At 37.8% G+C, this 144,179-nt stretch overlaps 4 protein-coding genes and 1 pseudogene across 5 annotated transcripts in view; 1 reads left to right on the top strand and 4 right to left on the bottom strand.

Annotated features, from left to right (window-relative positions):
- C1D (C1D nuclear receptor corepressor) overlaps positions 1–11,598 on the bottom strand; it is an 18,439-nt gene extending 6,841 nt beyond the window's left edge. The window contains exon 1 of the mRNA XM_033124292.1: positions 11,518–11,598. The gene's annotated coding sequence lies outside the window, so the exon portion shown is untranslated. The remainder of the gene's footprint in view (positions 1–11,517) is intronic.
- A 31,712-nt stretch (positions 11,599–43,310) lies between these two features.
- DNAAF10 (dynein axonemal assembly factor 10) lies at positions 43,311–65,290 on the bottom strand. The gene is made up of 8 exons (XM_033125081.1): positions 65,000–65,290; positions 57,500–57,600; positions 55,318–55,448; positions 53,151–53,252; positions 50,243–50,358; positions 49,410–49,544; positions 46,596–46,693; positions 43,311–43,887 (listed from the first exon to the last, which is right to left on the bottom strand). Exons 1-8 carry the CDS (start codon positions 65,180–65,182, stop codon positions 43,680–43,682), a joined length of 1,074 nt encoding a protein of 357 aa, XP_032980972.1. The 5' UTR covers positions 65,183–65,290; the 3' UTR covers positions 43,311–43,679.
- A 306-nt stretch (positions 65,291–65,596) lies between these two features.
- Positions 65,597–71,769, top strand: PNO1 (partner of NOB1 homolog). The gene is made up of 7 exons (XM_033125082.1): positions 65,597–65,891; positions 66,127–66,276; positions 68,343–68,426; positions 68,605–68,665; positions 68,899–69,016; positions 70,919–70,989; positions 71,699–71,769. The coding sequence occupies exons 1-7, from the start codon at positions 65,685–65,687 to the stop codon at positions 71,764–71,766; spliced, it is 759 nt and encodes a 252-aa protein (XP_032980973.1). The 5' UTR covers positions 65,597–65,684; the 3' UTR covers positions 71,767–71,769.
- Positions 71,770–76,033: 4,264 nt separating this feature from the next.
- On the bottom strand, positions 76,034–141,205 carry PPP3R1 (protein phosphatase 3 regulatory subunit B, alpha). 2 transcript variants are annotated; one of them, XM_033125240.1, is made up of 6 exons: positions 140,781–141,205; positions 105,706–105,745; positions 87,250–87,426; positions 86,117–86,176; positions 83,569–83,753; positions 76,034–78,191 (listed from the first exon to the last, which is right to left on the bottom strand). In XM_033125240.1, exons 1-6 carry the CDS (start codon positions 140,781–140,783, stop codon positions 78,144–78,146), a joined length of 513 nt encoding a protein of 170 aa, XP_032981131.1. In that variant the 5' UTR covers positions 140,784–141,205; the 3' UTR covers positions 76,034–78,143. The 2 variants fall into 2 exon arrangements, with proteins under 2 accessions (XP_032981131.1, XP_032981132.1); XM_033125241.1 differs by lacking the exons at positions 105,706–105,745; positions 140,781–141,205 and adding an exon at positions 103,446–103,468 and having other exon boundaries at positions 77,448–78,191.
- LOC117033212 (transmembrane protein 106C-like) lies at positions 84,601–85,621 on the bottom strand (annotated as a pseudogene).
- Positions 141,206–144,179: the final 2,974 nt, after the last annotated feature.

The raw sequence follows: 144,179 nt of genomic DNA, 5'->3' as shown, positions 1-144,179 counted from the left end.
GTATATGTATTCCACTGAGACATCTGGGTTCATTTAAAAAAAAAATAGTGAAGTCCACCTATCACTACTCGTGTTGCAAAGTTACTATCCAACTACTGTGCAACTAGCAATTAAACAAAGAACTGTAATAAAAGAAAACCACACAGGAAAGAATGGTGACTTCCTATTTCAAAACGCTGACCAAAAATCCGTATTTGCCTCCCATCCTTCCCAAAAGTCTCTCCAAAAATGACAGAAGAAATGTAAAAATAAGTCCATAGTAATGCTGGAAACCAAGAGGGGCACATATCCATCGGTAGACCTCAACAGTAGAAATTTTTGTAAGCTAAAGAGCAAACAGGATCAGACCAATAAGAAACACAGCCAAGGAGCCTGCAATCCCTTACAAACAAAAGAGGAGAATCTAGAAATAAATAACCCAAAAGTGAAGGACAGTAAGAGCTGGGCCATGCGGGCTGAAAACAGCTAACCCAATTTCTAGAGCTCTGAAAAAACTGCTCCAGCATCTGCTGCCCAGATAAAGGTGCAAGTACAAGGGACATAGTGCAAATATAGACTCATTTATTTCTTCTCTTTATGTAAAATTTTAAATCAATAAATTTGAAAATATGGATAAAAAGAATAAGGTACTGGGGGGAAAAAATCAGTTGTCAAAACTAACCTAAAAGAAGTACACAAACCAAATAAATACATTATTACCATAGGGGGAAAAAACTGAAAATAAGTCAAAACATCTATCCTCCAAAAATAGCCAAGCCTAGAAGATATTATAGGTCATTTCTTCCAAACCCAAGAAATAGTTAATTCCTATGGTATTTAACTGGTTAAGAACACAGAAAAAGATGGAAAACTTACGATACCTATTTCATAACATACACAAAAGCTCCAGATGAATTTAAAAGAATAAACATATTAAGAGATTATATAAAATATTTATATAACCCAAAATGAAACCCAAATGCTATAAAAGGAAATGGCTGACAGACTTTACATAAAAACTGGAAAAAATGCATCTATATAGTAAAAGTATAGCATAAGCAAAGTTAAAAGAAACAGCCTGGGAGAAAATATTTGCCAAAATATAACAAAGGCTTAGTTAGATTATACAGAGTTCCTACAAAGCATGAAACAAATTAAAATGATGAAGACATCACCCATCAGATTGGCAATAATTTTAAAGATTATCAAAGTTCAATGCTAGCAAGGGTATATACACTAAAGATAGAATATAAATTGGTACAGATTTTTTAAATGCACATGCCCCTTAACTCAGGAAATCCTCTTAAAATCTGGCCTAAAGAAATCGCACACACGCATAAAAATTTATCAAAATGAACTCCTCAAACTCTTTGCATTTCCTCCACTTTATCTTGCATCAATTTTTCCCTCTGCTGGATCATTATCCATAAAGCTCAAAATATTTCATTTTTCCATCTTAGACAAGAAACAAAAGAAACATCTTGACTTCATATCCCACTACAGCTAAAGCCCCATTTCAGGACAAACTCCTCAAAAGAGTTGCTTACACTAACAGTCCCAATTTCTCTCCATTCTTTCTTCAATCTACTACAAACAGGTCTCCTATTTCTCTCAGAGTGGCTCTTTTCAAGGTCACCCACAGCCACATTGTTAAATTCAACGGTCAAGTTTCAGTTCTCATCATTTAACATCCCTGACTCCCTTCATGTGGTTTCTAGGGCATCACATTTTCTTCGTTTCCCTCCCACCTCACCAGATGATTTCTTGGTCTCCTTCGCTGCATCCTTCTCACATCCTCAGCCTCTCACCCCTGAAATGCTCCAAGGGCTGTCTGTCCTTGATTCTCTTTTCTTCTAATTTACTCCCTAGGTGAGCTCAGTGCTTTAAATTACAATAAACTGAGTTTGTATCTCCAAGTTTGTATCCCAGCCCTGCCCACCCCACTGAACTCCAAATTTACGTTTCCAACCCCGTACTCAATACCTGTGATTGAACATTAACAGATTCTCTGGCAGAAAGTGCCCAAAGCGAAATTCCTAATCTTGCTGGCTGCAATCTTCCCCATCTCATTTCATGGTTAACTCCGCCTTTCCAGTTGTTCAGCCCTAAAATGTCAGAGTGGTCCTTGACTCCTCTCTCACCCTATCTTTACAACATATTCAGAATCGAACTTCATCCTGTCACCTCTACAGCTGCCACCCTGGTCCAAGCCAGTCCAAGCCATCTTTGTGCCTTGCCTCTATTGTTGCAATAGCCTCCTAAATGGCCTCCTTTGTTTCTGACTGGAGTTTATTAGAAAGAAAATGAGTGGTTATTCAAAATCTAAGTCAGATTATGTCCTACCTCCACTAGGAAACTTCCAAAGGCTTGCCCCCTCACACAGAGTAAAAGACAGTCTTTACAATGCCCTAGGAACCCACCACAACCTGCCCTCTTGGTTGCCTCCCACGCGTCCCCTCGCTCAGTCCCTACTGCCTCAAAGCCATCTGCTCCGCTCACATCAGATGAGGCTGCCCCTTCCTCAGGGCCTTTGTACTAACGTCCCCCCCGCACCCCAATAGCTTCAGAGCCTAGTACTTTACCTGCCAGATCTTTACTTGTCATCTACTGGTAAACCTTTCCTGACCACCCTATTTTAAAATGCCCTCCCTGCCCATCCCGCCCTGCACTCCCTGTCTCTTTCTCTACCTTACAACCCTCAATAGCATCTGACATATTTATTTCATTCGTTTATTGTTTGTCCACCTCCAAAGATAACTACCTGATGAGAGCAGGAATTTTTGCGTTTTGTTCACTAGCACTACCTGGCAGGCAATAAACATGGTGAAAAAATAAACTACGAGATAACAAAATACTAGAAATAATCTAAACATTCATCGGTTGGAAAACAGCTGAAAAAAGTCATAGAGTATTGTATATAACACAATGTGTGTAACATTTGCCATTTGTTTTTTTTTTAAACCTGTATCTGTAGATATGTAGAACAAGATCTGGAAAGAGCCATAAAAAATGGACATTCTCTCAGAGAAGGGGCAGGAATTAGGGAGTCGGACGAAAGCAGACTCATTTCTTAAACTCTTTATTCTTTATTAAGTTTTATTTCAAAAAGCATGTATTAAATTTGTAATAAAAATAATCATAAAATTTAAAAAGGCATATTTTAGTAAAGTACTTTGGCTTTTAACAAATACTGCAAGTATAAAAAACACAAAAAAGCCTTTATTTAAATGTAAATTTTTTCATCCAATTTTTCTATTAGAAAATATTTTCCCTCTCTAGAATCATAATAGGGATTTTTCCTGCAATTATTCCCTGTCCCTAAGCCCCAATAAACAAGTAGTTATTTATTGTTAAAATGGGTCAGGGTGAACACTGACAGTGAGGCAGTAAGTAAGAGTAATTACCCTCATTAACTCTGAACTGAACCGCTTGCCATTTACCTAACGAAAAAATACAGGCAAGGCAGACTAAAATGTACAGGTTCTTCCGTTATCAGAAATTCCCCCCTAATTCAAATGATTTCTTCTAACATTTTATATACACAGTTCCCGAATATTGGTTCCTTCTTCAGGAAAAGGTTTTGGAGGGAGCTGCAGAAACTTCCCTCAGTTCCCTTTGTTACTGGGACCCCAGGGTGAACCAGCGAATGTCTGGTATGAGCATGGGAACACCACCGCCTAGAGCCAGCCAGGTGCTATTTTAGCACACCAAACAAATTAACTCACTTATTCCTACAAACAAGAAACCGAGCTACAGTGAGTTCCAATAATGTGCCCAAGGTAGTACACAGTAAAATGTCGAAAGAGAAAATAGAAAAGAACTCACCCACCTTTGCTTCTCACTCCCCTCCGGGGTTCTATAGGAATCCCTCACCCCTCTACCTACTCCTCCTAAAGCTGCAGAGGGGGAAACATGGAAGAGGGCAGGAGAAAATGTGCTTCTCTTCATCCTTCAGGAAGATCTGACTGAAACTAAGGGGCAGAGGTGGGGAAACCCTGCCCAGTAATCCCTGCAGGGTGTTATTTCCGCTCCTCTCCTCTCACTGGTATGGAAGCCATAGTACCCACAGGAGAAAAAGAGGGGTGCATAGCATCACACACAGAACTGAAGTCATGCCCCTGCCTCCTCCCGTCAATTCTCTACTTCAGGGAGGTCAGTCCAGCCAAGATCCTGGGAGTAACCCCACTCCTTCCTCAGCCCCCAAATCCAATCATTCTTGTCAGTAAGGCTGCCGATCTCCTTACACCGCAAGCTTCCCCCCTTCTCACTGACTAGATTATTTTGAAAGCCTGAGTAGTCTTCCTACTGTCAATTTTTCTCCACTCTCAATTTTAGAAAGCTACAAATTATGATTTTTCTATAAAGATAGTCTGGCCATGGTACAGCCCTGCATAAAACGCTGCAATCGTTCCCCACCACTTTGAATCTGATTTCCAAACCCCTTGTAGGATGGGTGCCAAGGCCCTTATGATGTGGCCCTTGCTTTTCTGATGAACCTTAGCTTTCATGGCTCCCCGCTTCCAATCCTGAGGTTATAGTTGTGACGGCAGTTTTCCAAATGTGCCAATGCTCAGTCCCTCTAATCTTTCACCCTCTGAGTACCACCCTCCCAGCTGTCTGAATAAACACAACTACAAGCTGCCGTGTCACTTAAAACACTATCTGGTGCCATCTGTGGATCTACTTGACTTCCCTCTGAGTGTCCGCTCCTTGAGGGAGCTGCGTTATACTGGTGACACACCAGTGGCTGACACACAGAATGATTCTGTCTCAATTTGCCCAGGACAGCCCCAGTTTAAACCCGTTGTTTTAGCCTGCCCTCTGCTCAGCTCCCCGTTTCTCTCCCAGAATTCCCAGTCTGAGCAATCCATGATATGGTTACCCTAAACAAAGTAGGCCCCCTGACTCTCACAACCACTCCTCACCCCATTTTGTCAGAGAACAGGAGAGTCAGAGCAGTTGCTCTGGGTACCAGCCAGGTTCAACCAGAGCAGCAGAACCAGCAGGAGGTCTGTATGAAGAGATTACCAGAAACTGTTTGACACACTTGTGGGCTGGCAAAGTAATTCTGAAATCTGCAAGGCGGGCCTTGAAGGAAGGGCATGCTGGAAAACTCCTGGCTACCAGCTGAAGCTGCTTTTCAGAGCTGAAATTCCTCGTGTCAGGGAAGTCTCAGCTCAGCTTCTAAAGATTTTCAACTGATTGCGTCAGTCCCACCCACCCAGTTTATCTAGAATAATCTCCTTATTTAAAGTCAACTGATTGTGGATGTTAATCACATCTGCCTTTACAGCCAAAAGCTAGAATGGTTTTCACTGAATATCTGGGGGCTGTCGCCTAGCCAAGACGGCCCATCACGAAGACCATGACTCTCCTTTAAGCCACCAGTACTACAGCAAAGAAAGGTGCACTCCTGGGATCCCAAGATGACGTTCTGACAGCATTTTCCTACAACAGCTTTGTTATTCTTGATTATCAGGTTCCCAAGCAACAGAACTAGACTTCAAATTGCAGCTCACAGATGTGGAGGAAATGACATTTTTTTTCAAAATACCATTTTGCAGCCCCAGTGAAATTATAGATTTAGGCAAAGATCACAAACAGATAAAAGTATGATCGGGAAGTTTTAAGAGGGGTGAGACTGACAACACCTGAATACATGGTTCTACTCATATCTTCAATCACTACATGTTGGACAAACACATGTCATGAACCGCCTCGTGTGAAGCAATATGATGTACCCAGCACCATCTGTGTAGCATTTCCAACTCCCCCAAAAAGTTGAATCTGAATCTAATTGAGCTTTTAGAGCTAACTTCTATTTCACAGGAAATATGGAGGATAGTGAAACAAGTTAACACCGCCAGAAAGCAAACAGACAAATCTGGAATGAGAAATACTCTGTAGGACAATTGGCCTGGCTTCTGTAACAAGTAAATGGCATGAAGAAAAAAATTGTAAAAAGGGAGGAGAGGTAGATGAAGAAGAGATTAAGGAGACTTACAAGATATAACAACCAAATGTAATGTAGAGACCTTGGTCAGATACACAAGTGTAAAAAGATACTTTTGAGAGAAAAAAATTTGAATATGGATTGGGTATTAGATAACACCAAGAAATTACTGATAATTTTTGTCATCTACGAAAATAGCATTATAGTTATATCAGAAAATATGCCTATAAAGATGAATACTAAAATACATAGGGGTAAAATTATATAACATCTTGAATTTGCTTTTAAAAAGCAAAGTTAGTCTTCATGGATTAATTACACTTTAAGAGCAAAGATTTTTAAAAATCTATGTACATTGCTTCTATAGTGAAATTAGATAGCTAACTCACAAATTAACTTTTAGAAAATAACTCAGCTCATAAATTGGGGAACAACTCAATAAAAGTATAGTCTAGAATACTTAAGCAGTTCCATTATATCTTATCTCATTCCAAATATAATTGGGGGTGAGTGGGAAGATAGGTTACTTACTGGGTACAACCAATTTGGTGACAACTGCTAAACAAAATTCATGAAAACAAGACAGAGCCTATGACTTCAAATGAAGTTTGTGTTACTAACATTTCCAACAAAGTCTGACATTGGAGGGTGTCTAATTAAGAATGTAACAAATTTCCTTCTTAAAAAAGAAAAATGGTGATGTCTTGTATCTTTACCTGGCCCTTATAAAGATGTATGCATGAGAAAATTAACAAACTAAGTTTAAAGTCAAGAGAAAAACTAGGGAAAAATACATGCAACATAAAGACAGATAAAAGGAGCTTCTAAAATCAATTTAACAAAAAAACAAACAAATTAAAAAAACACCATACAACCCAAAAGAAAAATGAACAAAGAAAATCTGCAGTTCACAAATAAAGGAATCCAGATGTCCAATAAGCATAAAGTTACTCGATCTTATTCATAATTAAAGAAACATAAATCAATGAAACAAGATGCCATTTTTCATGTCAAACAAGCAAAAATTAAAAAGATTGATAGTACTTAGTATGGGCAAAGGTGAGGAGAAACAGCCTCTCATTCACTATTAACTAGGAGTAAAGTGAGCATTTTTGTGGGGCAATTTGACACTATGCTTCAAAATTATAAATGTACAAATTCTTTGACCCAGAAATTTTACTTCTCGAAATGTGTATTTTCACACAAGATAATGTTCAATGACATCCACTGCAACACTCTTTAAAACACTGAAACTGTAAAGCAGGAAACCTATGTGTCCATTAACAAGGACTAGTTAAATCAATTATGATATACTCATTCAATGAAAAACTCTGCAGCAGTGAACAAGTATGAAGTAGAGCTTAGACTCCTAAAATAGATTAAAGTGACCAAAAATTGAAGAACACCATACATAATACATCCCATTTGATTTGAAGAAAAAAGATACATGAGTGTGGAGGCACACTTGTATATGCGTGTTAAGTTTTCTTATGACCCTATGAATGAGTGATGCCCACACTGTCCTGTCCTCAAGTGCCAGGCTCAGCTCCCGTGGACTCATGCCTATGGCTTCTTTTATGGAGTCATTCCATCTCATATTTGGTCTTTTCCTGCTGCCTCCTGTTTTTCCCAAAATTACTGTCTCTTCCAAAGAACCCTGCATTCTCATGATGTGCCTGAAGTAGGACAGCTTCAGTTTTGTCATTTTTGCCTCCAAGGATGTTTCACACTTAATTTGCTCTAGGACCCACTTGTTTGTCTTCCTGGCGGTCCAAGGGATCCACAGAGCTCTCCTCCAACATCATATTTCAAATGAATCAATTTTTTTCTTATCAGCCTTTTCCACGGAAAAAGGAAGAGAGTAGGGATAAGTAAAAAAATTATCAGGCAACCAAGCGAGGACCCGATTAAGGTCAGGAAACTGAGAGATGACCCAACTGAGACTGGGTGGCAATAGTTTGTGTCTTCTGTGAATGTCTTCAGCAGTGTTCAATAGGCCTGGAACAAGAATGGTTACCCAGGAGGAACTGGATGTGGGCACAGAGGGAAGATAAGGACATGCAAAAGCATCTTTAAAACAACTGACTGAGAGAGAAGTGAGGCTTTTTCCTCTGATTGGAATACTCCTCCATACCCTTCTCCCCTGTATTGTGGTCCTAGTGAAACTTGTTAATCCTTTACGCCAACATCAAATGCCCCCTCCTCCATAAAAGCTCCCGTATCATCCAAACAAAAGTAGTCTCTTCTTCTTCTTTGCTCCCAAGGTTTTCCAGACACAGTTATCATACTCATGTATCCATCAACAATACTCCTTCTTGTGTATCTTGATAAATCCGAGGGTGTCGATCCTTATTTTACTTGATCCATCAACTGTATTTGACAAAATAGAACACACCACTTCACCCTGAATTCCACTTTAGACTCTCAACATTGTCCTTTTTCCTTACTAGCTGTTCCTTACGTCTTTTTTGCTGGTTCTTCATCTCCCCAAACCTATGATGGCTAAAATGCCTAAGGACTCAGGTCTCCTACTGCTTCTCTCTTCTGTTTACATTCCCTCTTTGGTGACTGCGTCCAGTTGAGATTTTAAATACCATCTTTGCACTGACAACTCCCAAATGTTCTTTCCCAGCAGTGACATCCCCACGGAATTCCAGACTTAACAGACTCAGCTGCCTACTCAACATCTCCACTTGGACGACTAACAAACATCTCAAACTTCACATGTCAGAACTGAACTCCTAATCTTCCCCCACAAATCTGTTCCTCCCATAGTTTTCCACTTCTCAGTTAATGACAATTTCACCCTTCTGGTTGCTCAGGCCCCAAACCTTGACAATCGTCTTAACTCTTACAACCCACATTCAATCCATAAGCAAATCTGTTAGCTTTACCTTCAAAATACATCCAAAATTGAACTGCTACTCACCACATTCACTTCTTTCCACCCGGTGAAGCCACTATCATCTCACCTGAATTATCACAACAACTTCCTAGTAAGTGTCCTGGCTTTCACAAAACTACCCTATCTCCAACAATCTGTTCTTCAGGCAGCCAGAACGACCTGTTAAAAATCTGAATCAGATCATATCATTCCTCTGTTCAGAACTTTCCACTGGCTATTTACCCACTAGGCTATTCCTTCAAGGCAAGATTAATGTTGCATGACATTTGTATCTTCACATGACTAACACAATATCTTACAACATATTAGTTACTTAGTTAACTATTTGTTAACTGACTAAAACCAATGAAAGTAAACTGGAACCAAATTTTGGAGAATATTAATATCGGATTAGTTTAGACATAAATATTAGAGTCACCACATGGATCAAATAGAAAAACATATGATAATGTACGTTCTGGGTCTGTTTCCATCCCTATGCCAAGTAGAGTTACACATAATTATGTACTAAGCTAGATAACAAATCCAACGTATAATTTTTTTGGAACTAGAGAGACATCTGCAGATGTTGCAACCAGAATTCTATTATTGTAATGCCTTTTTTTGCACTGCATTATCTGAGAATATAATACTGAAATGTACATACAACAATAACAATCTCTCAGTAAATACTGCTGTCTTTGGCAGACAGTCCATGTTAGGGTGACCTGTAATTCTCCTTCAGACTTATAGTAAAATCTCTAAGATAGATTTCCTCATTGTAAAGATGTTAACCTCTAAAAACAAATTTATCCCAAAGTCTGATGATAGAATAAAATATAACTTGTAAAGTTTGCTTAAGATTGAGATGAATAATTACATCAGATTATAATGAATTTACTTCTATAGTTTAATTCTAATGTTTAAATTTGAAGTGTTTTCCAAATTATAAATATAAAGCAGCAAAATTACTTTCCAAAAACCATGGGATTTATTATATTTTTCTCATCTCTAAAATAATTATAACAGTACCTAGGACTCTTTTGACATTAAATGAATAATACAGAGGCAGCCGGATGGTTCACTTGGTTAGAGCACAAGCTCTTAACAAAAAGGTTGCAAGTTCAATTCCCGCATGTGATGGTGCGCTGTGTCCTCCACAACTAGATTGAAGGACAACGACTTGGAGGTCCTGGGCCCTGGAGAAACACACTGTTCCGCAATATTCCCAATAAAAAAATTAAATTAAAAAAAAAGAATAATACAAGTAAAGCTATTGGAACAATGCCTGGCTCAATTAGCACTCAATACATTAATAATAAAATGATCAAATAACCTAATCCAATGTGAACTATTTAGAGCCATACTTGAAGGGTCAACTATTTGGAAAGAGTAGCTGAGTCATTTAAAAAGTTAACAGTAGTTGAGAAACTATCACTTCTGACGTATAATATATACAACACAGCTATTTGCAGAAAACTGTAACATCTTTTGACTGAAATTTTTTTGTGATTATTTTGAAAAACCATTGTCCAAATGTATAGATACCGAGAACATTTTGATGGTTGCCAGCTGGGAAGGGGGTTAGGAGTGAATGAAAAAGGAGAAGGGATTAAGAAATACAAATCGGTAGTTACAAAATAGTCATGGGGATGTAAAGAATAGCATAAGGAATACAGACAATAATATTTTAATAACTATGTATAGTGTCAGATGGGTAACAGATTTATCCGAGCGATCACTTCGTAAATTATACAAATGTCTAATCACTATGTTGTACAACTGAAACTAATATTGTAATTGAAAAAATTTTTTTAATTATTTAAGAAAATGGAAGAGAAAAAAACATTGTTCATGCTGTCATTATTTTATCTTTCAACAACGAGTACTATCATTTCAACCAATCACAAACAGTTCTATGAATTTCAATAGCGATTATCTGGTTATTTTCAGATCCAACGTCAACATACGGTTAAGTCTCAATTCTGACAGTCACATGGACCAAATGTTAACAAGTGGGGTAGCAAACATTCATTGGGGCAGATGCATCTTTATCAAGCCAAACTGAATTGCAGTCAACAAACAGGAAGACATTAAAGATCTTTTCAAACAGCGAACAAAAGTTTGAATAACGCGGGGCCATAAAGTAAACTTTCCTGGGCCATAAAGTAAAACTACTTTCTTTAGATTATCCACTACAGATTGCGACTGAGGGTCGAAATCAGCCCACCATCTCAGGTGGGCTAATACAGCAACTGCAGGAAGTTCGTGATCATGAATGTAATTGATAGAAGTGGATGACATAGGAAAGTCACCCTTCTACATCTTTCCCCTTGGCCTTCCGTTTTAAACATGGCTTGAAGGCAGCTGAAAATTATTGTAAAGACATGTGTTTTTAAATTCTCCGCCTTCCAGTATTTGAGAGGCGGAACTAAGGAGCGAAGAAAAAGGGCCAAGGTCAGACTAAGAGAGACGTGAGGTGCCCAGCCAGGTAAGCCAAAACCTGCAAGCAACCACAGGGCAAGTGAAGTGGGGGTCCTGCAACAAGGCTGGCCCCAGCGCTCAGGTGGGAAAGCGGAAGGCTAGGAGGCCCGACCTCGCTCCTCACAGCAGCCAGAGAATGACAGAGGGACCCCATCACAAGAAAAGCGGACTTCTGCAGAAGCATGAGAAAAAGTCAAACCCCAGCTTTGAAAAATACCTCACTGTCTTTCCACTCCTGTCTCCCGGAAAGCAGGCGGCCGGCGGTGACGTCAATGAGGCGCCGACTCTGCCTACGGCGTGAGCGGCGCTCTATGATGACCTCACGCTGCTGGGCCCGCCCCTCTTCTTTTCCTTCCGCTCTCAAAGGCAGTGATTGAAAGAGCTTGTGGACTACATTATGGAGGCGTTTGGAACGAGGCGTTGGGCTCCTTTTCCTAACTTGGTATTTGTTCAACATTCCAAATACAGGTTGAGCGAATTTAACTAGAAAAAAATGTTAGTTACTAAAGCTTTGTTCAGGTTTTACTTTCACAGAATCTCATTCCAGGGCCCTGGTTCCAACTACACTGCCATTGTACCCCTCAAAATGAGCCTCTTCCAAAAGAACAGCTTCCGTAGTGGAAATTATCCGTGTGAAAAATTATTTTTACAATTCGTCGCTAAGAGATACTTTTGTAAAATACAGTAAAAATGAGTTACTTCAAAAATGGGGGGAAAGATAGGCAAAATACAAGCCCAGGTTTTTAATTCTTAGTTTCAAAAACAAAATTACATTTCAGTAAACACAATCAGAACAAGCATACAAGGAAAAAAATAACAAAAGTTGTATATATTGTTCATTAAAAGCGTAGTATAAGCAATTAAGCATCATTTTTACATGCCTAACTATTATTCCACAGTCATAACTTAGCAAAAAACTTTGAACACCCTGTATGTCATTCCCTAAAGTTTTTAAAGTAGCAAATGAGCTTTCCTCTGGTTTGTTATTCTAATCTAGCCAAATTAAAGATAACTTTGTTTTTATACCCAGAGTAGAGAAACTAGTCTCACAGAGATAAATTGATGGCAATGGAAGAAGAGTTATTTGGATTTTTTATTCAATTACAGCTGCCATACAATATTTAGAAGAAGAGTTTTTTAAGTAATTTCAGCAAGGTAAGAATATTCGTTTTCAGCCTTTATCTAAAATGAAACAACTGATGAATTTTCAAAATTCATCTTCAGTCCTTCATCAGTTGCCAATTCCAACAATAAGCCTTTAAAGTTATCTTTAAAATTAAATTACTTTTGCTGAAAGCAATAAATTCCAGATTTTATACATTGTTAAGGTCACAATTACCAAACTAATTTTAAAATATCACAAGGTGCAATATTGGTCCTACTGCACAATTCACACAACGGGGACTCACCATGTGAGTTCAACAACAACCAAACTAATCCGTACCCTATTCAAAAAAATCAGTTCACTGATCATGACTGTTGCAGCAATGGTGAATTGCCATTATAGTTTCTAAATGATTATTCTCAATTTCTGCACTCATCTCGTGGTGGACAGGTAATAACAAATAGTTCATGGACTGACACAAGTCCACAGACTTTGAGGAGCACTGTCCTTGAAGAGTTAGATACATAACCTTGCCACGAAGACTGTTGAGGCCTAGGAAGATTGAAATATCACCCAGAGTAAATCAGACCCTGAGAGATAATCCTGCACCAAGTTGATAATGAGGCTTCAAGGCAATTGTCACAGCTTTTGTCATTTGGGTCCTTCAGGAAGCAAACATGGAAATGGAGTTAGGAATAAAAGAGGTTTATGGGGATGGTCTTTGAGGGATAAGTAGGGAAGAAGTAGGAAAGGGCAGAAAGCCTCAGACCATGATGGATATTTGACAGGGTCTTGTCCAACCCAATGGAGAGCTCTAGAGCAAAGAGTGCCTCTTAGACGAGACCATGTTGGGCAGAAAGGGCAGGCAATTGTACCCCACCTCCATGTTCAGCCATTGGCAACATCCTGGCTTCTGCTTAAGAGCTGAGGCAGAGCCTAAAGGCACTACCAGCTTAAGGCTGCCAGTCAACTGCACTTCTACAACTGAATGGTAAATTTTTTCATAAAGGAAATGTGATGGGCACACCTCCTCAGCTTCCATACACTGGACCATCCACACTACAGTAGCACCACAATCCCACAATTTGGTAAATATTTACAGAGTCCTCATTATGTGCCAGGTAAAAAGAAGTTATCCCAATCTTCTGCATGTTACAGGTAGAGCAATGACAAAAGTCCCTCCCCTCATGGAGCTCACATTCAAATGGACCACAAGGAATACCTCACCCTCTTCTTTTCCTCCCCTTACTCCACTTTACTCTCCATCTTTTCCTTCACCACACTTTCTTCTTCTATAATCCCTGATTTCAAGATTTAAACCTTAGAGTTTTATGCTTCAGTGTTGCTCAGCCCCCTAAGGAACAATGGAGAAAGAAAAGTCATCCAGTGGAATCTAAAAAAAAAACCAACTCATATATACAGAGAACAGATTGGTGGCTGCCAGAGGTGGGGGAACTAAGGGGGTTGTGACGTAGGTGAGAATGGTCAAAACTTTCCAGTTATAAAATAAATAAGTTCTGAGGATGTAATAATGTACAGCATGGTGACTATAGTTAACAATACTATATCATATATTTGAAAGCCACTAAGAGAGTAGATCTTAAAAGTTCTTATTACAAGAAAAAATTTGTAACTATGCTAGGTGATGGATGTTAACTAAATTTATTGTGGTAATCATTTGGAATATATAATATCAGATAATTATGTTGTATACCTTAAGCTAATACAATGTTATATGTCAATGCCATCTCAACAAAACTAGGTAAAAAAGAAGTTATCCCAAATCTCAAATCACGGGGGGTGGAAAATCAGACCCTAGGAAATTATTTAACCTCTCTGATCCTCAGATTTCTCACCTGGAAAATAGAGACAATAATAGTACCTATTTCTTAGGGATTATGAGGACCAAATGAGATACTGTAAGTACTTACCACAGTTACCTGGCACAGAGTAAGCATTTAATAAATATTATTAGTAACAATATCATCACTATCTACTATCACTAAAACAGGAGGAAATAAACAATTCTGATGTTAATGAAAACAAAGAAAAATGTTTGTGATTGAATTAAAGAAGTTTCTTAAATGTTAATGTTAAACTATGTATAACAAAATCAGCATCCCAATTAATACCAAAGCAAAAATATTAGATTTTTTTTCTATCTTCTAAATGACAGCATAAGAAAAATCACCATTTTACAGCCATTATACTAGTAATGGACTCAGGTAAGATTAATCAATAGATGCTAAATGGAAATAGAACATTTACACTTAAATCATCTCATCACCGATTCTTTTGAATTACAGAGCTGAAAACTGTAATTTTACAGTGATACCAGTATGGTCAGGTGAGGCCCCGCTTCCAGTTGCAGACTGCTGACTTCTTCATTCTCACTTGGGGAAAGCAGAGGGGAGTTCTCTCAGGCCTCTTTTATAAGGGCATTAGTCTCATCATGAGGGCTTACCCTCGTGACCTAGTCACCTCCCAAAGCCGCCAGCTCCTAATACCTTCACCTTGGATAGTCGGATTTCAACACATGGATTTGGGGGTGGGGGGTCACAAACATTCAGACCATAGCGTTCACCTTTGCTTCACTGTGTTTATTGCCCTAAATGATTTACATCAAAATGGAATAAAGACAGAATGTGAAAACCTTCCTAGAATAAGCCATTTGAAAACAAAATTGCGATAAGGCAATGCTTATTAAGAAATTGATTCCTGTCATACTCCTTTCAGATCCCCTGAAACTTTGCCACAAACATCCTTCCCCCCGCCAAAAAAAATCAATGTTTATAGCATAATGAAAATAACTGCATTTATTACTCAGAATGAATCCTTCCTATGAATTGCATGTAGCTCTTATGCTCTGATTTCAAAACTGCCTCCTGCCATTTCCACGGCAACCTACCTGTAAACTGAATTTTCTGGACTGATGCTCAAGGTGGAAAGGGAAGAGGCGTTGGACCGGGACTCAGAGATCAATCCTCATCAAGGTGTGGGCGTTTGTGTCAGTGAAGTGCTCTGATTGTGTCAGTGAAGTGCTCTGACCCTAATCTGTAGAATCTGTGAAATTATGATTCCCAACCTACTAATTATTTTTTCTAAATGTTATGACAGACATTATGTGCTATCGCTTGCAATTGAATGCTTTGAGAATATTCCCATATGTATTCCTGAAAAGGCGAGGCTCTACTGAATTGTCAGTATTGTAAGATAGGCAGGTGCCTGTTATGACGAGGCTCGATAGTGAAACAAAGGGACAGTGGCTGACTTTTCAGCCCTCTCTGTTCCTGTGCCTTTTGCCACGTGACATTGCGATTCCTTCTATCAGGAGGCAGAGTATATTTTTCCATCCTTCGAGTCTGAGTTTGGCCTTGTGATTTGTTTTGGCCAATGGGGTAACAATGGAGGTGATGAAAGAGGCGGCCTGAAAATCTGGGCTTGCTCTGTTGTGCTTGTGTCGTCACACTGAGGACGTCCCAGGAGGAGGATGAGCGTCACACTGCAGCAGAACCCAGTCACGCAGCCACGCCCAGCCTAGACCAGCTGACTCCAAGCCCACGCCCCAGAAACACGGGTGAGCCCAGTCAAAATCAGAGGTAGGCAGGCCAACTTAGTTGAAGCCTTCAGGCACCTGAGACATAAACGTGTAGTATCGTGTCACACAGTAATTCTGTGGCACTAGCCAACTGCCACAATTCAGTACAAATACATACTGGAGAAGAGGAGTGAGTTTAGTTTCTTGGAGAGTGTTAATTCTCCTAGATATTAAGAGAGTTATTTATTGAACCAAAAAAAATGTCAAGGTGCCTTACTCTTAATGTATAAGCTATATATCCACTGGGACTCATTTCATAACATTTTTAAAGGGATATTGGTGAAATATAATACTCCTGAAATTAATGGGGGAAAAAGTTTATTATAATGCTGCATATCTGTTCAAAGGTATATATATTTGTGCAACAAGCGGCAGAGTAATTACCATCTGACAATGCATCACTGTTAGGATATTCATCTGAGGGTTCTTCAGTGAATCAAAACTATTGGTTTGCAGGATGAAAATATTAAAGTTAAATTTCTACAAATGGGAAATAAATTTGATAATAAATTGTGTAAGAAAAGGTTTGGTTTCTTGTCCAATTTGAAAATTAAAAGAAAAAATATGATTAAAATTTGATTTTATCATACAGTAACAAAATTCTGGTTATAACTGCAACACTAATTCTTTCTTAGAATGAATCAGGACAGAATCAAATATTGATTGGGATTTTTGTTAAAATTTTTTCTGACAAAATTTTTAGATGCTAAATGCAGTAAGATACCCTAAATTGGATTCTAGAACATATAAAGTACTAAAAAAAAAACTGGTGAACCCTGAATAAAATTTGGAGTTTAGTTAATAGCAATGTACAAATGTCAATTTCTTAGTTTCAACACAATTGTACCAGGGTAACTTAAGATATTGACATTAGGGGAAACTGGTGAGGGATGGACAAGAATTCTGTGTATTATAGGGGCAACTTCTCCATAAATCTAACATTATTTCAGAGAAGGCAAGAATTCACTTAGGCAAATAGAAATTCAACACAGGCTTATACCCAGTTATAATGCAATCCCCCAAACATGCTTGTGTTAATTGTTTTCAGATTATCCCAAAACATAAAATCACAGAATTCCAGAGTCCCTGAAAGTTTGTCTTTGGACATCACATTGAGAAACATTGCTCTAAGAATGTAGCAGAGGAAAAGTCTGTGTAGTATGGTGGTACAAAGTACAGCTATAAAGTCAGAATTCCAGACTTGTAACCCCGATACAGACCTTAACGGCTGTGTGACCTTCTGCAAGTTACTTTCCCTCTCTGTGCTGCAGTTCTCTCTTCTGTAAAAGGAGATGGTAATAGCATCTTCCTCATAGGTTGTTGGTAGGATTAAATGAGGTAATAAAAAGAAGGTAAAATTGTGCCCGGCATTTGCTACTCCTTTGTGCTCCATGCTCAGCCACTCTTACATTAAGAAGGGGAAGCTGATGAAAGGATCACAGGGCTAAGATGCCTTCCATTTGACAGCAGTCATTTGCACTTACTTTGTTATTTTCTTCCTTAAAGGTTTAAAGGAGCTCCTGACAGCACTATTTTTGCTTTTTCCTTATGTAGTGGGCATCTTTCTTTCTATGCACACTATTTCTTAAGTTCCCATGAGGAAGCTATGGCGTTTACTGGTAAAAGTGCCAATTCATTTCTGGTTTGATTCCATTGTAATCAGACTGTCAACTTTACAAGATGTTAATTAAGGAATAGGAGACAATTGGGTGTGCTTTACGAGGCCGGTTATGACATGCCTGGTAGGCCCCGTGAGTGAGCATTGAAATGTGTTTCCTCTGCTCCTCACTATGTGTTAATGGCTCAATTAAACATTCCTTAAAGGAGAGTTTATTCTTGTTCCAGGAGTGGGCGTTTCGTAATTTGTTTTGTTTGGGGATTTTGCCCCGGAGTAGGTCCTCTGAGGCTGAAGGAATTCTACTGCTCTGTTTCCAAACATTTTCCATGGCTTCCTTCGCTCAGTCCTCAGGGAGGAGTATCTGGAAAAGCTCTCACTGCAGTGTATGGTCTTGATTCCAGGACCACCAAGAAGCATGGCTATTTTTAAAAAATTATTGGTAACAGTGGTTAATAACATTGTATACATTTCAGGTGTACAAATTTTTGTGTGTGGGTGTTCAAATTTATAACACAATAGCTGTATACTTAATTTTGTGCTCACCACCCGAAGTCCCCTTCTGTCACCATATAGTTAATCCCTTTTACCCTCTTCATCTTCCCCCTTCCTCTCTGATAACCACCAGTCTGTTGTCTGTATCTATGAGTTTGTTTTTTCTGTTTGTTTGTTGCTTTTTATTTTATATCCCACATATGAGTGAAATCATATGATTCTTGTCCTTTTCCATCTGACTTATTTCACTTAGCATGATACTCTGAAGATCCACCCATGTTGTTGCAAATGGCAACATTTCATCTTTTATGGCTGATTAGTATTTCATTGTATATATGCACCACATCTTTTTTATCCGATCATCTATCAAAGGACACTTAGATTGTTTTCGTCTCTTGCCTATTGTGAATAATGCCACAGTGAACATAGGGGTACATGTATCTTTATGAATAAGTGTTTGGTAGAAGATATTTGCAAATGATACCTCTGACAAAGGGCTAATATCCAAAATATATAAACAACTCATGCAACTGAACAATAACGACAACAAATCTGATTTAAAACTAGGCAGCGGAACTGAAGAGACACTTTTCCAAGAAAAACATACAGGTAGTCGATAGATATATTAAAAGATGCTCACCATCACTAGTTATAAGTGAAATGCAAATCAAAACCACAATGAGATACCACTCACACCTATTAGAATGGCTATTATCAATAAAACAAGAAATAACAAGTATTGGAAAGGATGTAGAGAAAAGGGAACCCTCGCACACGGCTGGTAGGAATATAGATTGGTGCAACTACTGTGGAAAACAGTATGGAGGCTCCTCAAAAAATTAAGAATAGATTTACCACATGACCCAGCAATCCTTCTGGGTATCTACCTGAAATGTTTGAAAACACTTATTCATAAAATAGGACCATTTGTAAAGGAGCTCCACAACTGCCCTCTGAAGGCTCAGCTGTAACTACATCTCTGATTTGGGCAGAAGAGACAAACTTGAAGAAATACCAGAGTGTCTTATTTCTTCATGAAGAATCCAATCTTTGCTATTTAAGTGAATATGTTCCCATTGGTCTTTGAATACAGTTCCAGGTTAATGTTTCCATATCAGCTCCTTTTTAAAATTAATAATTACATAATTTAATAGAAATTGTCATTTTTAAGGAGGAAAAAGATGAAGGAATGGTGTAAGTTCCCTGTGACCTTGAATGATTGTGTTCACCATTTAATAAGTGTTTGGATTTGCGCATGTTTTTTCATGTATCATATTTGATAGTTGCTTCATCTTGGCACCAGCATCACACTCTCTACTCAGGATCACTCACCATTCTTCAAGGGGCAGGAGGGGACATTCTCAGTAGAAAAGACTGCTTGACTTTGCCCTGTATCCTCCACCCCTCCAGACAGGGGCCACGCTGGAAGTGTCAGTACTTAAAGCACTAACTGAAACAGAAAGTATAAACAGAATTTTGAGAAGCATAAGTTAGAAGCCATGACTCCTCACACTACTTCTAGTTCCCTGTCTCCACGTTGTCAGTCCTTGAAGCTTAACAAACTACATAAAGAACCTGCTGGCTACAGCAAGAAGCCAGAATCAAACACATGGGCTCACATCAAAGCCCTCACATAACCTTTAAGGACCTTATTCATAGCATCTCATTTATCGAGCACCTACTATATGCAGAGTCTTCTGTTATAAGACTTTATGTGGTGAAAGACATGGAAATGCTTCGCAAAGCTCTTCTTGTCTCCTCTGAAGTTCCCCAAATAAGTTGATGTATCCACTTTGGTACCACCCTTGCATCTTTGTTTCCAAGGAAACTGCAGGAACATATCTTGTTTTCCTCTGTGCTTCTATGGAGTTCCTACCTTGTAGAGCTTTAGTGTCCCAGTCCTGCAAGTGGTTGTTTAAAAGATCTAGTCATTTCATTTCCACTTAACCAAAAATAAGCTAGCTAGTTATAAACCCAAACCTGTTGAAACAATGGCTGCATTAAATAATCCCATTAATAGAACATCATGCTACATTTCAATATACGAAAAACAAAACAAAATAAAAACCTGTGTTCTTTCATTTGGACTTGGAAGTCTGTAAAAAGAAAACCCTAGAGAAGAAAATTAATTGGACAACTGACCAGGCTATGTGTTATCATTTGTACATAAGAAATTCTTCCACTTCTGTTAAAAACTTAACAAGTAAGTTCCTTGTTGCAATGCAATTCTGACACTAACTACTCAGAGTTAGATCAGATTTAATAGGCTAAGGACACAGTCTTCCAGAAGACTCTCCTTATTTCAGACTCCAGCCCAAGCTCCAGGGTTCTCAGGCTACTACACTTCTGACCAACTGGTTACAAATTCAGAAGTTTCCACTAGCTCCTCAGGTTCAGTAATTCACTAGAATGACTGAAGAACTCAGGAAATTGGTATACTTATGATTACAGTTTTCTTATAAGGGATCCAAATCAGGACCAGCCAAATGAAGAGGCACATAGAGCAAGACCTGGGAGGGTCTCAAACACAAACCCTCCATGTCCTCAGGACAGGTCACCCTCCCAGCACATTGATGTGTATCACCAACAAGGAAGCTCACCCAAGCTCCAGGTGTCCAGAGTTTTTATTGATATCATGTTCATTACATAGACTTGTGTACTTGAATCATTGGCCACGGGATTGAAGTCAATCTCCAGTTCTCCTCCCCTCTCTGGAGGTTAGGCTGGTACCATCTGGCTCAAAGCCCCAACCTCTAATCACATGGTTGGTCATTCCAGCATGGCCAACCCCCATTCTGACACTATCTAGGGGCCCTCTAGGGTCACCTCATTAGCATAAACTCAAGTAGGACCTGAGGGGCCCACCGTGAATTACAAAGACACTCCTACCCCTCTGGAAAAGGCCATAATTTAGAGGCTCAGTCCCAGGAACCAGGGACAAAGACCAGGCAAATTCTTTGTTGTGTAACACTAATAACAACTAATGAATAGTTCCAAATAGCATTTGGAATCCCAGTTTCAAGCAAGGCTGGAATTCTGTACTGCAGCTCTTCTCAGTTGACTTGGTATGGCTACTTTTAGCAACAGTAATAGGATAACAATACCAGGACCTGGCTTGGTTAAGTAACTCAGGATTAGAAAGTACTTTTGGTTCCCAAAATAAATGGGAAAATGGGTATGCTGCTAATTGTGACTGTGGTTCAGTAACTGGGCTAATTTAGAAGCGAGGGTTGGTTTATCTGACAGTTTCCACAAAAAGGAAGAATTCAGCAGAAAGCCGCTAGAGAAGCAGATCTCACACACTCCATAACGTTGGGCTTGGGGAATACCGTGTGAAGACTGCAAGTCAACACAAGTGTTTTCAGTATAATGGGAACTTGGGAACTCAAGCCTCAATAGTCCTTATCAAGCAAATTAATTTATAGGACCATAAATCACAATGGATATTTGAAGAGGTCCTGAGTCCTGCCCTTTGCCAAAGAAAGACTGGGACCCTACAGGCAAAGGAGGGTTGAAGGTGAAAATATTATCCAGATAAACTTAAAAACTTGTTTATGCTACAAAGTAAACTAAAATGTGGAAGCGATTATCCTGATAACAAAACAAGACCGGAAATGTTTGGGTAGAGGCATTTATAGTAATCTGTACTATTTTGGACTTACTCTAAACTAAACTATGACTTTTACTAATTGGAAAACAAATAGCTATCCATGAAGAGGGCCTTATTCTTTGATAGATCTTTTGTAAAACCCTTGTCCCTAGAGTAAAATATTTGCATCTGGATACAAGAGATAATGGGTTTGAAAAATCTTAATTACCAAAATTGGCTTAATCTCATCTACAACATAATTAATTCTCCACATTCAGAAACAGTATATAATGTGAAAGAAGGGTAGAATGATGTGTGGTTTTATTTGCGTGTTTTGCTATGTTTTAGATGGTAGGGAGTAGAAACTTCTCATTTTCTTAAGCAACCATCCTTGACATGCGTTTAATTCCAAATGGGGGCAGAATCTGTTTTTATGTCTTATGTCAGTAGACGATTTGTTCTTTTCATATCAAGTAATAAACAGTATCTTATTACTGTATTAGTATTATTTTCACTACATTCCCCCAAGCGCCTGTTAGTCGCAGGAACAAAATTCTTGACAAGATCAAGTCACACTGACTCTCTCCTATGGCAGCCAACACACAACTGGTCCTGGGGGACCTTCCCCAGGCTGACTCTGCTGTTGCTTCCTTTTCACTCTCCCTTTCCTCAGTGTCTGTGACCACTGCAATCATCTAATAGAAATTTAGAGCAGGTGGCATAAAAGTATAATGTGCAGGTAAACACAGTAGGGAATTCGATCTGCATTCAGATCTGGCACTTCTTTTGTAAACTCCTCAACTAGATTTCAAGCTCTTAAGGACAGTGACCTCTTTCTACCTCTCTAATTTCTTTTTCTGTGCCTGGTACATTACTATAATCCCATCTTGCTGCTGATTGGTTAGTTGATAATTAGATTCACCCTTGTAGCTATTATACAAAGAAAAGGTTAAGAAATGTGTACACTGGTTAGTATATAAAAAGAAACCTGGCATCATTTCCCTGACCGTGAACAAAAATACAGTGGAAGTGTTCTACAACAACAAAATTGTCAGCAGAGAAGAAGTACATCTATATTATGCAGGAAAACACTATGTTGTGTTCAGTCAATACATCTAAATGTAACGTGTACAGAATTTCAGAGAAAAGTATATAGTTCTATAAGGTAATGACATTTGGGTGAATTTTTTATTCTATTTCCCAAAAATTCTGTGAAAGTTTTGTATTACCGTGTTTCCCCGAAAATAAGACGTAGCCGGACAATCAACTCTAATGAGTCTTTTGGAGCAAAAATTAATATAAGACCGGGTATTATATTATATTACATTATATTATATTATATAAGACTCGATCTTATATAAGACCCAGTATTATATTATATTATATCATATTATACTATATTATATTATATTATAGACCTTATATGTATTAATAGGTCTATATGTATTAATTTTTGCTCCAAAAAATGCATTAGAGCTGTTGTCTCACTAGGTCTTATTTTGGGGGAAACACGGTATTAAGAAATTAAGAAATACAAAGAAAAAAACAAGGCAGACATAGTTTTGTCCATTAAAAATATCTGGGCTCTTTCATTTAAAAAATTTAGAATAAATAAAATATTCCATTTAAAAATAAATAGATAGACAGAAAAAGTCAACCTTTAGGAATTTTTTTACACTGTAAAGGGAAGTAAAATTATATGGATAAAAATAATTTTTACCATTGGTTTACTGGTAATAGCTTATAGCTATTACAGCTTCCGAGGTCTTAAAAATAGACTTTGTAAAGGCAACTATAGCCATACTGTTTCAGATAAAGCGACCTTTCTGAAAAGGTGGTATTTACTTTAAGCCCTTAATGTAAATCAATCAACGAATGAACAGGATAGCTGAACACTGAGTACATATGTTTGTCTTTTCTCTGTCTAAATGTTTGCCTCAATCTGAATCAATTCGATTATGCTAACATTGTAGAACTTGGCCTACAATGGATCAAGGTAACGTAATAGGCGGAAAAGACAGGCAAAGATCCCCAAAACTGTGGCTTAAGGAAGAGTGGAACTTGTTGGGATGACCACATTCATAAGGCCAAATCCCATCCCTCTACATTAATTTGTACACAACTGTTCTATAGGTTGAATTGTGTTGAAGTCCTCACCCCCAGTACCTGTGAAGGTGACCTCATTTGAAAATAGGATCATTGCAGATGATCACACTAAAATGAGATCATTGGGGTGAGTTCTAGTCTAGTATGACAGGTGTCCTTATAAAATGGGGGAAATTGGAGACAGAAACGTACACAGGAGGAAGGCAGAAATCAGAGTGATACATCTAAAAGCCAAGAAACACCAAAGATTGCCAGCAAACCACCAAAGTATAGGAGAGAGGCCTGGAACAGATTCGTCCTCATAGTCCTCAGAAGGAACCAACCCCGCCAATACCTTGATCTTGGACTTCTGGCTTCCAGAAGTGTCAGAAAAATTTCTGTTGTTTAAGCCCCCTGGTTTGTGGTACTTTGTTAGGACAACCCTAGGAAACTAATACAATAACCATTAATCATTGCTTTGTAGGTTGTACAGATGGCCTAAACAGGAAGTTTAAGCTTAAAACCAATGTGTGCTTGCCCACACACAAAAATGGATCAAAAGCTGAGAACATATTGCAAAGTACTTAAGGTCACAGATTTCTTTTTTTAAAATCAACTTTATTGAGCTATAATTTAAATATAATAAAATGTATTCATTGTAACTATGCCATTCAATGAGTTTTGGCAAATGCGAGACCATTCCAATCAAGCTATAAAACATTTCTTGGAAAGTTTACTCATGCCCCTTTCCCCGTCAATCCCCCACTCATGTCCTCGGCAACCACTACTTGTCATCACTGTAGACAGATATTGGGAAGTCCAAAGTTATACACGGATTTTCGACTGTGCAGGGGGCAGCACCCGTCGCCACTGTATTGTTTAAGGGTCAACTGTAGTTGTAGGATTCTATTTGAAATGTTGTACAACACACTCTGTAGCAGTGATGAACACGAACCACAGTAAGACATATGTTTTCTTCATGACCTATACTTTTATGACCAAGACCAAAATTTCATAAAAGAATCCTTACTATTTTCAATGAACTCTGACTTATTCACTTCCTCCTTCATTTGTTCAGTCTATATACAATTATATAAAATGGTGGAGTAACCTCTGTTTAGAGGACAGGAATGTAGAAAAGAGAACAAACACCCCATTTGTCTCATTTGGTCTTCTTTCTGAAGATCCAACTAAAATTCTCCCGGGTCATAGTTTTCTTTTCTGCCACAAAATAAGAGGTAGCCCACAAACCTAATATTCACGTAGACAGTTTATTATAGAGAAACCTTTAAGCATTTTCATCACCATTTTGGGCATAGGAAATCTTAGGCACATGTAATTTAGATCCTATGACCTGTTGTTGGTCAAAATGCATAATCCTAAAGGGACTGCAGGACTTCTGCCCAAGGCAACGGGATTTCCACTCAGGCTCTACACTGCCCTCTCCTGGTGCAACAAAGTTCATATCCTGGCAGCTCAAGAGTCCCAAACCCTAGTCTAGACAACTAAATGCATCCTTTTCTTAAGCAGTGGGCAGATATACATAAACTTCCATTCACCTCTGGACCAAGAAGGAAAAAGAAAATAAAAGTAATAAGAAAGAAAGAGAAGAAGACATTTGGATATGTCTAGCTTTGGTAATTCAAATTAAATTAGAATGATTCTTCATCTACCCATCTACCATTTAGTTCCTTAGTTCTTTTTTTTTTACTTTTCTTTCTTTTTGTTCTTTCTTTCAAGAAATAAACACAAAATGGCTCATCAAAATAGCAATGACTAAGCGGTTGGGAAGAAGAAGCCTAAGTTTGATGTTGCCTTGTTTCTAACAGAATGAAAAAAAAAAATCCTAAACTCAAACCCTATAATTCAACCCAACTTGTCGCCACCCTCTGATTAAAGCATTTTTAAAAAATAACAGATAGAAAGTTGAGATCTGCACTGAGATAAAGATGTTTAGCATAGATCAAAAGGAATTGTACATATGTCAGTTAGATTAAGTGACAGGATGTGGGGAAGTGCTGAGTCCTATATCCAGTTACTTCATGCATGAGCACATTTGCTGAATGAGGAACTCTTAACAGGCTGGCCGTGCATAGATGGAAACCAGGGAAATTAATGGAAGGCAATCTACAATGGTTAGAGTGTTTGTTCTGATATACATCCAAGACCACATTTCTCCTAATTAGTAAGACTACTGTAATTTTTTATAACAGTCTATCTTGCCAAGCCCAGGATAGTAAATTATCTCTGAAACTTTCATCTGACATTCCTGAGGGGGTCAACATTATGCTGTAAGTACTTGATATCCCATATACATAAACTGAATTACATATAGATAGACTATTTCCCCAAACCTAGTAGAAAGAAAAATATTTAAAATCCACCCCTTCCCCAACACACCAAAAATTCCATTTATGGCATTTTGGGAAGCAAAAGGGACAAGTAGTGTAGAATAATGTCAATCTCAATGGAGCCCAGACAAGAATAGTAAGTTATTTTTGAGGTGAAGTGGGATTAGGGAAGGGAGAGAATGAGGAGGAATACTTTACTTGCTAAGAAAAATGGAAAAGTCAGACAGTGGTTATTTTTCTGGATCTGTGAGTTACACTAAAAGAGTGCTGCGAAAGACCACTATTCATGCCACATATGTCTTTGGGATGCCATTCATACATTACCCTTCACAATGCAGATATATTAGCTAGTCAAAATCAGACTATAAATCAGAGAAGTTAAAAATCTATATTAGGGAACTGCCATGTGGCTTATTGTGAGGGTTGCCTCCTTACTTAACAGTTATAAAAATCTAAAATTCTAGAGCTGGAAAAAACCTCATTACCCTCAACAGCCTTAATTACTCCCAGTTGAATAATAATCAAATCAAATCACCTTTTAGTTAAAATGATTCCATACCCTTGATAATCCAACAGGCCAGGACTAAGGTGAGGGGATTGAGGCACTTGCCTGGGGCACAAAATTTAAGGGGGGACTTGGTGCCCAAAACCTCAGTAATCAAAATAAATAATATTTTAACTTCCCCTTCTCAAATCCCATCTCTGTCGGATCCTGTCTTCATTTAAAATTTTGATATATTGTTCATCAGGGACTTTTTGCATTTATTTTGATATTTGAAAATACTACTCATCTTGATTACTGAAGTTACTGGCACTCTTAAATTTTGCACCCTATGGCAAGTATTTCCCTCACCTCACAATACCCCTGGAGCTGTAAACCCATTCCAATATTTATATAACTTCGGATTCAGAAATTTCTTCCTCGCATCTCACCCAGGGTTTCTCAACCTCCTCACTGTTGGCATTTTGGATGCGAGATAATTCTTTGTTGTGGGGGGTTGTCCTTCACACTGTAGGATGCTTAGCAGCACTCCTCGCCTCCACCCAGGAGCTGTCAGGAGCATCCTCTCTCCCCGTCCTCCGACCATCATTTCCAAATCATTCCTGATCGAGAGCCATTGATCTGACTAAAATTTCTCAAGCTGCAAAACCACCCCATTCCTTCCAGTTGTATCCTCAGTAGATAGAAAGCAGCCTTTCATTGTTTTCTAAATAACAACCCCATGAGATTCTTTGCTTTGTAGAGTGTGTGTTTACTTTATAATCTGATTAGAGTAATGATAATCATGTTAGCATGTCTAGACTTACCAAGGTCAAATCCCTGGCCTCTGTAAGGTTTATTCCTGTCTAATATCTGACATCTCAGTAGACCACTTGGCCATCTGAAGCGGTAGCTTCTTCCAGAAGTTCAGAAATGCCTTGTAATTATAACCCTTTTGTCAAACTATAAACTCAGCTTCCTCCTTGCCTTAGGCCACAGAGATTGGTTACTCCCCTAACCACATTTCATTCTCTTCAAAGTGGATTTCATCTTGGAATTTATCAATAACCTTTATGTAAGCTATCATATCTTCTTCCATCTCAGAAGCTAAGGGTCGAATGAGTCAGATTATATTAAATAATTCAGCAATTCAACTTCCTCTGTGATCTTAGTTTTTGAAATACTACAATTTTGGGAAGGCATTTTGCCTATAATGAGCAGGAAAGATTTAATAAAGTATTTAGTAAAGTAAAAGCCAAATTCATTACAAATATTTTTAAACCTAGAGTCAGACTTAGAAATCAAATTACACTTGGAAGATAAAAATCCATTTCTGGACACTAGTTTTGTAACAACATACTGAAAAGTCTCATAGTCATCCATGTAAATGGCAATATGAATTATAAATAGGTAGTCAGATAGACAAGCTAGAAATTGTTCCCAGTGATGCACAATCTGCCACCTTCATCCTCCACTCTGTTGAACTTTTATAAAATTCTGGGTTTTCCCTTCCTGGTAGGACTCATGTATGTGGGGATCAAACTATATTCCAGATAACTAGTTTCCATATTATACCAGTCAGGGTTGTTAGCTGCAAGGAACAGAAACTAACTCTGGCTGATTAAGTGAAAAAGAAGCATTTGCTGTTGAGTTGTTGGATAGTTCAACATGATTGGGACAAGGCTCAAAAAGAAGACTAGAGAAAGAAAGCTGGGCAGCAGGTGGAACCCAGCCAAAAACACAGCTGCTACCCCCTCCAGTGAGGAAACCAGCACCACTGCTCCCACCACCGAATAATGGATGCTGTCGGTTGCCCAGCAGACACAGACCCTGAACTCTGGGTGGTATTCCTCATGCTACTATCACCTTGGTACCTCTGGATTCTCCACTGCCTCTGCCTTGTTATGTCACCAGCTCCCAATTCAAAGTCACTAGCAGGTGCATCTATTTAGTCAAGCCTGGGTCATGTGCCTGTACCGTACCTGCAAGGAAGGTTCTGACAATGTCTGCACTTTTCAGCTTCTAAAATGGGAGGCAGGCACCTAAGAAAATGACAGCTGTACATTATGATAAATACAGGTAGGATAAAAGGTAATTAAGAATAACAGATGAAGTCTTGGGCTCTGGAGTCAGAATATCTGAATTTGAATTTATGTTCTATTATTAGCTATGTGACCTTGGTCAAATTATTTAAATCCTTAATCATTTCTATTTCTTCACCTCTAAAGCAGAAGAAGTACTGTTACTGCCTTAGAGGCCCTTGTGAGAATTAAATAAAAATATTCATGTAAAATTGCTTAGCACATACATGGTACATAGTAAGTAATTCTGTATATCTGTATACGTTGTGTATATATATATACACATATTTATTTTTAATGCGTATGTATGTATGCCAGCATGCACTATTGATAGCAGAGATAGAGCTTCTCTATCCCCGTTCTCCTCCCCTCTTTTATAAACACCTACCAAATACTGACAGTGTATTTGCATATCTCAGACTACTCATTTAGTTTAATGCAGGGCAAGGCAACTCAATTTGACTTTGGTTTCCCTGCTGAAAGCATACATGATATAGCAGAGCAATACCAATGAAGAAATAATTATCATTGTGCAGATGCTATAGTAGCATAACAATGGAAGTTCAGAGAGTGGTAGGATTAATTTTCTCTGGAGAGCTAGAAAAATCATGCTGGAAGGAACTTGACAGGGAACATGAAGAACAGATAGTAAGAAATTTCCAGAGAGTAGAGAGAAGGACCCATGCTGGGCAGTGAGAAGACTCTCAGCACCGCCGTGTAAGTGCAGGTGTGCCTGGGAATGGGGAAGAGATGGGAAGGACAAGAGCAAGGGGTTGCTGGGAAGGTAGGAAAAGACGAGGTGAGAAAGATAGACTGGGGCCAGATCGTCAAACTCTTTTGGGTCACACCAGAGTGCTATCTTTCCACCTGCACACACACATGCATGTAAAAATGTTAAGAACTGGCCATTCGCCCTAGTAAAGTGTCACATTATTTATTCCTGGTAAGAGTTTTCATTGATTATTCAGAAGTTAAATCCCAAAGGATTAAGGTTGGCTGAAGCAAAACAGGGGAACAGGCAAACTTGTCCCAGTCTTTTCCCTCTTAACTTCTATCCCAGGTCCCTAGGGCCATCTGGACTGCCTTTGCCTACACATCATCCAGTGCAATGCGTTCCGCCCCGACTAATGCTCCCAGCTCCTCATCCTGCCATTCTTCTTCCTCCTTCGTTCATCAGCGCTCTGATTTCTGTTTCATTAACAAGACTGAGAACGGGCTAAACAGGTGGACCAGTCTCGCTCGACTGCTGTCCCAATCTGCAGCCCTTCTTTGTAACAAATTGCCCTAATAGTTGCAGCGGCCTCCCCAGAAACAATATAAACCCAATTTCTGTTAGCTCCTACATCTTCCCAACCTCTGCACCTCCTCGACCCCAGCCACAGTTAGAACACATGCTCTAATATGGACAGAAGAATGTTTATAGACCACAAAATAAGAATGCTCAAAACAGGATTGCTCCAGAAAATCTGAGGCGAGTGGTTGTTTCATCATTTCTCTGCAGGAAATAGAAGGGTCTTTGGGCTGGGGACTGAGTCTCTTCTTCCCTTCTGGGCCTAGAGTTTGGTCTCAAGTTTTCCAAGAGCATTAACTCAGAGTTCTAAGCTCAGGGACGCCAGTAGCCACATGACTGGAAATGGAAGGGTTTGGCTCCTTGCACACTGTTTGCAGAGCTAAGTTGATTTCTTTCACGTTTTATTTCAGCTGCCAGGGGCTCGAGCCTTGTGAGAACCTCAAGAAATATCAGGGAATTGAGAAAAGACCCAGAGAGCTGGTAGTGGTGAGCTGTGGCTGATATAACCAGGATGGAGAGTGAGAAGGCCTAGAATGGGCCCACTGCAAAGAGTTGTGGGCTGAGAGCGCTTCATGCCACAGGGCCAGCCTCTTTACTGATCTACTCTGGTAAGGCACAAAGGACGTTTAAAATGAACAATTATCCTTGAGACCGATTGTTCCCTCAGGGGCAGTATATTTTCCTCACATGCTTTCCTCTTCACAGCAATCAAATGCATATGGAGCCAGTAACTACGAAGTTGGTCATATTGAATATACTGTTTTTCACAAGTCTTCATGCGTGGAGCATTGCAAACCTTCGTATGTACACTGAGGAGAGAAAGGGAAGACAAAAAAAAAGAACCCCGGGGCAAGGCCTAAGGAAAAGCTTGTGAAAAGAAAAACGCCAAGATAAAGCAACACGATTTGAAATCCTGATCTCCTGAAATGTGCCTTTACAGCTTGCACTTCCCACGTTTCTGAGGGGGGGTCCTTCAAACTCCGTGTCAAATCATGTTATAAGCTCCTTCTTACCTGTTTGTGATAGGTTTCAAGGGCCAGTAATTCCCCCATGCGTGGCAGCAAAGTTTATAGTAGAGATTTGTGCAGTTGAGTAAACGTCCTGCATTGCTTTTTGTGAGGGCTGGCAAGGAGCGAGATTTGTTCTCCCTTTCAGAACTAAATCATGCAACTTCCAAGGACAGTCTAGAGGCAAGCCGTAATCACTCACTTGGTCAGATAATCTAAAGGACGATGACTTAATATTATACTCTCTGGTTTTGTCCAGTAAGACACATAGCTAGGTAGAATGCCCCTGCATTTGTTTTTGTTTTTCAAGTAGACACTACCAAACAAGACCCCATCTGTAAGGGAGACCTTTCTGGTACCCTTTCCCCAGTCTCCCTCCTGTGGTACCCTTATCTATTGCCAGAGATGGCCTCAAATTCTGGGCATTGGTTGGCTGCTGGGGTGACGACAGTGCCAGGGGGCTCAGGAAAGAAGAATTATGAAACCATAATAGCTGTGGAGAGAGGGCTTCATCTGCCATGGGAAGGGTGGCGGACAACTCACTTTGTCTCCTCTTCTACCCACCTGGTGGCACTCTGACTGGCCTGAGGCTTAAACAGGAAGAGGCAGGCATGATAAGCTCTGCATGGCATCTTCAGGACAACAGGTCACAAACACAGTGTCAGCTGGCGCCAGGCTGGTAATGTCAGTGAATGAAATGGGCCAGGTGTAAGGCAATACAGATGGTTGGGATCTAAGGGAAAAAAAGAAGAAAAGACTATCTACTATGTTATTTACTTGCTTGTTGTTAAAAATAAAGATAGCTTTCTTTAAAAAAAAAAAAAAGACAATGGTCTGAAACAAAAACCGAATTAGTTCCTCTTGGCAAAGTCATGTACTTTCTCGTATTAGGCGTGAGCTCTATTGTTCCCTTTTCCCTTTGACTGTCAAGAGGCTCAAAGCTATATTATGTCCTCCCATCCTTTCCTCTCCCAACACATGCACATGCGCACACACATATGCACACATTTGCCTGGTAGTCTGGAAAGAGGTGACATAGGTGATAGACGTGTTATGCTAATTAAATATTCAGAGTTGCTAATTTATCATCATTAAATATTAAATAATTGATATGTGCAAAGTTCTATTTTTCAATTTTCTTCTGTTTTATGTCTTTCCATATAAAACTCTCTACTGAACATCCAAACTCAGTGGAAAGAAACAGTTAAGATGAGTTCTAATTCTGGCTGTATTAGTGAACTCCAAAGTTGTCCTCATTTTAAAACATCTTGTTATGCTCATTTAAGGACTTAATGTATCCTTTTGGAAATTTTTGGTTTTGCTTATGGTTTTGTTTTTCGTTCTTTCTTTTTTTTTTAAATTATCATCTCTGTCTGCAAGCCAAGATTATGAATAGAGATGATATACTTTAGGAAAGGGCCATCGATCCAAAATTAATCTCTCCCAGAGTTAATTCCTGAATAAATTAGGCTGGATGCATTTTTCAACGCCATAAATTATGTGTAATAGGTATAAATAAAACATGAACTGGGTTTCCTCATTTATAACTTTGTATCTATGACACTTCAGTGTAGAAAAGCACAAGTTGTTTTTGTTTTTTCTTTTTCATTAGAGGCTGTTGGGCTAGCCATCTCAAAGATGCAGGAGATATTGTAAAATCAAATAAATGTCCTTTCTATGGCTGAAACAGCTAATAATCGGAAGTCTACAGAAAAATTCCCTCTGCGTACTTATGCAAAAGATCATGACCCTCCTCTTGAGACCAGCAAACCAGTAGAAGAATTGCCAGTAAAGATTTAAGACTGAGGTGGGAGAGGAACCAACATCTCTGGGGCTTAGGAAGGCTGTTCTGCTGTATGAAGTACATGGCCCGTTGTTGCCTTCAAGTTGTTTTATGGTTACAGTTCAGTTCTTGGAGAAATCTATGAGTTGGGATGAAAATAGTTCTCACTCAGCTGAGGACTAACATGCAGTGGGCACTGTGGTGCAGCCCATCCCCTTTACTTGGCCAGTACACACCCCCCTTCACTGTGTGAATGTCCTCACAGCCTTGCCTGGGTGATTTTGCCCCGCCCCACCAAAGCGGGGGTGGCTCCCAGCCCATGAGCCACAAGAAGCCAGCCCCCTACCTCATTCTGTTTCGAGGTTTATGCTCCAGAACTATATTGTCCAGTATGGTGCTCATTAGCCATACGTAGCGATTTAAACTTAAAATTCAGTTCATTGGTTATGCTGGCCGTATTTCAAATGCTTGGTGGCCCTATGTAGTTAGTGGTAGCTGTACTGGACAGTGCCAATTATACAGAACATTTCCAATTATATAGAATATTCCCATGTTCTATATAGAGGTTCTGCAGTAACCTCTATTGGACAGCACTGCTCCAGAGTCCACCCCCCATGGATCAGGCCAAGGTAGGTTTTACTTCAGACAGTGTCCTTGCTCACTCAGTCCCCTCCCCTAGCCTGTTCCTCTACCTCCTTTTGTTTGCTTCTGAAGAGCACTCCCTCAATGAACCGCATGCACCTGAATCCCTGTCTCAGGCTCTGCTCCTAGGGAATTCAATCCACGCCCTTCCACCAGACCTTGCCCTCTGCATTTCTTCTATCTGGCTGTTCCTGACTTATATCCTTTTGTAATAAACCAGTGATCTAGTGAGTGAGCGGGTTTTCTGAGTTCTGTTGTGAGCCACTCTGGCAAATTAATTGAACCCAAGGAAGAGGTCATGGGGACCTCTGATCTGTAGCTCGTCAGTCAGAAGTACAGGTAGTAACCTGGACCTGCAACTGGCATCTGAAGTGGGGCAGTGTGGGGGTGGGGGCAGTGGGTGGTTGTAGGACTGAGATCTTACCCCGTGAGACCAGAAGCTGTCTCTGGACAGACTGTCAGAATTGAGTTGAATTGTTAGGACACGCAGCTGGTGTCCAGAGCATAGCTTGGTGGTGTGGGGGAAACCTCCCTCCCCATGTTGGAATTTAGTAACTAACATACTATTTAAAAGTAAGTTTATCCTACAATTCCTGACTTTGCAGATATCCTATTGAACCACCGTGTTACAAATGCAGAGTCTTGGGCCCCACTGCAGACCTTCTGGAAGGGACTTGCTGTGAGGGAATTTCTCACTTTCTGTGAGAAATTTGCATTAGTAACTGCCCTCATGTGCTCTCTGCTTAAGGGGGTACATCCGTCTCCTCCTGTCCTTGGATATCAGTGCTCCTGGTTCTTGGGTCTTCAGACTCTGACCAGGGCTTACACCATTGGCTCCCCTGGTTCTTAGGCCTTTGTGTCGGGACTGGAACTGCACCACGGCTTTCCTGGGCCTCCAGCTGGCCAACTGCAGATTGTGGGACTTCTCAGCCTCCATACTCATGTGAGCCAATCCCTCATAATAAATCTCTTTCTGTATATCTCTGCATATCCTATTGATTCTTAATACAGACTTCAGTATATCTTTTTAGGGGGACACACATGAACCCATTACATGATACAACAGCAGCAGCCATTGTATCAGACAGAAATCTGAGGAAGAGTTAGGAGCTGGCAGCTGTGGACAGAAGAACCACATTAGGCACCGCGCTGTGGATTGTGTTTGCTGGGAGTCAGGCGTTTGGGGGAGAGTGAAGGTAGCTGGATATGAGCTCTTTCCATCTGTTTCTAGCCAAGGAAACCAACTGCAATTCTGGAAGCAGTCCAAAACATGCTGCAAAATGCCTCATTCCTGAGCCAAATGCAGTTGGCCTGTGCAGTACTGGAGCTAAAAAAAGAAGAAAATGGGGGAAGAGGATGACTTTGTACTATTTCTCTACGGTCCTGAGGGCACAATGAAAATCGACACTTTTAGCTTGAGACGTTAGCTGCCAGGATTCTAGTAGGGTTTGTCAGAAGACACGAAGTAAATGTGCATTCATTATTCTTTGGGAACCCTAGTTCTGGTGGCCTTTTCCACAAGCCATTCAGACCCCATCAGCATCCAAATTTCCCCATAAGGATGTCTCTTGATTTTATTTCGTTGGAGTTAAATGTCCTGTTTGGAGCCCTCAGAATGCCTCACTTAGAGATTACACAGAGTTTCATAAAAGACCAAAGACAACTATCCAAACATATTTAGAAGCAAAAGCCACATCTGCTGGGCCTTAACACACAGAAGATTACGGCTCTTTATGCCTAGGATTTCCTTCTTGGCATCCATCTACATGCTTTTAAATGCCCTATCAGACAAGCCTGGACACTGCTCACATTTATACATGTGAGGTGGCAGTGGAAGGGAGAGGGTAAGGATTCAGGCAGAAAAGGTGAGATGCACTAGGGAGGCAGAAGTGAAAATGAGGAAATTACACCCTGATATACGATAATCAATGAACTTGATTGCACAGTGACCAGAGGGAGGGTATATCCAGAAATAAAAGTAATAATAATGTGCTCCCTACATTTACTGAGCACTTACTTGATATATGTTGCTCTTCCTGTAGCTGTGGATTCATGACTTTCATCATATTTGTAAAATCATTATCCATGATCACTTCAAATATTGTCTGTCCTCTATTTGCTTATTTATCTTTGCTTATTTGCGTATTGTTTAATTGATGGGTCGATGTTTTCATCCCCCCATGTCTCTGTTCAGTATTATGGATAATTTCTTTAGCTCTTTTTTCTAGTTTACCACTTCTCTTTTCAGCTGTTTCTAATCTTCAGTTTAAGCCATCTATGGTGTATGCACACAACCGGTGCATACAGAAAACCAAATAGCTTTTATAGCACCCACAAAACTTCCTTACGTCAGTCTCAGGAATTTTCCCAAATAAGAGAAGGCCTGGATTTTTAAAAAAGTAACAACTTTATGCGATAAAAACTATAGAATTAATCATTCAAAACTTTTATTAAGTCAATGTACTTCCTGTCGGTTTGTTCAATATGGACTTCTTCAATTAGACAATTCGATTCCAGGGATGAATACCAGCAGCACAATGTAGAGAGAGACTGCTGTTCTAAGTGGTCGGTTTGGCCTAACAATCTGTATATGCTATTGAATAAAAGTGATCACTGGAGCCTTCCAAAGATTAACGGGCCATTATTGGCAGCTGAGCCTGCTCCCACCACTGGGGAGGGGGGATTTGCTTCACTTTTCCCCACAGGATCCCTCCTAACCATTGTGGTGGCCCGTCACCTCCTTCACCAGGGTCTTCTGTTCCACAGAGGGAACACCCACCCCGCTGGGGACAGGTGTCACAGACAGTGCTTGACAAATACGTCCCACACCAAATCCCACTTTTCCTAGTAAAGACAGCAAATAAAATTCCCCTCCAATCTGCAGGACGTCCTGTAGAACTTGTCAAATGGGAATCAACTGTGGCCAAAGCTCAGACACCTCAAGCAAACCCAGGAGATCTCTGTTATGAGCATGCGTCACTGATACCTGACTTATTGGGCCTGCTGTAGGGGAGGGAACTCCAGACAAGAAACCAGAAGAACAGAGGGAAATCATGGTTTTACTATATTTTAGCAGCGTTACCTTAGGCAATTCATGTAACAGCTCTGAGCCTCGGTGTTTCTCCTCAGTAAAATGGGGCCTTGGTTGGGAGTACCTGCTTTTTGGCCCATGAATGATTGGGGGGCAGTATTTTGGCTTCCCCTCTGAATTTGCTGTAGGCTTCCTCTCTTAGCTAACAAGTCTATATTTGATGGCAAAGGTGTCAACTACCTTGAAGCAAATGACAAGCCACCAGAGGGCAGACAACTTGGTTTCTCTCCTTGTTTTAAAGTCCCCAAAGCATGAACAGGCGAGATCCGGGTTGTCCCTATTTGTCAATCCTCCCCTCTCACACATTGTGGCCCCTCTTGTATGCTCCTCAGAGGACAATTCTGTCCTACAAAGGTGGGGTATGGTGACCAACTCATCCCGGGCTACCTGGGACTTTTCTGGTTTTCAGAGTAGAAGTCCAGCAGCACCCCAGGGCAAGTGGTCCTCTGAGATGGGGGCAGAACTAGTACGTAGATTTGAGTGGCTTCTGTTGGAGGCCTTCGCGTGTTGTGTGCAAGCAGATCTCCTGGCTGCTGCTGGGTGCCTGGCCTACTGGGTTTCTGCTGCCTTCTGGCTTGACTTCCGGGACGGCTCCTTCCTAGGGATCATTCCCAGAGTCACCGGAATGCTTCTGCCTCAGGCCTCGCTGAGCTTGGTAAATAACAGGCCAACCCGAGGTACCAGCCCCTCTCAGGGGCCCTGTCCCCATGGCAGGTAGGCAGCTAGACACAAACCACACTAATTAACAGGTCTGCTTTTTTCTCCTTGCTTTCCCCTGACAGAACGGCGAGGAAGGGAGGCCCAGGGGCCCAGAACTCCAGGAGAGGGAGGCCCGGGGGCCCAGAACTGCAACCCTGTATCCCTGCTGGTTACTAATGAGAGTCTCTGAGGCCTGCCGCTGGAACTGTGTTGACTCTCCTGCAAGTTATTTATCCTTTGGTGAGGTATGCCCTTGTATCCAACATCCAAAAATTACTCAGCTCCCGCACACAGCACCATGGGGGAATGTCCCCCGCTCTGGGAGTTTGCCGTCTTGGTCCCTATAACTTCTTCAGGGTTCTGCTCACACCCACCCTGGTGACTCTGTTTCCCACAGTCTTGCTCTAAATATCTTCTCTCTTGTCTGACCAGGCTGGTTTTCTCTCCACAACAGCTCTTTAGATTTGAGGGGGGGCGGGGGCGTCTCAGTTTCCAGAAGGCCTATGCTTGCCTTTTCCCATTCGATGGGTCCGTTTTACAGGTTACATGCACAGCAGGCCTGGGACTGAGCGTTCTAAAAGCACCTGCTGTTTTGGGCTGCCCAGCTCTTGGTCCCTTGCATCTCGTGACAATGGTTGCCTGACTTTGTTGTGGGAACCGCCTCAAACTTCTCCACGTTGTTAGGAATTTGTGGGCGCAATAAATGGGCCTAAACAATGAGAACACTCTTTCTCCCTGACCATCACAATTAGCTCAGGGAGGGCACCAGCCCTGCCAGGCTGGAACTGTTGGGGGAATGTGCCCTCTGCCCACTGGGATGACACACACTTGGTCATTTTGGCCACCACATGGGGAAAGCCTGCCTGAGAATGCAGTCAACCAGAGGACAGACAGCCAAGACTCAGACACTGCCTGGCAACAGACTGTGCACCTTGCAGCTTTGGTTCAGCCACACCAGAAGATAATCTACCCTCAGATTTCACAGTCACACACCCCTTCATATTAAGCCAGTGTCAGTTGAGATCCTGTGTCTGGAACCCAAAAAGCCATGACTAACATACTGTAGCTTTCTGATTCCGGGATCAGCGTTCCTTCTGTTCTACTGTGCTGCCTTTCTTTATCCCCAACCTGCCACACACACTCCGTCATCAGCATCTTCTCTTCAGATAACCTCCCCTGGCCTGTCCAACCACCCTTCAAGCCCAGGTCAAGACTTCCCTCCCTCCCGCCAAGCACGTGTTGCAATTTATCTGCTGGCTCACCTTGTTAGCATGAGACAGTGGCCAGCCTGCAGCTGCCAGTCCTGTCCCGGGATCCTCATTCAGCTTCTCCAACTTCTGGGCCAGGCATGTGTGCTAAGCTCAGAGATGAAGGGTCCTGACTTCTGCAGCGTAGGTATGCCAGAGGCACGGGGTTCCGCTGATCCTTGTGGTCCCCAGCTGGTGTGTGTGGGTCCCAGCTGGTTGTTGTTCTTCCCCACTTATATCCGTCTCCCTTCCCCAGCTGCCTGCCTTGTGGACTCCAGCATCAGACCTGAGGACAGCGGCTTTATAGAGACTGCTTAATCAGCTCCCACAATGGGGTAAGGTCAGGTTCCTGTAATAAATCCTTAGTGATTTTGCTTCTCTGAACGCAGACTGATACACCACCCCACACCCTCCTATGGAGTCCTCTTTAGTATGCTATCAAGAGTCTATTTCTGTTGCTTAAAGCCCCAAAATCCCAAACCATACATACTGCATAACACATAAGAAAGGATTTTCAAATTACAAAGCACGGAATACATGCATGTTCTTATTACTTTTACTAATATAAACTGTCCTAGAAAAGCAAAGAACTCAAATAGATAAAAGCAAATCTGAATTTTGCCACATGATACTTGTACGACTTTGGACCATGTTATTTACTCTTTCTGAGCCTATTTTCCCCTCTGTAAAAAGAAGGAAGAAAAGTAATGAGGACTACGTATCATTGCATACACGAGAAACTCCCAAGTGATCATTGGCTTACACAAGAAACAAGCTCCTGTGTCTGTCAGGTAAAGCAGTCCAGGTAAACAGTGTCAGGCAGGTGAGAGATAACATTCACACTCAGAGGGCATCTGTGCTTGCCGTAAACACATTTGGAACCCTTCGACCCCCACCTGGTGGCCCCCACCCATCAGGCATCAGGCTCCTCACTCTCCAGGTTCTACCTCCCTGGAGTACAGGCCCATCCTCGTGGTCCATGGTGGCCACACCTCGCTGAAAGGGAGGCAGGCAAGTGTAATCTTTATTATGTGCTGTGATAAAAATTGAGCTCTGGTTCCGAGGAAGGAGGAAAGAGTAGGCGTGGGGAGGCACCCTGCTGCGTGCCACAGTGGGAGACAGTAACAGGGCTGTGGTGAAGACGTGAGGGAAACCCATGCCAGCCCACTCCAGGCCACCAACCTGCGGTAGTTTCCCCTCCCTGCCTCCCCTTACAGTGCTTCTTTGCTCTCTCCTGATTTCATCAGAATCCCTCCAAATTGACTATGAAACAGTTTTAAATAAAGTCTTATATCCTTAAAGTAGTGAAATTGATGGGGGAAAAAATGCATCCAACAGGTTCCACCTATATATAAAAAAGGTGAGGTTAAGAGTTTGAGTACTAGAGACAGACAAACCATGTTTCTATTTCTGGATCTCCTGCTTCCCGGTAGTGGGGTTTTGGGTAAGTCTCTTCACCTCTTAAAGCCTATTTCTCATTTGCAAATGTCAACAATAGTACTGAAAAGTTTTATGGTGAGGACTGAAGAATATAACGCAGGACAAACACTTAGTATAGTGCCTGGCACACAGTAAGTATTCAGGAAATATTAACTGCTATCGTTGTCAATATTATTATCTTTATATATGTTATCCTGATCAAGTCTGTCTAGAGACATGCTAGTGGTTTTCCCTCTGGTCTCACTCTTCACTGCTTTCTTCAGCTTCAACCACCTTTTAAAAAGGAGAAAAAGAATGAGGCTTGTGACATTTCTCCTAAGAAGCTTTACTGGGCAGCTTTGGAAAATCCACAGCAAGCCCCAGTGGCCCTTGGTGGATGAGTAGAGACTGCGGCCATCAGGACTCTTGTGCGAAGACTTCTGGGTCTTCTTCGGGTTCCCTGATCCATTTTGTAATAATTTCCCCTAGTCCATTGTTCCCAAGCCCTCGGTGTGAGGACCAGGCCAGCACTCAAAGGGTTCCAAATGTGTTTACAGCAAGCACAGATGCCCTCTGAGTGTGAATGTTATCTCTCACCAGATAAGGGATGTGCTCAGCCCAGATCAAACACTTGTTTATCTGCAGGGTACTGAGAACCAAACCTCTGCTTCTGTTCCTCCCAGGTCATTTATTTGCTAATCCTTATCGCCTCCGATGGTGGTGTTGTTTGCGCACCTGATCTGTTCTTGGCATGGTTAGACCAAGAGGTGCCCTGCTTCTCAGCGGAAATGGAATGCAGAGTGGCCTCCTGGGCCAATGCAGGAAGAAGAGAGATGGACCAGGGCATCAGAAGATGCAGCACCAGTCTGTCTCCAAGGGAGACTGGGCTCAGCTGATTCAAAGGCCTCTTCCAGAGCCCACATTCCAGTTTGCTACAAAAGACCTAGCGTGAGCTTTTGAGGGATAAAGAAGAAAAGTTGAAGACAAAATGAGGAGAAAGTGTGTGTCTTCAGCCTGCTGTGAGGGAGAGTTGCGAGTCTCTAACCACAGTGTTTATTTGTGTTGCTTATTTTAGCTGTGTGGTCCACAGCGCCAAAAGTGGGCAGATGGAGGCCTCCTGCTCATTGACTTGGTGCAGAAATAGCTTGTAAAAACAATGACTATATCCCATGCAAATCCGGAGCAAGGAAGGTGGGGGGGAAATTCTAGAATGTTTGCAGGAAGTTAAAATGATGGTATAAAGGAGTTCTTACTCTGAGAAATACTACTTCATATTACAATTAGAATTTATAAAATGAATTAGTGGTGGGAAGTAGAGTCATATACTATTTATTTACTTTACAAGAAAATTCCTTGCTTTATAAGAAGCCAAATGTTTCCTCTTGGAAGTCGGCTTTTATGGTGCACTAAAAATAAGGTTGAATATATAAATAAAGCTTTTATTTAATTAACAACTTTTTAATTATACCACTTTTGATACAAATTTTAATTATACAACTTTTGAAGTGTTATCGTATATAAAGTGTTACTTTTCATAAACACACTCACATTTTGGGAAGAAATTTACATAAGATAATATCTTTCTTGAGGTCCAATTTGATTTGTCTGCCTCGTTGGAATTAAACTTGGAAGTTTTTCCAGTTGCACTTGAAAGGCAAGATCCCTTTTTTTGTGGTAAAAGGTGTGAATGCCCAGATTTTCCCACAAGGGGGCAGTGCCTCACAGGGTCTGTAGTTAGCACCAAGTCCTGAGATTCCCCATACACAGCCTTAGGAGCCGGCCTCCTTCCAGGGGAAGGCGATTCACAAGTGAAGAGGCACGTCTCACAGTGCTTAGTGACACAGACCCTATACTCAGTACCTTTAAAATATAATGGAATGTTAACATTTAAAATAAAAAACAGAGAAACTGAAAGAAAAAAGAAAAAGAGGCTCATCTGATAGTGCCTTTGCATAGGCATAATCGAAAGCTCTAAGTATTTGCCAGAAACCATTTGGCTGTTCTCATGCAGAAAACGGATTAAATCATTTTGTATATGGGTCAATCCTTAGACATTAATGGAAAAAATTATTTTTCCTATATAAGTAACAAAATGTATCCATCTAAGTCACCACCAAAAGTGATTTTTGGTAGGTACCAATACACACTGAGTCATAAAACGTTGTTTTCCCTTCAAGTTTCTTTTGTGAATTTACAGAGATGCATGAGGTAATGTGCTCCATCCATGTTCTACTGCACGTGTCTTTGGACTGCCCCTCAATGGAAACGGTGCTTAAGATTTAAAACAAATTATTATTAAGTAAAAATAAATTCCCAAGAAAAGAAATTTAGGGTAGAAGATCAGTTTGCGTTTTTAAGGGGAAGATGCCTCTCATAATTTTGTGCTGGGCTGGACTTTCACTGAATGTACGTGAAGGAGAATAAAACTGATTCAACAGGGCAGGGAAACAAGTGATTCCACTGTGTCTTATCTATACTATTTATAGCTGAGGAGAAGCCAAAAGTGCCAATTGGGTGCCAAGATCCAGATTCAGCCTAAAGAAGCACGAATGATCACTTCCTAGTTTTCACCTCATGGGAGACTTTATGCTGAACCATTCTGTCACACTGGCAGAATTCACTTATGCCTCCTTATATCCATTTCCCTGTCTTCCTCAGTACCGGAATTCCCGAATGTGAGTTAAGTATATCACTTAATATATGTACAGAATAAAGTCTATGTTTCTCAGCCTCACAATGGTGGGTGTAGTCACATGACCAAACCATGACCAATGGGATGAGAACAGAGTGTTTAATATTCCAAACAAGTGATTTTCCAAGAACCCCTGAAATCACATGAATTTCACATATTACGAATGTTGTACGTGGCTCTGTCTCTTGAATGGAGGAGGGAGGGTAGGCTAATGAAAGTCTAATAAAATTTATACCTCTCTGAGCTTAGCTTAAGATACGGTGAACACTGAAGAAACAAAGTGACATAAGAGGTACTTATTAAGCATGTATAATGCACAAGACGTGATGGTGTTAGCATTATTACTCCTGCTAAGTGAAAAGAATCAAAGCTACCACAGATTTCAAAAACAGAAATTTATTCATAAAATATATTAAAAAGTTTGACAAAAAATAAGGCTACAAAACCCCCATAATCTCAACATCACTTACCATACATAGTCAACAACCGCAAGTCTCACTAATTCAACTCTTGTTTAAGTAAAAAAGAGGTCTTTGTAAGTCACAGTATTTCATTTTACAAGTTACACTGCTAAAAACAGTTACCCAAATCTAGTCTGACTATGCCACTTTGGTATTTTATAAAGTAATATACTGTATGGAAACTTAGTGACACTGAAATCTCGCAAAGTGTTATTTAGGAAGGTTAATTTTCACAGCTGTTTTACCAAGGCAAATTTTAAACCAGAACAGCGATCCTGTAAACACTAAAATGCAACACAAGTGTTATTATAAAATATGGAACGTTGAGGATGTCGAACAAATGTAACATATGTTTAAATACAGACAAGTATCAATTTTTTCTTAGAAATGGAGGGAAAGGGGCAGAGCTGGCTCTGGAGATAGAGGTGCCCCAACGTGCAGCAGCAAACCAGGGACGGGCCAGGTGACGGGAACACATTGCTTGCTGGGCATTTCACACCCAGAGAGAGGCTAGCCTGGAAGTTTACATCCGGGGCCTTTTTTCATCAGGCAAATCCAACTTTGTTCAAGGAGGGTCCAAGGAGGCACAACACATTTTAAATTCTATGAGTGTTCTGCGGGAAGGTCTCAAGTCCAAAGTCTTCAGATCAAATTTTATGGAGTTTTGTAATAATCAGCACTCTTACCATTTGATCAAATGAACTACAGATGCAGAGACCCCTTTTATCTGGACTCCAGTCCAGACTGGAAATGGGCTGGGAGGACAACGTCACGTTCTGCAGAAGGCTGACTGACCCCGCAACTCCCATCTCCACTCCCTCGGAATCTTTCTTTGACCGCTGAGCAGGGTATTCGCTAAAAACAAGACCCAAATGGTCAGAAGAGATAGGTGCATCTTAGCACTCACCATTTTATTTTTATACACATACTCCAATAACTCTATTTTCATTTCTCAGTTGATTATTAGAACTGACAAATACTTAAAGAATGGTTCTATGGTTGAGCTGTATGCACATGAAGAGACACTCTTTCAACCTCAACCTCAGCCCTAAAAAAAAAAATCTCATCAAAAAGAGTTTTACTAAAAACCTTTACACATCATTTCTATTCTACATGAGTCTGTGTATTCTTTTTTAATATGTAAGTCCTAGGTGGATTGAGCATCTTTTATAAATTTACTTGGTGCTCTTGATAATATTTTATTGTAATTCTCCTCTAGATTTGGATTGCTAGATGCCACGGGCAAACAGCACGTGCAAAGGCAAAAGCTGTGAGTAATATTTTCAGAACCCCATCGAAACACTTCCAGAATGGAAGACAGATATTGGTTTCTAACCCCAGAGCTCCGATATGTAGATCCAAGTCTGAGGACCCTTGTGTACCATTTCTATGGGAAGGCACGCTGGGGGAGATTTTAGACCTAAACATCACTGCTTCAAAAAAGACAAAAGCTATTCTGAGGACATTGGATTTTCTTTCAGCTGAAAATATAAATTTATAAAATAAGAAGAGCTGTAGGTGAGGAACTCATAAACATGACTTGGTCTAGATTTAAGAGAGGGGAAAGGAAACATCCCTCCCGGATGGAGATGTGTTCCTGGTGAAATATAAGGGTATGCGCCAGCCTCAGGAGGCCTCTGAGAGCTTGGTAGGTATCAACTATGATGCTCCCTGTATTTCATAAATGTTAACAAAGGCAAAAGTTTCAGAGGCATAAAGCTACTCAGAAGCAGAGCGGAAACGGAGGTAACAGGCTGATAACCTACTATTCTTTCTTCCTCTCAGACTCTACAACTTCTTTTGATTAAAAGGAATAAAACATTCAGATGGATAAAAGTTTATGGAATTTTTTTTCTGTCTCTTGGCAAAGGCTGCAGTTATTTAGCATTTAAAAGATAACACAGATTTTTAAAAAGCCTCCATATTGTCTATTGAAGTTTTAAGACTGTATATGTGTTTCAAATATTTAAAAAATCAGCATCTTGGGGACCATTAATTCAAAAAACAATTTCTGAATAACTAGATGATTTTCCTTAGGAACTCTTGGGTAGGTGCTCAATAAATATTTATAATTTAATTATATCACTATCAAGGGAAACTGGCAAAAGGAAATAAAGCTAAACATCATTTTACTTAAATCAGTTCTCCTTTTCTGGCATAGTACCTGATAGCAAAACGCCAAACCAACTGGGAGATTAGACTAGATATCTGTGATGGTAAGGATTAAAGCTCAGATTGAGGTAAGTTCAAATTTCTAATTGCATACAGACCCAACTTTACTGATACTAACTAAATCGATTATAGTAAAAAATTCTAGTTGCAAACGTGTTCGCGTGTCACACGGAAACAACTCCATATGAATATTACAAAGAAAAGTGGGACTAGAGCTTCAAGGAAGCAGCCTAAAGAGTTTGGTCAAGTAGACAGTGGTGTGCATGGTTTCCACTGTGGAGTGGAATCTGAGCTGGAAGAATCGGGGAAGAACAATGGGCAAAGGCGCCAGGAAGAGGGGAATTACCAAGTGATCGTTCTCCCAGGATCTCCCATAACTTTCCCTCTGCTTTTTATTCTCAGAAACTATGTAGTTTCAGAAACTATGTAGTTTTGATCTGAAGTATGCATGCTTGGTTTTTGGTCAGCTCTCTCTGTACATACTTTTTAACAAGTACTTTCCAATGGTAGCCCTGTGTTTCAGAACCTTTTCTAGCTTCTCCAAGGAGCTAATAAATAGAGAGGTATTTTGTAAATGTAAACGTCCCAGAAATACTGAAAAGAGTGGTTTTCTTCTATATTTTTTTATAGTTTTATTGCATCTATATATGGTCCTAAAACTGTGTGTGTGTGTATGTGTGTTTAATATGTGTATATTTTTTTAAACTTTATTTTTGAAATACCTTTCATTTATTTATGGCGTGTATTGTTCTTTTTCCTTACGTGACATTTAGGGAAGGAAATACCATTAACTCCCAATTTTTACCAGGCTTTTTAAATGAGCAGCTAACCTCCTATCTGCCACCTTTGGGCCCTTAGCATTCAGAGTGCAGTGCATGGGAAGCTGTCACGTCACTCACTCCGCCCACAGTGTGCAGAAAGCAAACTCTGGGACAAGGCTTTTCCTGGACACCAATCAGCGGCCCTGGGCTCTATTTTAGTTCCATCACAAGTATGTTATCTGAACTCCGTCATGTGACTTATCAGGACCTAAAACTAAGAATTCCAACCCTTTTCTTATCTTCTAGGGATAGTGTTCTAATGATCTGATGACAATATTTCACAAAAGCCTTTGGTGGAAGTGTTCCAGTTAAAGGAAAAAAAAATAAATCTAGCAAAAAACCATGATTTCAAATCTATGAAAAGAAGTGTTCTTGGCCTATTCCACCACATAGAAGACACCACTAAAATAATAAACATATTTAATGTCAAAAGATGTTTAATATTTACTAAGTGTAAAATAAGTAGATTGATTAAAAAAAAATGCTTAGAAAATAACACTTAGTTCAGTCTAATCCTACTTTACAGCCACAAGTGACTTAACAAGTAGCCATGTGTGCTGGCAGACTTACTACTTCCAGAGGTGAAGGCCGCCGGCACCCCCCGCTGTCAGAAAGAGCTCTCGGTTCTGTGGCAGGTGTCGGACCTGCCACACAGTAGATTTATGAGCCTAAACAGGATGAGAGACACATAACTGGTTTATAAGTTTATAGGACAAACACTGACTGTCCTAGAATAGAAACTCTGTAAATAAAGAATTTTACTTCTGTAATTTTAACTGTTATAAAAGTAATTAAAAGTATTTTCTGGCACTTCTCTTTAAAATGGCTAGAGATTTATAGGAGCCCATCAGAAATTAGGAAAAGCATCGTTTTCCTTTATTACTTTATGAAAAAAGTTCCATTGGATTTTAAAAAAAGATGTCATCAAATTAAAAGTCCACTTAAATTTAGAGTATCACATAAATGCAAATAGATTTTATGCATTTAAATATCTCCAGCTCCCCAAGGAGGAAAAAACTCAAAATACAAACACATATACTTCCTAAGTGAAAAAAAAAAAAGACTGAATTATTTTAAAAATAAACTTTACTTTTTAATGCAGTTTTAGGTTCACAGCAAAACTGAGTGGAAAGAAGAGTTCCCAAATACAGAATGAATTTCTACTTAAAGCTCCCAGAGCCTTATCTTCAATCTACACCATTGGGCTTGTCTAGTCTTCAAAATAAGGACCATGAGGATTTATAGACAGTGTTTACGGTCCCAATAAGCCAAGGCCTTATCAGTCATATTAAACTAAAAGATAAAAATGGCAACTGGATGAAGGTTAACAGCTTGTTAGCACCTTAACAACCACCAGTAAGTCAAGCCTAATACCGTGTTTTCCCGAAAATAAGACCTAACCGGAAAATAAGCCCTAGCATCATTTTTCAGGATGACATCCCCTGAACATAAGCCCTAATGTGTCTTTTGGAGCAAAAATTAATATAAGACCCGGTCTTATTTTCAGGGAAACTGGCAGTACTAAATTCACTGTGGGGAATTTAAAAAAAGAGAGCGAGAAAGAGAGGAGAGGAGAGAAAGAGGGACCGAAGGAGGGAGGGATGAAAGACTTCTGTGTTGTAGAAGGAGTCTGGCTAACTTGATCGAGGCCACACGTAAGACACTTCACATTTTAGTGAGTGATTAGTCATGACATTTGATTTTAACAATATTTTAAGAAAATTACTGTTAGCAGATAAATACACATTATCTCAAAATACACATTTTAAGTGTGTTAAGAGTCCTCAAGTGATTAGGTTCAAGGTGTTAAAACATTTTGTTTTGTAGATTAAAACTTCTCTTTTTCTCCTGGAAGTTCATAAAAACACAAAAAACAAGAGGGAAAATGACCTCTGTAAATACACCAGTTACTTATTTGACAGATTAACTAAATGTAACAAAAAAACTTTGGAGACGAGAATATAATTTACAGATGATGAGAAATATGTTGCAATTGTCTATAGAACGATTTAGTAAAGTGCTGTATATTGTTGATAGATATTTAATATATTCTGGAATGACAAAAGCAAAACAATATTACAATGTATAGTTACCTTGTTAAGAATTTAGTTCACCAGGAAGTGATAGTAATTTACATGCAATAGTAATCATTAGTGTAATAATAAAATAAGACAAAATAGGAATGTTTGAGAAGTACCACTGAATCCATGGTAGAGGGAGCAAAGGAGTGAAGTTTTATTTCCTGAACAACTTACATATTTCAATCTCATAGAAACGACAAATCTCTAACTGATCTTTCTTTATTTTTATACTCCAAGAAGCTCAGAATCACATTTCCAATCCATCTCGTGCAAAGGACAGGATGGTTCAGCATGAATTTTATGTAATCCCCTACTCCAGACATCATCACATTTTTTTTAACCAATATTTTCCCTTTGCCCTGCTTTCTTCATCTGTTTTTCTAATATTGTAATACCGTATGTTTCTTTCTAAGCTACCTCAAATACTATTTGGACTAAGGTAAAGTATGTACCGTGTTTCCCCGAAAATAAGACCTAGCCAGACAATCAGCTCTAATGTGTCTTTTGGAGCAAAAATTAATATAAGACCCGGTCTCATTTTACTATAATATAAGATCTGGTGTTATTTTACTATAAGACCAGGTCTTATAATATAATATAATATAATATAACATAATATAATACCGGGTCTTATATAAGACTGGGTCTTATATTAATTTTTGCTCCAAAAGACGCATTAGAGCTGATTGTCCGGCTAGGTCTTATTTTTGGGGAAACATGGTAAGTATGTATGCATGTATGTGTGTATGAATGAATAAATGAATACATAAATTTTTGAGCATCTACTATGTACTAATCACACTGATTAGCACTTTACATAATTTCATTTAATATAGCAAACTGGAATATAAAATAAAATGTGATGATTTACATCATATACATATATATATATTGATATATTTTGAAAAGTATATAATTAGTACTATACAAAGGTATATGTTGATATGGACCTAAAAGTATATAATTAGGTATTAATACAGATATTAAATATTTATTAGGAAACACAAAGCCAGCTTTTGTTGATCAAATTCCTAACATCAGCTAGTTTTCCTGTGATTGCTCCTAAACCACAAAATAAGATTCCTAGTCAACAGAGGCCTTTGTTATAATCAAGAAGTCTCTGAAGAACTTTTGGAAAGTATTCTTTGCAGAGAAAAACTTGTCAAGATCCCACAAGAATATATTAAAAATAGCTCCCTTCACATAAAGACCTGGAAGGAACCCTGGTGACTAAGTCTCTTTCTTAGTCTAAAACAAGCTATGAACATTCCTCTTCACAGAAAGACATTTCCCCCATATTTACCTTTTCAGAAACAGAAGCAAAACCTTTGGTTGGATGCTGTGTTCTCATGTCAAAAACATGGAACTTTCCTTCCAGAGACGTAGCTACTAACTTATTCATACTTATATCTTTTCTGTCAAACTCCAAGCTACACACCTGAAAATAGAGAATATTTATTATTAACTATTATTTAGGAGGTGCTTTTAAACTAAGTAAAACAACTTTAAAGTTATCAGCTTGTGTGAAAGCATTTCAACAATAATTTTGTCTTCTGAACTAACTCATCAAATACTTTTAAACCATAAAAAAAATTCCTTCTTGGTTAATAAGATCAAAACCATCTTGAGTTCCCCCATCAGATACATTTGGAAAGGCATAATGTAATTTTTCACAGTTATTACATAATTACTATACAAAGTTAAGTCAAGGCTGACTTTAGAAAACAGGAGGAAATCCCATTCTTTACTAAAGGCATACAACTCAGAAACTGAAAATCTGAAAGTACCTGGGAAGGCTATTACTATTTCTGGCTTTCTAATATTAGAAAAAGTCCTTTCACTTTCTTATTTTGGTATCACAATGCACGGCCCACAGGGGTCCCCTGACGGGCCTCAGGGTGTGGCGACTCACCCGCCATTGTCATCCCACATCTGGGTGTGTGTTCACTTCCCAAGAGAAGTTCTATGATTTTCATTAGATCCGAAAGGGCTCTGTGGCCCCAAAAGGTTTAGAACCACTCATAGAGAGACAGGTTGGACTGAAATGAGTTATGGGAGGCGCTTTCCTTTTGCTATGGTTCAGAGGCAGAGAAAAACACACTCAGTGAAACTGAAAAGAATCCAGATGTGCATTACCCCATTTTTGATGTTGGTCTCCCACCGCAATGACATATTTCTGAGATCAAACAGTTTGATATCCCCGTTGTCATAGCCAGCACAAACAACACGTTCCTCTTGATTATAAGCATTGCCTGGAAGTCAAGACACATGTGTCAGGTCCTAATAAATGCTCATCTGAAGGCTGCTGAAATAATCTTATGAAACTACACACATAACTTGTACGAAATCAGATTTTAAAAATCACAATGGGCAGAATCTCACGTTATCAACCCTAACAGAACATGAAGATTATAAATTTGGTATCTGATATATTTTTTTTAAAGTTCATGCTACACTAAAGGGATATGTGAAAGTGTTTATTAGATTCTGAGTTGAAAGCAAATGTTCTCTCTATACTATATATGTGAAAACTATGAGGCCAACAACCATAGTGTAAACATAGAACATAGTAGGGTTTGGCATTTAAAATAAATACAGCTATGCCCCCATTGCTTTCTTTTTTTTTTTTTTATTTGAAGATAGGTTTATTTCATCTACTTTTTTAAAAGTTTATTGGGCTAACAATTGTTAGTAAATTTACATAGATTTCAGGTGTACAATTCTGTATTACATCATCTATAAATCCCATTGTGTGTTCACCACCCAGAGTCAGTTCTCCTTCCATCACCATATATTTGATCCCCCTTCCATTGCTTTCTTTCGCAGTAACTTTATTTGAATGCAAATAGAAACTACTGTGAAACTTATTTATTTTGAAAATGTTGCTCTGGTATGTTCCTCTTTGCAAAGAAACCTGACATAAGTTATAGCACACTGGGATCTATGTTTAGGTGTATGGATGATCACACCTGAAGCAAGTTTATAATCTGTAGTGAGATGCATCCTGCTTGGTAGCAAAGATTGTTTTCTGGAGTACCTCCTGCTGAGGAGAGCGTGGCGAGGAGGCCCCTGTAACTGTGCCAGGCTATCTGGGCACGTCGTCCCAGTGCTTTTGTTCTCTACTGCCTCCAAAGCCCTCTTTCTCATAAACTAAAGCCCTGGGCTCCACCTAGATGATACAGCAGCGTCTTAAACTCAGGATGTCTAAAACTGACCTCACCATCTTCCTTTACAAACCATCACAACTTTGTGGAATTTTTTCAATTAATAATGTCATTCACCCCACAAGCATCCTCAAAATCCAGTCACCTTGGACATAATCCTTTCCCTTGTTCCTCATCTCCAAAAAATTGCCAAACTATTTATTTTGCCACAATATTATCTTTTGAATCAATTCCTTCTGCCTCTTTCTCATTGCTTCTAAACTATGTCTTTCCAGGAATATTGCAGAGTTTCAGAAATCATATTCCCTCTGCCACTCATCTCTCTCCACACTACACAACACAATGTTAATTATCCTAAAGTTCTGATCTTATCTCAACCTTGCAAAAACCTTCAATGTTTACCACTGCCTCCAGATCATCTAAACACCTCTGGCCATGTCCCTAAGCCATCTTTACAGCTATTCCTACCATTACAGTATTTCCTTCTACATTCTTTCTTGGGCACTTTTCAAGGTTTTCCTTTATGCTTGAAATTTCCTTCCAATTTCAGTGGTTCTATTTCTACATATGCTTGGTCTGAGGTCAAAATGACCCCCCACCGCTCACCCCCCAGTCACCTTGGGATTCCTTCTGCCTTTCGTGACCTTTTATCACTTCCACCTTGTACTATAATTTATGTAGCTATCATGCCGTCTTTACCAAACTATAAAGTTCTTGAGGCTAGAATATGAGTCTGTTTTGCCTTTATATGCCCACAGCTTTGCACCTACATGGCATTTATAAAAAACTGTCAAATCAATGAATTTTTTTAAAACTTAATGTCCTATATTTAATATTGTACTTATCTCCCTTAGATCAATGATGAAAAGGTATTAATGGATGCAATGGTAATTAGTTTTTAATTATTATATCAATTTTCAGATGAGGATTCTAAATACTAATCCTGAAATTTCTCCCCAAGTGTATGTGTCTTAAATTTATATATATTATTGCTCATAATATATACACACATAGTAATTCCCATACGATAACTTTTTTAAATTGGAAGTCTAAAACTTTCTTCCTCTATGTAAATAACAGTCCAATTTTAAAATAACATAAAAAGTTGAACAGTTCACATATATTGTCAAATCCCACTTTTAATGTCTGTTATCTACACAGGATTATACTAAGAAACGGGGGAAAGAAAATAGAGGTTCAAAGCGAAATATGGCCCATATCCCTTATTAGCAAAAATTATTTTAATTGTGGTGCTCAGCAAGAGATACAAGGGCAAACATCAATTAGTTCTACAAAATCAATATTCATTTTAAGTAGCTAAAAGAGAGGAACATGGTTATCAAATTTATAAGAAATAATTTTGTAATGGCATAACTATTTTCTAGAAAATATACATACACTGTGTAGACTATAATATAACATTTGTTAGGTTACCACTCGCCTCCAAGGCTCTCCTTAGCTCCATTAAGGGCATTTGGCTCTAAACTAGGTCAGTAGTATCTAGTTAAACAGAAGTACATAATAATAGCAAATATTTTTGAGCACTTCATAATCTAAGCACACTTCTAAGTGTACTAACTCATTGAATCCTCATAACCACACTATTATCTAAACTCCATTATTACCTCTATTTTATAAATGAGGCAACCAGAAAACAGAGACGCTTAAGCACTTGCCCCAGGCCACACAGACAATAAGCAGCACCATGAGGATTGAAACCCAGGCCCCAGAGTCTGACATTAACCACCACGTCCAGTTGCCTCAATGAACTGTCAGAATAACCCACAGAACAGACTAGAAGGAGACTACCGGGGCTTTCTTGAAGCACTGTGCCTTTTACCATCCGATACCGCAAATCTAAGAGTTCTTCAGTAATTTACCAAACGCCACTGTCCAACAGTCTCGCTTGTTTTCTCCTTGTACAGGTTCCATATTAGCAACAGGATCATCTTTCTGCCTTGGATCCCACACCTTCACAGTTCCTGTCATGAATAAAAGTGAGTTGGCAAAACTCAACAGTGAATCATGACATTCATTTCTGTATTCTCTTGCTATGGCTTCCTGGAGACACCGTGATATGATACTAGACGTCATAACATCTGAAAAATATTCACTTCCGAAAAATTTTCTGACTTCTAACTGGGTAAGTTGTACTTAATAGCAGAGATATGTACTTAATAGCCCATATGTTACTGTCTGATTTAAATTTCCAAATTAATAGATACACAGAAAAGCCAACTGTTCCTAAGTTATCAATAAGATATGACTGGCAAGGCAAACACAAATGTGACGTAATTCAAATCATGCTTTATTTTCTTTGCTTAAGCCTAAAACTAATGTATTATTTATTTAGAATAATACCAGTGCCATTTTAATTTTTTCCTTACTATCCATATAACCATTGGTATTTTTCTTATACTAATGATAAACTAATTTTTACATCTGTGATTTCTTATACGAGGTTTTAGAATACTATTTCATATACAATTAAGTTGAATTTCCCTGTGGCAATAGAGAAGAGGGAAATATTAAATCAAATTAAGGAATAATTCTTCTCAATTTAATTTCCACTTCCTCATTTTAATGCAAATTACAGGACTACTAAGTGATGTCACTGCTTGTGAGAAATACAAATGCATGTAATAAAATGGCTAAAGTGCAGGTTTCTGAAAAAGAGTAGGAAAAGGGTAAAAAAAAAGTCCTTAAAAGGGATAATAAGTGCAGAAAAAGGGGCACGATTTTACTAGATTTATCCCCAAGGATAAAATAAAATTGGTCACTATCAAGGCTGCTTTAAGGAGAAAAAAATTTCCCGCAAATGTGACAAGAGATTTGTATTACTCTACAGGGTTCACACAATTGATAAAATTCATATTAATTTCTCAATAGTTAAATGAGCCAAGCACATAGACAATTCACAAAGCAAAATTAACTAGTAAACAAATATAGAAAGAAGTTAATAGAAGGTGGAATGGAGTACCACTTTTATCTATAAAATTAAGGGGGAAAAAGGTAAATGCTGGTAGTGTACACTGCAAACCTACCTCATCTATTGTCGTTGATTAAGGTAATAGGTACTTTGGAAAGATTGACAATAAATTTTAAAAACCACAAAATACATGTATTCCAAAAGAGTTATATACATGATGATACACATTTCTTCATTATTTTTAAGTCACTCTCCCAAAGCAATAAACAAGAAACGTAAGGCAAACTGAATGCTTATTAACAGGCATGGTTAAGGACACTTAACCCATAGGGTGGAATGTTACATAGTCGTTAAAATGATAATTGGGAAAACCATATGAAAACAGCAACGTCTACATACAACAAAACATAAATGAAAAAAGTAAGATAGAAAATCATATTCACAACTAATAACTATAGAAAATTGTACACAAGACCGGAAAGGAAAACAAAATATTAGTTATGCTAGTGTGGTAGACTGAATGTTATTTTTCCTTCTGCATTACATACTGTTTTCAGGATTGGAAAAAATACTTGATTTCTAAAACACAGTCGCTCTTGAGTAACTATCAGAAAATTCCATGTCACTTTTCTTTTAAGACCTGTCGCTGTGAGTCACTGTAGAGTGGAAAAGCAGAGCTGGTGCCCTTGGGGGTTTCTACAACGCTCAGTGGAAGGATCACAGAACTTCAGTGTTCAACCAGCTGTCAATATGACAATTTTCACAAGTACTGATTCTGCTTTTTAAAAAAAGAAAATGAAAAGCTGCCACCCACAGTGCATCATCAGCTGCCTCAAAAACCTATAAAAATGTTTTAAATCCTTCAAGGTTCACAGGAAACGATGGTTGTTAGTAGTTGAAGTGGCTCAAAGCTAAAATAGTAAGTGCTATGCCTCTATCTCAAAATACCCAAATGTCTGAAACAATTTAGGGACATGCAATCAAACTTGCCTGTTAAAAAAGTAGATTGCCAGATTTAGGGGGCCAAGGTCACTTTACCAAAAAGGATTTCCAGATAGAGGATATACTGTTGTATAGAGATTTATCTTTTGAAAAAAAGTTAAAATACTTTGACTTACCATCTCGGCTGCCAGTCACAATTTCAGGTGCTCCTTCCCCAATTCCTAGTCCACCTACACCATCTATAGTATTTATAATTTCTTTATGGCCCTTCACAGAATACACTGGGCTCTCTGGAGCTTCCAAATTCCTAAACAACAGAAGACAGCTTCTTACTTACACCACATGTCCCAAACATTTAGTCCACTACTACAATTTAAGAATGCATGCCATAGTTAGATTTTTGTTTAAAAATAAGGGTTTTGCTATGAAGGCAATTTACACATATACTTCCCATTTCTTCTCTCCACTTTAACATCTTTTAAGCTCTCAATGAGAACGGTCATCATTCAACTTGGAATTTGTACTCCTGAGCCCACTTTACTTAAGTGTTCCTCAAAAATGATCTATCTAGGACCTCTGCACACGAATTACCAAGTGTGCTTATGAATAAATGCAGATTCACGGGCTCTTCTCCAGACACAATGAATGAGGAGCTCTTGGATGGGGCCCCAAACCTGCTGATGCTCTGCCGACTAAAGTCTGATCATCACTGCTTTAAATATAGAGGAAATTCAAAGTGATTTAGAATGTTTCCAAAGGAGCCCTTGGTAGTGTCGTCTTGAGACCTTCTAAGGAATATGAGTAGTGTTTACTTTGTACACATTTCTCCCTTTATAATGTTTTATTTTCTCACTGAATTCCATACTGATTTTCATCGTTATATATTTTTCAGTGCATCATCATGTTGGTCACAAATATTATAGTCAAACTGGCTGAAGGTTAATTGTAGGTTATTTAAGGGAAAGGAACGCAGGGAAGGACCTATGACTGTGTGTGCTTGAGTGTACACTAAACGGCTGGGTGATGAATGGCTCAAGTGGGTTATGTTCATTCATTCCTTTTCCTGCACTTCCCCCTTCTTTTGCTTTTCTACTGGAGCTTCCTTCTATCCACGTTTCTCTTTAACAAGTCAGTTCTCAACAACTTATGCTTTAAAAAAAAAGAGTGAATGTGGTTTTTCATGAAATGCAATCCCAATTTATTAATGAGCCAAGATTAATAAAATCTCACTTTTCAAATTTGAGATAGTTCAGCCTAGTTTAGAGATGATGTTTATCTTTGTAGCATTATCGTGAAAGAATCAAGAGACTAAACAGAACAGAGGTTCTACTTTACAAAAAAAGAAACTTTTGCTATTTTTACAGACTTTAAAACATTACTTTTTAAAATGTGAAATTATAAGACTTATCATGAAAATAAGTTGGTAATACCTGTTCTATACTAAGAATTTATTAGGAAAATAATTTGTTGCATATTCTTGTATTGAAATATATACATATTTAAAAAAAGAACATTCAGACTGGTCTTTCTCAATTTCTTTGAAGGTATATGACACAGCGTGTAAGAACGAATGCATTCTAATAACTGCTAACTTAATTATTAAGTAGCTACAGCAAGGGTAAATTAAAATAGCTTCATTCTGTTTTATATTATGATTCTACAACAAATAAATAGGTCCAAGTAATTTAATTACAAAATAGTAGATTCCAGGTGAGAATCAAGAAAGGTCACATTACAAAATATGAGGTAGTGAAGAGTTTCTCTCTAGAATATTACTGTGTAACTTAGATGATTAAGAGATATTCCTGAAAAGTAATTACAGAGAAATTTGAATTCATTCAACTCTAATTTAAATATGAGGAAATAACTCTAGGTAAAACATTAAAATTAAAAGCATTTGGCACAATTGTGATTTTGCTCATTCAAAAACAGGTTTATCTTGATTTGCTCAACAGATGTGTTCCTAAAAAGTTGTGCTTCAATGTTAGTTAACACATTTAAAAATTTTTAAATGAACTGGGAGTTCTACATTAAAAAATTAAAACAAACAAAAATTGAGTGTATCATTCTGTAATGCCAAATGTCTTGCTGAAATGTAAACAATGAATAATCTAATATTTCTCCGTGTTATACAATTATTTATATATTGTATCCTTCAAGGTGGAGGGGAACAGCCATTTATTTACAAACACAAGATATTAAACGCTAGCACCAAACAGCATTTGTGGAAATAAATATTGGTAACAATTTGTGAAATAGCTAAAAGAAAAATCAGAATTCTCTTTTTCAGAGGAAGAGTAACAAGACTATCATATAAATTGCTTATCTCATGTCTTAATACTGATTAAATAATCTTACCATATATGAAGGTTTCCAGCAAAATCTCCAGTAGCTAAATATCTCTGCTGCAAAGATGTTGCACCAAATGTTCCACATTTAATGGGTTTGGCCTTTTCAATCTTGACAGAAGGAAGAGAGGATACATTATTTATGTAAGCAGCTATTTATAATCCACAATATTTATGGCTCTTTTATGGGATTTAAATGAGGCACATAACATAAAATGCAATTAAAATGTTTTCCAATAAAAATTATCATGCTTTTCCTTTAGTCATTTTTCCGTAGTTTAGAAGTATATAACTGTCAAAAAGAGTGAGTTTTAATTTTGCCTTTCCTCTCATCTCAGTAATGTGACATCCGAAAGCTGAATGTCTACCATTCTCCATTGGTTTGTAAATGTGAAAATTTCAGCATAATGTGGTATTCTTCTTTAAGATCTTCAGTAGAAACGAGAACATGATGAAGACATTATTCTTTCCAGATGGCTACAAGAACAAAAACGTTTATGTGTCTCTTAGAGTTTTCCCGGCAGAACCCTATAAACTGAGAATGTTTACGTCCTATTCTCTGTGCGACCCTTTCAAAAGATATCATTATATGGTACAAAGCTTTGGAAACTCCCAGCTTGTTGAGTGTTTTCATGGTTTGGCATCTGGAAAACTTAGCAGTCACTATGTAACCAGGTATAAAATAAAGCATTCATAGTCGCCTTGGAATTGTCCAGTAAACAAAATCAGTGATTTACAATAACATAGTTGTAAAAGACCACATGTATGAGACGCTCAGAACTGCAAAATGTTAAACTTTTTTAATGCATAGGTGGTCCCAGATAGCATCAGTTATTCACTGATTAATACTCATTTATTTCAGTTATTTTTCCAATTTTATGAAGAAGAGTATCTTACAATGGGGCAACACAGAGGATCAAAATTTTTGTCAATTTAACAAAACTGACAGTTTCCACATCACTTATGTCCTCCCTACCTTCCCCTTCCCTCAAAAGCAGCTGAAATAATACATTAATAGTGATATAGCATCTAACCCTGTTAGGACACCATCTCTACAGTTAAACTAATTCAAAGTTCCAGCTTATGCCAACTGATAACACAGCTACTCCCTCCGTCCCACTTGTCTCACACTAAGCCTGGGTCTCCCCCAGCTCTAAGTCATGGATAACGGCCGCCACGGGGTGAAGGTGAAGACAGGCCTCTCAGGTAAGAAAACAGGTGGGCTCTGATGGCAAGAATATGGTTCTAGGGACTCAGGATTAGGAGCTGAGAGGGAACTTGCATCATATATTAATATAACTCTATGGGAAAATTCTTCTCAGAAAAGGCCTGAGAAGACTGGTCACCCGTTTCTTTTCTTCCGCCAGCTAAAGTATTCTTCTTCCCAAAATTCCTCTCCTTTCACCTGGAGCCTCTGATGGGGCTTCTATTCTTTCGGCCATGGAAGAGGTAAAACATAACTTCTATTTTTCAGTGCCTACATAAGCACACAGTTCTTCTAAGACTTTATTGCTGGTAGTAAAAACATGGGAAGCAGAAACTTTCCTCCTTTACCTAACTTTTGCCTTTCTTTGGAATAGAGAATCTCAAACCATGCTCAGGGAACATACTGATCTTCCGGTACCAACATAAATTAAACAAACAAACAAACTGATTTTCCCCCCTCAAATTTCAGTTTTACGTCAATAATTTTTTTAGCTTGTCTGTTAGAAAATACTAGCAAATGAATACCAGTAAAAAAACCTAGAAATGAGGATAAACAATTTTATGTATGGTTACTTCTTGTGATACAGTCAGATTTTCCTACTGGAAAAATGCTTCCTTGTGCAGAGATGGAACTATTCCAATACTTCATGGTGTTTCATAAACAGCTCCACGAGGTCCAGATGTTCTGACACCAGAACACATCTGAGAATTCCTATCCTAGAAGAAACCAAACTGAGAACCTCTCTATTACATGAGAGGTTACCAGATAGTTTCACATTTGTCACTGCACACATTCTAAAAGTGGGTCTTTATTGCAAATATAATGGAATGAAATAAAATGTACCTACATTTAAAGGCACAGACTCACACGAGTGGAACTATGGCCCACGGTGTACAAAATACACAAGGCCACTGACATCTGGCCTTGCGGGTCTCGCTCGCCTGGTTTCCTGCTTCTCCCCTTCTGCCCACTCCAGTCACAGCTGCCGCTTTCATTTTGTACTTCAGACACACCAAAGTCCTTTCTACCCCAGGACGTTTGCATTTCCTGTTCCCACTGGCGGGACTGCTCTTCCCTCAGAACGGCAAGTCTTCCCTCTTCCCCCAATTCAGATTTCAGTTTAAACGCCACCTCCTCTAAGAGGCCTTCCCTGCCCCTTCACTCTGAAGGGGAACTCCCAGATCACCGTCACTTGCCCCGTTTAATCTTATCAACAAAATTATTTTATTGATTCAATTATCTACCTCTTCCCTTTCTAGAATGAGTACCATGAGACTGGGACCATGTCCAATTTGTTCAATACCTAGTAAGAGCTCAACATTCACTGACAGAAAGTATAAATGAACATCTATTAATCTCTGTCCTAGTGCTGGGGAAAGAGAAACCACCGACAGGGTTCACGTTCCCACTGCGCCACCATATTTTCATGTGACATACTGTATGCTTTCTGGCATCATTCATATACAATAATGCATAATGAAAATAGCATCCATATATTGAACACCAATATGTCACATACTTTTGTAGATATTTTCAAGACTAGACCATCCCTTCTCTTTCTAACACACTCAACTGCAAACTAAGCATCTGGAACACCCTTTCCAGATGAGGAAACAGGTTCACAGGATTAAGAGACTTGCCCAATGTCCCGAGAACCTGGTAGAGTCCAACCTCTTTCTACGAAACTAGGCTACCTCCAGGCCTATGCATAAATCAATTAAGTAAACATTTTATTATACAGCCCCCATTCTGCAAACCTGAGAGTCACTAGAGTACCAAAGAAATGTTCCAACCAACCCAGAAACGGATTGGTGAGGTAAATGATACAGGCGTGAATTAAATGTACTTTCAGATTTGCGTTCTTTGGTTTTTAGCTTCATTCATATCTTCACAAGATATAAATATAGGGTATTTATGTTTCCTTCATGTTCTCTTTTCTCCTTATATCAAAGAAATATGGACATTTATAGATACTAGTGGTATGCTGTACAAGAATCAAATTAAACTCAAAATATATAAACATACTAACAAATAAAGTTAATCACATAAATATCTCAACTGCACTACAATGAGGACCTTCGCTTTGCTCAGACGGGCTGAGCTATGCTGACAGGTGGACTTATAAAAGCAGAGGGTGTTATCTCTTTCACCAGTCATTCATGGAAACCATAATAACAGCTAAATTAAGAGAGGACACTGGCGTGAAGTAATTTTTTATAGTTGATAAAAGGGCTCCCTCCCTGCCCCCGTTAAATATTTCACCTTTGCAAAAAAAAAAAAAAGAAGAAAAAAAGAATTCACTGGTTACTTAAAATTTTTCTTGCTAGAAAACTGTTATTAAAAAAAAAAAGATCTGTTATGTGAAATTTGTTCCACAGTGAAAATTAGTATGTATTAACTTTTGCTATATGATATTTAAAATTACCATACATGGCTGTCACATGTGACCAACTGTTGGTTCTCTTTGCTACAATAAGTTAACATGATTAAAGAAGCCCATGATCGATAATTCCTGGGGGAGCTATTTTTGTTCTGTCTGGGGGTGGGTCTAGTACAGCCTGTCAGGATTTCCTCCTCCACACCCTGGCACTACTTAATTAACTTTAAAAGGTTTAGTCAACCAAATGCTAACAAGCAGAGAATTCAGTGGCACACGCTAAAAATGCAGAATTCTATAAGATTTTTAAATGTAAACATCCCCAACTATGATTCCATTTTTCAGGACGAACCCCTAGCCCTTTGTGCCCATTCGGAAAAAAAAGGTGCCCTTTCTGGGCTAGTGAAGTCTCACATGGGTAAGGCTCGATGAGAAAGAGACGGATTTCAGCTCTCACTGAATGCTTGGCCACACACCTGTGAGTGATGCAACAAACTGTTCAACTATGCATGCAGGCCCTGACCTCATTCTCTATCTATCCTCTTAGTAACAAGATAAGGAAGACATCAACAAAGGCCCGTGTGCTTCCCTCCTTTTCATTTTGGATGCATGGGTTTTGGGGCACATGATTGGGGTGATTCCACAATGATAGAGTCAAGTACGTTTTCTAATATTTTAAGACATAATTCATCTAGCTCAATGGTAGTCAACCTTGGTACTCATTAGAATCGCCTGGTTGAAATGTAAAAAATACTGTACAGATGTCCAGGCCTCACTCTAGTCTAGATGCAAGAGTCCCAGTGCATCAGAATTTCTGGAGGGTGGCATGAAGGCGTGAGTATTTTAAAATACACATACAAAACAACAACAGCAACAATACACATTCAGGCCACCCTGATGCACAATGAGAGTTGAGAATCACTGAGCTTGTACTTAACCTATACATATTCTTTTTCATGGCATCATCACAACCAAATACAATGTAAGTTATTAAAAGTGTTTTTGCTTTTGTTTTATCCTTTCTTTAGACAGTAAGCTCTTTAGGAGAAGGGACTCATCTTTCAAATACCTTTTGTCCTTCTTTAACATAGTACCCTGAAATAATAGGTTCTCAATAGGCAGCATATGGTAGAAAAAAGAAGTCGCAAAGGATACAGGTGTAAATACGAAATGTAGTTACTCTTAGGATTGAAATTATGGGTGATTATTAACTTTCTTCTTTTCCTATATCTATTTTTAAAATGTTCAAGCTTTGCGCAGTGGCAGTATCCTAGCCAATGAGGTTTATCCATAGCGTAATTACGGCTAATTGAAAACTAAAATGTTCTATCGTTAACACATCACTTTTGTTTAAAAGGCCAAATTATTTTTAAAATGCATGAGACTCCTCCAGAATCTCTACAAAAAACAAAGAGCACTATTTTACTTTATGAACAAGTATATTCCTAAAATGTACACAAATGATATAGTTTTGTAAAAAAAGTTACAAGTCTGTAGATAGATGCTCTTTGGTTGAGCTTTGATTGGTATTTGTTCCTAATACTTCACCGCTAAGTTTCTTTCTGCTATTCTAATATTTCCCATCTGTTCAAACCCCTGACCCCAATCGAATGGTCAATAAACCAATATTTAAATTTCCCAAGTTATATTATTTTATAGACATACATTTACTCATTCTTTTAACAAATAATTTATTGAGTGACTGCTCCTTATATACCACACTAAAGAATGACACCTTCCTTCCTCTCCAGGAGCTTACAATCTACCATATTTTGCCGTGTATAACGCACACTTTTTTGCCCAAATTTGTGAGGGAAAAACAAGGATGCATGTTATACACGGGTAGTACTAATTCCGCATCTATATAAATGTTTTTAATTCTTTTATTTCTGCTTATGAGTTAAAAGTGTAACTCTAGAAAGCAGTAACGATATCCATATGCAAAATAATACCCTGGAATACGATAATCAGTTTTGTTGAACTTACCATGAACTTGCAACGATGAAGAGTTCTTGGCCTTCTACAAAGCGTAAATATCATAAATTTGTTACCAGTACATAAAATTTTTTGTACTTTGTACTTGTTCTTGTGTTTTGTGATTATTTGTTACATAAAATTTCTTGTACCGTAATATGATTAAAAATAAATGCTAAAATTCCTTTATAATACAAAAAACAAGTATCTAAATGTAAACAAATAAAAATTTGAATTAAAAAAATTAAAACAAAAGGTTTTTTCCCTGAAAGTTTGGGCCAAAAGGATAGGTGCACATTATACACAGGGAGTACATTATACAGAGCAAAATACGGTAATTAGAGATAAATGGAACAGAATGATATAGAGAGGGTGCCAAAAAAATGTATATACATTTTAAGAAAAAAACCGTATTAAAATTACGCTGATGGTAACCACTTTGAGGACCTTTTGTAATTGCAGAAGTCAAACGTGATTTGTATTCATCTTTTGTTATCGGTATATATTGAGCATTACAATTTTAATAGTTTTTCCCTTTCTTAAAATGTGTATACATTTTTTTTGGCACCCTTTGTATTTCAGGCACAGATAGTAAGTACCATAGGAATGCAATGTAAGAAAAGTTACGTTGTGTGGGGATCAGCAAGAGACTTCATAAATCAAAAAATCTGAACTGGACCTTTAAATAGCAACACGTAACTGGGAGATACAACAAAAGGTAGAAAAGAACAAGCCATGTTTATTCAGAGTAGAGTGCCTGACTAGAGAAGACAAACTGACCAAGAAACCTGGCACTCATAGAAAATTAAAGTGGAATGGGGCCTTACATACCTCCTAATCTAATCCTTCCTATCGAAATTGTTTAACCCCTTAGTCCTCCAAGCAGATTCTCTCCATAGCTTTTGATCCTTGGAGTTGTCAACCTTCCCTGTAGTCTATTACAACCCTAAACATCTGAGTATGACAATTTTTTTTTTTAGGCAACCCAAATCAAGGCATTTTTAAAACTCTAAATTGGTATAAAAATGTTAGTTAATGTCACTACTTTCAAATTTTCACAAGTAATCTCTACGAAACTCGTAAATCTGGGCTTGCCACACCCGGCTTACAGCCCTTCAGTGATGTCCCATTTTTCTTAGAAAAAAGGCATAAATCTTTAAATGACTTACAGGTCTTGCAACGCTGGTCCCTGCTTACCTCTCCTGTTTCAGAAAATAACGTCTCTCCCACCGCTGAGCTTCCGCATATGCTGTTTCCTCTGGAAACCTCCTTCTCTGCTCCTAGTTTGGCCTAGTTAGTTTCCACTCATCTCAAATCTGGTTTTACTCTCATAGAACGGTGTTCCTTTACGCTAGAGTTCACCTTGGTTTGTATTTATGCATCGTTGGTGTGATTATTTAACTGATACTTTCTCCCACTAGACAACTCCATGAGATCGGCGACATTGTCATTCACACGCCTGGGAACACCCGTCAATCAACTGATACTTGTTGAAAGAATGAATGTTAGGTTGTCTCCTCCAATTACACCGCAGGCATCCCGGTGCCTGCTTTGGCTCTGCCTGTGTGAAGAAGCATTTTACTAACAGGGGCCTTATTGACAGACTCTCCACAAACTGCGCACTGCCCAGAAGGGCCTCGAATTTAGACCCGAAGTCGGAACGTCACTTCCAGAGATTTCGCTCGGGATTGTGGAGGTGGGTGAAGGAAAGGGCCGGCAGGGCGCGGATGCACAAGCCCTCGGAGAATTCAAGACTCCAACGTAAGCATTTTACGTCGAAGTTATTCCTCAATCTTCAGTCATCTCCGCTACTCCCGCGCAGCTTAAGCTGTGCTTTTAGGGGACCCTGAACGAAAACTTTGCCAAAAAGAAATGCAGACCCCCAAGATCCGCACTCGTCGCCAACGGCACTCCCAGATCCTGGAACTGGGCAGTCTCGACCCTGAACCCACCTCCCGAAGCAGCTTTAGGTCCCCGTGCTGGATCTCGTACAGCTGAATGACGCCGGTACCCCGTGCGAAGTTGCCCATGGTCACAAATTTGGCGCTGCAGGGCACCCACTTACAGTCAAATACCGTGTAGTTGAGGCCCTTCTGGATATGGGCGATGATCTGAGGCTTCTCAAAGGCCGACATAGTGCAGCCGACTTCGCCTCCTCCGACTGACACACTCAGACCCTGACAAAACACTAACCTGGAAACCAGACTCCAAACAGTAATGACAGTTTGTCCTTCCCACTTGCCGTACTCGTCCCCGAACGCCCTAGCAAGCTGGATGTAGTTGTCTTAGTTAATGCCAGATGTGCTCCTGAAGTCACACAAGATTTTTCTTCACCGATGGCACAAATTTGTTCATTGCCTTTACCTACTGCCTTTCGCACATATTCAGATGAGAGATCACAAAATGCTCGGGCTGTGGCGGGACCAGAGGGAGACCCTAAGACTAAGGCATATTGTAGGATAACCCCCTTTCCTTCCCAACAAGCACACACAGAATCGGGCTTGAAGTCCCCTGCGTGGGACCTCTTAGGAAAGGGGGCGGAGCCCTGGGGTGGGTTGGCCGACGCTGGAGCCGCCGCGGTGCCGCCGCGCACGTGTTCGAGCCGGAAGCGCCGGCTGCTCCTGGAGATTTCTGGGGATGGCGACCGAAATGGAGGCACAGAGCACCGGGGCCGAGGACGGCTTCACCCAGGTCACCCGCAAGGGTGGCCGGCGAGCGAAGAAACGGCCGGCCGAGGAGATCTCCGCGGCGGGGAAGGACGGAGACGCGGGCCCCATGGACACGGAGGAGGCCCGGCCCGCGAAGAGGCCTGTCTTCCCGCCCCTCTCCGGGGACAGGTTCCTGGTACTGGCGGGACCATAGGACAGGAACGGGGTAGAGGCCAGAGGGTGGTCAAGCCGGTGGCCTTTGGGTGATGTTGAAGCTGCGGGGCCTCTTCTGGGGTGAAGTTTTTGGAGAAGTGACTCGGCTGAAGTTTAATTCTTTCAGTTAAAGGAAGCTTTTTTGAGGATCAGCTGTCATTTTACAACTCCGCCCCCATTCCTCCAGACATCTCGACTTGTGTGTTCTTGTATTGTAGGATGGGAAAGAAGAAACAAGAAAAATTCCAGTCCCAGCTAACAGATACACACCATTGAAAGAAAACTGGATGAAGATATTTACTCCCATTGTAGAACACTTGGGACTTCAGATACGCTTTAACTTGAAATCGAGGAATGTAGAAATCAGGGTAAGGAGAATGTCAACCTTTTCCCAATACACTAGGGTTTCTCCTACAGGGATGAAAATGCATGAATAGATTTTCCTCACTGGGACTTATTTTGTTAAATGGTTTTCTCCCAGTTTTCTAATTTAGTGATTTTTGAACTTTTCAAATGCCTTCGGAGTCTGCATTTAATACATATTAGTTGAATTCATATATATCGAGTCTGATATATGAAGTGAAGAGGTTGTCATAAACATAAGTATGTAATTAATGAGCTGAAGTATGTGCTGCAATACAGGCAGTATATATTTTAATGGTATTATTTTGGGGGAAAATGTATTATTTTGAGAATAAGTATAAATTATATATATATGTATACACACACACATCTATGTCTACATATATGTGTATATTTTTTTCGTTCCATGGTATCAGTCCAGGAGTTATACAATTAAAATTAATTGACTTTGGGCTTTTTCTGAGTGCCAATTTTGTATCAGAATCAAAGACCAAAATTAATTATATCTTCCTTTTTGAGGATTGTTATACTGCCATCAGGACTGGTATAGACTCCTCTCTGCTGAGGGACTAGAATAATGGAATAAAGCTGAGAGGCACTACTCCAAACTGTTGGTAAAGTTTAAAATATAGAACTTGACAGTAGAGGTTCTTGCCACTTTCATTCAGGTTATTATGGTTTCATGCCAAAACTTGTTTCCCTTGCTTCATTGCTTTGTGTTTTCACCACTCCATCCTGTATGCCAGAGCCAGATTCATTTTCCCAGATCACACTGATTTTATTATGATACCCTGTTATCTTCAGTGTGTCTGAAGGATAAAAGTTAAGTTTTTGACTGAACTTGCCTTTCAAGTAGGTGTCTCATCATCTCTTTGAACATTTTTATGTCCATTCATACGGATGGGTTTCCTCTCTCATGAAGGCCCTCCCCTCCCTACATCCTTTGTCTTCCTCCCTGGGTGCCATTCATCTTCAGGGTCTAGCTCAAGTTCTTTCTCCTTTATGATCGCTCCATTTTTCAGTTATGTCTTCAGTGACTAAACTGTCATTGCACTTAGCCGTCCTGTGTGTTGCAGCGTCATCACTAACACTCGTTGATACTGCCGTATGCTAAGCAGTGGTGCTTGGTGTGCAGTGCTCCATTTTGGCCTTTAGAACAGCCCTACGAGGTAGCTGACATATCCCCGGCTTATGGATGTGAGGAAACTGAGGGTCAAAGGAGTGTCGGCCAAAGTCATCAAGATCATAAGTGACTCTTGATGCTAGTGGCGACCTCTCAGGATCTCCTATTCTTACCTCCTTATTTTACAGATGAGAAAACTTAAGACCTAGAGTATCTATGGGACTTGCCCAAGGTCACGTATGGGATTGGGGCTGGGGTCTAGTTTTAAATGTGTCATTATATAACCCTTGTATGATTTTAAATTTGCCAAATAGTTGGTCTCCTCAACTAGATTGTGAGTCTGTGTGGGAAAATGGAAATAACAGTTCTGCAGTCAGACCTGGATTTGAATTTTTAACCTTTTTCACTTTTTAGTACTTTGGTTTCCTCAAATATAAAGTATTTATATCACTTAAGATTCAGGGTTGTCAGGAAGCAGAACTAGAGTGTGTCAAGCATCTTTGTAGTGCGTGTCATTTACAGTGGTATTTTATGAATAGCAGCTATTTCTGTGATTATCAGATAAACTCTGAGGGCAGGATCCCTGCTTACACCAAGAATGGTAGTCAGTACTGGAGTTGGTGGTCTGAGGATGGAAGTCCTTCGGCCTGTGAGCCACTGTGCTGCGCCAGAGGCATCTCGCTGTTAACCCCCAAGGCAGATCAGTCATGGAGTGCAGCCAGACACTGGACAGTCTGTGGGTGGAACTGTCCAGCTCTGGAGCCGGGCAAGTTTTGTTTTGCAAATTAAACACAGTACTTACCTCACCCAAAACTGGGTCAGAGAGAAAATACTGGGGCGGGTGGTGGTGAAGGAAATTACAATAGTGGGCAAGGTCATTCCTAGTATTCTGTTAGAATGTTATTTTTTTCATCCCCACCTACAATTTGTGCCTTTTTTTTAAAACAGACTTGTAAAGAAACCAAAGATGTTAGTGCTCTGACAAAAGCAGCTGATTTTGTGAAAGCCTTTATTCTCGGATTTCAGGTGGAGGTGAGTGATTTCATGACATCTGAAATAGGGGCTTGAAACATACTCAGTATGATTGTTTCAGTGGATTTGGGCATTTATTTTTCCATTTGAGTTTTGTACAATTTGTAAATTTTAGCTTAATGCTCATTCTCAGTTATCTAAGTGGAAAGGCGTCACAGTATTTATTTTTATATTGTAGGACGCACTTGCCCTCATTAGGTTGGATGACCTCTTCTTAGAGTCTTTTGAAATTACAGATGGTGAGTATGTGGTAGTCGTTTATTGCAAAATACTGTACTTTTATACTGCTGACTTAGTATTGTGTGTGACACCCCACTTTCTAATAGCATCAAGTGAGCTGTATTAGCAGGTTTTTTAAAAAAATGTATATTTTGTGTCTTTTAGTAGAGAATTTTCGTTAATGAGTAAACTTGACGTGGAAGTGGGTGGTGCACTGGAATGGCTTGCCTAGAGGTCTTGCTTTTCTTATTAGTGAAGCCCCTGAAGGGAGACCACCTGTCGAGGGCAATAGGAAGAATCGCTGGCAAAGGAGGAAAAACCAAGTTCACCATAGAGAATGTGACACGGACGCGGATAGTTTTGGCTGATGTGTAAGTATGTGATCTTAAGAAAATTACTGTCATGATTTATATTTGATCTTTGGCTGGTTTCAAAAGATCATAAAGATTGTATTTTATGCATAATGTTGCCACTAAATCTTTGTCCGTATTGATTCTACCTAACCTACTTTGAAAGCAGATTAAGTTAGTTGAGAAAATCTTAGAAATTATAGCTTTTTTCTCAGTTAGCTATGAAGGAAATGTTTAGACTCTATTAAAAGAAATTGCATGACAGGTGAAGATTTAAATAGTATCTCAGGGGAATCTATTAAAGCAGTAGGGAGAGCAAGGAGTAGGTGTTTTAAATGACATTGTGAGGCTTTCCTTTTTTAAAGTGTGTGTGTGTGTGTAAATATATAAAGGCCTTTCATAAAAGGAAGGTGAATAGTGCACATTGGGTGAAAAACTAGAGAGCAGTTACATGTGAACATAAGATGATATGGGCTTACAATAAGGATGCAGAAGTCAAGCTAGCATTACCCTGTAAGGTCGAAGCTGCTGTGCTGCTAGGTCGGGATTACTGGCAGATGGCTCAGAGATTATATAATGCCACAAAGTTGAGACACGAAGCAACTGACTGAGAGGAGGAGGGATCTGCCTGCTACTGAATCCAGAAATAATTTTATTTGAAATGGTCTCATCTTTGCTGTAAACTGAGGGGCATACCTGTATTTAGAATCTAAATTTTAGACTTATTTTTTATACCTGAAAGACAACTATAGTACGACTTTGGTGGCCCTTGTTACCTGAGGACAGGTATATTATTTTATGAATTGAGCCTAGAGTTGGGAATAGGGAGCCGGGGGAAAGTTTTGAACTAGAAATTTCAAAATTTTTGAAATGTGTACCACATTATAAAATATCATATATAGCCCTAAAAACTTTTAATTTAGAAATCTAAAAATGTAACTGTTTTGCTGATCAAATTATTAGTACATATTAAATTTATGTTTATTTATAAGTGTTAACTTAAAATTTACTAGTTGAACTACCATGTTTCCCCAAAAATAAGACCTAGCCAGACAGCTCTAATGAGTTTTTTGGAGCAAAAATTAATATAAGACGTGGTATTATAGTGTATTAATTATATTACATTACATTATACTATCCTATATTATGTAAGAACCGGTCTTATATTATACAAGACTGGGTCTTATATTAATTTTTGCTCCAAAAGATGCATTAGAGCTGATTGTCCAGTTCGGTCTTACGTTCGGGGAATCAGTAATTTTTTTAACAGCTTTATTGCAGTGCGATTTACATACAATAAAATTCACCTGTTTTCAGTATACAGTTCATTGAGTTTTGGGGCAAAGGTTTTATAGTCCTATAGTCTCACCTCACTCACATAGTTCCATCACCCCAAAAGTTCCTTGTGCATCTTTGCAGCCCCACCTGTCCCCAGGCAGTCACTGATCTACTTTGTCACTATGCTTTCGCCTTTTCTAAAAATTTACAGTATACAATCTTTGGTGCATGGTTTCTTTTAGTTAGCATGTTGTCTTAAAATTCTCCATTTTGTTGTGTGTATCAATAATTCCTTTTTATTGCCAAGTACCAGTCCATTGTGTGGATATATTGCATTTTGTTTATCCATTCAGTTGATGAACGTTTTGGTTATTTTCAGTTTGGTGCTATTATGAATAATGTTCGTTTGGTTTTTGTTTACTTTTAGTTTATGTCTTTTCCAATTTTTAACTGGGATATAATTCGCATACCGTAACATTCCCCTTTCATATTCCCCCTTAGCATATTTACAGAGTTGTGCAATTATCACCGATGCCTTTATTTAGGAGTCAGTATCCATGGTGATGTTTCGGATTTTCTGGATTACAGGATTTAGTTTAAGGAAATGCTTGTTGTTGCTAACTTGTCTCACTTTTTCTCTTGCAGGAAAGTTCACATCCTTGGCTCTTTCCAAAACATCAAGATGGCAAGAACTGCCATCTGCAACCTCATCCTGGGTGAGAGCAGTTTATTTCTTTGGTGTTTTCTCTGGGAAGAAAAGAATAGGAAATCTAAGAACTCAAACCAGATTTGCAAGTCAGTTGAGGGTGATGTTAAAGATAGCAAGGAGAAACGCCTAGGGGTTGGCACACGTGGGCCTAAGAGAAAAAAGTAGGCATCTTTTTATTTGGATTCCATCTGTCTGTCTGCTAGAGAACAGAAAGGGTTTATTGACTTATGTTGCTTAAATCTTTGCTGCCTTCTCCTGATGAGGTGCACAGAAAAGCCATTCCAGAATAGCAGCAGCACCACCATGTTTTAGGTTCAATAGAAAGAAAGCTGCTGTTGAGCACCAGTCAACTTAATCCACTTAGACCCATTTCACAGAGGGCAGCAAAGTCAGTCAGGTCTGATAAAGTTACAGGAGCTTAACAGTTTGCTCAGAAAACACTTGGGATTCTCCCTTGGTGCCCAAGTCTGACTGACTAGCTTCTTTTTGAAATACTTTGACAACTTGGTAGTTTTGGCTCTTAGGATTTAAAATGTTTTTTGGAGAATATTTGGGTATGGTTTCTTGTTAGGTCTTTTGTTGATTTAAGATAGATCCAGTGGGAAATGCCCCTGTTCTTTTTAGAGTTTTGTAGACCATTTTCCATGTAGCTTCAATATATGTGAATATATTTCTATAGATAGGTAAGCTTTTTTTTTTTTTTCCCCCCTCTACAGGAAATCCTCCATCAAAGGTTTATGGCAATATTCGAGCTGTGGCTAGCAGAGCAGCAGATCGATTCTGATTTCAAAATCAGAGACTTCTTATCTTGTCATTGGACTCTAAAGAAAAAGACCTTACCCTCTCCCAGTGGTCACAGGAAACCATGTGAAGAATTTTTCCGTCACTGTAAACCGCAGTCCCTTCTTCAGTTCTCAGCCAGAAGCATAAACAGAAAGGAAAAGTTTGATGATATTCACACTCAACAGCTTTAAGGATAGTTTAAATATCAAAATTTAGTACTATTATTATAGTTAAACATTAATACAACTTACCATTTTTTGTTTTCATTTTAAATCACATGTAGCAGATTTGTATAGTTTCTAGTTCTTACTTGGAGGGAAACTTCTTGTTTAAACAGTTCTGTATGAATTTGTAAGTTATTTATAAGTTTATAAATTTGTAAACATTCTGAGTTGTAATTAAAGAATTGTCTGGGAAAATTCTGAATCATGATTCTTAATACTGGGTGGTGTGTGACTATTTTAGAATTGGGTCATAAGCAGCAGTTTGGCTATATACTGTGTAAACGAAAAAGGCTACTATTTGTATCTATTTTGTAGTTTGTAAAATGAAGACCTTTATCACAAGGTTGACATGATGAAAGAGTATTATTTTTCCTATCAGTATATCGTGGGAGTAGACCTTACCAATGTTGGATCTATTTCTTCTAAGTACAGTGAAACACAGTAAAAGAACGTTTTTCGTCCTAACTTTCCTCCTTACTGTATTCTGCAAATGTAATGGGCTGTTTGAACTAGTGTCTGCCTGTTTAAATATTACCTGATTCACTTTCTGCATTTTTTAAGTGAAAGAAATTCACTTCATTTAACATGCATGGTACTACATTTGCTGGTACATCTCTCAAACCCTTAACCAAAACTTTTTCAACTTTTACGATGGGAGTATTAAAAAGTTCACATAAAAACTAGAAACAGTATTCTTATTAAGCTTCTGTTTTCTTTATATCAGTTACATGTGCCCCTGTCCCAAACCAGTTAGTACTTTGTATAGGATTGGATATACTTATATATTACAGTGGGACGCCCATGGGAAATTGCTGGAAACATTTCCCACCCAAAGTATTTTTCCTTTGGCACCACAGCGGCACAGAGAGTATGGTGTGTGACTGTACCAAATCTCTTCACTCATCTTTTTGAAAAAGAATTTGTTGGGACTTTCTTATTCTGGAGTCTGCAGAGACTTCAGAAGGTACCTGCCCACCCAGTGATTTGCCCAGCAAGTCATATTCAAGACTGACTACTTAGGGTGTACTTTTCTGGGGAGTGGGTCCACAGTTTTAATCAAGTTTTCAAAACTTGAGGACTGAAATGAACCATTGCTAGGTAACCATAAATGTTTTGGGTTGATTTTTAAGGAAATGTATAATTTTGACCGGGAAACAGGTTTTCTTAAAGTTATGTTTTGATATTGTTTGAATTGACTTCCTTTTGAAGATTTCTTAGGTAGTTAGAACTATTGGTAATAATGCAGGAGAGTAAATGTATTTCTCTGGCAGTTTCAAAAATTTGAGAATGCTGAACTTGGATTTAGCACCTTGAGTTTTGGGCCCCTCACTGGTCAAGCATCTGTCCCCTTCCTGGGGGAGCAGTACTCCTTCGGGTTTTGAAAGGGAGAAAAAAATGTTAGAGGAAACCCAATTCTTGGAATGGGAATGAAGAAGAGGTAATAAATCTGACTATATCACAGTTATAGTTGATCTTAACCTGGATCAAATCACTTCATGAAAGCCTTTTCTAAGTCCTGGACACTAAGTCGAATACCTCAAACTTGAGCCATGCTTACCCGTGTTTCTGTGGCATTGGTCATGCTATAGGGAGATTACAGGGTATGCCTCTCACCCTAAAGCCCCATCTCTGGATGTTCAGTATCTAACACAATTTCTGATATGATTTACATATTTATGAGCTGGGAATGGGCCTGAGGAGTATTTTCTCAGGTATTTGGTGGTGGCTGATGAGGAGACCATGTTTCCTTCTAACCATTCCAGACGATTTGGGTTCCAACTCTTGTACAACCTCGAACTAGGATGGTAGAGGAGGTAGAGGATGGTAGAGGATGCTCACTGAGCATCTGGGAAAGAGACCTAAATCTCCTGATTTCAGAGCCCTGTTACTCAAGATTGGGACAGCATGCTTAATGTTAGATTACTGGAAATACACAGTAACAATTTACATAGCCATCCTGCAACTTGCAAAATGCTCATATTGTGCAAATTTTAATTACTAATTTGGTTAAACCAGTACATCTTTAGGTTTGAGAGAGCAAGGACTTTGCTAATTTGATCTGGTAGCTGACAGATTTATAATGTCCAAGGAAAGCGACAGGTTGAAATAGCAGTGGACTTTCAGTTTAATATGTTAGCTAATACGAGATTTTTGAGCACGTGGGAATCTTTGAAGACTAAGGATTATTTCAAGACATGAGCTTGAATGGTTAAGTCCTGGAAACTATTCAGAAGGATTATTTTTCACCATCTTGTCTAGTCTCTTAAATTCTAGTCAACATACACATAAAATTTACCATTTTAACCACTTTTAAGTGTACAGTTCAGTGGCATTAAGTATATTCAGTGTTCTGCAACCACCACCACCATCCATCTCCAGAACTTTATCCTCCCCAACTGAAACTATCCATTACACATGAACTCCCCATTTTGCCTCCTCCCCACGCTTGGCAACCACCATTCTACGAACTTGGTTAAGTAGGATCACAGTATTTGTTTTTTTGTAACTAGCTTATTTTACTTCACATCTTCAAGGTTCATCCATGTTGTAGCATGTGTCAAAATGTCCTTTCTTTTAAGGCTGAGGAAGATTCCATTATTATGTATAAACCTCATTTTGATTATCCACTCATCTGTCATGGACATTTGGGTTGCTTCTACTTTTTGGCTATTGTAAGTAACGCTGTTTTGAACATGTATATACAGCCATTCGAGTTCCTGCTTTTACTTCTCTTGGGTGTGTACTCAGAAGTGGAATTGCTGGATCATATGGTAATTGTTCAACTTTTTTGAGGAATCACTTTACTCTTTCCCCTAGTGACTGCACCATCTGACATTCCCACCAGCAATGCACTAGGGTTCCAATTTTTCCATATCCTTACCAACATTTTTCCTGGTAACAGCAATTCTGATGGGTATGAAGTGCTATCTCATGGTTTTGATTTGAATCTACATTAGTGATGTTGAGCATCTTTTTATGTGTTTCAGGCCATTTGTACATCTTCTTTGGATAAATGTCTATTCAAGTCCTTTGCCCATGTTTTAATCAGGTTGTTGTTGAGTTTTAACAGTTCTTCATATATTGTGGATAGCAATCTCTTTTACAATGATTTACAAATATTCTGTGGGTTGCCGTTTCACTGTTGAGACATATTTTCTACTCTTAAGACCATTAGAACTAGGTAAAAAAAGGAAGACCTAGGGCTTACATGCATCTATCGGTTGAGGCTTAACTAATCCTATACTCCTAGGAGTCTAATCTAAGGGGTCAAAGAATCCAGCGCAGTTATCGCGTAACTAGTGCAGACCTGGCAATATGGGTGTTCTGTGTATAAAACACCCCCAACAGCGTATAACTCATCTGGGCCAGGTATGTCAATTACCTGTCACAGGTGTCTCAAGTGGTAGGCATGTCGTAGGAATCCTACAAAGTTGTTGAAAGTCTCAAAAAATGCTAATTTTTATCTTTTATGGAGAGTAACAAAGTACTGGATAGAATTTGTTAAATAAGGGCTAGACAGAATTCTAGACAACTGAGGCTACCAGTGAACAAAGGACAAATCCCTGCCCTTGCCAAGCTTTTTGGGAAAGACAAATTTATAAAATACATTAAGTGAATTGTATCAGAAGAGGTTAATACTAGGGAAGCACATAGAGTGGGATAAAGGAGACCAAGGTGCATGCCTATATTTAAATAGGGTGGCCAGGAGAATCCCTGTTGAGCCATGACATACCTGAACGAAGACCTAGAGGCGTTAGCTGTGGGGTATCTGGTGAGGGGAGAGTGCAAAGGCCTACAGCAGAAGCCAGCTGAGGGCTCCAGGAACCACAAGGAGGCTGAGACGGCTGGAAGCAGAGGAACAGTGCTAATGAGATAGGGCTCGAAGTCATGATGACTTGTGTTTTTACCCAGTGATAAAGCAGATTCATTTTTACTGATGGCTTATAGTCAAACATCAAACATTTATCAGTTTTTGAAAAATCCAAAAGAACAAAAAAACGACTATCTAGTGACTGTGGAAGTCCACCAAAAACCACTGAATACTTTCAAGTTGCAAATATTTTATTTTCTTATTCATACAGTATGAAGGTTTCTAAAGATCCCACAACATGACATTTCATGCAGAAGAAAAACTAAACATTCAACATAAACCACCCCTCCCCCACCCACCCAAACACACTAAAAAAAAAAAAAAAGAAAAAGAAAAAAACCCTCATTCCCCAGTAAGGAAATAATGTTTGCACTATTTTTCTGTACCGCAAGCCAAGATATGCACAAGCAAGAGAAATAGAAAACATTTTCTAAAAATATTTGTAAGAAATACTTATATACAAAAAATTCATAGAAGATTCATTACCCCTTGAAGCAGAGCACGTGGCAGTTGACACTGGAAGAGATAAACCACTGGCTGCGATTATAATCCATGTACTGAACCAGAGGAAGAAAGTTCCATGTAGGAGATTTTCAGTTTGAACAAAAACATTTCCAAAGTTGGCCACATTCTCTTTTAAAATTTGGCACATTATGTAAACAAAAAAGGTCCATTTTAAATGGGTCTATATGCAAAACTCCATGTCATTCAAGGACACCAAACATCGAGATTTTTCTCTCACAGACAGAGCCCCTGACGTGCAGCACTCAGTTGAAGGAACAGTGATGGCGGCAGGTGTGTTCAGTTTAAGATTCATTCACCTTGATTCAACCTGCTCTTTCCCACTCACGACTGGAAAACCAGTTTTGTTTTGTTTTTTTTTTAATTGAAAACCTATGTAGGGAAAGACGACTCACTCAGAAAGCTACCCAAAGTGTTTTCTTCCAGCCAACAGTACCTCTGCAGAAAAGGGAAGGGACAATAGTAAGTGGTGAAACATGATATACTACTTTTATATCACACAAGTTTATTAAGTCATCATCCATTAAAATATGGTCAAATCAGGAAAGAAAACCATCGTGCACTGTATGCCGTGTGGTAAATAAACTTAAGAGATATAAATTTGGATAAAATCTTGCTCCTCTGTGGCATACTGACGAGTAGGACTCCTCCTATATAGGTCACAAACATATGTGGGTGTTTAGATACATACATGCACGTAAATATCACCTGCTTTTTTTTTCGATTAGCTGCAAGTCTCTTGAAACACAGAAGGGAAATTTATGGTTCAAACATAGGTTTAATGACAAATTGTTTACCCATGTATCTAAACAAATGGATATTCTATGCAGTTACATGACTACTTCAGGTACTTTTCACTAAGTAACATCTAAGAGAAATTATGATTGCCTCACGTAGCTTCTGGCCTTTGTGCATAAAATCACAACTGAAACTTACGTTTACTCAGGGACATTTAGTAATTGTAATGGCCCCTACTTATGCAGTAAGAAAATGAAGCAGCCATAGCTCTGTGCAGGTACTGTATGAACACAAGAACGAGCTCTTGGCAGTACCACTGAACTCCTCAAGCGGAAATGTGGTAAGAGCTGCTCAGCAATGACTCATAGTCCCTGGAAATATATTCATTGGTATAAATAAAGTTACAAACTCCTTTGTTACAAAAATGTCATTAAAGTAAATAATAGGACATTAACAAATGCTTTGTCAATCTCTCAAAGGAGAAAGCACAGGAAAAGGAAAGTAGCTGGCCTAACACCCGGCTCAAATTGTACAATCTTCTACCTATGTATAAAACTGTGTGAAATAAAAGTAAGGATGTTTTATGTTCTGCTTGGCACTTTTGTACTCTATCATTTTGTTTCTGAATCAAGTATATTAAATTAAAGCCAACCTACTACACATATAGAAAGCTACATATATCTATATATAAATATTTACATATGTATATATAGATACTTTCTTGTTATAAAAGATGAAGAAAAATAAATTAAAAAGCCAACCCCTTCCCTTTCTTCACCACATTGATATGCTCTTTTCATGTTGCTGTCCTTCAGACTTTAAAGTGCTACACTGAGTTATTGAGAGAATAAGAGTTCAATAACACTTAGTTGGCTTCATGAGGCTCATGTTGGAAAATGTGGCTTCACAGAGAAAAATACTTCCATTTAAAAATACACAGAGAGCATTGCTGGACGTCTTGAGCAGATCTTCAGAGATGGAGAAGAAAGCAAAAGTGTTGGGTGGTACTCTTTAAAAAAAGAGTCACACATCTACCACCATCTTTTTGTGGATATCTAGGCCACCTACAACCTGCAACAGATGGGAACAATCGAGCTTAGCCATATTGAAGAAACTTTTTTTTCTTTTTTACTAGTCTAAACACCTTATCAAAACTACAATTTAAAAACATATTATTTTAACCATTTTCGGAAGCTGTGTGTTTTTTAAACTTGCACTGCCTCTAGCTAGAATTTTCATGGCTCCTTTCTTCCAGGGTAACAGGCATTTTCTTGCGTGCCAGCACAAAGGCTGGCAAACTTATTTCAGGGCCAGACAGTAAATATTTTAGGCTTCGTAGGCGGCATATCATTTCTCTCGCATTTTCTTTCTCCACATTTTTTAACACTTTAAAAATGGAAAAAAAAAAATAAAAGTCCTTAGCTCAAAGACATACAACAGGCTATGGGCAAGATTTGGCCCACTCTGTAAGTTTGCCGACCCCTACCTTAGTAGTTTCATAGTAAATGATAACCAGATGTTACCATAAAAGTCCTCGAAAACCAAATATGGGTTTTTCACTCTCAGTCTATTCTAAAAGGTATTATAAAAAATTCCAAATGAATAAAATTTTCTGCACATTATTTTCCCATGGAATCAAATACATGTAGAGCTGTAGACATCTCAGTGATACTGATGTGGTAATCTAAAAGTGTAATTACCTGTATTATTATTTGGGGGATAATAAGTATACCCTGCACAAAGAAAGTGCGTAAGTCATAAATGTGCACAGCTTGATGAATTTTTGGAGGAAACACCCAGGTAAGCAGCACCCAGACCACTAGCAGAGGACTGTCCTTCGGGCCCCCTCCCAACACCAGCCAGCTCCCGGCTCTGACCCTACCTTACACACAGGGAGCCACTATCTGGACTTGAATAGCACAGATTAGAGTTTGGTCTATTTTTATACATTTTATAAATGAAATCTTTTGTGTCTGGCTTGTTGCACTCAAAATTACGTTTGTGAGATTATTCCATGTTATGTATAGTTGCATCTATATTATTTTTAAATTCAAACTTATTGCTTAAAATTTTTTTATTTGAAAAATAAAGTTTAAACAGTCAACAGTTCTACCTTTTCTGCTATGAAAACAGCAGTTTGCTGCCCTGCCCTCATTCTCCATTTCCTTTTACCTATGAACAGGCAATCGTTTAGAATTTTTAGCTGATTTTCATTATTTAGCTTCAGGTTTTCAAATAACATTCCTACATTGCCTTTTCTTGGACTTAAAACTACAGGCATTATCTAGCACAGAAAACAAAGACTTAGCTCTTTCTCACACACCTGCTCCACCTATCTCCTACCCCATATACCTCCTACCCTTCCAACAGTTCTATCTTTGATTAGAAAGAAACTCAGCATTTTAATTATGACTACGTAAAATATTATTTACGGAAGAACAGAATCACATACGATGACTACTTTTGCTTTCCTACACATTTGTTTTGCTACAGTTAATAATTATCTGACCTTTTCCTGGGCTGAGAAAGGAAAAGATGTATTTATCATTAATTCAACCCCAAACTTTTGTTCCAAATACATTCAAATGTATTATGTAATTCTATCAATATCATTCTTAAATCACTCCCAGAGCTTTCCAACTTGCTCTCGGCCTATCATCTCTGGATCTCCCCTCACGATCTTCCTGGAGATTTCCTTCTCTTTCATGTTGGACCCTCTACTTCCTGGATCCCACATTATCTTCTTTTGATTTATAACCTTACTACTGTGGGAGCACATCCTCCAGTAGTTTCCAAAAAAGGGAGGCCTTGCATCCCTAAAAATGTCTTTATTCTTTCATTTAGTTGAGTTGGTAGAGAATTCTAGTTTGGAAATAACTGTCCCTCAGAACTGTAAAGGCAATGCTGCTCCATTGTCTTCTAGTCCCCAACTGTGCTACTGAGAAATTCACTGCAGTATGATTCTTCAATGTTTGTCCGAAGCTCTTCCCCCACCCGTGTACCTCAGCTTTTGGAAGGTGTAGAACCATCTCTGTCTCCACTGTTTTACAATTTCATGGCAAATGTACCTAGGTCCAGATTATTTTTATGTAATGTATTGGTACTTAGTAAGTCCTTTCAGTCAGGAGACTTGTAACTTTTACCTCATTATCTTTGATTCACTTTGATGATTTCCTTCTCTTCATTTTCTTACTGGCATTCAATGTGTGAGATCTCCTACAATGGATCTCTAAATGAAAATTTCCAAGAGCTCTTTTATATACTATCCAGTTTTTGTTTCAAAGATTAAATATGTTATATTCCTGAGGCCAATGATGATGAATTTTTATTTTACTTTTAAAGCTTTAACTGGGCTTGCAAAACCTGTTTTTCCAAGCTTCTTTTCTGGACGTGGCTTCATCCTTAGATGCCCTATGGAGGTTTTCCTCTGATGTCTGGTAAGTGGGTCTCTGCCTCTGTGGAAAGGGCTCTGGCACCGCCACGAACACGGTGGGGCTGCTGACTGTGAGCTATACTTGGAGTGCTGTGGTGGGACCACTGCTTTGGGGAAATCAGTTTTCCCATCTCCTCGCTGGAGGGTATAATTAAGTCTAGTTGCCAGGAAGTCTCCTGTGGTCAGGAAGAAGGCTGGAGGTGTCAAAATGCAAATACGCGTATCTTAATTCCCCCAAAACACACACGCCCCTCATCTATGCCTCCTGCTTCCTAGCCTAGAGACTCTATTTCACCCTCTCCAATGTCCCACTAAAGGGCAGGAGAGTCTGAACAGAGTAAAAAAGGAGACCTAGTGTTGTAATTGCATCTTAAACAGACTTGAAGCAATTTTCCTGTTGTTAGCCTCACCTTCACACACACACACACACACACCCGTTTCAGTTATCTTGTGCCACCAACTTCTGGGCCTTTCTGCATTGTAAACAGGATTGCTTCTCAGCTTTCCAAGCCAACAGCTTAGAATTCATTTTTTCTCCTGTCTGCCAGTCATCAGTTTACTGATTATAAGTTGCCAAATCTAGTTGCTATCCTCTGCTGTTCACTCTGTCCTTGTTGGTTCATTACCTTTTCTTCTTAATAATCTTTTTCATTTCATTGGAGTTTTGAAAGGAAGCAAAAATAAGTATGTTTTCAATCTACCAACTTTACTCTTGTCGCTAATCACTTAATTTTATTTGTACGTTAAGTACTTGGAAAAATTTAAAGTAGACATATATAGTATGTGATCTTTTAAAATAGCTTTTCCCATCTCCTTCACTGTTATAGCTTGAGAAACCAGAATTAAAAAAAAACTCGTGAATGAACTAATCAGAAACAGTTTGGGAGACAATGAGGAAAAACTGAGGGTTGCTAGATGGGCGGGGGGGGGGGGGGGGGGGGGGGAGGGTGAGGGGATTGGAGGGCAGTCGGTGACCACAGGATGGCCACGGGGTTTGAAAATTAATCTGGGGAACGTAATTTGGTGGTTACCAGAGCGTAAGGGTGTTGGGGGGTGGGGGATGAGGGTGAGGGGGATCAAATGTATGGTGATGGAAGGGGAGCTGACTCTGGGTGGTGAACACACAGTGTGATTTATGGATGATGTGATACAGAATTGCACAACTGAAATCTATGTAATTCTACTAACAATTGTCACCCCAATAAATTAAAAATAAATTTAAAAAAAAAAAAAAAAAAGTACAAATATCTCAGATACTCAAAATATGGTGAAAAATGTGCTTCTGTTAGAAAGCTAGTCTTGTAAAGAAATTGGAATCTGAACTGCCCCTCTGTTTTAGTGTGCCTGTGGTTTCATAAATTGTTTGTTTTCATCTCTTATTAAAAAAAAAACAAAAAAAAAAACTCAACGAAGCCTAAATTATGGGCTTGACCAATGTTCAGAAAGGTTGGTGTAAAACACAAAATAAACATTTTTTTCTCTATTCCTGGACTATGCCCCTGAAAAATACAAATAAAAGCAATTTATCAAAAATACTGGTAAATGAACTCAAAATTTAGCTTATATCTTCAGTGTATAAATAGCATCATTTCTATTACTAAAGATATATTTTAATATCCTTCCACTACAGGGGATTTATAGTAACTTTAGACTACATTTTATATTTACTAAATGCAAGTAGTCTTCATTTATATACATCCCTTCCATGTCACTCTAGTCAAGAGATTTGGTTTCCATTCTTCTTTTTTTTTCTCTGAAAGGTTGGAATTTCTTTTCTTTCCTTCTTTTGAAAACTGGCTGCTCTCTATGATGCCACTACCAGCCTGGACTCATGCATGTCCTACTCAGTCGAGGCCGGTCATGGGAGTCCGCAGTGATCTCTGGCAATCACGATGAAAGAGAAACGGAAGGGATAACAAACACCTGTAGCAGTACCACCTGGCAACAGTTCCAAGTCTCAAGTCTCAAGCCTAACTCTCTTCCAAAAAGACTGTTCTTTAAACTAAAGCACCATCCTACTTTTTGAAACAAAATGCAAAGATAGTATTCCCTTGAGATGAAGGAAGATACTTAAAGGATAATGTGAACGTCTACATAAAGCCAAAGTAGCTACTTCTGTCCTTACTAACACACAACCAAAGTCATTTGTTTTTCCTTCTGTGGTCTAAATAAAATATGAAAAGGAGGGAAATCTTCCTTCAGATAACTTTCCTAACTGAAAAACTTCAAAACTTTTTCTTTGCTACCTTTGCCTCTCCTCTGGATTCTCTATTATTTCTAGCTTGCAGTTAAAACTCTTTATAATACATCAAAAAGGTAACGTCTTTGCTTTAAGGCCCAAGTAGAAAAGCTGGGTGGTTATGTTCCTATTTGGAAGCAACGAGTGGCGGCCAATCCCTGGATCTAATGAAGAAAGGCAGTAAACTAACAGCTAAGCCGTTTCCTCAGTTCCCACCTAGTTATTTTCTAGGACTCCCCACAATTCATCCCCACCTCTGCAGATCTCTTGCCTCACAACACAAAACTACCCACCAATAGCTTGGAAAAGAACGGGAGGAGACACCACCATTTACATTGCTTTGCTGGTGAGTTTAAAATGGACAGAGACTCCATTTGTGTTCTCATTAAACCAAGCTTCTGGATTCCTAGCTGAAACTCATGAACTCAAATTTCCCACAAAAGTACTTTCAAGCATGTTTATTTTTAAATGAACCTTATGAATATAACCTCGTTGTAATTTGAGGGACTACCCATAAAAAGTAAAAAGTTAGCAGTACAATTCTTGTGGCGTTTTATCAATCACTGAGAATATTGATTCTGAGAATACTGATCACTGGGAATAATGATTTGAGAATAATCATTATTTATTAATTACAACAAAAAAATTGCAGAACTCTGAATGGGACTGTTAGGCAAAATCAAATATAAATGTCTAGGGCAAAGTAACTATAAACAATTCTCTATCGAGTGATTTTAAAAATATGACTAATGAAGAACCAGATCTTTTGTACTTACAGCACAGAATTCTTCAAAGGATATTCTTCCATCTCCATCCTTATCTGCATTTATTATGGTTTTGTCTACAATTTGCTGTAATTGTGTATCTTTCAGATTGTTCCCCACCATCATCTTCAGCACCTGGAAGAGTTCCCCATTGGAAATATAGCCATCTTTATCCATGTCGTAGATACGGAAAGCAACTAAAAAAAAAAAATACAGAAAAATCAATGTCAAGTATCAGGCAATCACAAGTGAATACTGTCAATAAGAAAGAAAATGGTAATTTGTCAAATATTTAGAATTGTAACTATGAGGATTGCTCCTTTTCACATATAGATGTTGACTTAGGTGCAGTTTAACGTAGTTGGTTAAGATTATGGGCTATGGAGTCAGAGTGGTTGGGCCTAGAGTAAGTTATTTAACCTCGCTAAGGTTTTAATTTCTGCACATGTAAAACTGAGGCTAATAACAGTTCCTACCTCCCATATTCTTTAGAGCACTGAGATAATACATGTAAATTGCTTAGAACATTACCTAACATGGTAAAAGCTCAACAAAAGATAACTGCTATTACTATTATTCTCATTTCTATAGAGTTCATTTGCAAAGGATATTTGCCTATATCCTGTGCCTCAGAGAACGGTTATTGAATGTCTCTCTAGTTAACAGTTGAATAATTTTATGTATGTACATGTGTGTCAAAAGCAGGGTTTATTATTCTACTATTCTACCAAATCCCCAATGTACGTTCCAGCCAGTGGATGAAGGGTAAATCAAATACCACATAGACTCTTGGTAAAAACAACTGTAACTTTCTACAAGAAACAAAGTTTTGCTTTTTTTTCAAGTCTAGGCATTTGGGAGTAGATGAAAAAATTTCAGGTATTGAATGGTCTGTGCTTTCTTCTTTTATGTATCCGAAAGGTTCCCTCTCTGCTGCCTCTTCTGTGCAGATAAAGCCCTGATAACAGTTGTGCAGCTGCACTAACAGCCTTATCTCCGTGTCACTCCACGGTTTTATAACCGAGTACGACGGTATGCTTTCAACTTACAATGCTCCAAAGAACGGCTGAAAGGATCTGAATTAAATTCTTCAAATCTTTTTTGAGTGCCTACTATTTGCTGGGCATAGGACGGGCACTGGGCAGTGATGCTGCTGGTCTGGAGAAATAGACATCGTGCCACAGAGGGGAGTTTTCCTTCCAAGTGGCAGGAGGATGTTTGGTGGAGATTAAAAGAACCAGTTTCTCCTCTACTTCTCCCACCTGGGGTAGGTATGGAACTCAGGCCCTGGGAACAGATGCTGTGTCTCTTCTCACAGGTGCTGCCATGGAAGAACCAAGAGCAGTTTCTAAACACCTATGGATTTTGCTGCACAATACACAGTGATGTGTCTCCAAGGAGCGCTGGGTCATGCGGCCAATGTACGACATCTTCACTGAAAGTCTCATGAAGATCACTATGCTGTGCACCTGGATATCAGGTAATATACAGAGTACACACAGGAAAACGGCTCTCCCATCTCAGCCTGCACCGTACAATTCACCAGTTGCTCATTCCGAGGTGAAATGAGGGAGACGTTACCTGTCACCTATGACCCAACCACTGTGTTCATGTACTGACCCTGTCTGGACAGGCTGGCTGGTCACTGCCAGAGTAGAAGCTGGAGTTCCTGGTTCTCAGGGCGGCCCTGACTGCGAGGATTACCAGGAAGCCTGCTTATGAAATGTGAGTTTCACCACTCTGCTACGTCATCATCCACAGGACTGAATGTGGAAACAGGAAGAAAACCACCAAACCGAATGCCAGGGGACACAGGAGGACATACTGCTTAGCTCTCTGAGGGCACAATCACTCATCACTGTGTGGGAGCAAAGCCACCCCCTTGTTGGCACGTAACCTGTCCCTGTGCACATGAGACTTGTGATGCTGTCCCGCCTGGTGGACTCCACATAAGGAAGTGGGCAATGGCTTCTTCCTGCTCCTATTCATCTGGTAAATCCTCCCTGTAATCTTTCTTTCCCTTGTAGGAAGGGGGAGCAGCACAGATGGAATGCTGGGACTCCATGGCCAGGACGGGCCTCCTTGGTCATGTCCTGCCTCTTGGGTCCAGCCCGCACTCGGTGTGCATGCGCCCAATGGACAAGAGTTGAATAATTTTAAAGGGCTGCCTACATAAACCAAAACAGTGGACTTCTGGTTAAATATCTCTGAAACGAATGTGTGCAAACTAAGTTAACCCAAGCTCACGAGAACATTTCTTCCCACTTTCATTAGAAAGTCTCTTATCAAGTCTTGTAGTTTATTTGGTTGTTTTCAGTAGAAGGAAATTCTGTTTTCCTTCTATCCAACTAAAAAGTAACAATGACACATTGTTAGAAAATATTAGTTGCAAATGTCCTAAAAGGATTTTCTCCAAAATGTAAAATTTTTATTATGTTCACTAATGATCTAGAGTAAAAGACATCTTTTAGAATATTTTTAAGAGGCGGTTATAATGCAGTCTGGGGTACTAATTGGTGGTATAAGAGAGAAGATAAACTCAGTGAAGAAAAATACTTACACCTCAACTTCTGTTCCTTATCGCCTTTGACACTGAACTGAGATACGCCCTCAATGAATTCTGAATAAGAACAGAAAATGTTTACAAATCAGAAAGTTCCAATTTTTTATATAGGTAAGCAATATATACCCAATACACACACAAAAACTTACAAACCCACAAAATTTTATTTTCTTGCTGCAAAAGAAAATATTACACAGCAGTGTTTAAAGCTGAAAATGCCAAATTTGAAACTTCAACAAATAAGGTTCTACATATGTTTTAAATTTGAAATTGGAGTTCCCTAATGTCAAATCAATTTGAACAAATATTTATGAAGTACCACAGAGCATAATACTCAAAAACATATTCTTCAAGCTATTTAACTCTTTCTTCTTGGAATATTATGATAAAAAGGGGCTTTAAGAAAGGATTATAGATGGTTTTGCCAGAACAAAAACAATTTTGGATTTCTGGTCCCAAAATTCAGGATTATTTAAATAAACTATTGGAAGTTTCATGAAAATAATCATTTTTATTCACTGGCTTCTAAACATTAAATCAAAATCAGTTTTAGATCCCTTCATTTATAATTCAGTTCCTGAAACTAAAATAACAAATCTGTTGATGATTGCCCAGTGAAATGAAATGTTTATTTACTTTCAAGTATAGAATCAAGTATAAAATTATGTATCAAATTAGTATCAGCAAACACTACTGAGTCTGTAAAATTTAAAATCTAACAAATCTAAAATAGACTAAAATAAATGAATCCTTTCTATGATGCTCATATCCTTATTACTACAGTTTATTTTTTATTGCTTAGCATCGCATTCTTTAAAAAAAGTTTTAAAAAATGCAGCTAGTGTTGTAAGTTTCTCTAAAGACTAAGTTTCTAAAAACAAAGGAAATACTAAATCTCATTGTTTAAGATTACTTTATAAAGACAATTTGATCATTTATGATACAAAAAATAAAAGATACTAGTTCATTAATGTCATATACCACAGATTTTAACATATGCTATTATTGTAAGATCACCAATAATATAAAGAGTTAAGAAAAATAAGTTTTTCAAACACTTTTGTACATATAGTTGTAACATATAGTTGTACTCATACTAACTTGTGATGTTAAAAAAACTACTTTCTTACCTTTAAAGTCTACTTCTCCATTCCCATCTGTGTCGAATATATCTATTACTCGCTGTACTAAAGGATTCTGTTGTAACTCCGGCAGAGACATGAACTCTTCCACACTCAAAGAACCAGAATTGTCCAAATCAAGCTTCTTAAATCTCTTCCCTAGCCTTTTAATTTCATCAGCATCAACTAAAAGCAAACAAAAAGATATAGCAATATTTACAAAATGACTTTATGAAAATTAGAGAAAAATCCAGCAGTTAACCAATAGTTTAATTTCCAATTTAATTAAGTTATATGTACTGATGATTAATTCCTTATAACAGAGAAAGTACATCATAAATATTTTGTTTGGTTACCCTTTTGTTCGTCTGCACCTGCCATAACATAGAACCAACTGTATGCTGAGCACACCAAGATATTACAATGGGATTGACAATGCTAAGCTGACCGTGGAAGTCACGTGGTTCCTAATAGGCAGGCTAAACCCATCAGTGCTCTGCACCAAAGCACCTTGATTTTCACTTATCTTTTTAAATTTGAATTTGCTTTATTCCTAATAGTTCATGGTTCAAAATTTGAACATCGTTCTTAAATTCAAAGCCCCCCTCCCATCCCACCCTGTAGATATCCAATTCCCCTCTTTAGAGGCAATGTTGCCAGTTTCTTAAATATGTTTCCAAAGATATTCTTTGCAAATATTAGCAAATAAAACACAGCTTTGGCTTTTTTTAACACACATACAAAAACCCCACAGCTAACAAAATTCACTTTTCAATGCTCTAAAGGAGAAAAACCAAACAACTTAAAAATGTCTGCATTAGTTTATAACTACTCTATAAAAATTCAGTATCTGGTCTCATATGCATTCTTAAAAAGGTTTCTTCATTTTCTTCTAAGTTATATTATTGTTTTCATTCCTTTCAAAATCAGACTCACACATAATTTTGATCGTGGATTAACAGAAATAAACAAATATATAAAAATTAAATAGAATCATGAACTTTTCAATAGAAAATCAACAAGTCAAATGTTATACTGCCCATAAGTATTATGCTCATGTATTATGTATATACGACAGCGTGACAATTAAGTTCGTGAACTTGTTGCAACGATGTTGCTAACATTTTTTGATATCAGAGGGATTATTCATTATGAATTTGTAACAACTGGACAGTTAACCAAGTTTACTATTTGGAAGTGCTGAAACGGCTGCGTGAAAAAGTTAGACGACCTGAATTTTTCGCTAACAATTCATGGCTCTTGCATCACGACAATGCACCAGCTCCCACAGCACTGTCGGTGAGGGAGTAAACAAATCACTGTATTGGAACACGCTCCCTACTCACTGATCTGGCCCCCAATGACCTCTTTCTTTACCTGAAGTTAAAGGAAATATTGAAAGGTAGACATTTTGATGACATTCAGGACATCAAGGGTAATACAATGACAGCTCTGATGGCCATTCCAGAAAAAGTTCCAAAACTGCCTCAAAGGGTGGACTAGGTGCTGTTGTCGGTGCATAGCTTCCCAAGGGAAGTACTTCGAAGGTGACCATACTGACATTCAGCAATGAGTAGCACTTTTTCTAGGATGAATTAGCGAACTTAATTGTCCGACCCCGTATGTATTATGGTCCACAATATTAGAGACTGACATTACAAACTGTTTTGAAAGTTCAAATATATGACAGCCTCATTGTAAGAACTTAAAAGGTAAAGTATCTATTTTAAAAACTTAAACATACTGTGTTAAAATGGTAAGAACTATTAATTATCTGCACTATTAAAGTACACACTGTACGACAAGATGGTGTTCTAATATGAATTAGTTCATATGCAATTGATAAAGAAGGAAAAAATGTCATTAGAACACAGAAATGTCATTGGTTCACAGGGGTTTTTTCGGGCAAGTTTACTCTAATTAAAGAGAAAGTCTGAATAAAATATGAAAACCTTAAGAAAATGAAAACAACAAATGCCTCTCATTAGAGAAAATAACATCCAGTTTAGTGGTTTCAAGAACCCTGACACTTTTCAACATTGTTGTCTGGTGAAAACTACGGGCGCAAATAAACAAGCTGCAAAGACAATTTCTCTCGTCTACCACCACTCCCCTCCACATGTCAGCCTCCACCCCAAAAAAAGTGATTAGCAAAGAGGACTATACCCTGGCTCATTATTTAATTTAAAAAAAATTAGTTTCTGCTGAGGCAGATGCCCTCAAAAACCTGTACCTCAAAATAGGAAGCACAAGCCCCAGCTTAAGGCTCACAAGTAAACAGATAGGGTGTATGATACAAATGCCACAACTAATTTGTGCTAGTATTTTAAATATCAAATTGGTTTTTGTTACTACTATGTTACAAAGCTGCATAAGGAGTGGTCTACTGTACCCATATTCTTCCCAGACATGTCATTTTGCAGCACATGGGGTTGTTCAGAAACACATGCTGTTTTATAGCAGAAATTCCTTTATATTAATGATTCACATAAACAATGCTTCAAATAGCAGAACACACATGTATTTATAATAATCCAATCAAAATTTAAAATATACACTTCACGAACACGTCAATTTCTTAGAGCATTGTACCCCTCTATTAAAAAGTATTCCTTCTTTAATGCAGATAAAAGCAGACTGTTCAAATCAACCTTATTTTCCAATTCTCCATAATGAAATTAAATATCCTTATTCTGGGAGGGAACAAACTTAATAGTAAATTAAGTCCCACAAATGCCTTTCACTTATTTGTCTACATGTCCCCCCTCCTCAGGGCAGAGTTCGTGACTTTCTCTTCAGTGTTCTGTATACTGCATATATCAGGCGCTCAATAAATGTTTTAAATGAGTATTAATTCTAAGTGTTTCAGATTTAAAACGTATTGATCAAAATGCCACCAGTATTTATAGTAAAACTCTACTTATCTAACCAAACACCAATTGGCAAACCTTTCAGAACAGTTTCTCCAAGTTCATAGATGTTGCTGACAGCTACCCTCTCTCCATGCTTGCCTTAATTTTACATACATACCAAGGACTATTTTCTTCCAGCAATCTTTAGTTTTGCCTTAGTTTACAACAACAGATCACAAAAGGTGATGAGGAAATTGAACAAAATGGATGACTACAGATTACCAGTGGAAAAGGAAAACCAATGTCTCTACAAACACTATAGGGACAAATAGGGTCATTTCGTTTAACAATAGCTCTAGAGTACATTACTAATGGAAAAGAGGGAAGGCAGACATGTAGTACCATAATATTTATGGAAACTGTTAGATTCCATTTACTGAGGCGGGGACATAAGTAACAGTTTAGAAAGTTACATCATGAAATTGAAACTGAGGTGCTTGAAGGATTGTATTTCAATTACCTAGAAAATCCCATTAATCCAGAAGATGGCATTCCACAGTCTTGAATGAATAAGGAATATTAAGAGTATCAAGCATAATAAAGATGAATCATAAATCGTCAAATATACTTGGTTCAATCCATCCTTCTTTACACTATCAATAGTAATCTTTCTAAAAGGCATTATTCCTCCAAATTGCTAGCTCTTGTGTTTAAAAATTTCTAATGACTTTCTAACGCAAACAGGATAAAAAGTCTAGAGTTTTTGACATCAAAATTTAGCCTCAATTTCAGTTTCCATCTTTCTCTTCCACATTACTTATACTTGAGCTACAATGCTCTTGGCACAGTTCTTCAACAGCATAAATGTCGTGCCACCATTCCCTTATAAGCCCTCTGCTGGAATGTCCTTCCCTGAACTCTCCATTTATGAAAGCCCTATCAATTCTTCTCTGATTAAAAAGGGGAAGGGGTGCGATTAACTGTATGTCCTGTGGTTATGAGTATCATTAACTCTCTGGCAACAGCCCTTAAAGCAACATTTAAAATCCATTCACTTCCTTTTGCTTTAAACATCTTATGAAATACTATAAACTAGTTGATACCTGTTCTAGATGAGTAGTTTAAACCTTTCTCAAAGGCAAAGCTATGTGCTAGTGATCACACTTTAACTTGACAATAACTGGCTTTTTAAAAAGCCCCTTAAGTCTGATTGGAGGAAACAAGCTTCTTCTAATCTTCTATTCATCATCATCATTCTCTCATACCCCATGCAGCCAAAACTTACTTTGAGCTTCTTTAAGAAGTTAGTGTAGTTTGAAAGATGGCAGTATCTATTCTCCAACTACCCATTTATTTCTCCTTTCAGTCCCTTCCTTCCTGCTTGGATTATGATAAGACACAGACTAGATTACTCAGTATTTATTATCCAGTTGGGGCTAGTTGAGCACTGAAGGAATTCTGTACCTAAATAATTATATTTTAAAATGACTAGCTTGAAAGGCAATGCCATGAATATATTTTAAAGACAAGATCTAACAAAGCTAGTTTTCAAAAACAAATGGTAAAACTGTTTCTTTTAGATATGGAACAAAGTAACTTATTTGGTTGTTATTGTCACCAGAGAAGCAGTTATTCAGCACTTCCACTTGCCTACCTGTGCTTAAGGATTAAACATATCCTAAAGTACAAAACAGGTCCCAATTCTTGAAATATCAGCATTTACCAATCTCCTACAAATTAGACATAGATCTCTGAAATAGATAAAACCCTTCTTGGCAGCACCATTAAATGTTTCAGATCTTCACTGAGTACAAGTTAAATATGAACAAATTCCAACTTTTGACACCAATTGTCATCAAACATTTTTCCTACTGCTCTGGATCATACGTCCTTAAAACAGATGGACCAAAAAAAAAAGCAAAAAAACAAAACACACCTTCTTGACTCATCTTGTGACTCAGATACTCTTTTTCTTATGTTTTGCCAATTTGAAACTCGTGATTTTTTTCTACTTTTTGTAAGGATACCTTTGGGAGGACTATCTTTTTTAATAGTTGAAAATACCTACACATTCAATTTAAATTCTATTATTCAAAGTATTAACCTCATCAAATCACATATCACGTATATATTATCTAAAATTTAAGCAAAGGATTAAAAAGTTAGATCTTTTAGTCTGAGTTTATGAAATATAAAGTTATTAATAAGGAGCTGAAGAATTGCTCATATAGAAAACACCAAATTACACTGTTGAGAATTTACCCACCCTGGGTATATTCAGGGGTGAGTATAAAATCTAGATGGTTACTTATTTTAACAAGTAATTTCAAGAATCTAGTATCACCACATAAAATAATTAAGACCTCGCTTTTAGAGAGCTCATGTTGCTACAGTAAATTTTAATAAATATTTTCAACTGGACATATGTGTATTAATACTAGAGCAATATAATATTAACAGAGATAGAAGGTTGAATATTCATTCACCACCCTCTCAGATGAAGAAACATAACCATCTCCCTTTATTATATATATTTTTCTCATTTAGAAAAATGAATACGAGAGATTCCAAAATAGTAGAGAAGAGATCTAGTCTCTGACTCTTAAAGCACTGTTATTACTACATTTATTAGGTTGGTGCAAAAGTAATTGCAGTTTAAAAGGTTAAAAATGATTGCAAAAACCATGATTACTTTTGCACCAATCTAATACACCAAGCTGCTACTCCATTGTTAGGGTTAAAAGCAAAAACAGTTTGAAGTCTAATTTCTTTCAGGTTATAGTGAAGTTTCTCAGAATCAAAAGGAAAATAAGCAGAATGGTAGAAAAATAAACTTTCCTTAAATGTTAGCCAATTCTCAGTAATTGTGTAGTAGTAAACCGCCACAAGACTACTGCTCCTTCAGGAAATTCTTTTAATAGCCACTTTATAAATAATTTACAACCTATTCGTCTATTAATGATTTAACAACAAAAACAAAATAAAGCAAGTCTTTTCAAACCCTCCAATTTGTGACAGCTCCTAATTCTTCCCTTGTCTTTCATGACCATGAAACTTCTGATCCAGTATTTTGTAAAATGTCCCTCAGTTTGAGCTTGCTGATGTTTTCTCATAATTAGAATGAATTTGGGCATTGGGGGGCAAGAATACCAAAGAAATGATGATGCGTCCTTCTCTGCACATCATATCAAGGAATTCCTGATGTCAACATGTCTTTTTATTTGTGATGTTAGCTTTGATCACTTGGCCAAGGTACGTCTGCCAAATTTCACTATAAATCTACAATCTTTCCCTTTGCACGAAAAAATAACTGGGGGCGGAGCGGATACTTTGAGACTATGCCAATAGCCTATTCTCCTAAAACTCTGACCGAATTTTAGCATACACTGGTGGGTCTTGTCCACGAGATTTTATTACTGTAGTATTTGCCTAATAATGACTTTCATTTTCCCTCTTTTCTTTTACATTAATGAAATGCTCCTGTTTTAAAAACAAAAATCAAACTGTCCTTTCTCCCAATTTATTTCTTTATTCAATTATTCACATCAGCATTGGTTATGGATATTTATTTAATCCTATGGGTAAAAATCCAATTAATATCATTTGTTAGTCAAATTGTTCCATCTTTGGTCTGTAGGTATTACCTCAGGTTGGCTCCTATGAGACCTTTCAACAATCCCCATTTTGAACACTTCTTTAATTTCTGGCACCATAAAATGTTCCAGCATATGTAATATTTCTAAATCTACATAATATTTCTGAGTATACGTAATATTTCTAAAAAGAAATTCCCCAATCTCTTTTGTACAGCAGGATATGTAGAACTAACTTTACAATGAAAGCTATTAGGAAACATTACTCTAATAAGGGATCTCAGAATTTGTACTTCAGAGGTATTCTGGAAAGAGCCATCAGACATGATAAAGTTATCCATGGTGAAACATGTACTAAGTAACTCTTGTAACGACTACCACAAGCATAAAGCTTTACAGTGTTGTCAAAAGAAGCTACTGGGTTGTATTTCAACATAAAGACTAAAAATCTTTTGTAAAATTTGTCTTACAAAAGTAATGTAATGACTGTATTTTCATGTTACCCCAATAAGAAGTAAAAACCACCAGGGGGCGCAGTAGAGACAGTCACAAATAAAACCATAAACAGCATCAAAAAAAACCCCAATTTTATAATGACCCTGCATATAGACTAGCAGTTTATTATTCTGCACAGAATAGTTTGACAACAGAACAGAACAAAGAAAGCACCCTACCAACATTATTATATCGAAAAAGTATATTATGAAATATGGACACAGTCACACACATTTTTTTTTTACAAATGAAAAATTTTCATTCACTTAAAAGTTCTAGATTTCAGGGGTACATTGTAATTTTCTAATGCAAGAGTCAACGCGTACTTTTGGTGTTTTTAGATTATAATTCTTACATACTTTAAAAATTAAGTAATTGTCAAATATGTAAAAGCTAGACATGAGTACCAACAAAATAATTATCAAGTTGTAATCAAGACACTAAAAAGAAATTTTAATGCAACCGTGAAAAATAACATTCCAAAAATGCATTAAATATACAGTTCTATAGATTGACAAATGTGTACACCTATATACGCATCACTACCAAGATAAAAGCCCATTTTCATCAGCCCAAAATGTCCTCTGGCGTTGTTTGCAGTCAATCACCCACCTCGCTCCCCACTGACCATGCAACCACTGTTCTGCTTTAACTAAATTGTGTCTAGAATTTCATATAAATGAGATCATACAGTATGTACTCTTATGTCTATCTTCTTCTTCTCATCAAGTTTTGACCTTAATCCAAGTTGTTTCATGTCAGTAGTTTGTTCCTTTTTATTGTGGAGTCATATTAGTCCACCGTATGGAGACACCATTATTTGTTTATATATCCATTTGTTAATAGACATTCTTGTTGTTTCCTGTTTGGGAATAAAACTGCTTAGAATATTCATTATTAAGTCTTGTGGTAAACAAATGTTTTCAAGGAATTGCTAGATCGTAAGGTAAGGATATCTTAACTTTCGGAAACAAAGCTTTCCGAAAGATGTACCATTGTACACCCCCCTCAGCAATATGAGAACTCCAGGAGCTCCACATCCTCCTCAATACGTGATATTATCAGTCTTTTTAAGTTTATCCATTCTAGTGGGTGGTAGCAGTATGTGGCTATAATTTAATTGGTTTCTCTGAGGATTAATGATCTCGAGCATCTTTTTCACGTTGATTATTGGCAATTCATATATCGTCACTTGTGAAATGACCAATCTTTTATCCTTTTTAAAACTGCGTTGTCTTAAAAGAGTTCTGAGATGATCTCTGTATATTGATGTAAATCCTTTGTTAGATGTAGATATTTCAAGTATTTTCTCCCAGTCTGTAAATTGCTTTTTCATAGGTGTTTTTTAAAAGAGCAAAAGAATTTCAATTTTGATGAAATTCATTTTTTTCTTCTATGATTGGTGTTTTATGTGTACTAAAAATCTTTTTCTATGCTGGTCTGGTTGTGAAGAATTTTCTCTTATGTTTTCTTCTACAAGTTCCACATTTTTATCGTTTATGTTTAAATCTATGACACGTTATTTTTTTTGTACGTGATATAAATAAGGGTAGAAGTAAAGTTTTATTCCATATAAAAATATAGCTATTTTGTTGAAAAGGCTCCTCTTCCAATGGCATCTTTTAAGCTTTTGTCAAAAATCAGTCAACTATACACATTAATATGTTGTACATCTTAAATTTATACAGTTATGTGCCAAATACATTTCAATTAAAAAAATTTAAATCACATATATATGTATTAATATGTATGTATATATGTTTATACCCTCTTTGTTCCATTGATTTGTCTATCTTATGCCAATATCAGTCTTATATTTTATAGAAAATCTTTAAAGCGGGGAGCACTGTCCTCATATCTTGTTGTTCTTTTTCAAAATTGTTCTGGCTTTCCTAAGACCTGTGTATTTCCACATGGGATGAACAATTAATTTGGTAATTCTTACAATAAGCCTGCTGAGAATATGACTGGGATGGTCTTGAATCTACAGATCTGAGTCAAACTGGTAACACTATCAAGTCTTCCAATCTATGAGTGTGGTTAACTCTCCATTTATTTAGGTCTCCTTACGTTTCTCTCAGTGATGTTTATATTTCATAGTTCAGTATACAGAGCTTACATATATTTGGTTAAATTTATACCCGAATATTTCATGTTTTCATTCTATTATAAATGTACTTTTGTAAATTTCATTTTGTTTAACTGTTCACTACAATGATACAGAAATTCCACTGATTACTACATATTGTCCTTGCATCCTACAATCTTACTAAATTCACTTATTGTTATATTTCTAGTAACTTAGGATTTGCTATATATAAAACCATGTCATCTGAGAATGAAGATTAATTTACTCTTGCCTTTCCAATCAGAATGCTTTTTTTTTTCTGGACTTACTGTACTAACTAGGATTTCTAGTACAATTTTGACAGCAATTGGTCAGAGTGAAAAACTATGCTTTTTTCCTCCAACGTTAGGTGGAAAACATTACCTTTGATCGTTAAGTATGATGTTACCTGTAGGCATTTTAGTAGGTGCCCTTTATCAGGTTAAGGAAATTCCCTTCTAGTCCTAATTTGCTAAGAGTATTTATCACAAATGAGTATTAAATTTTGTCAAACATTTTGCTACATCTATCGAGATTTGGGTTTTTTTCCTCTTTTATTCTGTCAATAGAATGAATTATTACATTAATTGCATTTTTAGTTAAAATCATATTCCTGGGACAAACTCCACACGGTCATGTTTTATTGTCCTTGTTACATACTGCTGGATCTTACTTACAAATATTTAAGGATGTTTGCATATATATTCATGGTGAGTATCAGTCTATAGTTTTCTACAAATGTTGGTATTGCTCAGTATAATGCTAGCTCCTATTTTCTGAAGGAATCTGGATTATGATTGGTATATTTTTTCATTAAATGTTTGCTAGAATTTACTAGTAAAGCCATCTGGCCCTGGAGTTTTCTTTGTGAAAACATTTTAAAATAAGGATTCAATTTCATTAATAGATATCACACTATTAACATTTTGTACTTCTTTTTGTGTCCGTTTTAAGATATTTGTTTGTCAAAGAATTTGCCTATTTAACCTAAATGTAGAATTTATTGGTATAAAATTATTCTTGACATTCCCTTTTATCTTTTTAACATCTGCGGGATCTCTAGTGATTTCAGTTTTCATTACTGATATTATTATAGTAATTGTGTTTTCTTTCTTCTACCGTGTTTCCCCGAAAATAAGACCTAGCCAGACAATCAACTCTAATGCGTCTTTTGGAGCAAAAATTAACGTAAGACACAGTCTTATATAAGACCCAGCATTATGTTTTAGGAAAATAAGACCCGGTATATTATGTATTATATTATATATGTTATATTATATTATATATTATACCTGGTCTTATAAAAAATAAGACTAGGTCTTATATTAATTTTTGCTCCAAAAGACGCATTAGAGCTGACTGTCCAGCTAGGTCTTATTTTTGGGGAAACACACAGAACGTTCCTTCAAAACATGAACAGTACGCACCACTAACTTACTTTTATTTTACATAAAAGATATGGCCAAAAATGACCCAACATACCAGAACTCACTCAGGCAAATGAATGTTGTCCAAAGATGTCACAAAAGAAGCTTATAACAATCCTAAAAATACATTCTTAGAATTATTTTCAGAGCTCATTAAGCTTAAGAAACTCTGTCACAGAAAAGCCATGTAATATAAAGGGTTGGAAGAAACCTTGGAGATGAAAAACTCAAGATGAGAAACAGACCCAGAGAGTTAAGCTGATCAATGCTGTAAAGCTTAATAGCAAAGATGGGTTACAAGATTTCTTGAAATACTTTTTAATTGCTTTTGCTACATTAGTTCCATCTGAAGAGTTAGCACAGAAGCTTAGGCTAAGAGATAGTAAACATTACTGTTCCTCAGCTTGCATTTTTGAATGAAGTGTGGAGAAAAGGAAACAATACAAATATTCCGTCTCCAGGTAGATAATAATTGAAACATATTTCTAAGATGTTCCCCAACTTGTGTATTACTGGTTTCCCTGATGAAGGTGTTGTAGTTGCTGTTGTTTTTCTCCTTTTGGTTTATCTACGTTGTGGTTCAAATCAAAATAGGCAATAAGTTATTGAAAAAGCATGTATTTTTAAGATCATAAAAATACATCTTCAATTTTTGTTTTAATAACCCTGGCTTTGAAATCATACTGTTATATTTTTAAAAACCTAAGTGTACACTGTGTAGGTCAGTAACACATCTTATTCAAAAGACATGGCTCTCAAAGATTTCCAGTGTTTTGTAAGTCAAATCCAACCCCAACCCATTAAACAACATTCACCAGGTTTTCCTTACCTTTATTTTATCCTGCGCTATGTTTCACTTAAAACACATTGGTTGCACTTTTCTTTTGGCTTTGTACCACCCCCAACTTTCAAAAAATAATGTAGTATTTTCACAAAAGAGTGCAGATTCGAGTCTTCTTTTACTTTGAGCACCAACTATTCAAGACTTACTTATGGCTGCTCCAGAGCTCAAACTGGTTGCCACGAAAGTCATGTGTACCCAGTCTCTGCTTCTTTTTATTTCCTTATTGGCTTCCTTTTTAATATCAAGCAAGTCCAGCACACAATTTACAGAATGGCTTTTGCTTTCTTCTTAAAGACACTGTTCACAAACAATGCTGGCTTCTTGCTCTTATTTGAACCAATTATTTTCCTGATAGTTGTTATCCTGGGATTTTCACTGGTGTCTTAGAGATTTAGTTCTTGTCTCTCACTTCACCTTTTTTACCCTCTATTTCATTTTTCTAGGTAGGTACATATTCAAGAAGTTATAAAAGGTAAATTTCCCGGTCCCTAAATATCTGTAAATGGCTTTAATTTGATCTCACACCTGAATAATCATTTGGTTGGTATGAATTCTGGATTTAGGAACTCAGAACTTTGAATTGACTCACTGCTTTCTAATATCTACTGCTGCTAAGAAAGTCAATGCCCGTAGTCTACTATTCTTTTTAGGCAGCTTCCAACCCCTCACCCCCACCAACCTACCCCCATTTAGTAGCTTTCAGGGTTTTCTTTTTACTCTTGGAATTTAAAATTACAGAACAGGTTGAGACTTAATGTACATCTTTTTTCATCTAAACTTGACTGTCAGAATGCTCTTTCAATCATAAGATTTGATTTTTCAGGAGAGGGAAACTTTCACCCACTATTTCACTGACTATTTGTGCCTCTATTTTATCTAATACAGTTTCTGAAATTTCTTTTAGACAGATCCTATTACTCCCTGTGTTTGTTCCCACATCCTTCTTTCCTTCCCTATTTTTCCATATCTTTTGCTCTAACATTCTGAGGGAGATCCAAGAATTTATACTTTTGCTAAATGGTTATTTAAGCTTTTCACCAGCTAAAGTAACTGACTTTTAATAACAGCTACAAAATTATTCAAATTTGTGGTAGACTATCAAATTACTATGTCATGGACTTCATTGCTAAAACTACAAACTGCTAAATACTACCATGATATCAAAATTTGACAGTATGGATTTGACAGCTAGCACTTCACTTTTCTTAAGACTACTTACCTAAAAACCTGATGTATTTAGAAAACAGTAGACAATCCAGGTATCAAAAAAAAAAAGTACGGTAAAGCAAAACAAGGTAACAACTCAAAGCCTTGATGTTCAAATTCATGCACTATACTTCAGAAAACCTTTCATCCCTCTCCTTGTTACTCAGCTCTAAAGCTTTACTGAAAGAACACAGAATGTAAGTAATTCTCCATGGACTAGGTAAAATAAATTAGAATTCAAGATCACTAAATTACTAAGTAAATGATAAATCATGGCTGGTAGATTGTTTAAGAAGCATGAACTATGTTATACATGTATGAGGATTTTAATGTAAAGTAAAAAAATGCAAAAGTACATTTCAAAGTTAACAACAAAATTATTTATAATAAATGACACTTTAGGAATAAAATGTTTTAAAACGTCTTTGCCTGTTCACATTTAAACTGAGTTTTTATTGCTATTAAAAAAGGCTTCCTCCAAAGACTTCTGAGATGATGAACCAGAAACTACTCCTCAGAACACACATTATTTAAAAACCGGAGTTAATCTAGTCCATTTAAGAAAGGCAACATAAAGGAATGCAGATATGAAGGAGGAAATCAAATTAACTTTAGATTAACTTTTTCAAAAGTTTTGCTTTCAAAACAAAGAAAAACCCTAGTCTAGGAATATGAACATGTAGACCTCCCTGAGATAACCTAATTGAGAGCAGAAATTAATAGCACAAAGTAAAGTCAATAGCTCTACACTTTCAAGCCACCTGTAAATATTCAAACCAGAAAAAAAATTGCTTGAATATGAGAATGTTTACTTAAAATTAGAGCAGTGTCCTAATGGCTAAAGATGTCTTCAAAGTTTCTACAGATAGTTCATTATGCAAAAGGAAACATTTCTTCAGAGTCTGCCAAACTCTTCTTGGGTCGCTTTCTAATGGAAGAGATTTGAGAAATCTTTTTAGATAAACGACTAGTAGTCTTTCATCTACATTCAGTCTACAAAATTGGCTCTGTACTTACCAATTGTGTCAAAACCATTCAGAATTATACTGGTTTTATCAACAGTAAAAATAGTCGAATCGGATTTTCCACTCATACTTTGAACTGTGCCCCAATCTAGTCCTCTGCTTAAACTATCTAAAGTAGTATCTCACACGCAGTCACTTTTCCAAGTTATCGTGCCAAGTTACAACTGAAGTCCCAATTTGAGCAAATCTCCCGCAAAAAAAAATACATTTCCACTATAGTCTGGACAGGTTAGCCAGACAGAAACAAAGTCACAACAGCCTAGAATAATTTAACTCGATAAAAAGTGAACACTAAATTGAGACCCAAAAAAAAAAAAATCAAGAATACCTTTTGTCTTAGACCACTTCAGTTCTGCCTACAGTTATTCTTGTAGACAAATATAACATTAATCTTGTAAGGTTTATTATAAGAGGACTGTGATTAAAGTAAGACATGGGAACATGACTTCCTGAGATCAAATCATGGCTTTGTCCCTTTACCTGCTGCTGTGTGACCTTAGGCTAGTTACTGAAAAGCTCTCTGCCTCTGTTTTTTCATGTATACACAATGGGTAAAGTAGTACCTTTCTCATGAAGCTACCATCAAGATTAAAAAGATTAAAAATGTATGTGAAATGCTTAGAATACTGCCTGCCCATGTGCTGTTATTATGAAAACAAGTGTGGTGATTGGTAACTACTGGGTTTTCCTAATGGTACAGCCTTTAAAATTATTCAACTAGTTGTCTATGCAACACAGCTAGTCCAGCTGTGAGCTCTTACTAGTTTATTCAATCAAGAGATACTTAACTCAGCGTTTGCTTTATGCCAGGCATTGCACTTATGCTTTCACTGTCAGTCAATACGTCAATTCTTTTATTGGTGAAAATTAGATTAACCAGACTTTTTATTATTAAAAGCTTGCTGTGTTGCATGGCATACTTAAGTATAATTAAATAATTATTTCTCCTTCATAGTACTCTTAGTTACTTCCCTCTCCATTTTTACATTCATTAAGAAGAAAATTTATTAGGTTGGTGCAAAAGCAATCGCGGGCTAAAAGGTTAAAAAAAACTGCGAACACCTCAATTACTTTTGCACCAACCTAATAAAAGATTTCAAACACAAAGGCTGAGACTAGTATAATGAATCCCATATACTTTTCAACTTTGACCACTAACACACGCGAAGCCTTATTTCATTTACACATCCACTTCGAATATTTTAGAGCAAATACCAGATGTATCATTTCCTTGTAACTGTTCAGTATTTATCTATCTCTAAAAGATACTCTTTTTAAAAAAATCACGATATACCTAAAATTAATTATTAATAAATTCCTTTATATTAAATAATCAGTGCTCAAATTTCCCCAAATGTCACAAATGATTTTATAGGTTTTTTGAATCCATCAGATTTGGCAATTCAGCAACGTCAGTAAAACGAAGGTGGCCTTAATAATAATTTTTCAGTAGAGTGGTAGGGGATAAAAGCCAGATTGCAGAAGGCCAAGAAATTAACAGAAATTCGGAAATGGAGATAATTGGTGATGCCCCTCTCTTGAGAAGCTCAAATATGAGAAAGAATAGAGGAAAAAAATGGGATGTGCATGAAGGATCAGGATCAAAGAGAAGTTAATTATGTTAGTAAACTGAAGAGTGATGGAGAAGCTGAAGGCATAGAACAACACAGGAAAAAGACGAAAAACAGAAAAACTAACAGAATACAGTCTTGGAGACGAGGGGATGAGATTAAAGCGCAGTGAAGAGGCTGACCTAGAATAAGGGAGGTACAACCCAAACTCTGACACTGAAGGGAAGGAGTCAGTTAAGCATGAAAATGGGATTGGAAAAGCTTCTGGTGTGTGGCCAGGAGGGGTGGAAGATAGGGGTGATGGCGGTGGTGAGAAGGTAGTAATGAGGTTAACCCTTAAAAAGTTCTCCATTTTCTTCAGAATTAGGAGAAGCTAGATTATAAGCACGTAGTGGGTGCTTCTTTGTGTGTCACAGGGCTGAAGACAGTTCCTTACAGCATATGATTTAGACTCTTACCACCTTTTTAAAAAGTAGCACAATTTAAATACCAAAAGAACAAAACAGACAGTAACTACTTGAAGAGCTGGGAGGACCTTTAAAAACTGGGACAAGTATATAAGGTCTCACTGAGAACACAGAATTGAGCTGGGTCTTGAAGGGAAGAGAAGCCATGACAGGATATATAACCAGAGCAGGGAAGTATAAATAGTGAAGCGCCTCAAGGATTGATTTAACTTTCTTATATATGATGGTAGCTGTTTATAGATAACACTAAACTCTTCCAATAATGAAGAGGTTTGTAAATGAGAAAAAACAAAATCACTACAATGTGTGGGTGGGGGAAAAAGTGGTGGTTTTAATGTGGATAAGTTCATTTGGGGGAAAATTAATCCAAATAATGTATCAAATATGGAAAAGTACATTGTATTCTAGTGAACCAAGCAGGGAACAGAGAAAAAACTATATACCGGATAACAGAAGAATTCAGATAGATTCACAACTGGCTGAACAATCACTGACAAGTACGAACCTTTACTGACAAGGCTCGAAAATCGCATCGCAGGACAGGTGAAGCGCTCATGAGGACAAAACGTAAGGAACAGCTGGCTGGAACAGCGTCCGGCATCTATGTCAAACACTTACCACACATTTTAAAACATGGCTTTTGCCAAAACAGATGTGCAGAAGGGAACAGTCATCTTGCCTTTTGCCCTGGTATGTTTTTCTATGCAACCAGGTAAATGAATGACCCTCAGTCCTAGATTTAAAGGGAGAGCAGAAGATAAGAACTTGGGAAGATCTGTCCCCTTAGGACTTCTGTTTCTTGACCAAGAAACAAAAAACTAACTACTTGGTACCTCTTCCCATCAGAATCGTACTCCCAACAGACAATCTCAACTCTATTTACAGCCTGAAGCCTTACTAAACTTCCAAACCTCCTTCTGACCCACTAGCCACTGGAAGAATAATCATGTCACATCCTCCAACTGAACAGTAAGTGGCAAGGCAGGATTTTGAACAAAAGAACCTTTTCAATTCCAAAATAACACCATAAAACTGACACATTAACTTTCCCAGAGACAAGAATTATAGATGTATCTAGATAACACCCAGAATATTAGTCTATAACCACTGTATCTTGACCATATTTCAGAAATAGGTTAGAGTTAAAGAAGTGAATGTTCTCAAATCCAGAGGACCATTACCATTATGGGATCAGCGAGCTTGTTCTGTAAAAGGCCAGATTGGTTTATATTTTAGGCTCAGTCTCTATTGCAACTACTCAACTCTGCCATTGTAACACGAAAACAGCCATATGTAAACAAATAGGCATGACTGTTTTCCAACAAAACTTTATTAACAAAAACTGCCAACAGGCAGTAGTTTACCAACCCCTGATCTATAGATCACAAGGTTTTGGTTTTGGTCAATTCTAACAGTATGTTGGATGCAACATTTTATCTTCATGTTTAGCATAGAAACATATACCTACATATGATGAGAAATTCATAAAGGAAAGCCTGGGAAGAAATAGCAAAATAAAATGTAAATAGTGGTTAGGATGGCAGAATTATGGGTAATTTGTCACAGACTATCATCACTTAAAAAAAATTTTTTTTAATTGTAAAAGTTACAAAATGAAAGAAAAATCGATTAATAAACAAGTAATTTCAGCTTATGGTAACTGCTGTAAGGAAGCTGTAAGGAAAATAAACAGGGCACTACCCACGATAGAGTTTCTGAGGAGAGCAGGGAGAGAGATAACATCTCCAAAGAGGTGACATTTATGCTGGCAGCTGAAAGACAATGAAGTCAGAGCTGATACAAGAGCAATGTACCCAGAGCTCATAAGCAAGCAAAGGTGCTGAAGAGAATGAAAAGAAATTGACAAGTGTTTGGGGAAACGAAAGGAAACTAATGAAACATAATGAGCAACTAGGACAGTGGTTTTAATACCACAAAAAGGAAGTGCCACCTTATTGCAAGGTAAGACATCTCAGAACAAGGCAGTGCCAGCTTCACCAAAGAGGAATGGAAAAGGCAAGGAAATTCAGAATGGTTTAGGAGTTCTGGGACCTCATGATGATATCTAAATTTACCAAATGTCCCCATTCCAATTCTCAGGATTTCCCTCTTTCCCAATCATTGCCCTTCCACACAAGAGATTTTATGATTTTTATTAAGCTCCCTGGTCCTCTGACTGATCCTCGATTCAAGAATTTCTAAGGCTGTCATTTTCTGTGTTTACATTCTCTAGTACAGTCAGAAAAATCCAGCCCACTCATACTTCTTATATTCCTCATTCTCCTCAGAAAAGATCTTTTGCAATAGCTATTTGGTCTATCAAAGTTTTGCCTTCAATAAGTACTTCATTTTGTGTAACTACAAGGTAAGTTAACTGTTGGATTAAATCACTGAGATTTGAGGTTTGATTTATAACTACAGCATACTGCAGATACTACTGTGTTTCCCGGAAAAGAGGACCTAGCCAGACCATCAGTTCTAACGCATCTTTTCAAGCAAAAATTAATGTAAGACCTGGTATTACATTATATTATATTACATTGTACCCGGTCTTATATTAAAATAAGACTGAATCTTACATTAATTTTTGCTCCAAAAGATGCATTAGAGCTGATGGTCCAGCTAGGTCTTATTTTGGGGGAAACACAGTAATAATAAAGAGGTCTATAACTTAAGACTATAAGTTAAATTCACTATCCATTTTAAATAGTTAAGGGCTAACTTTGCTATATATATAGAAGTGTATGATATACACACACACACACACACACATATAGATATAAATAAAAGATATAGAGAAAATATAGAAAAAATAAATAATATTTTCACATATAGAGAAAATAAAAGAAATTCTTGATAACAAGAATATTAGACTTACAGTGTGAGCACATTTCCAAAGGATAACTTGCCTCATTTCCCTGCAGGGAAAAAAAAAAAGTTGTTAGTCACAAAATTGGCAGAAATTTCTTTAAAAGGTTAAACTTAAACATATATTTCAGTCACAAAACAAAGGGAAATAAGCCATAAACGAATGTATCTAGATCTCTAAATTGTATTTTTGGTAAGAAAAAAATATACAATATGATAGAAAGAGCTCTTGAATCAAACAGGCCTGAGTTGTGACTCTGCCACTTAAGACATATGCAAACATTTGATTAAAATTTATTTTAAGTATTTTTAATAGCCTAAACATGTTGTATACCAAATCTTAACACATTGAAGACTGTCAATGTTCTAACATGTCTTGTTGGGTGAACTCATTTTTGGGGTAGAGCTCAGAATAAAGCTTCTCCTGCCACTACTATTTAATTGAAGAATTTCCTGAGGCTGCAAAGCTGTTAGGAAAAGGCAAAACCCTGTTGCCGTTTATACCTGCACTGGCACATAATTTTCTATATGCTGTGAAATTAAAATAAAAATATGAATAGGGAGGTGGGTCCAATGTCAGACAACCAACTCAAATTTTTCTTTTCATGGGAAGTTCTTATCTCATGGATGGTCTCTTAAGTTAATATAATAAATCTAAATTCCTAATTTATAAAAAATATGAAACAAACTACATGTTTTTTATACTAGGATTCCATGTGAAATTTATTTAAGGAATAAAAATGCTCTAGAAAAACTACAAACCAGGACCAATGTTTACCAAATCTCAATAACTCAGCTTAGGGAGGTCAAGTACCTGGTAGACGACCACATCATTGGATTAGTAATGGAACCAGGAGCAGTTCTAAATCTAGAGTCAAAATTCCAAGTATAACACTCCTATGAGGTAAAAACCATGAGGATCTTTTAAAAAGTCCACAGAATTTAATGTACACTGAGGTTTTAAAGTTCAGCGATACAATTGAGTAACATGTATCCTATACTCCATTTACCTAATCTTGACAATAAATGTACAAAAGAAATAATTTTAAATATCTGAATATACTTATGTACTCTAAGAAGTTACTGAATACAGCCTGAAAAATGAAAAACCCTTTTAGTATGTCTGGGTAGCTTTTAAACTCCTAAAAGTATCTCTTATTCTATGTAAACTTAAGGTCTAAGAAAAGTTTATCAGTAAATTAGCATCTGCAATTCTTACCCTGTTGCCAATAATTAGGCTTTTCCTTGAAAATTATAGCAGATAACTGCAATTTTCCAGAACTAGTTAATTTAACTCTAGGTCACTTTAAATATTAAATATAAATTAAAGATAGAAGAAATAGCAAACATTAATAAAACTTGACATTAATGAGAGGAGATGGAGTTCTGCTTATTTTGCACCTTACTTAATTTTAAGATTCTTGCCATGATTCCGATCTTTTACTGCCTCACGTATTCTTTCATGCCTAGATTTTTATAATACACTCTACCTTAATTTTAAGGTAGAGTGGAAAAATCTTATTCCACTCTACCTAAAAATTAAGTATGTTTTCTTGCATGGCTCTAAAAAGAGTATAGTGATACTTTCGATTACCATTGTGAGTTTTACTGATTAATGCTATAATTGTTTTATAAGTGAGGGCAGAAGGGTTATGGTAATTTCAGGGAGGACTTTGAAACCAGGTCCTTGTTCCTCCAGCCCACTGACCTTTACCGTGTTATCAATTCTTTATAAACGCTACCATCTGACCTGTCCTGCTATCTCTCTGCTAGCCAGCTGCAAGGCACTAAGACCCACGGCCCAGCCTGGCCAGGGCTCCACAGGACTTTCCCACTACACCGGATGCCTCAGCGCTCTCCTAAGCTCAGAATCCATATATCCAAATGGTGATTTTAACATCAATCTCTCTAATTCTATCTATATTCAGCAAAAACATCTGTCAGATTTTAAGGCAAAATGCTTTTTCCAGATAACCAAAAACTGAAAGAATTTTAAGCTCCATGTCAAAAGAAAATTAATTCTTCAGGCAGAAGAAAACTGATACTAGATGAAAATTTGCATCTAGACCAAGGAACAAAGACTACCTAAAAAGGTAAATATGTAGGTAAATATAAAAGACATTTTTCTCATTTTTAAAGGTCTTTAAAAATATACCTATTGGACAGAAACATAGTAACAACGTATTGTGTGGTTATAATGTGTAGGAGTACAATGTATGAAAAAAGCACAAATATGAGACGGAAAAATGGATGTATATTGTTAAAATCTTACACTATGAAAGAAACATTACAACATTATTTAAAAGTATAACCTGAGGGGCTGAAGGGTGAATCGATTACCAATGGCCAATGATTTAATCAAGCGTGCCTACGCAATAAAGCCGCCACAAAAATCCAAAAGGACAGGGTTCTTTCTGAGAGCTTCTGGGTTGGTGAACATGTGGAAATACAGGTCAAGTGGACGGACCTCCTAGAGAGGGCATGGAAGCTCCTCGCCCCTTCCCTGTACCTTGTCCTATGTGTCTCTTCGATCTGGCTGTTCCTGAGTTATATCATTTATAATAAACTGGTGACTAGTAAGCAAAACGTTTCTCTGAGTTGTTTGTTGCTCCAGTAAATTAACCAAACTCAAAGAGGCTATCTTTGAAAGTCCAATCTGTAGCCAGTTGAACATCGAGAACTACAGATGACAACCTGGACTTGCAATTGGTGCCTAAAGGGGAGAGAACTATCCTACGACTGAGCCCTTAAACTGTGGAATCTAGTGCTATGTCTAGGTAGACAGTGTCAGAATTTGAATTATAGGACACCCAGCTGGTGTCCCAGAATTGTGTGGATGTGTGGGGAACCCCCCCACACACACAGTAATTGGGTCCCAGAAGCCTTACACACACACACACACACACACACACACACACAGTGCCAAAACAGGTATACACATTTTAAGAAAGGAATAAACTGTATTGAAATTACATGAATGGTAACCACTTTGAGCACCTCTTGTAATTGCAGAAGTCAAACGTGATTTGTATTTATCTTTTGTTCATGGTATATATTGAATATTACAATTTTAATACAGTTTTTCCTTTCTGAAAATTTGTATACTTTTTTTTGGCACCGTGTGTGTGTGTGTGTGTGTGTGTGTGTGTGTGTGTGTACCAGGGGTGCCAAAAAATGTGTACAAGTGGACACTTTGGTCAGCGTTGCTCAAGCAGTAGTTCGCCGTAATCAGAAGTGTCTGAATGCTCATGGTAACCACTTTGAGCACCTGTTGTAACTGCAGAAGTCAAATGTGACTTATATTCATCTTTTGTTACTGGTATATATTGAGTATTACACTTTTAATAGTTTTTTCCTTTCTTAAAATGTGTATACATTTTTTTGGCATCCTCTGTATATATAAATTATATATGCTTAATAACAGGACTTCAAAATAAACAAAAGCAAACACTTAGGGAACTGAAAGGAAAACAGACACTCGTGTTAGGAGATTTTAACATTTCTCTCACAGACATTGACGGAAAACAAGCAGATTAAAAAAATCAGTAAAGAAGATCTGAACACACTATCAACCAACATGTCCTAAAAGAGCAGAATATTCTTTTCCAGTGCACATATAACACTGACAAAGACAGACATTACTCTGAGACTCAAAAAGTCTCAATAAACTTAAAAGGTTTGAAATCATCAGAATATGTTCTCATTAAAATGGAATTAAACTAGAAAGATTATTTGGAAATATTCAAGTATCTGGACATCAACACAATTCTAACAACCCATAAATCAAAGGAAATGACAAGAAATCAGAAAATATTTTGAATAGAGTGAAACAGAACTTATCAGAATTTATGGAATGCAAAGTAAAGCAGTGTTTTGAAGACAATGCTATTATACAAAGAAAGGCCAAATCACAATCTGTTCCCACCTTAAAAAGCTAGAAAAGAACAAATTAAACCCAAAGCAAGGGGAGAAATAGGGGGGCAAAAAAGAAATTAATGAAATAGAAAGCAGACAAACAGAAATATAAATCAATAAAACCAAAAACTTAAAAAGAAAAATAAAGAGACATTCTAAACAATGTATGAAAATAAATTTTATAACTTAGATGAAATGGACAAGTTTCTTGATAGATTCAACCAAAACAGACTCAAGAAAAAAGAGAAAATACTTCTATAGCTGTTAAACTGAATTTGAGTTAAAACCCCTCTCACAAAGACCTGGATGGCCTCACTGGTCAATTCTGTCATATATTGAAGTGCAAAAACATATCAACCCTACATAAATCCTTTCAGAAAGCAGAAGGGGAGCGAATCAGTCTTCACTCATTTTATGAGGCCAGCATTACTCTGATACCAAAATCAGATAATGACACTACAAAAAAGAAAACTACACTCCAATATTTCTTCAGGACCATGAATGCAAAAATCCTTAAAAATATTTAAGCAAATTAAATCCAGAAAAAAAAATTTAAAGAGTGAGACATCATGACCAACTGAAGATTATCCTAGCAACGCAAGGTTGATTTAATATTCAAAATCAATGTGATTCACACTACATTAGCAGACTAAAAACAAAAACACACCATATGGTCACCTTAACAGATACAATAAGAGCATGTGACAAATTTTCACACACATTCAAGATAAAATAAGAACAACTCAGCAAACTAAGGATCATCCTCAACTATAAGGACTATCTACAGAAAACTTATAGGTAACATCATGCTTAATATGAATGTCTTCTAAGATCAGGAACAAGATAAAGACATCTGCACCAGTCCAATAAGGCAACAGAAGAAATAAAAGGTATAGAGTGGAAAGAGGAAGTTAAACTTGCCTTTACTTGCAAATGAAATAATTGTGTATATACACGAATCTAAACAAACTACAAGAAAGCGAATCAGAACAAACAAATGAATGAGGCAAGGTCACACGATACAATATATAAAAATAAAATGCATTTCTATATTCCGAAAGCAATTGGAAAGGAAATTAAGACAACATTTCCATTCAGAAAATCATCAAAAATACAAAATACTTAGTGGTAAAGTTAATAATTATGTGCAAAGACTGTGCAATGAAGACTGTGGAACAGAGCTAAGAGAAAGTAAAGATGACCTAAAAAAAGAGTGCTGAATCATGTTCATAGATCAGAAGACTAGTTGTTAAGATGACAATTTTCCCCATACTGACCTACAGATAGAAAACAATTCCAAACAAAATCCCAATAATTTTATAGAAGCCAATAAACCAATTCTAAAATTTACATGGAAAACGCAAAGGACCCCAAGTAGCTCAAAATTTGAAAAAGAACAATAATTTTGAAGGACTTAGACTATCTGACTTAAAGAATTAGACATACACTCTGTCTCTCTCTCAAGTGATTCTTGACAAAGGTGTCCAAGTTATTCATTCAATGGGGAAAATTTTTTGCAAAAATGATGCTAAAACAAATGGATGAGTATGAAAAAAAGACAAAAGATTGGATAAGACATTTTACAACAAAATATATATACATAGCACGTAAGCACATGAAAAGATGTTTTACATCATTAGTCATTAGAGAAATCCAAGTTAAAACACAATGAGATACCACTATATGTGCATCTGTTATATACACGGTAAAAATTTAAAACCTGACATGTGAAATGTTGCTGAAAACGGAGAACAAATAAATGGTTGTGTGCTGGGCAGAATTCTAAGCTGGCCCTCTGAAACACAGCCTGGTACATACCTCCCAGCTATGAAAATAACCTAGGTACTGCTGCAAAGGGATTTTGTATATGTACTTAAGGTTCCAAATCGGTTGACCTTAGGATAAGATTATTTGAAAACAGAGGGGAAGTCCAAGATGCCAAGCACGAGAAGAATTCAACATATGCGAGATGGAGTGGGCCATGTGCCATTGATTGCAGGTAGTCTTCTAGAGGCAGCTGAGAGTGGCCTCCAGCTGACAGTGAACAAGGAAACAGACCTCAATCCTACAAGAGCAAGAAACTGAATTCTGCCTACAATCTAAGAGCCTGGACACAGAATCCTACCCAGAACCTCCAGATGAAAACTCAGTCTGGCTAACACCTGGATTTAAGCCTTGAGACACCCAGAAGAGAGCCTGTGCTGAACTCTGACCTACAGAACAATGAAATAATAGGTGCTGTTGTAAAGCACTGAGTTTCCGGTAACATGTTACACAGCAATAGAAAACTAACACCCAGACATATAGTATACGTATGTGGCTAAAATTAAAAACGCTGACATACCAAGCGTTAGTGAAGGTGTGGAACACCTGAAATTTTTATACATTGCAGGTGGGAACTCAAAATGGTAGCCATTTTGGAAAACAAAGTTTGGTGGGTTCCTAATATTAAGTGTAACATAACATTCAGAAATGAAAACACGTCCACACAAAGATTTCTACACATACGTCCATAGGGTACCAGGTAACATTTCAGGGTGACAGAAATGTTCTACATCTTAATTGTGACGGTGCTTACAAAATTATATACATTTGTCAAGACACATTAGCTGTACACTTAAAATTGGTTAATTTTATTATATGTTGAGTATACCTCAATGAAGCTGATTTTTAAAACTCAGTAAGAGTCCCAAGTATAATGCAATTGCCTTCTAACACATAGATTACATCTTTAGTTAAGATAAAAATCTCATCACTTTCTTTAAAACAATATAGTTTTCTATCATACTATCATTCACAATTCAAAAACTATATGGATTAGTTTTATAAGATACATATGCATTTCAAGGTAGCAAATTATGCATTTTTCAGATAAATCTTGCAGTATCATGAGAAACCAGAAACTTTTTAGTTATAATACTCTTGCCCCTTATAATTCTTTCATCCTTTACTTAGTCCCCCCTTCTCAGATTCTAAATTCCATGAAGGCAGCAACTGACTTACTATCTTGACATCCCTTGCCAGATTTAATATCCTAAATTTATGCAAGGAAGAATTTTATAGATGCATGTAAAAATCTAGATACCCTAAGGAACTTGGGTTAGGTGGCAGTTTTAAGCATCAACCTGTTAAAGAATGTGGCCAGATTAAGGGCATATTAGTACACTCAGTAAATTCTTAAAAGTCCAATTATTAAATAATGTTAGGTTTTCACTTCCCTTGATACTCACTTTTCACGAGTATCTACTAAGCACTTGGTTCTACATACACTTTAAATAAGCAAGCAGTACTCTAACACTGAAGTAGTATTTATAGTTCACAAGGAGAGCCTATAACCAAATAAGACAATGTTGTCACCTCTTAAAGTCTACTTGATAAAGACAAATATCTAAATATTCATGACAGCATGCCCTTGAAAATATTCTAAACTTTACAGCATGCACCTATAAAATTTATATTCTCTCACACTCTTAAGATCAAAGTAACTCCAAATAAAGTAACAGATCCAAAAAATGTTTTCTTCATTTTTTTGCCAGAAAATTTCTTTAGAAACCATTTTCCTATTCCTACTGATTTAATGTGTAGCAAAATTGATAATTATTAATAAATTTTTAAAATAATACCGAATATGTAATTTAAGAAAAAGTCGAATCAATCGAAATGCCTCTAAGTTGCCAAACTTCCCAGTTAATCTAATTTTATCAAAACCAATTTTTTTCCTAGGGTAAATTCACTGACCATCTTAATAACTGCTCTAAAACAGATATTCCTTATTCTCAGAAGTAGAAAACAAGGAATGGAACTGTGGATAGGTGAATTTGGGGGAAAGGAAATGAAAAGGATCAGCGGGCAGAAGCAAGTGATAAAACCCACTAATAGCAGATTTTAAGGGACAAGTCTGTCTGCGTCAAGCTATGAGTCCACAAGTACCCCTCTTTCTAGCCACTCACTTCACCATGGAGGAAATACGAAAGACGAGATGAATTTAAGGGGTCCTAATAGCTGTATTAATTTGTTTGACTACTAATGAAGATGCTACACATATTTAAATATAGAAGGAAGGGGAGAAAACAAGAGGAAGGGAGAAAACAGACATAGAATGTCAAGGAACTCCTTGAACCAATGTATGGGTCCAAGAGACAAAATGTTTCCCAAATAAAGTATGCTTAATTTATTTTCTTTTGGAGGCCAGTACAACTGTATAAGAAAGGAAAAGGCTATAAATCTCAGTACAAGTTGTTAGCTAAGTATAAATCAAACATGACCTTAGTTATAGCAACAAATCTGGCACCAGAGATTTTGTGGATACTATATAAAAATTAATCATAATGCTATCACGTGGTGGGAAATAAGGTAGCATATCACTCTTAAACAGTGACTAGTTTTCCAAAAGAAGTCAAAAACATTTCTGTACTTGTCAAATGATTTTAGGAGGAAAAAACTAAAAATTTCTAGCCTGATAAATACTACCAAAATCACACTGTTGTTTGAATTCATCTAGCAAATGTTTGAAGATACATGTTAACTATTTTAAAGATCTTACTGCACAGTGGGGCCTAAAATAATCATACCTATTATCCAATTTTACAATTTAAAACTTATCTCCTATTAAATAACATCTAACCTAACCAACCCTATTTTTTCTCTACTATACAATATTAACCATGATTTTTCGTTTATCGTGTATTCTGCAATCTTGTTGAACTCATTCATTAGTTCTAGTTTTTTGGGGGGACTTTTGGGAGGGGGATATATGTCTCAGGATTCTCTATATCATGTGCAAATAGGGGCAACTTTTCTTCTTTTCCAATCTGTGTATCTTTCATGTTCTTTTCTTGCCTTACGGCACTGGCTAGAACTTTCAGCACTGTGTTATGAGTGGTGAGAGCAGATTATCTTTGCCTTGTTATTGACCTTGTGGGGAAAGAAGTCTTTCCCATTAAGTAAAACAATGTTAGCTGTAGATGTTCCTCTTCCAACTGAGTTAGCTTTTTCTGTATATGTATTTCTCTTTAGTTTTTTTAAAATCCTGAATGGGTCTTGAATTTTATCAAATGCTTTTTCTCCATCAACTAATGTGATCACGTGATTTTTTTTCCTTAGCATATATGGTGGATTACTTATATTAATTGAATTTCAAATAGTGAACCAGCCCAGCATATATCCCTGCAACGAACCATTACTTGGTCATGGTAAACAATATTTTTTTTACATGCTGCTTGAGTCTATTTACTTATATTTTATAAAGGATTTTTGCATCTACACTGACATGGGAATATTGATCTATTTTCTTTTTTTCAATTTTGCTATCAAGGCAATGGAGCTTTTCAAATTATCTATTTCATACTGGGTGAGATGTGATAGTTTGTATTTTTTCAAGAAACCAGTCCATTACATCTAAGCTGTCAAATTTGTGTGCAGAGTTGTTCCTATTCCCTTGTTTTTTTCATGTCTGCAGGGCCTATGGGATGCCCTCTATTTCATTCCTGATACTAGTAGTTTGTTTCTTTTAGTCCTGAGTCTTGCTAGCAGTTTGTCAATTCATTGATCTTTCTGAAAAAAAACGGCTCTTTATTTCATTGATTTTTCTCTATTATTCTGTTTTCAAAGTACTGATTTCTGCTTTCACCTTTATTTCCTTCCTTCTTCTTGCCGTGGGTAAAGAAAAAGTTTTTAAGGTTCTTGAGGTTAGAGCTTAGATTATCAGAGACTGTTTTCTCTTTCCTAAAGTGCATTTCCTTCTCAGCACTGCTTTAGTTGTGTCCCACAAATTTCAGGAGGTTGTACTCTTATTTTCATTCAGTTCAAAATATTTTTATTGCCCTTGAGACTTTCTTTCCAACCCATGGATTATTTAGAGGTATGCTGTTTAGTTTTCAAGTGTTAAGAGATTTTCCAGTTATCTTTCTGTTACTGAGTTCAAGTTCGATTTCATTGTGGTCACAGAACACATTTTGATTTCAATTCTTTTAAATTTGTTGAGATTTGTTTTTATGGCCCAGTATATAGTTTATTGGTATATATTCTGTAGGCCGTTGGAAAAGTTGGTATAATCCAGCTGTTTGATGGAGTGCCCTATAAATGTCAATTACATACTATTGGTTGATTGTATTGTTGAGTGCTTCTATATCCTTGCTGGTTTTCTGCTTAGTTGTTCTCTCACTTTTTGAGATACAGGTGTTGAAATCTTCAACTATAATTTTGGACTTGTCTGTTTCTCCATTCAGTTCTATCAGTTCTTGTTTCTTGTAGTTTGCAGCTTGTTTGACACAAACACATTTAAGACTGCTATGTCTTCTTGATGGATTTATCCTTTCATCATCATATAATGGCCATTCACTGCCTTTGGTAATTTTCTTTGCCCTGAGTTCTACTTTATCTGATATTATCATACCCATTCCTGCTTTTTTAGGATTAATGTTTGCATGATACTCGTATATCTTCTTCCTTCCTTTTGCTTTCAATCTTCCTATATGATTATGTTTGAAGGAAATTTCTTGAAGACATCACAGAGGTGGGTCATGTTTTTAATCTATTTTGCCAATATGTCTTTTAATTGGTATATTGAGACCACTTATAATTAATATTACTGTGGGTATATTAGGGCTTAATTACTTTCCTTTTTGTTTTCTGTTTGTTCTCTTTGTTTTCTTTATCCTGCTTTCCTGTGGGTTACTTGAACATTTTAGAAATTCCATTTTATCTAGTGTTTTTATCTGTTTGGATAGCTTTCTTAGTAGTTGCTCTAAGTATTCTATTATATACACACACACACACACACACACATAACTAACTTTACACAGACTACTACTGTCATTTTACCCTCCCCCACTTGTAACTGTCTTAAATATTTCCTCTACATACCTTTAGAATCACATCAGTGTTAGAACTTTTGCTGAACTGTCAAACAGAATTTAGAAAACTCAAAAGGAGAAGAAAAGTCTATTGTACTTACCCACACTTTTATACTTTGTATTGTTCTTTCCTCCTTCCTGATGTCCCAAGATTCTCTTTTTTTATTTTATTTTTTTATCATTTCCTTTCTTTTTTCAGAACTTCCTTCAGCCATTCTTTTAAGGTTAAGTATTCTGGTGACATATTCTCTTATTTTTCTTTCATCTGAGAATGTCTTGATTTCCCTTTCATTCCAGAAGGATGTTTTTACTGGATATAGGGCTTTGTGCTGACAGTTCTTTTCCTTCAGTACTTGAGAAATGTGTCATTTCCTTCTTGCTTGCATGGTTTCTGATGAGAAATCTGTCATTTGAACTGTTTCTCCCATCTATATAGAGTATCATTTCTCTTGTTCCGATTTCAGCATTTGTCTTTTTTATAAGCTCAACTTTGAATTAGCTTGTTGTAATTTCTATGGGTTTATTTTAATATTCACTCAGCTTCTTGAACCTGTAGGTTTGTATTTTTTGCCGAATATGGAAATTTTCAGCCACTATTTCCTTAAGTACATTTTCAACCTTGTCCTCTTTCTCCCTCTCCTGAGAATCCAATGATACAAGTGTTAAATCTTTTTTAGTCCCACAGTTCCCTGAGGCTCTGTGGATTATTTCCTCAATCTATTTTCTTTTCTTCTTTTTTTTTTCTTTTTGAGAATATGCCTGCCAAATATTCAACTGTGAATGACCAAATTTTGTCAGTTATTCTCAAGTAGTTTTGATGTCCTATGAAAAAGGCAACTAGTTCATACAAGCTAGTTCAGCTTGTAAATCTGAAAAGTCCTTGTTTCTCCTGAAAACCACCATCTTAATGTAAGTATGCAAAAGTGGTGCTTTGTACATGTATCAATTCATAAAGGATACTCAAGACATATGTACACAATGATTACATTTAATAAATACTCCTTACTGCTTTACCAAAAGTATTACATGCAACTAGCGTTCAACTGCATGGCAGTGAAGAATACAATGACTACAAGTACAGTATGATACCACTGTTTTGATTTCATGCTAAGGTATCAGCAGTTTTACCAACCACTGCTTTTGCACCATCAGTGCAAATGTAAACACAGTGAATAAAACAAATAATTTTTAGTGTTATTATGAAAACAGTTTTGACCTTGTGGACTCCCTGAAAGGGTGTTGGGGATTCCCAGGTATCCATGGACCACTCTGCAAACTGCTGATCTAATTTAAGATCTTATTTAAGTTTTACCAATAGGGAATACCGATATCTAAAGAATCTGAAGAGTAATTCAATGAAAAAGAAAAAACTCCAATACAGCAACAGTAGACTATGGATATATTCTACTAGTTCCAATATTCTATTACTGTAATAATATCCTACATTGTTCTGTCATACATTATGTCCCAAAAGCATTCTTTATAGTGGAATAAAATAAAATCCCGAATTATATCTTGTATTCAATTGTCATGTCTCTCTTTAGTATACTGCAAATTGGAATTCTTCAGTCTGTTTATGTCTTTAGTGACTTTGACATTTTTAAAGAATATTGGCCAGTTATTTTGTAGACTGTTCCTCAACAGGTTTGCCTGATGCTTCATTATGATTAGATTCAGATATACCCTTCTGGCAAAATACCACAGCGGTGGTCATGTGTTCTTTCCAGATATCAGGAGGTAGATAATGTTGACTTTTCTCATTACTGGTAATGTTAACTTCATCACTTAGCTAAGGTTGGCCAGATTTCTCCACTGTAAAGTTACACTTTGTGTTTAATAAGCATCTTGCCTGAAGTTATTTTTAGACTATGTAAACATTCAAGGTACTCCTCAAACTTGCAACTCATTTTAACATCCACTGATGATTCTTGTCTGAGTCAATTATATTATGATGATGATGATGATGAGACAGCCAGCCTCTGAGATGATCCCCACCTCCTGGTATTCACAGTCTTGTAGAATCAATCCGTGTAATCTGCTTTTAAAAGCAACCAAATATAAAAATATTAAGGGGATATCACTTCTGTGATTAGGTTTCAAAAGACTGACTTCCATCTTGCCAACAAGTCTTTTTCTGTAGCTTTCTCAGCTTATATGCTTTAATGAAGCTCACATAGCAAGAAACTGAGGGTGGCCTCCAGCCAATAACTCAAAAGGAACTAAATGCCACCAACAACCAATGAGTATGAAGTGGGTCCTTCCCCAATCAAACCTGCAGGCAAGACCCCAGACCTCAGGCTAACAACTTGATTTCAGACTTCTGAGAGACCGTGAAGCAGAAAACCCAACTAAGCCCACAGAAACTGGAAAATAATGTGTATTATTTTAAGCCACTAACTTTGGGGTAATTTGCTATGGAGCAATAGGTTACCGGATACAATTGCCACATGGTAGTTTTCTAATTCTATCAATCCTTCAGCATTTATTATTTGGTTTTCTGTAGTTTTGGAAAGGCTTTCTCCTTTCCTGTATCTATTTATGTATTTCAGTGTGGTCTCATGGATTTTATTTTAATGTTACAAACTTTTATTATCATTATTAAACTTGAAGTTTAAATTGTCCTACATTTGGCCAGTGGGAGTCCTTTCACATAACGCTGGTTCTTGTGTCCTTTTAACGTGTCGCCATCATTCTCTGGGCCCTCATTACCTTCTGGTACAAGATGTTCCAAGAATACCTTGTACCTTCCCCGCCCCCGTCCTGAAATCAGCTCTCTCTCCAAGGAGTCCTAGGTCCTTTTAGTGGAGAATGGTTAATGATTTTATTTAATGAAGAAAAGTTCTCAATTTTAATGTAGTCTAATTTATTCATCTCTTATTTTACACTATGATTAATTCCAAGCAAAACTGATTACTCTTTTTTACTGAGCTGTTTGAATATAACTTTTTTACCATATGAATTTGTATGTTTATATTGCTTTATTAATATTCTGAGGTATTTTTCTGCATGTAAAGAGGGCAAGAGCCTGCTATTTACACCCTTTTACAGAACCTTTAGTGAGGAGAGAGGGGGAATGCCCATCCATGTGCGTTGTAACGTGCTAGGCACAATGAAGTACAAACCTGAGGATTCCCACGTCCCCCAAACATACAATACTGAAATTGTAGGTATCTATGGACATCCAAGTATATATATATCCAGCAAGTAGAGGACCTGGGCTCAGCGGAAAGATCAGATTAGAGATATGCTTTTGGGAATGATTAGCCTTCCCCACTCAAGGGAAAATTCATAAAAAATGGAAAATGAAATAAAAAATAGTAGAAAACTAACACTTGAAAAATTAGAAGAGACATTCACCAAAACCAAGTAAATACAGTAAGAGAATCAGTAGACTACGGTTCTACTCTAACAGTTTAAATATTCTGTCTATTATAATTTATGTTATTCTATAATGTTTTCTTATGCTATAATAGAATATATATATTATTTTGATTCTATTATGGCTTACGTTCTAATATGGTCCTAAAAATCATACAAGGAAAAATTTTAAGTAGAAAGGAGTTATGAGTCACAAAGAGGACAAACAATAACTATTCCCATTTTTTGGTAGGTTCAGGCTTTATTAAGTGATATTAAAAACAAGGTGTAACTTTAATTTGATAAATAAGACCTTATGCAGACTGCTATACTAAGAGTAATTATCAACGCTAGTCCTACAAAGCTATCATTAAAATGACCTTAAGAGAATGAAAAATTGTTAATGATCTGCCAGTGTACTGTAACATACAGTTGTAAGTACTTCCTTATTTAATGAACACACAAAGATGGACCACATTATTCTGGATCTCTCTCTCAGAGAAAAATATTTTCCAAGTAGTCACACAACTACTAGGACAAGATTCTATCTTGGGGTGGCCGGTTAGCATAGTTGGTTAGAACGCGGTGCCCTTAACTACCAGGTTGCCGGTTCGATCCCCACATGGGCTGTGAGCTGCGCCCTCCACAACTAGACTGAAACAACTACTTGACTTGGAGCTGATGGTTAGACCATTTTTGGTTAGAAAAACACACTTAAAATAGATAAAAGTAAAAAAAAAAAAAAACTATTGAAAAAAAAAAAGATTGTCTTCACTAAGACCTGAATTAAATGCAAAGAGATTTTTCCTGATATGGAATCAGTTGCCTCACTACATTGCAAGCTCCATCATAGCAAAGCAGCTTTTTCCTAATTATTGTTCAGTGCATTACACATAGAAAAAACTTTAAGAAATATTTTTGAATTACTACTGAAATATGTTTTAAATCTTTATTAAGTAAATCCCTTTTTGTTATTTCTTTGGAAAAATGCATTGAGTCCCAAACAACTGGTATATCATCTTGAAACACAGTCCATTTGCTAATGAATCATCTTTATGGCAACCCACAATTCTTCCAGGATGAGGCACCCAACATTTAAGAAAACTCTGAAAAGACTGAGTATTTATCCAAAAAGGTTAAGAATGATATCTGACAATGTGCTTAATACACTGTAAGCAATTAATTAAGCCAAGGATTTAGTAAGATTTCATTCCCGAAGGTACAAGATATCTCTCAAGTAGCAACAGACACATGACAAAAGCATTATCAAAGCAGAGATCTTTTAAAAACACCATTGAAGAAAACCCGCTGGCCCTTTTCACCTGGCTTTATTCTAACAATTAAATTACTTTTCTTCAAATGAAGACAATTCTTTACGTAAAGTCCTAAAATCCTTCAGACATTTCCGATGTATTAAATTTCAGTAAGTACTTTAGTTCAAATTAAACATGCAATACAATAAATGTTTTTGTCAACTTCTAATGGATTTTTTTAAAGGTAAAAACTGATGGATATAGTAAATAATCTTGAAAAGTTAGCTCTGTGAATATAAACATGTGTGGAAAAAAAGGAAAGTTTATTGACTACCAAAAAAAACACATTATGAAATAACATTTATGCGCTAGGCAGTATTGGAGACTTTACATACATTATCTCATTTATCCTCCAAACAATCTTCTGGAGAAACAGGGGTGTCAAAGTCAAGCGGCTTACACAAGATCACATAGCTGGTAGTAGCAGAGACCAAATTTGAACTCAAGCTAATGTAATTCCCATATTATTCTTACCAATAGTATATAGCGACACCCTTTCTATATTATACAAGAGAAGCAGTAAGTTATTTAAGCCAATTTATTCTCATCTCAGAACACTTAAATTCAGGTGGTTTGTCACTGCCAACTCACACTAGCTAGCAATTTAAAATGTGTTGTTCATGTATCTAAAAAAGTAGTCACAATTACAGAAACATGACAATAAGGGGATGTGAGATGGGTGGAGACAGTTGAGTAGAGGAGAAAAGGGATGGAAAAAATAAAATATTATTACGTGGAAACCATCCAACTTCTTGTAGGGAGCAATAATAATCTGGTACTATATTTTAATTTAAAAACACAAAAATCTAAAAACAAAACAAATTCTATAGGCATAGCATTTTCAATAATAATAATAATAATAATAATAGAGGAAAATCTCGCAACAGAAGAAATAAAGTCCTAGCAGTGGAACAATTCTAGATGATAGTTAAGAGACCATTTTGACTATGGTCACAGGAAATAACCGAAGTAGAGAGAATGTGTAGGTTACTAAAATGGAGAAGGTCGAGGAACACTAAAGCAAGGATGTACCTAACGACTTAAAGAGCTGGTTCTGGAATCTAGTGGGAAAATGTTGACACAGGTACTTAAATTTCGAATGAAAACTAGAGCATCCGCAAAGACATTAGATGATAGCAAGAAGAAATAAAGAAAGATGCAGTCAGAAGGAAATGACTTTGCAGAATACATAATATAAACTATTAGGAGTCAGCAAACTATAGCCCCAGGCCAAATCAGGCCTATCACCTCTTGGGGGGTTGGTGTGTGTGTGACTTTTTTAAATTGAGATATAACTGACACATAACGTTATATTAGTTTTAATACAGCATAATGATTTGATATTTTTATGTATTGCAAAGTGACAATAACTCCAGTTAACATCTGTTAACATACAGCTATAATATAAAACTTTTTTCCTTGATGAAAACTTTAAGACCCACTCTCTTTGCAATTTTCAAATATGCAATACAGTATTAACTATAGTTACCAAGTTGTGCATTACATACTCATGATTTATTTTATAACTAGAAGTTTGTACCTTTTGACCACCTTCACCCACTTTGCCTACCCGCCACCACATGCCTTTGGCAACACCAATCTATTCTCTGTATCTATGAGTTCAGTTTTGGGGATTTTTTTGCTTGTTTTTATAGATTCCAGATATACATAAGATTATACAGTACTTCTCTTTCTCTACCCAGCTTATTTCACTTAGCATAATGCCCTCGAGGTCTATCCATGTTGTTGCAGATGGCAAGGTTTTCTTTTGACGGCTGATTACACACACACACACAATTTTCTTCATCTGTCCATCCTTCCATTCATCAATGGACACTTAGATTGCTTCCACGTCTTGGCTATTGAAAATAATGCTGCAATGAACACGAAGTGTGCATTTCTTTTTGAGTTAGGGTTTTCCTTCAGGTAATAGTTGTTTCCTTCAGATAAATACCCAGAAGTGCAACTGCTGAATCATAAGTCAGTTCTATTTTTAATTTTTTGAGGAAACTCCGTACCATTTTCCATAGTGGCTGCACCAATTTACATTTCCATCAACAATACATGAGGGTTCCCTTTTCTCCACATCCCTGCCAACACTTGTTATTTCTTCTCTTTTTGATAATAGCCATTCTCACACGTGTGAGGTGGTATCTCACTGTGGTTTTGATTGGCCTCTCCCTGATGATTAGTGACGTTGAGCATCTTTTCATGTGTCTGACAGCCATCTGTATATATTCTTTGGAAATATATCTCTTCAGAGACTCTGCCCTTTTAATCGGATCTTTTTTTTTTGCTATTGAGTTATATCACTTCTTTGTAAATTTTGGATATTAGCCCCTGATACATGATTCGCAAACATTTTCTCCCATTTAGTAGGTTTCATTTTGTTGATGGCTCCCTTTGCTGTGCAGAAGTTTTTTAGTTTGGTGTAATTTTACTTGTGTATTTTGCTTTTGCTGCCTTTGCTTTTGGTGTCAAATCCAGAAAATCATCACCAAGACCGATGCCAAAGGGCTTACCACTTATGTTTTCTTCTAGTTTTATGGCTTTAGGTCTTACATTCAAGTTCTTAATTCATTTGAGTTGATTTCTATATATGGTGTAAGATAGTAGTCCAATTTCATTCTTTTGCATTCTGTAGCTGTCTAGTTTTCCCAACACCACATATTGAATAGACTGTTCCCTTCTCTACTGTACATTCTTGGTTTCTTTGAAGTAAATTAATGACTGTATCTGCATGGGTTTATTTCTGGGCTCTCTATTCTGTTCCATTGATCTATCTGTCTGTCTGTATGTCTGTTGTAATACCATACTGTTTTGATTACTATAGCTTTGTTAAGGGGTTTTTAAGCAAGATTTTTATCAAACTATAACTAACATACAATATTGTATACCATTGATCTATCTGTCTGTTTGTATGTCTGTTGTAATACCATACTGTTTTGATTACTATAACCTTGTTTAGGGGTTTTTAAGCAAGATTTTTATTAAACTATATCTAACATACAATATTGTATTAGTTTCAGATGTACACCATAGTTATTCAACACTTACATATCTAAAGACGTGATCACCGTAAGTCCAGCAACCATCTGACACCATACTATGTTATCACAATATTTTTTACTATATTTCCCATGCTTTACACTACATCCTCATGACTTGTTTTATACCTGGAAATGTGAACCTCTTATTCCCTTTCACCTCTCCCCCATTTTCAATTCTTCAATTACAGTTGACATTAAGTATTATTTTATATTAATTTCAGGTGTACAGCATACTGGTTAAACATTTGTATGATTTAAGAAATGATCCCCCTGACTAGTCTAGTACTTACCAGGCACTATATATATAGTTATTACCATGCTATTCACTATATTCCCTATGCTTTACTTTACATCCCCATGACTATTTTATAACTACCAATTTGTACTTCTTAATCCCTTCCCCTTTACACCCTCAACCCCCCTCCCTTCTGGCAACCATCAGAATGTCCTCTGTGTCTATGAGATTGTTTCTGTTTTATTTTGTTCTTTAGATTCCACATATAGGGGTAATCGCATTGCATCTGTCTTTCTCTGACATACTCAGCATAATACCATTCAGGTCCATCCATGTCATCACAGATGGCAAAAACCCATTCCCGTCCATGGCTGAGCAATATTCTACTGTATGTATGTACCACCTCCTCTTTTATACATTCTTCCACTGACGGGCCCCCAGGCTGCCTCCACATCTTGGCTCATTGTAAACAACGCTGCAACGAACATATGGATGCACACATCCCCTCAAAGTAGCGCTTGGGGTTTCTTTGAATAAATACCCAGAAGTGGGATTATGGGTCCTTCTTTGTCTTTTGTTATAACCTTTGTTTTAAAGTCTATTTTGTCTGGTATAAGTACTGCTACCTCAGCTTTTTTTGTTTCATTTTTTTAAATTATCTTTTTCCATCCCTTCACTTTTAGTCTGTGTCTGTGTGTGTCTCTCAATCGGAAGTGAGTCTCTTAAAACAGCATATGAAGGATTTTGTTTCCTTATTCATTCAGCCACCCTAACTTTTGATTGGAGCATTTAATCAATTACATTCAAAGTAATTGTTGATCGATATGTATTTACTGCCATTTCCTTATTCGTATTTTTGACCTTTTTCTTTTTCTTAAAGAAGTCCCTCTAACATTCCTTGTAATACTGGTTTGGTGGTAATGAGCTCCTTTAGCTTTTTGTTGTCTGGGAAGCTCTTTGCCCTTCAATTTTAAATGAATGATAGGTTTGCTGGGTAGAGTAATCTTGGTTGTAGGTCCTTGCTTTTCATCACTTTAAATATTTCATGCCAATCCCTTCTGGTCTGCAAAGTTTCTGTTGAGAAATCAGCTGTAAGTCTTATGGGAGCTCCATTGTGGGTAGCTAACTGCTTTTCTCTTGATGTTTTTATGAGTCTGTGTTTAACCTCTGGCATTTTAATTATGATGTGCCGTGGTGTAGGCCTCTTTGGGTTCATCCTATTTGGGACTCTGTGCTTCCTAGGCTTGTATGTCTATCTCCTTTGCCAGGTTAGGGAAGTCCTCTGTCCTTATTTCTTCAAACAGGTTTTCAATTCCTTGCTCTCTCTTTTCTCCTTCTGGTATCCCTATGATAAGAATGTTGGTATACTTGATGTTGTCCCAGAGGCCCTGTTAAGGGTTTTTTTTAATAGCTTTACTGAGATATAATTTATATACATACAATTCATCCATCTAAAGCAGGGGTGTCCAAACTTTTTTCAACGTTTTTCACCAAGGGCCATATGCGGTAAAATAAACAAACAGCCGGGCCACTCACTCGAGGTGAAGTACGCATTGCCTCACCTGGTTAATTTAAGTAAACTAAATATATTTTTGGAATTTGCTGTGGGCCAATTAAAAATGGATTGCGGGCCGCAGTTGGCCCGCGGGCCACAGTTTTGACACCTCTGATCTAAAGTTTATAATTCAATGTGTTCTTTTAGAGCATTTACAGAGGTGTGTAGTGGTTATCACAATCAAATTTAGAGCATTTTCATCACCCCAAAAAGAAAGCCCGTATCTACTGGCAGTTACTCCCCATCTCTCTGCCTCACCCCTACTCTAGAGAACCAGTCCTCTACTTTCTGCATCTAAAAATTTGCCCATTCTGGATATTACATATAAATAAATGGAATCACATAGTATGTGTTTCTTTGTAACTGGCTTCTTTCATTTAGCAGAATATTTTCAAGGTTCACCTATGCAGTAGCAAGAACCAATATTTCATTTCTTTTAATTGCCAATTAATATTTCCTTGTATGGATATACCATATTTTATCTATCTGTTCACCTGTCAATGGACATTTGGACTGTTTCCATTTTTCTGGTTATTATAAGTGATGCTGTTATAAACATTCATGTACAAATTTTTCATTTCATTTCTGCGGGTATATATTACTTAGGAATAGAATTATTAGGTCATATGCTTACTCTACATTTAACATTTGTGAACTGTTTTCTAAAGCAACTACACTTACATTCACACCAGCAATGTTATGAGAGTTCCGATTTCTCCAAATCCTCACGAACACTTACCTGGTCTTTTTGGTAACAGCCATGCTAGTGGGTAAGAAGTGACATCTCATGTGGTTTTGATTTGCATTTCCTTAATGACTAATGATGTTGAACATCTTTTCTCATGTGCTTACTGAACATCTGTTTATCTTCTCTGGAAAAATGTCAACTCAGATCCTTTACTCATTTTTCAGTTGGGTGTTTTTTTGTTACTGAGTCATAAGAATTCTTTATATATTCTGGATAGAAGTCTGTTACCAGATCTATGATTTGCGAAAATATTCTCCCCTTCTATGGGTTGTCTTTTCATTTTCTTGGTGTCCTTGGAAGCACAAAAGCAGTTAATTTGGGTGATGTTCAATTTTTTTCTTTTATTGTTTGTGCATTTAGAAACAATTCGCCACCTGTGTTTATAACTAAGCTTTACTGGAACACAGCCTGCTTGTCTGTTTATGTATTGTCTATAGCTGATTCAAGCTACAATGTCAGAGTTGAGCAATTGCAAAGACTGGCCCACAAAGCTTAAAATATTATCTTGCCCTTTACAGAAAATGTTTACCAATTCCTGATCTAACACAATGCCAACAACTCCCACCTACCCCTAACTTAAAATGAACAGCCTTCCTTCACTTGAAGGGTCTGCAAGGCGGATGGTATCCTTTGGAAGAAAGCAAAATTTTAGTTATGGTAAACTAGGTACAGAAAACATTTTTGTGAAGAGGCTGACAATATAGGGTGATAGCTATGTATTGGTGAGGGAAGAGGTACAACATAACCTCAGAAGCCAGACACAATTTTCAGTGCATACCATCCCATGAGAGTACCAAATAAAATATTATTCACAGTACCAAATAAAATATTGAAGACATCATGTTTACAATTATAAGACCTAGCCTCTGGTAAGCTAGGGCCAGTTTATAAGAATTTAGCTATCTTGGAGTAAGGTGGTCAAAAGGTACAAATTTCCAGTTATAAGAAAAATAAGTACTAGGAATGTAATGTGTAACATGGTAACTATAGTTAATACTGTTGTATGAGATATAGGAAAGTTGTCAACAGAGTAAATTCTAAGCATTCTCATCACAAGAAAAATATTTTTCTTTTTATTGTCTCTATAAGAGATGATGGATGTTAGCTCAACCTACTGTGGTAATCAAACCATCCTGTTGTATGCCTTAAACTTATACTGACGTATGTCAATTATTTCTTAATAAAACTGGGGGACAGAAAGAATTTGATCTTTTTTCTGGTATTCAAGAAACATGAAAAATACAATGGAATCTTAGGAAAAAACCTGCTATGAGACTTGCAAGCGAATTTTTCCTCTCTAATAAAAAGACATTTGAAAAAGTGCTCCCTACTCTCCTTCAGCCAGACATTGGTATATGAAATCGTGGTGACTCTCTCCTGATATGAGCTTTACAGTACACTGGACCTGTGTCCTTGATGAAACTGATGATCAAATGAAACACCATGTAACTCTCTGGCTTTGGCCTTTTCATTTTGTGAAAAGTTTATTCCTTAGTACTAGACCACTTTTAGCTGTGTGGGTATTCTGTTACTTGTAGCCCAAAACACTGATATATTTTCTACTTTGTTAGCCGCACAGAATTCAGAATGAAGTATCATGAAACCTGTATCTTCCAAAAAGACTACATACTAGTTTTTAGTAGTTTGCTATTCAAAAATTTAAACAACATTTTGCACTTTATCAAGTATCTTAGGTAATTACCTTTCCCAATACCAACAAGAACTCTGAATTAGGCAGTCTTGTGGTCATTTTACAGATATAGACATATAAATATTCAGGTTATTCCAATATAGGTCTTCCCATCTACATCCCATACTTGTTCCACTGCATCATACTGTTTCATAATACAAAAAAAAAAATTCATTGAAAGCAACAAAATCAACAAAATAAGTATTCTTTCAGCACTTACTTGTCTGGCATTATAGAACTCTATACAATGAGTAATGTAACTAGAATGAACAATAAAGTGTTCAAATAACTGCTCCATGTTAAGTTCAAACTGGGCGATCGAGGGGACCAAAAGAAACCTAGCACCTTGTAACAGCTCCTACTGTAGACTCCTATCTGTGGCTTCTTTTATGGAATAAATCCATCGTATATTCAGTGTTCCTCTTTTCCTGCTGCGTTCTATTTTTCCCACCATTATTGTCTTTTCCAAAGGACCATGCATTCTCTAGATGTGCCTGAAGTAGGGCAGCTTCAGTTTTGTCATTTTTGCCTCCAGAGATGATGATAAATATAACTCAGATGCACCTCCTCTGCTGGCTTCCCAAGCCAGCTGGACAAAAGGCTACTTACCCATTCATCATTTACATTTACATGCCATGAAAGACTACAATTAGAACTGGCTTTACAAAGATGAATAAAAATGCATCCCCATAGTTTAGGAGAAAAGGCAATTAAACACAATGAAATATAGGATGCACTGTAATGAATGCCACTTACAATGGCCATTAATTGCCTGGGGATTTGGGAAAGTTTTCACAGAATGCCACTGGAATGGCATCGTGATGTTTCCCAGACAGAAAGGGGAAGAACACTGCAGATAGAAGTAAAAGTAGATACAAAGGCACCGATAAGTAAAAAAGGACAACACATCTGAGAACCCAGTAGTTTGACTTGGATTATAGCGTAGGGATGGCCAGAAATAAGGATCAGAACATGACTGCCATGCAAAGGGGTTTAAATTTCTAATTCTAGAAGATGTAACATGACTTTTAAATTACGCAGTAACACTAAACTTCCTTTTCAGAAGAAAAAATTCTGGTGGCAATATGGAGGACAGAATGGAGGAGGAAGAAACTGAAGGCAAAAATAATAAAGCATTAAGCTATAGAAATAGTACACATGAGAAATAAGTGCACTGGTATTGGGGATGCCAGTAAACAATGCCAGTGGTATTGGGGATGAAGAAAAGCTGACTCAAAGGCATTTGGGGGATCTAAATGAGAGGACGTGTTTCCTGTAACATGCTACTATGTTCCTGAAAAATCTTCATGTTCTTAGAACTTAAAAATGTTAAAAATAACAAGGCTTAAGAGCTGGAAGCAGACACTCAAAACCTATGTAACTCTGTAACCAGAGTACTAACAAAACCAACAAAAATCCTAATAACCATATTAACATAAAGATGTGTTCAAAAACTAGTAAGGATGGGACTTTTTCAAGATACAATGAAAGTAACAGAAAACAGTATAAAGAACATTTCAAGCTAAGTTATAGAAACAAAATATGCACAAATATCTGGGGAAATTGTGCAATAAATTCTTCCAACACAGATACATGGCCAAATTGAGTCAAGAGGAAGGAAGACTGTGGGCTATATGAATAGTATACAGTACTGCATTCTTTATCTCATTGCTTTCAGCTGTGTTAGTGTATTTTGGATTCAACTGGCACTCCTCTGGCACAAAGCATTAATGCGCGTATGCTGGGAACATTGTAAGTACAGAAGGTGCCAAAAAAAATGTATACACATTTTAAGAAAGGAAAAATTGTATTAAAATTGTAATACTCAATATATTCCAATAACAAAAGATGAATACAAGTCACATTCGACTTCTGCAATTACAAGAGGTGCTCAAAGTGGTTACCATCAGCGTCCAGACATTTCTGATTATGGCGAACTACTACCTTGAGCAACGCTGACCAAAGCGTCCGCTTGTATACATTTTTTTGGCACCCCCAGTATACTTCCCTCTTTATTGATAGTATGTGAGCCAGACTGGAATGCCTCAAAAGTCCATCAAGTACGTGACTGAGCCTCCCACCCCCAATCAGGCAGGCCATGTTCCTATTACACTTTTAGTACAGACTGCAACTGATGACTGTTTAAAACTTAGGTAGTCTTAAGGGGACAAAAAGGTATACTAGGTTTCCAGATAGGCGTGAATGGATAGACAGGGTTTCCATTAAGAAATATTAGAGAATAATGAAGCATGAATAAGATGACGATAATGAAAGTGGTTTTAGTTAGGTTCAGTTTGGTGTCTTACAGATATCCTTATTTAAATAAATATCCAATAAGCAGTTAGATCCATGGATTAGAGTATGACATGGGCTGAAAATATGAATCATCACTACGTAGGAAATGATGAAACTTTGAGAATAAACAAAGAATTCATGTATTCACTCCTTCAACAAATATTTATTGATTCTTGTAACATGCAGGGGCCTACAGTGGCAGCAGAGTTACATGAGAGTAAAGAACAAGACAGCCAAGATGCCCTCTCTCAGGGAGCTCACATTAAATCATGGGAAGACAGAAAGCAACCAAACACCTACGAAACTAATTAATCATGTGCTACAAAGAAAGCATGAAAGGTACACAGGAACATGGCCTAACCTGTTGTAGGGGTGGGAGACTCAGTCACTTACTTGAAGGACTTTTGAGGCTTTTCAACATAGCCTATGCAAAAGGCTCTGATGGTAGAATAATCAGAAGAATAAGCATAGCATACAATACTGAATAAAATGTAACAAGGCCAAGTGCCTAAGTATAGGGAGAAAACGTGGAAGAAGCTGAAGTGAACAACAGATAGAACCTATGGTATCTACATTAAGGATTTTTAGTGTTATAATATACGGAAATTTTATATGGGAAAGTGATGCAATCATATTCAAAAGGACCCTAGACCAAACCCAGATGAGAAGCTAGCAACAAAGATTAAAAATGGTTAGAAAAGTAGAATGGCAACTAGCAGAAAATGTCACAGAAGCCAAAAGAGGAGAGAATTTCAAAGAGTTCCCAACAAGGTCCAACATTACAAAGAAGTAAGAAGAATGAAGAACCAAATAAATTTAATGAGTATCTGCTGGATTTCCAGATACACTCTCTATTATCACCACAACCTGTGGTATTGTTATTCCCACTTTACAATGCACTAAATAAAGTAAGGTCTAGAGTTTACGGTATTTGTTCCCAGTCACACAGCTAATAAATGGCAGAACCAGAATCTAAATTCAAATCTTTCCAATTCCAAATCTCATGCTGGTAATTAGAAGACTACTGCCCACATACCACACAACAGTATTAACTATAGTTACCATAATAAGGTTAAGTGTCAGTAACAGGCAGATGCATAGTCATTTCTAGTCCAGTGCAATCCAACAGAAATTTCTACAGTGATAGAAATGTTGCTTGTGGCATCACACTCAGGAGGAGATGAAAGAAAATTATCCCTGAAACTAGACAGATTAAGAAAGAATAAATATGGGGTGGCCGGTTAGCTCAGTTGGTTAGAGCTCAGTGCTCTTAACAACAAGGTTGCGGGTTCGATTCCCATGTGGGTCACTGTGAGCTGCGCCCTCCACAACTAAACAATTACTTGACTTGGAGCTGATGGGTCCTGGAAAAACACACTTAATAAAGAAAAAAAAAAGAACGAACAAATAAAGTGCTCATAGATAACTCTTATAATGCCAATAGTAAAGGTTTGATACTTTTTTATGGGTTGTTATGCTTCACTCTCTTGTACCTGTTTTAAAATGCATACCTAATTCTAACATACAAACAAAAGCTGAATACTCTGTATTGTTTACAAAAGAGAGACCTGGCTAGAACATGGGTGAATTTAATAATGCTACCAGAAAAACAAGTCCAAGAGACATTTCACTTACAGAAATGTGTTCTGGGATAGCAATAGGGCTAGTAACATGGCCCTCTTTACCATACTCTTAAGAAAGCGCTGTCACTAACAAAATAAAGCTCTAAGGAAGGAACCTATAAAAACCTATGACTTGTTGAATTATTAGTGTTAATTTTAAAGGATTCTCTTAGAAATCTCAAATGTTTTTAATAGTTTTATAGTACAAAACTATAAAAACCAAAGACAAACCCAGAAACATATATTAATCACATTTCATTTCAAAATTTTGTTCATATGCCAGATCTATACATTAGCTACAATTGTACTGTCAAACTCATGACCACAAAGAAGGTATGGGAGTCCAAGGAGAAAATTCAGAAAGAGAGACAGCGGATGTGGGCTGTTAAAGAAAAGATTTATTTGGAAAGGCAAGTGAGGAAGAATTTTTAATCTGGCAAGCTTGAAATAAAATAGATGCTTTATCTACAATACTTGAGAGGTCGTTTTCTCTTTTTAATTTAAGAAACTGTTATTTATGTAGTTAATGCTTAATAAGGTGGTAAGTGGAAAAAAGAAGTACAAAAAATGTTCTAGTAAAATATTATTTTCTCTAAGAATTTCGTAAGAATACTGTCATAGCTCAGAACCTTGTTAAAGTACCAGCTTCAATTATGAAACTGCTACCTGATTAGAAAAATTATGCTGAACTGTTTTTGACTCAAATGTTTCCATTTGAAATACAGTTAAAAAACCTTGGATAAAACTGATGGTAATGAATAAAATGGAGCATGTTATCATTAAAATCTCTTTAAGTCTGACCTTTGTAATCTTTTTAATAAGAACTAAATTATAAAAAGGTTAATAAATCCATACACTGGCAGAGGTTTAAACGAAAAAAAAAGGTGGGGGAGGAATCTCCCTCTTGGAAGAATATACAAGAAACTCAGCAGTGATCAACACAAGGGAAAGGGGTAACCAGGAGAGATTTACTTTCCATTGTATGCCTTTCAGTATGGTTTGAATTTTTAAGCAAATGTATTAATAGTGACTTTAAAACTTTAAAAAAAGTTTAAGAATATCAATCTACAACTAGATGTTTCCCTTACATAAAACCTGAACTCAGAAAATGGTTCCTTTTAGACCTATGTAACTTGATCAGAAGTTACTAATGCAAAGACTAACAAAGCAGTGAGCTCTTTTCTTGTTTAAACTCATTTCCCAGATTCATGTCCTCTAGGTCAGTGACCCACTGTTGCCCTCTCCAGGGTCCACCTACTATTTAGTATTTACTTAACAGCTTCTTAACTGCCTATCAAATCCCCCAAAATTGCTATTATAATCCTTTTTCATACTCCTCACCCTCAATCTCAACTTTAGCAAACAATCTTGCCTCAAACTATCTCAAGTCACTGAGATGATTTAGAACACCTGATATGAACACCATTCTTAAGACATATCTGTTGTCATGGCCTACTCTCCTCACCCTGATTCCTCCCCCCTTTAGAGGTCCCCCCTTTCCTTTTATCCCTCTTCTTTATACCACTTCTAGGGCTCGGCCCCTTATCCTCTTTCTTACAGCTCCCTCTCCTGGCTTCTCTTCTGATTCCAAAGGATACATCTCCTATCCTAAAAAGAACTTACGCCAACTGTAAACCACTTTTCTTTGACCTTTTTTCCCATAAATATCTCAAAAAGGAAATGACACTCACTGCCTCCACTCTCATCAGCACTTACTCCTTTGCTGCCCTCTCCTAGGCAATCTACACGTTCATTCACACGTTCCTTCTTCAAACACTACTTAGTATCTACTATATACCAAGCATTTGGAATACAACACCAAAACAGACAAAGACAAGGCCTCCGCATTCTCAAAGTTTACATTCCCTTGAAATCTTATTTTCATTACCCAGGACTTAACCGAGTTACTGTCTTTAAAGATTATGACCTCTAGGCCTTCATTTTTATCTCCTTCTCTCTCCAATTAATGGATGAGAAAACGCTCTCTCTCAAAGGAGTCATATTCCCTCCTACCTCTTTGGGGACCCTCAAACTATCAACAATTCTACCTTTTCTCTTTGAATCTTCAACTGCATCCTCCTTTCCAGCTTGTTCCCTTACCCACCAAATACATTCTTCCTCAAACCCAAATTCTCTAGCTTTCATCAAAGCTTCAAAGAACAGTCTATACCCAATGTCTGACTCCCCACTTATTCCTCACCTCACTGTATCCTGGCTTTCCTTGCTATCAGTACATCAAAATGGTGTTTTTTGTACTCTCAGGGTCACCAAAACTCTCTTGATCCCGCCAAACGGCACTTAAGTTCTCCTCTTTCTGATCTCTGCAACATCTAGACACTGTTCAGACTCCTTCAAATCTGACATCACTCTGCTAATTTTCCAACTATCCCTCTAGCTATTTATTCTCAGAAGGCCTTCATGGGTTCCTCATCCTCTACCTCCCTCTTAAACACAATATTCCTTATAGGGTTTGCCCTCTTCTCATTTTATTCTTTCTCTACAGGATTTCATCCAGTCTCATGGCTTCAATTACTACCTAATACAAATACACAGTGTTCAAATCTTTAATCCAAGCCCAGATTTTTTTGTCTGAGCTCCCGATATAGACAGTCAACTACGTTTTGGCCATATCCACCTACGTGACTCATGACTACTTTAAATTCAAAATAGAAATCATCACCCTCCAATATCTCATTTTTCTGTATCTTCTAGGCAGACAATGTGTATTTCTAACAAGTACCAGGTGATGCTGCTGATGATGGTTCAGGATCAACGCTCTGAGAATCACTGCTCAAACATGTTGTCTCTTCCCACATCCAGGCTATCAAGTTCCTTCTGCCATCTCCTATGCCATGATATCTATGCAGCAGGCACTATTAATATTTCACAGCATCCTATCCTATTGAACTTAGAATCCTGCAACATAGCATTCCAAACATTAATTACCAAATGATAAGAAAAGACTAAAGATAAACAACAGTCATCACAGTAAACTGGAAGTTTCTTGAGGACCGGACAGGTTTCCCATGTATCCCTAGAACTGAATCTTACCCAAGAAGGTGGCTCAATAAATATTTGCTGAACGAATGGCACTATCATTTATCCAGTCACCCAACCCAGAAACCATGGTAGGATTCATCCCTTTTCTTCCCCATAATCCAAAAGTCACCAAGTCCCTGAAGATTTCATACCTCCTCTCCATATGTACCCTTATTACATTCTTTCAAATCCTTATTTCTCATATGAATTACTGTAATATTCTTAAATGGTCCTCATGTCTAGATTCATCTATCCTTTTTAACTATCCACGTGGCCATCAAATTGATCTCTCTAAAAAAGTACAGTAGTCCCCCTTTATCCGCATGTCACTTTCCATGGTTTCCATTTCATGCAGTAAACTGCAGTCCAAAAATATTAAATGCAAAAATTCCAGAAAAACAATTCGTAAGTTTTAAATTGGGCACTGTTGCCGTTCCAAGTAGCGTGATGAAATCTCACACTGCCTGGCTCAGTCCCACTCCGTCCTGCCTGAGACATGAATCATCTCTTTGTCCAGAGTATACACAGTGTACATACTTCCCTCCCATTAGTCACTCCGTAGGTGTCTTGGTTATCAGATCAAGACAGAAAGACCACATTCGCCTAACTTTTACTACAGTACATTATGATTGCTCTCTTTTATTATTATTGTGGTTAATCTCCTACTATGCCTAACGTATAAATTAAACTTTATCATAGGTATGTATGTATAGGAAAAAACACAGTACATATACATACGTAGGGTTCAGTGCTATCCGAGGTTTCAGGAATCCACTGGGGGTCTTAGAAGGTATCCCCCTCAGATACAGGGAAGACTACTGTACATAAGACAATGTCGGTTTCCTGATTAAAAAAAAAAAGGTTCCCACTGGCTTTAGGAAAAAAATATAAACTCCTTCATAGGGCATGCAAACCCCTCTACGATCTTGACTCAATCTACCTGACCACACTTTCTCTCCCTTCCACCCTAACCCTCTACTCTCTAGCCATGCTGACCTGGCTTGTATGTCTCATGCCTCGGTGGCTTTAAAGATAAAGCTCTCATCTAGAGTGCCTTTCCCATTGGCTAACTACTCATCCTTTTAAGACTCAGCTCAGACACCATTCCCTCCAGGGAAGCTGTCTTTGAGTGACATCTCCCTGCCCCAACCCCATTCCAGTTTGGATTAAGCCTCTCCCCTGACATGTGCTCTTACAGCACACATGTTAGTTTGTTAACAGCATATATCACACTGCAAAATAGTTTACCCCACTTGATTAAGTTCCTTAGAAATTACAATTACATCTGTCTTGTTTGTACAGTCAGTGCTAGATATATTGAGATGCTCAACTAAAATTTAAATAAATACATTCCTTGCTATTCTCCAAACATTGGTTCTCAATATATAGCATATCAGAATTACCTGGAAGACCTATAAAATCTAGACTGCTTGGCCTCTTTCCCAGTTTTGGATTCTGTTGGTCTAGGGTGGGATCTAACAAGTTCCCAGATGCTGCTGCTGCTGATGCTGCTAGTCTAGGAAGACCATTTTGAGTATCAATGTTCCACCTATATGTTATCTCTTCCTATCACCAGATTTAAAGAGTCTTTTCCTAGCTGCCTCCAACTCTGCCTACTGAGAGCCTAGTAATCTTTTTAGACCCAGCTCAATTATCACCTCTTTCATAAAATTATCCCTAACCCCAGATGAAACTGATCTTGCTCTTTCCTCAATTTCTATTGGGCTTTGTGCATAATATTCACGTGATAACTCATGTTAACTTTTTTCACACCTATTCGCATTTGTCTTATGTTCTCTATTTCAATGAAGGTAGGAAACCTTCCCCAATCATTTTAATATCCTCCACAACTGAGCACAGTAACCAGTGAACAACAGATAAAATCACAAGTATTTGTTGATATGAATGAATCCCTGTTGCTTGCCCAGATTCCGGGTCCAGTCTGTGACTGGCTTAATCCTCCTGGCACAAGCTGACTGCCTTACAGCCTTGCACTTTTGTTTGCCTTACTACCTATGACAGATGTCTGATCCACCTACATTGGTCTGTCACTCCTGTTGATGATCTACCCTTAATCAATTTCTTTACCTTATACTCTGATCCTTTTAAATTTTCTCATTCACTATGGGACATAATGAGTGGAAAAATTTTTTCCTCATGACTGATACGAATTTTAATTCTGCTGGCCATTAAGACAGGTTGCCTTTTTTTATTTTATTTTTTAAGTAGCCTTTCTTTGTCACAGAATCTGAACTAGAATATGAACTAGAGTTGGGTACAACTCCAAGTGTAGTTAATGTAAACAGCAATAAATGTGTTTTAAGTTCTATTTACAGATTGTGAAGATAATTTTAATAAAAAGTTTAAAAACACAAAGACACAAGGTCATTTATAAAATTTAAGGTAGCCCTAAGTAACGAAATTGAAAAGAATAGCTAACTACTTATGCACTACATTCACATAAGCATCCAGAGCAAAATCCGTATTACCTATTCCAATAAAAACATACAAAAAGACTGGTCATATTTCTAAATTATACTAAGCACATAGTAAAAAACTGTTTCTGATACATGAAAAGTTAACTAGGTTTCTAAAAATCCCCTTACAAAATTTACTCCTTCAAAAATTACTGAGACTGTTTTCAATCATACCGACCTAAACATTCTACTATTATTTTATTCTTTTTTCATTCTTCTTCATGTCAGTAACACTGATGTACTCTATCTAAAACTATACATGCCAATCTAGATAAATAATTGTGAAGACACCTATTTATTTTAATAACATCTACTTTATTTTATTACTTATATAACATCTACTTTATTACTTATAAAGACAACTGACCATTAGTGATTTGGGGCAAATTCCTAGGAGTTCAGTACTCGGTGTTTTATATTCATATACAGTCACCATCCCACCTGGATACTCAACAGTTTCAAACTCAAATAGAAGTGATGGGAGGGAAAGATTTAACGCTCAGGAAAAAAATAAGTAAATTACTTTTAAGATAGCAACTAAAATTAATACCTGTCGGAAAAGATTCTTGAGAGCTTCAATCCAATCTTATAAGCCTTTTTACTTTCCCCTTACTCAATCAGCGAAATTCATAAATTAATTCATAAATTAAATTCTGTTGACAAAAATGTAAATATGTTCATTATACCCAGTAAGAGTTATTTTCCAAAGGGAGTGAAAATTTCCAGAACTGCATGCTCAATTAACTAGACAAATGAACCAGATCACGGCAAAACCCAATTTATTTAAGTTAATCGATATCCCATATGGCAGACTTGAGCTACAGATACTTGGTCTTGATACTTTCAAACCACTGCTATATTCAGCACATGAAAATAATCTTAAAGTTGGGAAGCAACTGTCACAACATATCATGTAGGTCCTGAGTTAGTATTGAGAAGACGACAGAAAGAAGGGCCAAGTAAATCAGAAAATAAATATGAAAAGGAAATCGGAAAGAAGAGAGAAATAATGACTTGGAAGAAAACAATATCGTATGGTCAATCTTAAAATATTTTTTAAAGATAAGGAAACACTGAGTACTGGGAAGATAAATTTAAGAACTAAAAGAGGATTTCCCAATTCAGTCTGTAACTCAAAAATAAAGGGGGGGAGGGTGCTGGGGGAACACACTGCAGGAATGAAAACCTATTTGGAAACTAGATCATTCTGCTATGTATTATACAAACAACAAAAGGCTAGATCATTGTTCCTCAAAATTTTACTGTTTACAAACAGGTAAACATTCACTGCAATGGACAAAGAAAGATCTTTAAGATTGTAACCTTCAAATACGATACCTATATGAGGAAGTTGTATTAAAACACTATAATGCAATTCTTAAGTCCAAAAGACTATGCCAACAAACACTGCACTGTGAATGACTGATCTAAGCTGTTTTCTGTAATCGTCTGAAAAACCCTAAATTTTGTGACTTTGGGGTCCAAAGTTGTCTCTGACCTGCCTCCCTAGTTGGAAGGGAAAAACCTCCTCTACATCTCAAAATCATTAATCATTTATTAGATCTGCTTCTAATTTAGATTTTAAGTACACTAATAAGTGCATTTAATCATTTGCCCTGTATTTTAAATAAAAGCTGACTTACTTGATATAATATAAATGTAAACAATTTCATTTTCTCCCCTCATAATCACACCAAATTGAGTTTAAGTTGCAATCAACAGAATTTCTCTCTTCACTAATCCACAACTCTATTTCGACATAACTAAATTCTACATCCAGGGTGAAATACAATTAAAACGTACAAGAAATTACCCAACATCTAACAGTCTAAAAATCTTTTGACACTTGTTTAAAGATTTATCAAATCACATGTTCGAATCTCTGATACATATGGAAAAGCACTGCTAACCTTTTCTACCCTGTACACAATTCTAGATTACAAAAGGAAACTACACCGGCTACCGCGGAGCGCGAGAACCGGTAACAGGCTAAAAGGGCGTCGTTGATTTCTTGGCTACAGTGACAGAGGCGGGAGACACACCCCTAGCGTCGGTTTTAAACACTACAGCAGTGAATTCTACCTAGGGATTACTGTGAGGGTAAGGAAAGACAAATTTAAATCGCCATGATTCAAAAACAACTAGAAGAAAGGGACTTACGAAGGTAACAAAGAAAACGAAAAACGCTTGCCAGTAAGAAAGCATTAAAAAAAACAGGCATCGTCTTTTACCAAAGACCGAATTAGACTATGTTTTCATGAATATACACCTTGGACATTTCCGGTTCGCCAGTGCAGAGAGAAAAGCAGCAGCGAGGGAAGCCCCATAAGGGTGCAAACTGCAGCGAAATAAACACTAACAGGAGAGGAGGGAAGTAAGTGGCAGGATTCCTGCCAAGACTCATTGCTTGAAAATGGGGTGTGAGTGGGAGAAAGAGCAAGCAGCTCAAGAGAGAAAAGTGGGTCTTACATAAAGAACCATTTATCACACATTATTTCCGTAGGATTTCGGAATATCCCCGAACTTGAGAGAGACTGGGGTTGAAAGGGGGCTCTACACGGAAGGTCCGGACGAAGTAATGCGGGGGGGTGGGGAAGGGGACCGCAACGGGCGATGGCGGGGGGTGGGGGGTTGAGGCAGAAGCGGAATCCCGGCGGCCGCGGGGGAGGGGGCGGAGGAACGCCCCGCAGAGGCCCGGGGGCGGGCGCGGGGGCCCCGCCGTCCTGTCAAGCGAGCCGCCCGCCGCCCCCGCTCGCCGCCGACGCACCCCGGCTGCTGAAGGCTGTCTCGGACCCGCCGCGGCACCAGCCCGGCCGGGTCTCTCGAATTTTCCACCGGGGGAAGCCGACCGGGGGCGTCGGGGCTCGCCCCCGCCCCCGCCGCTGGAAGCGGCAGGCGAGGGAGGGCTGGTGCATTGGGGAAGCAAAGGTCTCACCATTTTGCTCGGCTGTCGACGGCTCGCTTGGGCGGAGAAGAGTGTCGGCGCTCGGACGGGCTCCCGCAGGAAGCGACGGCGGCGGCCCAGCTGCGCTCAACTGAGGCTGTTGCGGCCCTCGGGACGCCCGCGGGGGAGGGGATGCGGGCTGGGGGAGGGGAAGCGGCGCCGCGGGGCCCGCACCGGCCGGATGACTGGGCACGCGGGATCGGGCAGGGGGGAAAAAGAAATTAAGGTCGAGATTCAGAGACCGAGAAAGCGGGAGGAGAGACGGCGAGAAGGGGAAGAGGCAGAAAGGAAGGGGAGAGGGGAGAGAGGAGGGCCAAGCGGGTCAGGGGCTGCAGCCTCGCGCTCGCGCTCTCTCCGGAGCCGTGACGGACTCACTGCAGTGGCTCGCGCTGACCCGCAACCTCAAGGCACGAAAAAGGGGGAGGGCAGGAGAGGGAGGGGAAAGCGGAGCGCAGCGGGGCGGAGGGCGGGGGCGCGCGGAGCCGGCGGCGGAGGCGGGGCTTCCGTAAGCGCCGCACATCCGGGAACCCGCGCGCGGCCCGGCGGCGGCGGCCGCGGCGCTCTGGCGAGCTCTGGTTGGGGCGCGCGGAGCGCGCCGACCACGTTCGCCCCTCCGCCGGCCGCTCCTTGCGTGCGGTGCAGGGGGGAGAGCAGGGGCGGGGGCGCGGACGTCGGTGACGTCGCGTGGTGGAGCCCTTCCTGTCATGTGGCTGGAGGCGGGCGGGAGGAAAGGCAGGGCCAGGAGGGGAAGGAGGAAATGCGAGGGTGCACGGGGAGGGAGGAAATGCAAGGGGTTCGCGAGCCCGGGGCGGAGGGGGACTTGGGCCCAGGAGTGAGAGTCTCGGGATGTGGGGGCGGGTAGGGGTGTTGGTGGAGCAGATGAGCCGCCTTAAGGTGTCTGAACCACCCAGACACCGCAGCAAAAAGAGAGAAAAATCAAAGCCCTGGGGCTAGAAGGAATCAGTTTGTTTTTGAAGACTTGTATCTTTCCATCAGCGTACAGACTTGGACCCACTACAGAATGGCACGGCTCATCTAGACTGTTGTCACCCTGGTGCAGCACCCGCAGGCCTCCATTCCAGTATGAGTTGACAGAGTCGGGAGCCAGGTTGGATTGACAGGGAGGAAAGCCAAAGCTGGCCGCAGCTTGAGAGGCGTGGGAGCCACCGGACAACCCAGTAGAGGGGCTGCTCCGCACGCACTCTCGCAAAGGCAGCTCTGCATTTTCCTTAAACCTTCCAGGCTGCCTTTTGAAGGGGTGCAGCAGTGTCTGTTTTAGAAAAACGCGCACTTGCACCTTTAGTAAGGCAATATCCACTTTGGTGGCAATTACCGTTCCCGGAAAATTCAGATTACAATGGAAAATGGAGTCCACAAAAGAAGAGGAAAGTTATGTTGGGGCGGGGGCCAGGGGAAGGTGACGGGAGCGGTGTGATAAAGATAGTGAAGAAAACATTTCGCAACAATTTTAACCACTTACTCCTTTTCAAATCTTGATAATCTGTGTATATGTGTTAGAGAACGAATGCTTTCTGAGTGGTCAGAAACTTCGTATTGACAAATCCTTTAGTTTTATAAAAAGCCGTATTGTTTTTAAAGCAGTCTGTTAAAGCTTACATGAGCGTTTTATTCTTTTTCCGTGTTAATTATTTTTTCCGTGTGATAAGCACTCATCTTTTCTACCAGAGGCTCAATGATGTGTCCCCGGTCTCCCCCGTCCTATACCCCTCCCCCTCTTTTAAAAGAACTACTTAGTTTTTGTGTCAGGATGAATAAGGAAAAGTAACTTGGACTAATAACAAGCTTGATAGATTCACTGATCACACAGTGAATGTATCCAGGAAAGACCAAGTAATGACACTGTTTCTTCCACCATTTAAGTTTCTTGACGTATATATATTGCTATTTAGGTACATGGCCCAAAACAGGGAAAAGTCCCCAAACTGAATGTGTCATTTCTAGGTATATTATTTTTAATTAATTTCGTTCATAAAATTAAGATGTTCATTTTTATAAATGGAATGCTTAAAAAGATTCCTCTCCCTCAACTCCACTTCTCAGAGATAATCACTGCATATGCATATGTGTGTCCCTCCAATACGTTCAGTGAAAATCAAATTATCATTTTGACCGAAGATTAAATACTAAGAAGAAATTTGAGTTATATGGGATGCAGTAGATTTAGCGTAACTCATAATTTTGCCATGATCTGAGCCAATTTAGACTCATCATTCAACAAATACCTATTGTGACTAAATCGGAAATTCAAGACCTAGGCATTGTGAAAGATCTGTTAGCTCTGTTACTAACCAAGGCAAGAAACACAAGGCCAGTCCACTAGCTCCTTCTCATCTTGTAAATCTCCCAGAATTCACCACTTTCATTTTCTCAGCTTTGTGTTATACTGCATAAAATACAGGCATGTAGCAAGTTGCATCTCCAACACCAAAACTAATTATTGTGAATCCATTGAGAGAGGTACATCTAAAATGCACCTTTAATACCCAGGTTTTTTCCCTAATGCCAAAAAAAAAAAAATAGTCATTTTCCTTTTTTATCTTTTTCAATCAAGTTTTGCTGTAAAACTTGGTATGAGAGGGAACAGGTACCAAATGTCCTGCCAAAAGCACACATTTTTAAAATAACTGGATAAGTGAAAAGACAAAGGACCTGTCTAATAGGTGGATTATTTTTCCTAGACAATTTAGCAACCAAAAGATGATTGTTGGGAAGTATTGTGTCAGATAAGTTAGAGGGAGAGACACTTAAGACACAGATCCAGTTACAAGAATGTTAACAGCTAGGCATAAGATAATGGGAAGTAGCAATGGCAGAGAAAAGGAAGGGGTAAATGTGAAAGACAGGAAGCAAAAATGGACTGACTATGCAACTTAGTGCTTGTAGGGAACAGAAGAAGGAGACATCAAAGAGGACCAGTTTTAGTTTGTATGACAGAAAATGGAAAATGGTGATACCCTGAGAGAAGTAGAGAAGGCAGGAGAAGTTTGGTTGCTGAGTAAAAAGAGATGAGTTTGGATTTTAAAGTGCTAAAATTGAGTTACTGATGAGATGTCGCAGTGGAAGCACCCAAGTTGAAGCTGGAAGTGCAGGTTAGAAAGGAATAGAGATGTGGGAATCAATTTAAACGCAGGTTGAAAGTGAAATCTTCAAATTTTCCCTTATTTAGTGATGGGGGGGGGAACCCAGAGATGGTAATGAAGCTGCTAAGTATAAAGACAAAGGAAAAGAGTGTTAAGAAAGAGAGAATGTGTGTTTACAGTCATATTTGACCATAGGCAGCCTCAGGCTTCAGTGTCTCTGCAATTATCTTTAAGTTAGAAATGTCACAGGAAATTGTGTCATCTCTAGACCTTCAAGATCATTGTGATA

The sequence above is a fragment of the Rhinolophus ferrumequinum genome, chromosome 13 (assembly GCF_004115265.2).
Source record: "Rhinolophus ferrumequinum isolate MPI-CBG mRhiFer1 chromosome 13, mRhiFer1_v1.p, whole genome shotgun sequence".
In the NCBI taxonomy this organism is placed as follows: Eukaryota; Metazoa; Chordata; class Mammalia; order Chiroptera; family Rhinolophidae; genus Rhinolophus; species Rhinolophus ferrumequinum.
The sequence above is the reverse complement of the archived record's forward strand: the minus strand, read 5'-3'. Positions and strand labels throughout refer to the sequence as shown.

Coding starts and splice junctions, on each gene's coding strand:
- DNAAF10 (XM_033125081.1), bottom strand. CDS start 65,182: ATGTCGGCCTTTGAGAAGCCTCAGATCATCGCCCATATCCAGAAGGGC. Junction 55,449..57,499: donor GCTGGAAACCTTCATATATG/GTAAGATTATTT, acceptor TCTGTTGTTTAG/GAATTTGGAAGCTCCAGAGA. Junction 46,694..49,409: donor TTGCTTCTGTTTCTGAAAAG/GTAAATATGGGG, acceptor CATCCTGTTTAG/GCTCATAAATCTACTGTGTG.
- PNO1 (XM_033125082.1), top strand. CDS start 65,685: ATGGCGACCGAAATGGAGGCACAGAGCACCGGGGCCGAGGACGGCTTC. Junction 66,277..68,342: donor CGAGGAATGTAGAAATCAGG/GTAAGGAGAATG, acceptor TTTTTAAAACAG/ACTTGTAAAGAAACCAAAGA. Junction 69,017..70,918: donor CGGATAGTTTTGGCTGATGT/GTAAGTATGTGA, acceptor TTTCTCTTGCAG/GAAAGTTCACATCCTTGGCT.
- PPP3R1 (XM_033125240.1), bottom strand. Junction 86,177..87,249: donor TGGAGAAGTAGACTTTAAAG/GTAAGAAAGTAG, acceptor GTTCTTATTCAG/AATTCATTGAGGGCGTATCT. Junction 78,192..83,568: donor CCTTTGAAGAATTCTGTGCT/GTAAGTACAAAA, acceptor CATCTGTTGCAG/GTTGTAGGTGGCCTAGATAT.